Genomic DNA, 144,179 nt, shown 5'->3' on the forward strand with positions numbered 1-144,179 from the left:
AACGGAAGCCCTACTCCCTTCAGCTAAATGTTCCTTTATCCTCCCCTCATTGGAGTTCCACCACTGTGTCCATGTATTTATTGTGCTTCCTGTGTGATACCAAGTCATTTTTTTCTAAATTTAATTGTAAAAGCCATATGCACTTTCTTTATTAGATTTACAATACAATAGTATGTCTGACTTGCCTATAATTTCTTAATATGTTATCCTGCAACTGTTTTCCAATACATTACTGTGTTCCAGCTTCACATTTGATAGCACCATGATGGTACCTATTTGTAGCCCAAGACAGCCAGAGTAGTGCATATTTTGTTTCCCAGTAGCCCCTCTGTTAGAATCATCGTTTTCTACATTAGGCATTCACTGTCATTATAAATCACACTTCAAATAATATCAGCACCAACACTGCCAAGTAGAAGGGCTCATTTCAATCCTCATTTCACTAAAGTTGACAATAACTGTATCACTGCCTGTCAGGCATTTCCTCTACTTTCTTCTGTTATCCTATGAGTAATGGAAAGAATACTGATTATGTGGTAATGCTGAGCAAGTTATTAGCTTCTCGAAGCTATTATTTCCTTTGTAAAATTAGAGAATTAAATTAGGTTAGAGGTTATACTGCTGGAAAATGGGACAAAGTCAGCTTTCAGAAAAACTTGGTGCTTACAACATTGTCTAAATTCTCATTTGTTGGTAACCTTCTAAAATTGGGAGATTTCCCATGAAACCCTACATTTCCAGCTTCTCTTTAGAAATCAAAGTCTTGGGGGCCTCCCCGGTGGCACAGCATGTTGAGCGCAGCACTGTGAAGCTGTCTGCATGCAACCTCTGGCCGGCCAGGGAGAATCCCACATGGCGCAGCAGACCTCTCCTGTTCCGCCCGCCGCTCCCCTCAGCGGTGTATTTCAGTCGTCTGCCTGTTCTGCTCCCCACTTTGTCTCTGGTGAATCCTCTCACCCTTCGGTGCCTCTGGCCTGTACCCCAGCTCTTGTATAAAAATAAATAAATCTTTAAAAATTAAAAATTTTTTTAAAAAGACATCAAAGTCTTGGGCAAGGGGTTAAGATACAATCTGTGAAGCCATCCGCAGCCACTGCAGTGTGAGTTCAATCCCCGGCCAGGGAGATACCCACATGGCACACCAGACCTCTCCTGCCTCGTCCGCTGCTCCCCTCAGCAGTGTATTTCAGTAGATCTGCCTGTTCTGTTCCCCATTCTGTCTCTGGGGAATCCTCTCACCACCACCCCCACCACACACCTCTGGCATGTACCTCAGTTCTTGTATGCATAAATAAATAAATCTTCAAAAAAAAAAAGAGAGAAATCAGTCTTAATTCCCTTGAAAAATTTGGCCTCACACACTCCCTGCCTCAGTCGCACATTCACAAATGACAAGGAGAAAGGCACAAATGACCATCCTCACTTCTCCCCTGATAGCACCTGAAGGTGGTTATGCCCATGCCCTGTGCCCAAAGAAATCTGACAGGGGACTTGGAAGAACCTGATGGGAAAAGGGAAGCTCTCTTAATGGTCTAGAACACCCTCTGAGGAAAGAGGAAAGCAGCAAGTTCATCTACGCCATAGCCTTTGGTCAATGCTCATGGGCACTGTTCATTATTTATCACAGTTTGGGTTGAAGAGGATCTTTTTTTAATGATTGGGAAAGAATGGGGTGGAGGAAAAGATTCCCCCCTTACCCGCTTCTGTTTCTCTGAATGCATGGTTCTTAGAGCAGTTCTTTCTTTGGTGACCTTAGGAGAAGGTGTGTGTTGGGGGGGGGGGTAGGGGGAGGTTTAAGGGGTCACAGCACAGCGAGGGAAGAGAGAGGGGAGGGGCAGGTCTTGGTTTCTGTTATTTAAAAAAAAGAAAATTCTAGCCTGAGTTGATTGGGAGGGACACTAGCTCTTCATTTAATGGCAGCCCTCTCCTGGCCAATTTTATTTTGTTTATATTATCTCTCTGGCCCCTCTAGGCACTTGAGTTTTCACAAGATAATCTTCTAGCTTAATAAATCTAAATAGTTCTAAGATATTTCAAAGCTGTGAGCCTTTACAAGCAGATGTACCCCTCCCCCGTTCTCCTGACAGAGACTCTACTGGTTCCAAAGTCTTTCCCACTGAAATCCCCAGTGCCCAGAAAAGTCCCTAGCACCTAGGAAGCACTAAGTAAATATTTGTGTAGTGAAATATTCAGGGTTAGCAATTACCTTTGGAAAGAGACCATGATGATTAACGGAGCAAATGAATGTTTAAGAGGGCATGGATAATCATCTTAATTGCAATATCATTATACTTTACGTTACCCATTAGAGAGGGATAGCCAGCATAAATTCCTTTGGTTTGAATATTCTGTTGTTTAAACTCGCTATTAACATGTCCTGGGTGGAAACACAAATCAGGCTTTTAGACGTCATTTTTATTTATCACAGGAAGAATAGGTATATATTCCAGGCAGAGGTGAAACAAAAACTGTAAGCCTGAGTCCCACAGGAATACAGAACTCGCTTTCTGGACGAAGACTGGGCTTTTAAAACGCATTCTAAAGGATCAAATGTCATGGTTGAGCCAGGGTGGGGATAGGCGACAGAATACTGCCCCCTAGTGTATACTATTGGAATTTACATTACTTTTCTATGCACACAGCCTGAGTCAACACTCAAGTACATACAGAATTTCAAACTGCGGTCATAGTTTTGGAAGAAAGGATTTGGTGCTTTGAGAATGACTCAGCTTTATTCCTGCCATACAAGGTAATGTATGCCCAGGTGCCCTGTTAAACATTTTCCATGCATTAGTTATTTCCTTTAATCCTCTCAAAAACTACAGTGGGGTAATGCATAAATAAATATTTTGCACAAGATCACACAGCTAGTAAGTAGTGGAATTAAATGTTCAATTAATGTTTAATTCCCATATTCTTTACTAAGTGGAAAAAAAAGATAAAACAACCCAAGATACTACAACTGATATTTAAATACAAGGAATATATGAATCTTTTAAAGGAATATGGGTCTTCCTGGTGGCACAGGGGGTTGAGCGCAGCACTGTGAGGCTATCTGTGGCCTTTGCAGTGCGAGTTCGATCCCCGGCCAGCTGGCAAGCTACCCACATGGCACAGCAGACCTCTCCTGTCTCGCCTGATGCTCCCCTCAGCAGTGTATTTTGGTACATCTGCCTGTTCTGCTCCCCGCTCTCTCTGGTGAATCTTCTCACATCCCAGTGACTCTGGCCTGTACCCCACATCTTAAAAAAAAAAAAAAAAGAAAGGAATAAAAACATTTTTGGGTTCTCAGCCTCTTCCAGATGTACATCTTCCCTTGGGTCTGATTCTAGGACTTTCCTCACAGGATGATTCCCAAATGTCAGTCTCAACTCCAGCCTCAAGAGAAGAAGTGCACACTTCATGCTCCTCCCAGATCAGAGGAGGCATGGAACTGCCAGGTTGAGCTAAAGGGAGAAAAGAACAGCAAGAAGCAATTGAACATATTAAGTACAAAATGAAATAGACTTGATAGATAATTAAGTCATTAAATAGAATTAATAGACAAGCCACTGAGGAGATTTCTAAAGTAGAAGAGAAACATAACAAAGTCCACAAACTTTTTTCATAAGCAGTCAGAATTTGTCCCTCAAATCCCAAACTCTGGGGTAACAATATTTGTCAGCCAACTACAAGTGTCTGCACTGCTAAGGGACGAAGATGAAGAGGTGCCATGTTATTTGACAAGGGTGGCAGTGACAGAATGTGAAGAGGCTAAGTCAGGGTAGTATTATACAGTAGTATTTTGATGAAAACCCTTTGAAAATAAAGTTCTTGCCAAAGAATTTCATCAATTGCACCTTTGAAGTCCAGTGAAGCCAAATGGAAATCTGGAAAGGATTTGACAAAACATTCAAGTGAAACACAGCATAAAGCCAGCAGGAAGAGACAGCATGAGGACCCAGACAGCTTCTTTACCTGGTCGACACCATCCTGATGCAGGTGCAGGTGAGTTAGCTGAGATCAAAGATGGTATCTGGCCACATCCATGACAGAGCTGCTTGCTTCCTGATATGGATGATGAAAAAGTGGATGATGATGGTGATGAAAAGGATTGGAAGATGTTGATGATGAAGAGGATGAGGATGAAGGTGAAAATGAAGAGGTGGAGAATGCGGGAGGAAATGAGCATGGAGGAGATGACTAATGCAAGACTGATGGATTCCAAACATTTTAATTTCCTCCAATCCCTGGGAACAAGTTGCAGTCTTTTTCCCCCTTCTTGCACTCAGTTGTCCTGTTTTTGAGGTCTCTTTTCTCTCCTTTATACCATGATTCTCATGTAATTGGGAGGGGGAGAATGCAGTGGAAAAGAATCTTTAACCCTTTCAGTTCCAAATTCATTTCTTTCCCTTCCTGTCTCAAGAAAAACTTTATGGAATCAAAACAACCGCACTCTGCGGAAAATAAGAAAAGCCTGGTGCTTCCTTAGCTCTGCTGGGAGCTGGAGGGTGCTGGCCCATGAGGTAATGCACAGAATACTAGACTTTCCCTCCTCTCTATATATATTGTCTATGTCTATGTCTACTGCATTTTTTTTTTTAAATGGGACTATGGGGGCCTCCCCAGTGGCAGAGTGGGTTGAGAACAGCACTGTGGAGCTGTCCTCAGCCTCTGCGGTGCGGGTTCAATTCCCGGCTGGCCAGGGAGATACCCACATGGCGCAGCAGACCTCTCCTGTCTCGCCCACTGCTCCCCTCAGCAGTGTATTTCATCAGTCTGCCTGTTCTGTTCCCTGCTCTGTCTCTGGTAAATCCAATCACCCTCCCGCAAATCTGGCCTGTACCCCAGTTCTTGTATAAATAAATAAATCTTTAAAAAATAAAATAAATTTAAAAATTTTAATTTTAATAGATTTCTCCATGACTGTCTCTCCGAATCTGCTTAAATTATTTTGATCAAAATTCTTGCTACCTTAGTACATATAAAAAGGTTAGCTATAAACACTGTATGTCCTTAGGTCTTACACAAGTATAAAACAAAACAAATGTACAATTTAATATAAACAAAAGTAGCATTTAACAAAGTGAGTTGTATTAACTTCAAATTAACAGCAATGATGCGGGCATTAATTTAAAAATAAACATGTGTGAGTTGCCTACTCTGAGTTCAAGCTCTGTCCCCAGCATTCAGGGAAGAGCAACAAAGATAAGCAACTGAAAAACTGGTGAAATACACAGTGTGTCAGCTGCGATCAGTGCTGTGGAGAGAAAAACAGATTTATCTTAATCCAAAACTACAGCAACTGTAATTAGATGAGTGTAAGCCAGGAGCAGCTTTTGATACACTTTTCCAAATTCTGTGATAATAACTAGTTGGGTGGTCTGGGAAGTGGCATTTAAGCAGGAACTTAAGGAGGCAAGGGAGAGGCCTGTGGCTCTCTGCGGAGAGAACAGTCTCGGTGAATCTGGATCAAAGGAAAAGACCTTGAGTTTGGAGTGAGTTGGGTATATTTGAGGAAAAACGAGGAGACCAATGAGATTGGAGCAGAAAATAAGATGAGTTCAAAGCAAGGACAAATTGTATTCTAGATGATGATGTCTGCTAAAACCACCCCTTGGATTCATCTCCCATGACTGCCTAAGGCAGCATAAACATTTACACTTCTCTAAGTAGAGTACAGCCATTCACCCCCAACCCCATCCCTCTTCTGTTTATCTAGCTGACTTCTCAATACTCTAAGTGGTGCTTAATCAAGGTTTCCTCAGGAAAACTGCCCACTCCGATTAGAAAGCATCCCCTTAGAACACCTTGACATCTTATGAACAACTCTAGTCTAGTGTCTATCACTACATTCTGACTGGTGATTTATTTATCTTTGCCCACTAGACAACAAGCTTCTTGAAGATAAAAGGATTGGCCTCCACAAACATATTCAGATATGCTTTTTCCAAGATGTCCAGGGCGGGCATTTTCCAATACATGTCCCTTTCGCATTTGGAGCTTAAGTCAATAGAGGACCTTGGATGAACCATAACCTTAAAGAATGAAGATTACCCAGAACTAGGATCATCTCCAGAAATAATCCTTTTATCAAAAAAACCTACCTTAATACAGGGCAAACATCTACAGGCAGAGTTTTGTCATATGAAGCCACCCTTCTCTGGCCATGTGGGACACCCGCACCCCCCTCCTTGATGCCCCAGGCGTACCACTCCTTACCACAGGATATAAACCCTCAGTATGGCTTGTTTATTCCAGAATTTGCAATCATACAAATCCTCCATGCATGTTAATTAAATTTGGCCTTTTTCTCCTACTAATCTGTTTGATGATAATTTGTTTGACCAGCCAAGAAGAACCCAGAGGAATGGGAGCATTTCCCTTATACCCCTATAAGGACAAGAAGCTTTTTATTTTACCCTCAGTAAAATAAAAAAGCATTTACCAACATGTCTATGTCTACCTAATCTTGTTCAAAAAAGAAAAATAAACTTTAAAAAATGGGGTTATGGGAGGTCAGCAAAGAGTGGGTTTGAGATGTTTGTTTAAAACACCTGTATGGACATAAAATAAAACAAGAGCAATAATATTTGTCAAATGAATAAATAATATTAGTAATCACTCATACTAAAGCCAAACCAGATGGGAGGGTTTGCTTGTGTGCTGATAAAAATATACTTCCTACCAACCATGAAAGGTTACTAAGTGCCTGGCTCTGGGTTGGATTAGCCTCACTGGTCCTTATTCATTGTCTACCAATAACTCTACAAATAATATATTATTATTCCCTTCTTTAAATATAAGAATGATAAAATTATATTGCCCTTCACCACCCAGAGTTAGGATTTGAATTCATATTCATCTTAATCCAAAACTACATCAACTTTAATCAGACATGTGTAAGTTAGGAACTGCTTTTTGTACCTTTTTCCAAATTCTTTGATAATTACAGTCAACTAATCTCTGACACAAGAGCAAAGAATATGCAATGGAGCAAAGAAAGTTTGTTCAATAAATGGTGTTGGGAAAACTGGTCGCTACATGCAAAAAATGAAGCCTAACTACTACCTTAAACCATGCACAAAACCAACTCAAAATGGATTAAAGAACTAGACATAAGACCTGAAATCATAAAATATATAAGGAAATATAGGTGAAACACTACATGACATACACCTCAAAAACGTCTTTGAAGACACATCACCCAAAGCAGTGATAGTGAAGGCAAGGATAAACAGCTGGGACTACATCAAATTAAAGAGCTTCCATACAGCAAAAGAGACAGTAACCAAAACAAAGAGACACTCCATGGATTGGGAGAAAATTTTGCACACAACACTAATGATAAAGGACTGATCACAAAAATCTACAAAGAGCTGATGAGACTCAATAAAAACAAAGTAAATAATCCAGTCAAAAAAATGGGCAGAAGAGCTAAAAAGAAACTTCTCCAAAGATGAAATGCAAATGGCCAACAGGCATATGAAAAAATGTTCAACATCACTTGTAATCAGGGAAATGCAAATCAAAACTACAATGAGATACCATCTTACACCAGTGAGAATGGCACATATTAAAAAACCTAGCAACAACAAATGTTGGTGAGGATGTGGAGAAAAATGAACTCTCCTGCACTGCTGGTGGGAGTGCAAATCTGGTCCTATCACTATGGAAAGCTGTGTGGCGATTCCTTAGCCTGCTAAAGATGGAGCTTCCATATGATCCAGCAGTTCCACTCCTAGGTATTTACCCAAAGGACACAGAAACATTATTCAAAAGGGCACCTGTACCCCTATGTTTATAGCAGCACTATTTACAATAGCTAAGCTATGGAAACAACTCAAATGCCCCAAAACAGATGACTGCATCAAGAAGATGTGGTACATCTACACCATGGAATATTACTCAGCAATCAAAAAAGATAAACTCATGCCATTTGCAGCAACATGGATGGAGCTGGAAAGGATCATGCTCAGTGAAATAAGCTAGAAAGAAAAAGGAAAATACTGGATGTTCTCACTCATAGCAGGAATTCAGAAAACGTAAATAAGGGATCAGGAAAAAAGACTAATTATAATAAAGTAAAAATCAAAATCAAGAAGCAACTGTAAACCAGAGACACACTATGGGGTGGGGTGGGGGGGGCGTGGAGAAGGGAGTAGGTTGAAAACAAGGGGGGTGGGAATTGTATGGGGACTATAACTAAGATGAAAATGCATACATTGTGCAAAAATGAAAAATGATGTAAAAAATATACAAAAGGAAAAAATAAAAGAAAAGAATAATGAATAAAAAATAACTAACATCTGTAAGATATATACAGAAAATCTTTCTGTATCATATTTGCATTATTTGACATCACTGTGGTTTTTAAGAAAGATTGAAGTCAGCCTGTCAATAATTCATAGTGACAAGGCTGGCATAGCTTGAAACAAGGAATACAGGGAAATATCTGGAAGTGAAGTGAAATGATGATGAGAAAATGAAACCCACAGATCTTGTAGAAATGTTTACTCTACAGGGAACATGAGGACCCACTGGCATTTCTGTGGTTGTTGAGTGTTATCCTGATTTTTAAATATACTGTATAGAACTACTATACATATACATATATACACAATACATATAAACATACACATACAGAAAACAGGTCCAATGGGTATAAAATAATGTGTTTTTATTATTCTATGTATTTATAGAAGTTCTAAAATTCTTCCTTTGTGCTTGTCTGCATTTACTAACATCTCTACAACTTTAAAAGTATCATAATATTGGGCTTCCCTGGTGGCACAAGGGGTTAAGATGCAACCTATGAGGCTGTCCACAGCTACTGCAGCATGAGTTGGATCCCTAGCCAGGGAGCTACCCACATGGCTTAGCAGACCTCTCCTGTCTCACCCGCTGCTCCCCTCAGCAGTGTATTTCAGTTGATCCACCTGTTCTGCTCCCCACTCTGTCTCTGGTGGATCCTCTCACCATCACCCCCACACCACTGGTCTGTACCCCAGTTCTTGTATTCATAAATAAATAAATCTTTAAAAAATATATCAAAATGAAATTCAACAATAAGAAAATGAATCCAAATTTAAATGGAAAAAGACCTGAAAAGAACCTCATCAAAGATAATATACAGATTACAAATAAGCATATGAAAAGACATTTCTCCAAAGAAGAAAGGCAAATGGCCAACAGGCATATAAAAAAGTATTCAGCTTCATTAGTTATCAGGGGAGTGTAAATCAAAACCACAATGAGATACCACCTCACTCCAGTAAGCGTGACCCACATTAAAAAAAAAAAAAAAAAAAAAACAGAAACAACAAATGCTGGAGAGGATGTGGCAATAAAGGAACCCTCTTACATTGACAGTGGGAATGTAAATTGGTCCAGTCACTATGGAAACCTGGTGGAGTTTCCTCAGAACACTAATGATGGTTCTACTACATGACCCAGCAATTTCACTCTTAGGAACCTTCTCAAAGGACACAAAAAAATTAATTTGAAAGGAAACCTGCATTCCTATGTTTATTGCAACACTATAATAGCCAAGATATGGAAACAACACAAATGCCCAAAATAGACAAATAGATAAAAAAGTTGTGGTATATTTATACAATGGAATATTACTCAGCCATCAAAATAGATAAAATCTTAAAATTCATGTTTGTTTTTATTCCTTGTAATTATGGGAACAGATATATTTCCAATTTTTTCAAAAAGTGTCCATGCCGATAAATCCAAGAGATAACAGGAGATCAGGATGGGCAAAATAGGTGAAAGGGGTGAACAGAACAGTTTTCATGTGGCTGTACAAAGATGGACGGAACCTAGACTTTTGATCTATAAAGTATACAGATGTTGAATTATAATGCCGTATATCTAAAGCTTAAATAATGTTATGAATCAATGTTACTAATAACAAATAAAATGTATTATAAAAAAGAATATGATTCAGTGCTGAGTAATATTCCATGTTGCAGCAACATGGATGGAGCTGGAAGGGATCATGCTCAGCGAAATAAGCCAGAAAGAAAAAGAAAAATACCAGATGGTCTCACTCATAGCAGGAATCTAGAAAACTTAAATAAGGGACCAGGAAAAAGAATAACTATAAGAAAGAAAATATCAAAATAAACAAACAACTATGAACAAGAGACACTCTATGGGGGGAAAGGGGCCGGGAAAGGAGGGATTGGGGTCAAAACATGGGGGTTGTAATTGTATGGGGAATATAAAAATAAAATTTAAATTAAAAAAATAAAATACAATAACAATGATGATAATAAAGTGCAGGAATCTCTATCTTCAACTGAAAAAAAAAAAGAATATGATTCAGAATGCTGCAGCATTTGAAAATGTACTCATAACCAGAAGAAGAGAGAAAACTACCTCACTTGACTTCAGAATAAATCAGCAATCCTAACAAATCAGTAGCAGGTATGATGGAAAGCAGATTTGTAGACATATCCAGTTACTTCATAAACTCACCAAATAAAAATGTATTGAACATTTAGGTGGAAATCACTAAAATAGAGATGGTGAATAAAACCATGGAGTTATAAGGAGGGCTTCCATACTCCCCTAAATTTGGATGGTTCTCTATAGCCAAGACCACTAGGCCATAGTGTTCTCATTCAGAAGCCTTATTCAGAGGATGAACTTTCCTTCAAAGTCTCACCATCCTAAGTCCCATGCCTCAAGACTGTTAAAGGGTTAGTACATCTGATTTTGCCTTGTCTGTTATTGAGAAATAGATTAACTGGGTAATGTTGATAATAATATCTAACATTTTTATGGGAAATATCTGCTATGCACTGTTCTACATGCAACCACTCATTTAGCCTGTAAAACAGCCCAGGGAGGTGAGTAATAATATTGTCTCATTTTATAAGCAAGGAACCAAGGTAAAGAAAGTCATTGTTAATGGTAACCTGGAAGGCCATCAGACTCTGCCATGTCATCTCTTAGTGACAATAGCTAGCCCCAGGGCCAAAATTAATTCTGCTGTGTGTCATTGTATAAGTTTGCTGCCCAAAGGAGCTTAAGGACAGAAATCCAGTCACCACTCAGTTTGCCAAATTACAGGCCCACAGGACTCCATCTGTCCCAACAGGTCTTTACCTAACAAGAACAAAGGTGCTGTGAACCAGTCAGGGTAGAAAGCTTTGTGTGGCTACTATCATTTAATCCATGCATCTCCACACCTCTGCCCATTCAGTTTTCAAGATCCCTGTGCTTCCCACACATGCAAAGAAACTTTATTGTTTTTAATTTGAGAAATTGAGGTCATTTGAATCATTTGTAAACCTGCCTATGAACACCACCTCTTTGTTTGGGTTTTATCTGTCAAAAGATGCTTACAGCATAGTCAGCTTTAACTAAAGCAATGAGATCAGGTAGAGGAGAATGCATAAATTTAAAATTGGCTGTTAATAATCTAAAAGTAGGGTCTCCCCGGTGGCGCAGCAGTTGAGCGCTGGGCTGCGAAGCTGCCCGCAGCTTCTGCAGCGCCGGTTTGATCCCCGGCCACCAGCGAGGGTCCCACATGGTGCGCAGACCCCTCCTGCCACCCGCTGCTCCCCTCAGCAGTATATTTTGTCAGTCTGCCTGTTCTGTTCCCCGCTCTGAATTCTCTCACCCTCCCGCGCTTCTGACTGTACCCAGTGCTTGTATAAATAAATAAATAAATAAACAAACAAACAAATAAATAAATAATTTAAAAGTATAACAAACTTTAAAAAATTATATTTTCTTGCATTTTTAGCAGTTACCTATTTATTTATGTATCCAATACACCAAACACATCTTGATTTTGTTTTAGTTTTGGTTTCCGGTTTTTGGAGGGTCAGACACTATTAGGTATTGAGAATTCAATAAACAGAAAACTTCTCATATGGAAATATATTTTCAGTCAAGATTACCTCATCTAATTAAACTGAATAGGCTAGGAATTTCCAGTCCAGAGGTCACTTATTTTAAATTGCTCTAATTTCTACACAGAATCTCCTTGAATCCCTCTCTTGACAGTAGTCTCAGAGAGATTCTCAAAATGGAATTTCAGTTTAAATTGTTAAAATTATCTTGAAATTTGCTAAAACAGTAAATCTTAAAAGCTCTCATTATAAGAAAATCAATTTTTTTTTTGTAACTATGTAAGGTAACAGATGTTTCCTCTTCCCTCTGTGCGCTTTGGTTGTCCATTTTTCCTTTGGGTTTTGGCTTTGTTCTGCTGCATCTAGTTATGAGTATATGAAGGAGGTGAGCCTTGCATCTTCACTCTGTCTCCATCTTGCTAGACTCCTTAAGGTGAAAGATGTTAAGTAGACTTATTGTAGTGGTCATTTCTAAGTGTCTACAAGTATCTAACCACTATGTTGTATGTCAAATTCTCAACTAGTATTATTTTCAATGTCAATTACATCTCAATTATTTAATTAATCTTTTTTAAATTTTTTAATACTCCAAACTTAATTACACACTCTTCAAGAGAATAACATTTTTTATGCTTAATAGAAATACCAAAGTGTGTGGATTTTAAATCCTCAAAATTAGCAGCAATTTTAACTGCTAACAAAATTAGCAGATGATGGTGCATTTTTGCAGACATATTTCATTTGCTGCTCAAAAAACCTCAGACAGAAGATATTACTCATGCCCATCCCTTCCTAGAGGATTAAGCAACCCCAGTGAGGTTTGTCCACAGACTTTTAGCTAATAGGTGGAGCCAGATCTCTAAACCAAACATGTCTCACATAGATTTCACAACAACATTACAAAATCCCCTACAGCATTTTGTTATTCCAGTGTTGAAAGGGATATTATTATTCATTGATAGCTTAATAAAAGGGTTCGTGTTACAATAGTTCTTTCAGTATGAAATAGATGAAAATTTTGAAACACATCTGAAAAGTCCTATCTACATTCCCAGAAGCCACTGTTGACTAAAACGACATCTGATAGTTAAAGCCATAACATATTGTGTGCTGTCAAGTCAAAGCACACATACGGCTAACTTTTGATGCATCAATCAGTTTTGTAGTGAAAGTAGTTAATTTCACTATGTGGGCACCAACCAGGGAATTCACTGGAAAGTAAAGCCATCTAGTGGTAGCATCAGGAAGATGTGCTGTACCTGCAATAACCTCTAAGCAAAATACACAAAATCATTTATTCTATCATAAAAAGAAATGATGCACTGATATTGCTACATTGTGGATCAGTCTTGAAAACATTATCCTAAGTGAAAGAAGCCAAAAACAAAAGGTCACATATAGTATCATTCCATTTATATGCAATATGCAGAAGAGTTAAATCTGTAAGACAGAAAGCAAACTGGTGCTTGCTGGGACTGGGTATAGGAGAATGGGGAGTAGTTGTTTAGCATGCAGAAGGCTTGCTTTTGGGTGATAAAACATTTTGGAATTAAGTGGTTGTTGCATAAGTTTGTGAATGTAGTAAATGCCACTGAATTGCTTGCTTTAAAATGGTGAATTTTTTGTTACGTGAGTTTGACCCCATTAAAAAAACATTCCAATAAAATAAATACAGATAATATATGTGATATCTGCATGTACACAAAATATATAATAAACCCTATTTGTCCTGTCATTTGTGGATTTGAAGATGAGTAAATCAGTTTCTATCCTTAAAAGTTAGCTTAGTAGTGAAGAGTTGTATTTTAAATAACAATACTAGAGGCAGAATGTGATAAAGAGGGGCAAGGGAGATAAAGATGACTGCTCTGGTCAAAGGGAGGGCACAGCACTTTACAGTGGGAGCCAAGGATGGGTGATGGGACAGGAAAGACTCCGGGAAAAGGTGGTTCAGAGTTAGAACCAACACTTTGCAGACATCCTCAGCTTAAATTTTTTTTAATTTATTTATTTATGCACACAAGAGCTAGGGTGTAGGTCAGAGGTGTGGGGAGTGAGAAGATTCACCAGAGACAGAGTGGGGAACAGAACAGGCAGACTGACTGAAATACACTGCTGGGGGAAGTAGTGGGCAAGACAGGAGAGGTCTGCTGCTCCATGTGGGTTAGCAACCCGGCGGGGGATTGAATTTGTGCTGCAGTGGCTGTGGATTGCTTCATAGTGCTGATCGTAACCCCTTGCACCACTAGAGAGGAGCCCTCTGCTTAAATTTAAATGTGCTGCCATGGAGCTCAACAAACACTGGTGTGCATCACTCTAGCCTGTTCTAGCCAGGGTGTCTAGGCACTAGTAACCTGAAAGGCAAGCTTTCACCTAATAGGAACTAGACCAATAGCTTTACTTAAACACCCACCATGCTGTTCTGACTGAGAACTCAGGCTTTCCAGAGAGTCCTGGTCACTCAGAGCTGGGCAGGCAATATGATCAAGTGGTGGTTTGGGGGAGTTCCTCATGACAGAACCAAAACCCAGATCCATGCAAGCCGCCTTGGAGAATTAGGTCAGAAGTAAGCAAACAGAGCCTGGATACAATGTTAGGACACAAGATTCATTTCTTCTTCCCACCTGGTATTTTTCTCTGTCTTACTGCCTTTTGGCAGTCAGCTCATTTATTCATCATTATTTATCATGCAGCAAATATTTACTACATGCTAGAAATATTCTTTTTTAAAAAAAAGATAGATTGATTGATTGATTGATTGATTGATTGATGTTTATTTATTTATTTATACAAGCACTGGGTACAGTCAGAAGCATGGGAGGGTGAGAGAATTCACCAGAGACAGAGCAGGGAGCAGAACAGGCAGACTGACAAAGTACACTGCTGAGGGGAGCAGTGGGCAGCAGGAGAGGTCTGCGCACCATGTGGGACCCTCGCCTGGCAGCCGGAGATTGAACCAGCACTTGCAGAGGCTGTGGGCAGCTTCGCAGCCCAGTGCTCAACTGCTGCGCCACCAGGGGAGGCCCATGCTAGAAATATTCTTGACCTTAGAGATATAAAAGACAGCATTCTTGCCCACAAGGTGATAATAGTCTTTGAAAAAGAACAGACCTGTTAGCAATTATCATACAAAGACATAATTGCTTTGTGACTGTAGGGAAAATGGCTTTAAATCAGGCTTTTTTCTGTCCTCCCACAGCGAGCCTCCACAGCCCGTACCTGTGGTCTTTCATTCCTCCTAGGTTGCAGCAAGGCCACTGGGGCAAAAGGTTGGGTCCATGGCATGAGCACCTGTAATTATGAACACCTGGGCTCAGAGAGCATGGGCACGTGCATATGTAAATGCAGACACCTGGACTAAGAAAGGAGGGATGAAAGGAGCTCCTCAGCTCTGGCATTGGGGACTGCTCTAAGAAGAGACAACACAAGACTGAGAGGGAGATCATCAGAGCGAAGCAAGAGAGAGACAGAAAGAGGAGATTTGCATTCTTCCCAGCCACCCTGCCCAATGCCTATGCATGGCTCCTTGCATGCCAGCCTCCCTGCCTGGTGTGCCTGTGTACGTGGCTCCCTGATTCAGCATTAAAAGCAGATAAAATTTATCAAGGGCTCCAAGACTCTCTTGATCTTTCTGCCCAAATCAACAGTGAACCTGACCAACCTGGGATGGTTGCACAACAGTGACAATCTATATAAAGTACTGGGGTGCTGAGAAGTCCCTAAGTCTGACTGGGAGAAAGAGGAGAGCCAGTATAACCTAATCTCATCGAATTCTTCCTTTTAATAAGAAATACATTGGAATGCCTTTTGGCTACCCTGAAATGAAATGCCTGTACATAAACTACCTACAAAAAAATCTAAACCAACACAATACCTTAAAATTAATGCAAAGGAATAAAAAGAGACAGAAATGTATAATACAAGATATTTTAGAAGCAAATAGTCATAAGCATGTTAAAAGTTAAACTAAATAGCTTAAGCCTATAGGTAGATGTAGGGTAAGTCATGGCCAGGCTTTTTTTCACCATTGGCCTCTGTAGCTATCACCTGCAGCCTTGAATACAAGAGGAGCTTGGGAGCATGGGCTCATATACATGCCTGATGATGGACACGTAGAGTACAGTGTGGGCATGTGTAAGTGGGCACACCTGGCCTGGAGGCTGAGCATATACAGGCGGCATCAACACAGAGGAGAGTGTGCGATGGAGAACAGCTACAGGAGGATGATCTCCAGGGCTGCAAGAAAAAGAGACCACAGGGCAACGCCAGAGCAAGCCCAGAAAGAGTAAAGATTCGGCTGTGACTGGGAGGCCTGCCAGCTTCCCAGCCCCCTAGTCCCCCTGCCAGCCCAGCCCCTGGTTGTCTCACTACAAGTGGTGTAGAAAGATCATTAAAAGCCTGAAAAAGCCACTGAGGGCTCCAGAACTCTCCTTTACCCATTTGCCTGGATCCATAGAGAACCTGCCCCATGCCTTACTGGCACAGCAGAAGTTACTATGAATGTGATAGCTAAAAACCAGAAAAATACCAGTATAAAGTATTGGTAACTTAAATGTCTGGGCACACAAAGGATTGTGCAAGATTGTTCATAACAACATTATTCACAATAACCAAAAAGTGGAAAGAATCCAAATGTTCATCAAATAACGAATGGGTAAACAAAATATGGCCCAGCCAGGCCCCTTCTGCCCCTTTCCTATGGGTCCTCACCAGGAGGTGCCCTAAACTTGTGGCAGGCTTTTGGGCCTCAGTGGTCCCACTTCGAGCCAACCCTTTTTGGCTGGGCATTTACCCACAAGGGGATCAGTAACTTTCGGTATTTCTTCTGGAAACTGTTTTAACCATATTCTTTCTCTTCTCTTCTTTCTATTGCACACTAATTGTGTTAAAGTTCTTTTTATTGAAGGTCTTATGCACTAAAGTATGTTTGTCTTTATGTGGTAGATGGCAGAATCCATTTAGAACAGGCAAATTTGGGGGTCCCAGGGTGCCCCTCATTCTTCCCACTAACATTAATAAGTATGGGTTGATGGAGGGAGTTGAAATGTTCTAAAATTAAAAATGTTCTAAAATGAAAATGTTCTAAAATTTACTGTGGTGATGGTCATCAACTAAATGAATATACTAAAAGCCATTGAAATGCACACTATTTTTTCAATTAATTTTTTCTTTTTTGATAAATTAATATCTTTTTTGGTATTTTTTAATTACTTTTTTATTTTTTTACATCACTGTCCATTTTTAAACCATATTTGCTTCCCCCCACCCCCTCAGGTGGAGTCCCCATAGAGTTTCCTTCACCAATGCACCCGTGCACCATCACCTCAGTCCCCTGTTCTCATCCCTCCCTCCCTTTGATCCCTCTCCCCCCTCCTCCCCTGCAGGATGTCACTGATTTATAATTGTTTGTTTTTGCTTTGTTGTGTTTTGTATTTGTATTATTATTTTTTTACACTGATGTCTTATTTGGTTCCTCTATATTCCTACTTTAAGTGAGACCATCCAATGTTTTTCTTTTTCCTTCTAGCTTATTTCACTGAGCATAACAATTAATTTTTTTCTTATATCAGTTTTTGGACAGTATCTGATTTTCTCCCTCAGGTGTAGTCCCCATAGTTCTCCCACCACCAGAGCACCCGTGATCCATCTCCACAGTCCCTTGTGAAGTGCACACTTTAAATAAGTGAATTGTACTTGTCTGTAAATTATTTGTTTGTAAAATATTTGCTTATAAATAATGTCTAATAAAATGGTTTTAAAGAGGAGCTAAAAAGAAACTTCTCTGAAGAGGAAATGCGAATGGCCAACAGGCATATGAAAAAATGTTCAACATCACTTGCAATCAGGGAAATGCAAATCAAAACTACCATGAGATACCATCTTACACCAGTGAGAATGGCACATATTAAAAAAACTAGCAACAACAAATGTTGGCGAGGGTGTGGAGAAAAAGGAACTCTCCTGCACTGTTGGTGGGAGTGCAAACTGGTCCAACCACTATGGAGAGCTGTGTGGAGATTTCTGGACCTACTAAACATAGAGCTTCCACAGGATCCAGCAATTCCACTCCTAGGTATTTACCCAAAGAACACAGAAACATCAATTCCAAAGAACACCTGCACCCCTATGTTTATAGCAGCACTGTTTACAATAGCTAAGCTTTGGAAACAGCCCAAATGCCCAAAAATAGATGACTGGATCAAGAAGATGTGGTACATATATACCATGGAATATTACTCAGCATTCAAAAAAGATAAACACATGCAATTTGCAGCAACATGGATGGCGCTGGAAAGGATCATGCTCAGTGAAATAAGCCAAAAAGAAAAAGAAAAATACCGGATGGTCTCACTCATAGCAGGAATCTAGAATACTTAAATAAGGGACCAGGAAAATGAATAACTATAAGAAAGTGAAAATCAAAATCAACAAAAACTATGAACCAGAGACACTTTTTGGGGGGTGGGGGGCGGGAGGGGAGGGATTGGGGTCAGAAAAAAAAATAAAAATGAACAATGATGTAAAAAAATATATTAAAAAAAATAAAAAAATAAAATAAAATAAATAAATAAAATGGTTTTAAAAAAGCAATCTGTCAAATATGTAATTTGAAAGTGCTCCCAAAGGCCAAAGCTGGAGCAATATGAGCAACAAAATCAATAAAGTAGCAATCGATTATAACCTAAAGAATAAAATAAATATCTATGGATCCACTCTTATATAAATGATGGATAAATATTTATTTATAATATTTCTCAGCAAATTTCAAATAAATTATACAGAGATGGAGTATAACACCCCATTCCTTCAAGGGCAGGCTGTTCACAGTAACCTCTCTTCAAAAAGTACAGTATGAAAAAGAGAGGGGGAAGAAAAAAGAGAAAAGTTGCAGTGGAGAAACAGGACAAACAGTCATCAAGGTCAACATCAGTGGTAAGACATATTGAGAGTAAATATCCTTGATATAATGTGATAAGAATGGCACTTTACCACAGTGGCCTCCTCCCCAAATCCCTAAGCACAGCCTAAGCCTGAGAAAACATCAGAGAAATCCCAATTGCAGGATAGTCTGCAAATTTTTTACCTAGTACTTAAAATTATCAAGGTCATCAAAAACCGGGAGTCTGAGAAGCTATCACAGCCAAAGGCGCCGAAGGAGGCATAACAACTAAATGTCATGTTGTATCCCGGATGGAGGTCCCAGAACAGAAAAAGAGCATTAGACCAAAACTAAGGAAATCTGAATAAAATTAATAAAGTTAATAATAACTTTATTATTATCGGTTATTATTAATAGTTATTATTATAATAATAGTTATTATTAATAAAGTTAATAATAACTTCTGAATAAATTAATAAAATTAATAATATTGATTCATTAAAGTAACAAAAGTACCTCGCTAAGGTAAGTTGCTAACAACAGAGAAAACTGCTTCGCAATGCCTAGGAACTCTCTGCACTGTCTTTGTATTTTTTCCTTAAATCTAATGTTGGTCTCAAATAAAAAATACAGGCCATTTCAAGCGCACTTGGTCAGCCAGAATCGCCAAGCCAGGTGGGAAGATCCCTTAGAGGGATGTGCACCTCCGCATTTCTCACCCAAGATCCTTCCAAAATGCATGGGGATTCCTGTCCCTTGGACTGTAAGGTTTATGAAGGTAACCTTGGAAACAGTTGTAACAAGACTGAATTGGAACGCGCTTTCGGCTATTCTGAAGGGAAGCGTGGGTGCTAGAAACCCTCCCGGCTTTGCAACCCTCCCGGCTTTGCTTTTGTTGAATATGAAGATCCCGCTATGCAGTTGATGCTCAGAGCGCTACAGGGGAGAATCTGGTTGCTGTCGTGTTAAGGTGAAACTCCCTATGAGGAGTAGAAGTCGTGATCTTTCTCCTTCGTGGGGTCAAGGGAGAGGCATCCGTCTACCCAGAGCAGATCCCTTTCTAGATCTTGGAGAAGAGAGAGATCACTGTCTCGGAAAAGAAATCACAGCCCATCTGGATCCCACTCTAGGTCTCCGCTCTAGGTCAAATGAAAGGAAATAGAAGGCCAGTTTGAAAGGAGTGAGCTACAGCAAGTAGCTTCCTTTGACAGGAGTATGTACAGAAAATTCAGGTTTTGTTTCAGATTTCATAAGCTTGGTGCATTTTCAAGATGTTTTTAGATTTCGCATTTGTTTGCCTCTTGGGACAGTGATACATAAAGATGTCATTTTCTATGGCTTGAAATGGATAATAGGAGGCATGTGATAACAAGAATTGTTACTTGCCCATATTCCCTTAAGCAAAACTGAATTTGCTTTGAAATTTAATGTTGCATGGTTAATAATAAACCTCTAAATTCTGCCTAAAAGTAAATAAGTAAAAATATTTAATAATATACATCAACAAACAATAAAAGCATAGGCTCTTATTGTACTTCATGCATTCAGAAAAGCATAGCATTTCCTCATATCACGTCATTTCATTCAACATCACTTCATTGTAACATTGATGAGAAAAAAAAAAGAATCCTTGCTGATGTTGAATGAATCAATGTTACTTGAGAACATGCTTTTGTTCTGTCATTTCACTTAAAGTTGTAGTTTCCAAGAACCTATCAACAGATAACCTTAAGTGAAGATTTACTGTATAGATAATAACACAAAGAATGCTCATATACTCAAAACCCACTTTATCTCTCAAATTAAAGACACCTGGTTTTCACTTCCTGTGCCTTTTTCCTCCTCCCGTAACCTTATCTTAAAATTCAAGGTTATTATTCCCATGCACATATTGATACTTGTAATATCTAAGTTTGGAACCATACCAATCTGTAGTATTTAAATCACATATTTCCATGAGTTCCTATAAATGCAAATAAATCAAAAAATAACTAGAAATATATACACCAAACTGACATCACTAGCTCTCCGGAGACATGAAGACTGGAATAGGATAAGAGTAAACTGAGACTCTCATTTGTTTATTATTATTGGACTACTACAAGGAGGTTGGGTGAGTCTTACCATTTTCAAACTGGCAAAAAATAAATGTGGTTTTGATCACATTATCCAACTGCTCAGGAAATTTTTCACCTCAGACTGTGTCCTGCAGTCTGAAGCTCTCCTTAACTGTGTATGGATGCTGAAATATGGTTGTTTGCATTCAGTGCCTTGTTACCTATTACTCCAGTATTTCTCAATTCTAATTGCACACTAGAATCACATAGGGAGATTTAAAAAGTACTGGCAGTGTGATCCCTCACCTAAAAAATTAATTGGAATCTTGGCTGTGAGGCTCAAGGAATCCACATTTGACCACGTCCTCTGAGTGAGCCCAGTCGTGGCTTTATCAAGGGCGGGGGCTTAAGCAAACTTACTTCTTGCCTAAAGACATCTGTGTGGAACTATGGAGAAGACCCACCAAGATGGTTCTTGACCTCATTTGCTAAACGAGTATCCTGTGCTGTGAGAAAACTACTGACTACCAAATAGAAAATCATACTTGAAAAATTAGATGATTTCTTAAATAAAATCTGTGGCTAAACATCAAGTGTTTAGGTAAGATGTTTGGCAAACTTTCCCATTATAATGGGCCCTCACCGGGCTCTCACAAATTTCTCTTGGATGAATGGAAAAATAAATACGTGAATAAATTTTAAAAAATCAATAGTGAGTCCAAATAATCTGAGACAAGTCTAACTGGAAGAAACTTCCATTTGTTCAAGATTTAATGAATACATTCCACATGCCAGACATGGTGCTAAACCCTACAGTTGTGGAAAATCTACCAAGATAAGGAATTTTGGAATCCGTCATAGCTGAGGTGGAGAGAGAAATGCTGTCAATATGTATTTTGCATCACCACCCCTGCCCCCCCCCATTCTCTTCTTAATATTTTCTAATGAAAAAAGGGAATTGTTTTAGTGTGGGAATATGTGCCAGCAGTAGAACTCCAAAGACTCAGAAATGAAGTCAATGTTATAACAAGAGGACAGGATACATGAGCCGGAAGGGGGTGGGGGTGAGAACCCGGGGGTGCTGGCCACTCACAGTCACTCTCCTAAACAGCTGCACAGATCTCCAGTCATCATTTTGGAGTTAGCATTCCAGCCATCCTTGTGCTTCCCTACGGACAGAGTAAAAGCGGACAAGTTATGTCCCTTTAAACTTCAAAGCAGCAAAGTTTTAAGAAAACTTAAGTCGACTAATGGTGCTGTTAATGCATAGTGCCAGGGTGGCCCTGCCATGTGTTTTAAATTGTGAGTGCCACAACTGCTACATATTCTTAAGTAAATATTTGAACCAGCTGCCAAGATGAAATTTTGTTAATGGCCTATTTTTAAAGTGTCTAATTCCAAGTTTGATACATAACAGAAGTATGAAGTGGTTTTGAAAGACTAGAAAGACTTTTTCAAGCAGAATGGAATGTAAAGGTCAATGATATGCTTATTTTTTTTTCCCCTGGCTAAAACCAGGAAAGTTTGGCCTTCGTAATCATACCAGTTGACTCTCTTAGTCAATGTGTGTTATTAATCACCCACTGTAACCCTGACTTGATTTAAACCCAAAAATGCAGAGTGGTCATAGGATTAAAATGTTCTTTATAGTCTCTGCCTTTGGCTGGTTAACATGTCAACTTTCAAAAAATCAACTTAAATTTTTTTTGAAAGAAGAGGTCTCTGTCTCCCACCCTACCCCCCATTAGCAGTACCTTCAGGAAAGCAAGGACTGTAGAAAATAAAGTCATGGGGGCTAGAAAAAAAAAAAAAACGGGGGGAGGGGAGCTGTAATCACCATGCAATGTTGATTCTGGAAGCAGACCATGGCCCTCAAAAATCTTAACAAACACCCCTGCTCAGTGGGCCTGGTGGGTAACCAGCCATCAGAACAGCCAGCTGTGACTTTAAAGAACAATGAGTGTTGGCTCTAATGGTTCAAATGTCAAAATAATTTGGGATTTTGTGTACCCCCTGTTGACTCTTTGTTTAAGGGCAACAAGAAAGCTTTAGGAGGTCATACTTGTATGAAATCCAACAATTATAAAAGCTTACTTTGAATAGAGTTTTCAATGTAATATAAATGTTTATAAATGATAAGATATAATGTCAATCTGAGGCCTCCCTGGTGGGTTAAGATGCAGCACAATGAAGCTATCTGCAGCCTCTGCAGCACGACGAGTTCGATCCCCAGCCAGGGAGATACCCACATGGCACAGCAGACCTCTCCGGTCACGCCCGCTGCTCCCTAGGCAGTGTATTTCAGTCAGTTTGCCTGTTCTGTTCCCCACTCTGTCTCTGGTGAATCCTCTCACCCCACACACACCTCTGGCCTGTTCCCCAGTTCTTGTATGCATAAATAAATCTTTATAAATAAATAAATAAATACATACATACATAAATACATAAATAAATAAAATACGTTTAAAAAAAGATATAACGTCAAGCTATGAACACACTCTGTAAGTCCATGAAAATAGCTATATAGACATAGGTGCAGATATAGTGTCTGTAGTGAAATGATTTATATAGCTTAAGCTTCAAATCCTTGGATTTTCAGAATAATAAAGTATATACAGAACAAAAACAAAAAATAGGATTTTTCCTTTATATCTTCACTTTATTACCATCTCATTAAGTACAGAGGAGGGGGAGGGGGAAACAAGTCTATCATTCTAGATAAATGAAATGACCCTCAGGAGAAAAATTTTAGCAATTACATAGTGAAAGTTGAAGACAATATGCTTATTTTAATTCTCTTTAATGTGAAACAGGTTTTTCAAAGTAACATGCTTTCAGGATATACTGTGCATTGATCAATCTTTTTGAGATACCTAAATACCTAAATGAATAAGTGATGTAGTGATTTCTCCTCTTTCACTTGTGAGTCTGTTTATTAATATTTTTCACTCTTTTTTGTTAGCCTCGCTAGAGATTTATCTATTTTGTTTATCTTCTCAAAGAACCAGTTTCATTGATTTTTTTGGTTTTGTCTTTTAGATCTCTATTTCATTTATTTCTGCTGTAATTTTACTCTTTCCTTGCCTCTACTAACTTTGGGCCTTTTTTGTTCCTCTTTTATCAAGCTGCTTTAGGTATGACATTAGATTGTTTCTTTGGGATTTTCTTGCTTCTGAATTTAGGTCTATATTGCACTGATCTTCCCCTATATGACCCCTTTTGCTGCATCACATAAATCCTGGTAGGTTGTATCATCTTCATTCATTTCAAGGTATTTTTTAATTTCTGCTTTGGTTTTCTCTTTTATCCAAGCATGCTATTTAGTCTCCACATATTCTTTGTTTTTCATGCCTTTTTTTTATACTTGATTTCTAATTCTATGACATTATGTTCAGAGAAAGTACTAGATATAATTTCCATCTTTGTAGTTTTATTGACAATTGACTTGTGTACCAAGATATGGTCTATTCTTGAAAATGGTTCATATGCACTTGAATAAAGTGTGTATGTAGCAGTTTGGGGGTAGAACGTTCTGTAGATATCTGTTAGACTAATTTTGTCTAGCTCCCCATTTAAAACTATTCTTTCTGTATATGTTTTGTCCTGTTGATATGTCCATTGTTAAAAGTGGGACATTAAAGTCCATAAATATTATTGTGTTGATATCAATAACTCTATCAAGTTCTGTTGCTAATTGCCTTTGTATCTCAGTACCCCATCATTTGGTGCATATATATTCAGAAGTGTCATTTCTTCTTGTTGCATTGTACTCATTATCATAATAAAGTATCCTCTGTGTCTTACTAACTTTTTTTTTTTTTTTTTTTTTTTTTTTTGTGGGACCCTTGCCGGTGGCCGGGGATCGAACTGGTGCTGCAGAGGCTGCGGGCAGCCTCGCAACCCAGTGCTCAACCACTGCGCCACCAGGGGAGACCCCTTATTAACTTTTTTAATGGAAATCAATCAGATATAAGTATAGCTGTTCCTGATATTTTTGTCTTTGCCATGTGCTTGTATGGCTATTTTCCAGCCTTTAAGTCTATATTTCATAGTTATTAAGGTGAGTTTCTTGTAAGCAACAGAAGATTAGACTGTTTTTTGAAATCCATTCAGTCACTCTACATCTTTCGACTGGTGAGTTCAGAACTATTACACTTAAGATGATTATTGAGACATAATCATATTGAGACTTAATCATTATTGAGACATTACCATTTTGTTATCTTTTGTTTTTGTTTGTCTTTCGTTGTTGTCACCTTTTGTTTAAGTTCCATTTGCATTATCTTGTGTGTTACTTTTATTATTTTTGTTTGAGGATCCCACTGAGGTTAATATATGATGGGCTATTTGTGTGACCACTGGATGGTGTGGCCTCTGATTGGTTCGGATGGACCATTTTGTTCCTTTCTCCTTCCCCTTCTCTACATCCAGTGATCTAAGTGGTGGTGTTCTGTTGCTTTATCATAACCCCTTTAGAATTTATTTCATTTCCAGCCTGGGGTTGATAAATTCTTTTAGTTTTTGCTTTTCAGTGAAGTTCCTTACTCTTCCTTCTGTGTTGAATGTTAATATTGCAGGGTAAAAGATTCTGGCCTAGAAGTCTTTTTCTTTAAGTACTTTTTTATCTCCTTGCAGTGTCTTTGTGGTTATGATGTTGCTACTGAACAGTCTGTTGAAAGTATGATGGGTGTTTCTTTATAGGTTATCTATTTTCTCTTGATATTGTTTAATATTCTGCCCTTGGGGCCTCCCCGGTGGCGCAAGGGGTCAAGATGCAACCTATGAAGCTGTCCGCAGCCACTGCAGCATGAGTTCGATCCCTGGCTGGCCAGGAAGCTACCCACATGGCACAGCAGACCTATCCTGCCTCACCCGCTGGTCCCCTCAGCAGTGTATTTCAGTCAGTCTGCCTGTTCTGTTTCCCACTCTCTCTGGTGAATCCTCTCGCCCCCCTCACCTCTGGCCTGTGCTCCAGCTCTTGTATGCATAAATAAATAAATTTTTAAGAAAAAAAAATTCTGCCCTTGTTATTGGTTCTCAATAGCTTTATTATAAAGTGTCTTGGTGTGTTAGTTGGTATTATTTTGTTTGGAACTTTTTGGGTAGCTTGGAACACCTGGTTCGTTTCCCAGATTGAAATGGTTTTCAGTTATTATTTCTTTGAAAATATTTTCTGTGCCTTTCTCTTTCTCTTCTCCTGGGACTTCCATGACATGGATGTTATTTATTATAAAGTGGTCCCAGAGAGCTCTTACACTATTTTCTTTTTTCTTTTCTTTTTTTTTTTTCTTTTACCTCTACATTGCTATATTTGTGTATTCTCCAACATGTGTTTTTGAGCTCATTTATTCTGTTTGGTTGCTACTGAGGCCATCAACCCTACTTTTTTTAAATAAAATCTGTTACCTACTAAAAGCTTTTTGGGGAGCAAAGGTTATTTTGTTTATTTATTGTGCACATTGTGAAATCTGAGCACACCTGAGATGTGTTACAGGGCAGCAAATAAACTGGGCTTTTTAAGGAGATGTTTGAACTCAGACTGGGAACTCAGACTGATCTTATGTAGGTCATGATAGACAAGGGACACAAGTTGACATTTGCATTAGAGAATAAATCAAAATATTTCTCTGGCTACTCTCTTGCTGTCTTACAAGACCATTTTTAAGTACATTTTTAAGTCAAACATATTCATTATATAGAAGCTAAGTATATAATTATGGGTTTGATCATCTTTTCTAGAAAAGAATATCATAAAAATATCTATATAAGAAATGCACACACAATGTTGACACTTGCTTACCAATTTATTTTTAATCTCAACCATTAAAGTTGGGGAATCATAAACAGAACTTGAAAAGTCTTTCATATGGTTCTATACACTATGTATAAATGATTTATATTTTTAACCCAGCTCTCATTTCCATCTCATATTCCTAGAACTGTAGCATGATAGTTCTGCTTATCTGTAATTTATTTTCCATTGGTTCATTTTTGTGCTCCATGCAACCTGACATCCCATGCTTAATATTCCCTGATACTGCTCTCTCTGCTGTCACCAATGACATCCTCTGAGTGAAACTCAGTGTTTCTCTTTCCTTGTAAACTTCCCTCACCTAGTTCCTTGACTGTAATATTTTTCTAAACCTTCTGACTCACATCAGCTTCATTGGCAACCTACACTCCTAACACTTACAATGACTTATCATGGCTTTTAGGGGGGAAAAAACCAACTATGTGTTTTCTTTTTATTTATTTTTCCCACCACCATGGCTTGTGTTTCCTCGGTCCTTTCCCTTCTACCTTCCCTAAGTCTTCGAGATGTCTGTTGATTGCCACTGGTTTTTAGTGACTTTTTTTTTAGGATTTATTTATTTATACAAGAACCAGGGTATAGGCCAGAGGTATTGGGGTGGGGGTGAGAGGGTGGTGAAAGGATTCACCAGAGACAGAGCAGGGAGCAGAATAGACGGCTGAAAACACTGCTGAGGGGAGCAGCGGGTGAGACAGGAGAGGTCTGCGCACCATGTGGGTATCTCCCTGGCCGGCAGGGAATTGAACCCTCACTGAGAAGCTGTGGACAGCTTCACAGCACAGCACTCAACCCGCTGTGCCACTGGAGCAGCCCATTGCTACTTGTTTTTTTGTTTGTTTTTTTGTGGGACCCTCGCGGCAGCCGGGGAATGAACCGGCGCTCCAGAGGCTGCGGGCAGTCTCGCAGCCCTGCGCTCAACCGCTGCGCCACCAGGGGAGGCCCATTTTGTATTTTTTTAAATCACTTAGTGTTTCTTAACTCCGTTATTTCTAATGGTTAGCTGCCTCATATTTCCTTGTCTTTATTCTGTTGTTATTTTATATCCTCCATTTTGTTTTTTGAGTTCCATATAGCAAAACTGTTATCCTGAACTCCCCTTCTGTCACGCTCCACAGAGCCAGTGGGTCAGGATTCCTTTCAGGGTTGTTTTTTGTTTTTGATTTTTTTTTGATGTGGCATTTGTGATATGTTCCTCAGCCTCCTCATTTTTAGTATCTTACGGGTTTTGAGAGTATAGTGTAAGGTAAAAAAGCATCAGGTTTTTCTGCCCTCCCGCCATCAAGATAGATGATGGATCCTTGTCCTGAATGCATGCCTGATGGCGGGCACCTGGAATAGGGTGTGGGCATAGGTAGATGGGATTCACCTGGGCTGAGAGACTGGGTTTATAAGGGCGGCGTCACAGGCATGCCAGTGGAAGAGCAGAGTGAACGGAACAACAGAGCAAAAGGGAGTGAAAGAGAAGAAAAGGCCACAAAAGAACTCAAGAGAGCCCAGAGAGCCCTCCCAGCCCCCCGGCACCCTTGCCTGCCATGTACCCGGTAAACGAAATAAAAGCCTGCAAAAGCCACCGAGGGCTCCAGGATTTCTCCCTCACCCGTCTGCTCGGGTCATGGAGATCCTGTACTGTGCCCTTCCTGCCCCTACATAGGGATATATTTCCACGTGTTGTCTGCACCTGTTGAAGTAACTAAGACTAGTACTGGTGAAGGCTAGTAAGTATAAAAGAGGACCAGGGCAGTAGGGCACTGTAGTAGGGCAAGCCCGCAGGCTGGCAACACAGGAGACGGGGGTAGGGGCCAAGAGGCTGGCAGGCCTCTCAGCCACTGGTGAATCTTTACTCGTTCTCTTTGGGTTCTCACTGGCATTCTCTCACGATCTCTTCCTCTCATAGCCATTGCTCATTCTCTCATAGCTATTCTGCAGTAGCCCTTCGCAGTGACGCCACCCTTATAGCCCTGGTCTCTCGGCTCAGGTGTGCCCCCTCACTCATGCCCACACCATATTCCAAGTGTCCACCATCAGGCATGCGTGCCCCATGCTCACGCTCCCAAGAGCCTTCTGCAGTCAAGGCCACAGGTGATAGCCCTAAGGCTAGCGTCATATAAAATCTGACCAATTCACTTACCCTACAATCACCAAAGGATCACCCCCAGTAAACTTAGGAATTTGAATTTTGTTTTTTGGAGGGGTTTTGTTGTTTGAATATGTGTGTGAATTTGAACTTTGAAATGTGCTGTGGGTGCCAGAGTTGCATGTGGGTATCCATAGTGATCCCCTTCTAAAGCCAGCTCCTTGGTCTTAGTGTCTCTTGTACTCTTGTGTCCACTTCCACTCTAGGCTATTTTTAAGCACATGATGTAGGACTGGACCCATAATACAGTTGATATGAGGCCACAGGATGGAAGCTGTTCTCTTTTCTTTCCAGCAAAGTCTTATCACAGGGATGTTTGCTCCTATTATTGGCAGGCGCTTGAGTTTTAGTTTTTTTGAGTGTTTTTATTTTGGTTTCACCCTGGGAGATGTGGTGGCAGGTGTTCTGAATCTCTCAGCCTGGGCTTTGAGTAGTAGCCTCTTCTACAAGGAAACCCAGGTGCTCTGTCTCAATTCAGGTTCCAGCTATTCCATATGAAGAGACTCAGCCAGTAATTCCTGGCTCTGTGCACCACCCCTGCAACTCTCCAACACAGCTCCAACCTGGGGTTCCACTCACACACCCCCTTAGCCCATGCAGTGCTGGGCCTCAAGAGCCCTGATGGAGTACATAGCTGCAGGGGGCTCTGCACAGCAGTTGCTCTATCCCCTTGTGGGTTGTGCTGCCCCGTTATCACTCTAAAAACACTGAAGGATTTTCCTATCACTTTCTGCCTAACTACTGCTCTAACTAGTGCTCTGACTGTCCATTTTTCCCTTTTCAGCTTCTTTGTTTTACAGAATTTTAGTTGTATCCAGCAGTGGAAGCCCAGTGTCTTCACTCTGCTGTCATCTTGTAGCATCTCCAGGAATGGAACTTGAATGTATCACCACTTGACCAACTGTTCACTTAATTTATTTATTATCCCACGGTAGGGTAAGTGAAAATTATCAGAATTTTACACCTTCCCACCATTAGCATTAATGATAGACCCCTGTGGTCCTACATGTGTGCCTGATGGCAAGCACCTGGCGTAGGGTGTGGGCATGCATGGGTGAGCACACCTGGGCTGGGAGACTGGGCTTGGAGACCTTAGGCATCCCAGGGATGCCAGCAAAAAGAGTAGAAGAGAGGAGCAGAATGAGAAGCAGTAGAAGAAGCAGCAGAGAAGAGTCCCTGAGAGAACGCTAGAGAGCCCAGAAAAAGTGAAGACTTGGCAGCATCTGCCAGACTCCTGGCCCCCCACCCCATCCCCTGGCTCCCCTGTCTGCTGTGTACCTGATTTCTGCACTACAGATGGTATAAAAAGCTCAATAAAAGCCTGAAAAAGCCACCGAGGGCTCCAGGACTCTCCTTTACTCGTCTGCCCGAATCATAGTGATCCTACTCTGTGCCTTCCTGGCACCACACCCACCAATCGTTTTTTTGTTTCCAAAAACAGCAATTTATTGTCCCACAGTTCTGGAAGCTAGACTGCCTTCTAACCTAATTTGTATACTGAACAGAGTTATAGCTCTCCTGCCTCTTCTTTATGCTCTTAAGCCCTACCCATCCCCAGGCAACCCAGAACAAGAGTCACAGCTTCTGAGTTGTGTCTCCATAACTGAAGTTCAAAATCTCCAATCAAGGCCTTTTCTCCCATACAGATCAACTAGGCGTCCATGTCTTGGTTATCATTTCACATAAGGTAGTATTAGTAAAACGTGGGAGTGGAAGAGAAACTGAAATGAGATTACAAAACTGTACTGACAAAATCAATTTCAAAATAAAGTAGGGACGTGTGTCTTTTGTTTTAAAGGGTGTCAGTCTTCATGCAGTAACCTTGCTTGATGATGGCTGTGTGGTGCCATCATCTGAAACACAACAATAACACAATGTGACCTGCCTGAGCCTCAGGAAAGTCTAAGTGTGGATATGCTTTTTAATGTTGGTGTTAATGTAACCTCTAATATAGTGATGCTCATATTTAAGTATTTAAGTGTCATCTGAGGAGATTTTTTTCAGTTCAGTATGAGACCCTACTCCCAAAGACCAGGATTCAAAAGTTCCAGAGAGATGTCCTCACCTTTATGTTTGTTTTGTTCAGACCCAGATGGCCCTGTCGCTTGGACTTGTACCATGGGTAGTTCCTCCCTGGCCTGTTCCTTGGTCTTCAGTTCTTCTTGTTGCAACACTTGGCCCTTCCTTTCTTGGGCTTCATGTCTAGGAGCTTGTACTTCTTACCCTTGTAGAATTTTCTGTAGTTTCCTCTCTGAATCTGATTAATGAGTGTAAGAATATTGGAAATGAATTTGCAAAAAACTGGGACCTTGGAGACCTTAGGCTTGGGGCTGCCTGTCATTTTGGTGACACTCAGCTAGGACAGCTCTGCCTTCAGGTTTGATCCAGCTGTTTCAGCAGCTCCTGTTTCTTGCCAAGAAGGGCTCTGACTTTAATCTTGGCTGCCCCAAGCACAGAGAGTGAATCCAAATAGGCATTTTAAACCACCTCAGGGTTATTCTACGGCATGTCAGCCTATACCACACTTTAGGATAAACTGTATTGCCAACATCTCCTTCAATAAAAGCCATCTGAGATACAATGGTTACTTTAAACAATGGTACTGAGCAAAGTTATGGAGAACATAGAATTTTATTGTAAAAGGAATATTGTCTTCAACCTACATCATTTCTAGGGACAAATGCAATTGAACAGGAATATAAATAACTCTTAATAATTAGTTCTTACTTTAATCACCTTTAAAGATGGCATTGGGGGGCCTCCCCGGTGGCGCAGCGGTTGAGCGCTGGGTTGCGAAGCTGCCCACGGCCTCTGCGGCGCCGGTTCGATCGCCGGCTGCTCCGCGGCCACCTGAGGAGGGTCCCACATGGCGCGCAGGCCTCTCCTGCCGCCCGCTGCTCCCCTCAGCAGTGTACCTCGGTCCTTCTGCCTGCTCTGCTCCCCGCTCTGGCTCTGGTGAATTCTCTCACCCTTCCGCGCTTCTGACTGTACCCAGTGCATGTATAAACAAACCAAACAAACAAATAAATAAATAAATAAAACATCCCTCTATTAAAAAAAAATAATAAAAAAATAAAGATGGCATTGGATTTAGAAACCAGCCTTCATAATAAAAATTATAATCAGGACAAAGTCATTTTAAAAATTAAATATTTTTAATTTACTCGGTAAAACCAAAACTGCATCATGACTAGAAAGTTTGACCTAGTGAGAAATATTAAAAGCCAAATACCATAATTTCTACACACCTCTCCCAAAATTTGATAATTAAATTTTTTAATCACATCAAGAATAATGGATTTCATGAGAAATATACACTTTCAAAAGTGATATCAGAGCTAAAAACTTCAAGTTATTGCCTAAAATAAAAATTATTTCTTTTGATTATAATAGGGAAAACTGATATAGTGACCAATAGTTCCATTTTTCAAAAATAATTTAACATGGGTCTTCATGATGATGTCAGTATTTTGTAAATTCAAGTGTTTCTTCCATTATACATGTCATTTTAACTACATTGACATTGAGTTAATAAGATTTTGTTTTGTATGTCCAAGCCTAGTATCAGTGATTGTATAACATAGGTGGAAGCATAATGAAGGAAAAAAGAAGAGCATAATTGGAAAAATATATATTAACTGAATAACAAAGGTGAAAGGCACTTAAGCTCTGACCTCAGGTCAATCAATGTGAAATTTTGAGCCTGGGCATGAAGAAATGTTAATGAGATAAATGACAGGAGTAAAAGTTACACTGTCAGACACTGTCTCTGTACACAATCCCTTCTGGAAAATGGAAGCAAACATCTGGCTCGTTTGAACCCCAATAAACCTCCATTTTTCCCTCCATTTTCCTCCATTTTTCAACATTCTTTATTATTACATTATCTTAGTTCCTTTATCTCTCCAAGCTTCAGTCTTTTCTCCAGTCAAATGACAACCAGAATCCCCACCTCATGCATTGTCTGGTGGATTAAAAGAGGTTACCTAAAAGGAGTGCCAAGTATTTGGAAAGGCTTACTCCATCAGAGCTGTCACTGTGGCCAGCTCTTTCCTGGGTAAACAATTGTAATCCCCATGTGATCGTTTTGTCAAGGGCAAGCTCAATGCCAGAGTCTTAGACTCAGAGGAGCTCAGGGTTGGAAGGATGTTAAAGATCATCTTTGTTCCAAGCCCTCACTCCTCATTCAGTGCCAGGTCAGAACCTGTGAGAGTTCAAAGAAGGCTAATAATTTGGCACCTTCCTAACTGCTATTCCCTAAGCAGTTGCTCAACATTTATTTAGGAATCTAAAAATCTAAATAATTGCAAAAAATGTCATTCCCATCCCTCATACTTAGTGGTCTTTACCACAGTTATGCAACTTTCCACTTGAGTGGTCAAAATGAGCTTATCTTGGGTTAAAAGGTAAGACTCAATTATTGTTTGCAAAGATCTCTTTTGCAGCACTGGATCAATGAGAAAAGTTGACACTAAAACATGAGTAGCAGTTAATCAATAGTTCACACTATACAATGAATTAAAAAATCTTTACATCTTAAATTTGTGTATCACCATGTGCAGAATTTCCTTGGCATCCAAAAACTAGGCACAACAGGGTTAAAAACAAATATTAATGCCATATGCCCCTTTAAAAAGGTTTTCTTATGTACTAACAATACTCATATTTTCGTTAATTCCTATTATTTAGTTAACTTCTTATATTATTATATAGTGAGGTTATAGCTTGGTAATACCCTTCTCCATGACCACTGAAACAGATTATGTCATAGATGAAATACTCCTTAAAGTTCTCTAAAACTAAACTTAGAGTGGTTGGGGTCCGTTTTGTGGAAACTGTCCTCATGGTTAATTGATGGCCACAGCCACTGATAGCTGGGGTCAGATATGGACTTCAGGAAGACAGGCTTAAAAGGACAGGAAGAATCGTGTACTTAAATATTCAGAGCAAAGCCAGCAAAATTCAATTTTTCTGGACAACCAAACCATTTTCTCCACAGTTGCCAATAGTTATGTGAGTAGGATCTACACATAATTGCTTCCTTCCTCGTTTCATTTTACCTGTAAAAACATTGCATAAACAGCTACTTGATAAATTCACTGTTGATGTTGGCACATGAAAAGACAGACAAAAATGACTGCTTATTTTAAAAATAAATTTATAAATCCAATATAAATAGCAATCAAATCCCAAAAGAGAACGCTTAAAAATGTCCCTGTTGAAATTCACAACTGCATTTCACTTGCCTAATTTCAGCCCACACACTTGTAGAGCTCAATACAAAAACACCCAGACCTATATTTAAAACAATGTGACATTTAACAAACTATTCAACTACTGAATTTTAAAATATACTCTGCCTAAATTACATTTTAAATAAAAATTCTAGACCTTGGAGTCTATCTCATCCCCAATATACAAAGTACATACTGTATTGAACTAAAGGTCTATCTCTTCTCTAATACACCATGTACACACGCCTACAAACAGGCACATACAGTGTTAACACTAGAAAAAAGTCCAAGGGCTTACTATGAAAGAAAAATTTAATAGGTCAGGGTAAATAAACTTGAGTAGTTAATGGAAAATTATTTTAAAATTTCAGTTTCCTTTAAAAATTAAATATCTCTTAAAAATATGCCAGAAGCAAAAGACCACCTGCCTCACTTATGAGATGTGTTAAAATAGACATAATTTGTTAGCCCTGTCATGGCAGCCAGAGGGCATAAATTCTTTAGATGCCATACCTGGCTAAAATAGCAATAGCAAATTTCAAGAGCTGAGTAAGCGGAGGAAGGGAGAAGGGAAGGAAGAAAAAAATCTATTATAAAAAAAGTCCAAAAATCTAGTATAAATGAGGTCTGTTTTTTTAGAAACTGAGCAAAGCTTCAATCACTTTATAACCTAAGAGAAAACTAAAAACTCTTCTTAAGCTATGACTACAAAAATTGAGAAGAAAATCCATTTGTTTGAGGAAAAAACCTAACAACTTAGGCAACTGGGGCTGAAACTGTCTGTGTTTATTAGTTAACAGTCAGTGCCCCTATTGTAAATACATAAATTTGACTAAATGCACTTTGTGGTTGTATCTAAAATGTGATAATCCAAGGACTGTACAGGGGAGAAATGTGGAAAAGCAAAAATGACAAGTAGAATATTTTACAAAATTGAAAATGACACCAGATTGCTTAGAGGGGAAAAAAGAACAATTAACATAGTAACTTCACTTTTGTACTATAGTCACAGGACTTTTATCAATCTTCAAATTTAACTTTATTTTGAAGAACAGCTTTATTGAAATATTATTCACATACCATTTAATTAAACCACTTCACGGATATAATTCAGTAATTTTCAATTGACTTGTGTAACCATCAGTTCAATTTCAGAACACTTTCATCATCCAATAAAGAAACCTCATTCATATTAGTAATAAGTTACTTCTCCCAAATCTTCAGTCTTAGGAAACCTCTAATCTACTTTCTGCCTCTATACAATTTGCTATGCTGAACATTTTATATGAATGGAATCATATAATATGTGTCTCTTGTGGCAGACTCCTTTCACTTAGCATACTATTTTCAAGGTTCATCCATGTTGTACTATATATCTATATTTCATTCCTTTTTATGGCCTAATAATCTTTATAGCTAGACAGTTCTCCCAAAACACTGCTTTAGCTATATCCAGCATTCTGGCCTGCTGTGTCTTCATTTCCATTCTGGCCTGCTGTGTCTCATTTCCTTTATGATTTCTTCTTTGACCATTGGGTATGTAGGAGAATATTGGTTAATTTTCATAAATTTGTGAACATTCCAAATTTATTTTTTATATCTAAGTTAATTCCATGGTCATCAGAGAACATAAGTTAAATGAGTGCATCCTTTTAAACTTACTGAGCTGGTTGTATGACTAAGTATATACGTTATCCTAGAGAATGTTCCATTTCCAATTGAGGAGAATTTGTATTCTGGTGCTGTTGGGTTGTTTCATAGATTTCTTTAGATCGACTACTATTTGGCTTATAATGTTGTTTGAGTCCCATATATCCTTGTTGATCTTTTGACTAGTTTTTCTACTTACTACACAAGTGAGGTATTGAAATTCTAACTATTAATATTGAGTTTTTGGTTTCTTCAATTCTGTTTTTGTTTCATGTATCTGGGGCTGTGTTACTAAGTTTTCTCAATTTTTTGAAAGAAAATCAGTCCTCAGATTTGCTAGTATAATCCTTGCCTAAATCCTTATGAGGTAATTTTCAGATAGCCTGATATTTTAAGAGACTCTGAGATGACATCTATTTTTTTTAGTATTAATAGTCAAAATTAGGTTGATTTCCCTTTTTTATATTTCAAATATACCAGAGATACGTTATTATTTATTTTATTTATTCATCACTTTGTAGAATTGATGTTCTATTAACATGACTCCTACCATTTGTAGGAAAAATACTTTAGCCATTTTTGCAGTTTCTAAAAAACATTAGACGCTTAAAACATGAAGTATATTTTTATATATTTATTTAATCTATGAATAGCTAATACCTTAATTATAATTCATCCTATTTACTTATTATTTACTTAATTCATCCTATTATTATTCATATCACTCAAATTAGTTCACCTGGAATAAAATGACATCTTGGCATTTCTTAACTTAAAATCTAAATTTTCCTCCAAGATCTGACATGAACTTACTCATTTAACCTAGAAAAGCTTCTTTGGCTTTCTGTTTCCTTAACTGTAAGTAAGGATAATACTACTTATTTTCCTAATTCATAAGGATACTGTGAGGAGAAAATAGGTAATAAATTAAGATATTTTAAAAATGAAGTACTTTATAAAAACATTTTAATAATCTACAGACCTTGTATAAAAAGAAAATGTTCACACATGACAAGAAACCCCAGCATTTTGAAAAGGCCAGAATAGAAAGCGCATTGTGTCAGGTCACACCTGTGACTACTGTAGACAGGAACCATGTGAAGAACTGCTCCCTCTGGGGGCTGCTCCCTCTGGCTGAGCACCTAGACCAGACACAGTTCTCAGCTCTTCCTCATTGCCATTTACTTTTCAAAACCGTGTAAGAGAACTAGCTTTATTCCCATTTTATTCAAATGAACTAACTGAGGCTCTCAGAGTTTAGGGGATTGACCCAAGGTCACAAAGCTAGCTTGAATGACAGGCCTCATTATATAGAGCTTTTGCTAAGTCATTTGACTATATACCTTCTCAAAAACTGCAAGATAGCTTCACTTTTGACTCAATCATTCTAAATGCCAACATTAGAATCAAAGCCTCAGGATTAGGAAGATCATAAAGATTTTCTATGCATATTAAATCAGATAGTATTTTACAGTTATAAGATTAGCAAAAATTAAAAGATTGGTAATATTAGTGTGGATGTATAGCAAACTATTAAAAATCATTTACAATGTGTACACACATTTTTTGGAAGAGCAATTTGATAGTAGTATCAAAAATAAAATAAAACAATAGAGTTCTGGATTGGTCAATACTTGGTATAGTTGTGCACAAGCTATGGTATTGAAAATAGAGAAACTGTCAAAATTTGTAATAAAAATCAACATTTGACTGGTGCTTCAACATTTTACATGTGTCAACTAATTTAATCCTCCTAAAAATCCTTCATTTAACAATGAGGGAAGTTAGATAACTTGCCTGAGCTCATGCAAGTAGGCTCCTGAGTGACTTCTCTTAACCACACCTTACTGAGTCTTATTCGGAATCTTCAGATTCCTTCAGATTTCCTCCCCTAGAATACTGCAGTCAAACACATATTTTCAGAGAGGAGACAGGAACCTTTAGATAATATGACCAAAACCAGAGAAAAGATCCAAAGACACTGATAGCTGGGGTTCTCTAAAGAAGTAACTTAGCTGTATCAACCAATCCCAAGATCCACCTCTTGGGTAAAGTTTTCAGTCAACTTTTTGTCATTCCATCCTTGTGTATGAGAACAGATGAGAATCACAAGACATGTAAAGAAACATGAAATAAGGGGCCTCCCTGGTGGCACAAGAGGTTAAGCACCACACTATGAAGCAATCCACAGCCTCTGCAGCACAAGTTCAATCCCTGGCCAGCCAGGGAGAAACCCACATGGCGCAGCAGACCTCTCCTGTCTCTCCCATTGCTCCCCTCAGCAGTGTATTTCAGTCAGTCTGCCTGTTCTGTTCCCCATTCTATCTCTGGTGAATCCTCTCACCTCCGGCAACTCTGGCCTGCACCCCAGTTCTTGTATGTATAAATAAATATTAAAAAAAAAAAAAAACAGGGCCTCCTTGGTGGCGCAGACAGTTGAGCGCTGCACTGTGAAGCTGTCCGCAGCCTCTGCAGCGCAGATTGGAACTGGCCACTGGCAAGAATCCCATATGGCCAACGGACATCTCCTGTCTCACCCGCTGCTCCTCTCAGCAGTGTATTTCGTCAGTCTGCCTGTTCTGTTCCCGCTCTGACTCTGGTGAATCCTCTCACCCTCCCGCACATCTGGCCTGTACCCCGGTTCTTGTATAAATAAATAAATCTTAAAAAAAAAAAGAAAGAAAGAAATACAGAAACAAAACATGAAATACAGAGACCAAAACATAAAAAATCACCTTGAAAAAAGATTATTCAGAGATGAAAATATAAAAGACAATCTCTCTTCTGAGTAATGAAACAAACTATAAAAAAAAAAAACTTGAGTATAAAGAGTTTTTTGGAATTAAGGCATGACAGTAGAAATAATAATAACTACTCAAAATAACTAGAAGAGGTAAATACTGATGAATTAGAGAAGTTTCTGTCAACACTTTGTATATCTTTAATCTATCTTCTTCTCATTGGTATGGTCTCTGAAAAATAATGTAATTATTATCATTTATCCCTGATATGTAAATTGCTTCCCCAGCCCTGGCTATTGGGTGCCCTGGTGCTGGGTATGGTGTAGTAACAAATGTCTGAAGAGGTGTGATCCTGTATCTTTGCAATATATAGTACGTTGTAAACCAATGCTATCTCAATTAAAAAAAATTTCAGGGCCTCCCTGGTGGTGCAAGGGGCTAAGACACAACCTATGAAGCTACCCATAGCCACTACTGCACGAGTTCAATCCCCAGCCAGGGAGCTACCCACATGGCGCACCGGACCTCTCCTATCTCACCCGCTGGTGTCCTCAGCAGTGTATTTCAGTCCATCTGCCTGTTCTGTTCCCCATTCTGTCTCTGGTGAATTATCTCACCCCACTCCACACACACCTCTGGCCTGTACCCCAGCTCTTGTATGCATAAATAAATAAATCTCAAAAAAAATCAAAAAAATTTTTGTCTTTAATTTTCTGCATTTTGAATATGATAGGCCTCAGTGTGAGTTTTTTGTTATTCTACTTGGGTTCTCCAACTTCATGGCTCTGTGGTTTGGTATCTGTCATTAATTTTGGAAAATTCTCAGCGATTATTAGTTCAAATATTTTTTTGCTCCATTCTCTCTTCTACTGATATTCTAACTATGTATGTATTATACGTTTTGAAACTGTCCCACAGTTCTTGGGTATTCTGTTTTATCTTTGTCATTCTTTTTCTCATTGAATTTCAGTTTAAGAAGATTTTATTGACTTATCGTCAAGCTGATTCTTCCCTTAGACGTTTGGTTATCTGATGATACTATCAAAGGTATTCTTAATTTGTTAGTGATTTTTTTTCCTTTTGTAGAGATGGGAGTGATGAAGTCCAAGGCTGAAAACTATTGGAGCTGAAACTGAAGTTGAAAAGTTTGTAAAAACTTCCACTAAAGAGACAGGAATAATGACATAGAAAGATAATGAGTCTGAATGGCATGAGACTTTCTCAGAGCAACACTAAAGGTTGGCTGTATTTTCAGAATTCTCAAGAAACAGATCATCTAATCTAAAATCTTTATCATGTCAACTATCAATTGGGCATGAGGATAGAATTAAATTTTTTTTCAAATTTTTAGACATGCCAGTGCTCAAAAAAATGTCCCTATTACCTTACCTTTAGCAGAAAGCTGCAATCTCAAAGTGGTGAAAAAAAGAAAAAAAAAAAAATGGGTGCTTCTATTTTGTATGGTGTTATGGAGTCATTTGACTTTTTAAATTATGTGCATGTAAAACATGTTGAAATGATATTTTTAGATGCTTAAATTTTAAAAAGATGAATTCTCACAGCAGACTGGTTGAGAATTGTTTAGGGACATTAACTAAAATTAATGCCCTCAATCAATTCTAGTTTGGGAGGTTTAGTACAAGATAAAGTGAATATAGTAAGAAGCAAAGACTTATAATCCAATTTTCTTTTTGTATTACAAGTGATGAATTCTTGTAAAGTAACCTTTGAAATGCTGACTTTAAAAGACTACATTAATGGTGACATCATGACTTCAATACATACCTTTTAGAAAATGAAATCAATAATTAAGTTCACTGTGGGAATAGGTGCTTATGGCTTGGAAGAAAAAAGTGCAGTGTCAATATCATAGATTCAAAAAGTGTTGTGTGTCAAACACATGTGTCAAATTTGGTCAAAATTAAATAGAGTGAATGATCATCTGGTAGACCTAAAAGAAATTGTGAATAAATAAATCTCCCTCACAAATTTGGCATCATCTAATCCCTGGAAGGAAAAGTCCTCTACAAAGAATTCTTACAAATCATGGAGTTTATGGTGATCACTAGTGGTAAAATATTCTTATTTGTTGAATAGAATCATTGTAGTTGCAGTTATTAGTTTTTACCCTGTGGGAAAACACTCAAGAATTCATAAAACCATCTTAGATACAGAGAAAAACAGCCCACTAAGCAGCTCCTGCATGAGGTTTGGCACGACAGGGGAAATAAACATAACAGTTTTCAGAAGCACAGTAACTGGTTTACTCATTTTCCTCAACAGGATATTTGGTCTATTATCACTTTGAAGCCAGATTAAAAATAGTTTCACTTTACTTGAAACTGTTGATGGCTCCACACTGACTACAAAATAGACCAAAATCTTTAGCATAGAATAGGAGTCCTTCCACAACCTGGCTGGTTTCCTCTCTCCCAGTGCCTGGTTTCTCTCTCACTAACCAGGCTCCAGGGGAAGCAAACAACTTCCAACTCCCTGAAGAAACCAGGCTGTTTCTTCTCTCCATGCTTCTGCTTCCCCTGCTCTCTCTGCTCCCTCTGCTTGGGGACCCCTCTCCTTCTGGCCCACTTGAGAGTCTCCACTCATTGGTTTAAACTCTATCAAAGCTTTTCTAGGACCCTCCTCCAGAAGTGAGCCATTTCTACTTCAAGTGTACCCCTGTACCTTCACTTAGACGCGGCCCCATAGGACCTGGCCCACAGCTGCTCCTAAAACTGTGTACCCCAACATTGTTTACTCAGATACCCTAGCCTCCTTCAGTTCCTCAAGACACCCATTCCCACCCATAAGGAGTGAAAACTTTTGTTCCAGGTATATAGATACATGCTGCATTCCCAACTTAATTCAACCTCTAACATCACCTCCTAAGAGCAATTATCTTTGACCACTCTAACCAGAGCAGCTTCTCCCCTTTTCATTTTTTCTAGATAGAACTACCTCCCTCTATCTAGTCCTTCATCCTACCTTACTTTCTCCTTTTAGGATTGATCTAACCTTACATATTTAGTGAAGTATCTGCCTTCCCTTCTATAATGCAAGCTCTTGAAGTTTTGATCACTTCTATATTTGTGAATGAATTATTGACTCCTGTGACACCTTATTTCGTATGTTGGTGTGAAACTTCGCCTTTCCACTGGACAGGAGGGTTTGTATCCTACTCTTATTCTCCTCAGCTCTTTCCTGGCACAAAGTAACTTCTTAGCTATCCTTGTATGACTGACTGGTACCAAGTATAAATTACCCAGAACAACAGAACCTACAAAGGACTCTGAATCTATACATTACATAAGCTAAATAATACAATGTTTCCACAATCCCTTTATCTGAATCTTTAGGGATCAGGTATTATTTAAAATTCCAAATGACTAATTACTTAATACCCCCACAGTGTGTAGGGGCAGTGCCCTGTAGTCAATACACTACTAGCTTTACAACAAAATATGTGGGGTTGTGGGAACATGTACTAGCATAGGGAGATCTGTCAAGTGTGTCTGTTCCAAGATGAGTTCCCCACCTTCCAGAAAGCTAGGCTAGGAATAATGCATTGGTTTAAAACATCTTTTTTTTTTTTAAAGCATAAATGAAGCAGTTACTATGTGTCAGCCCTTGTGTTTATTAAGTTCTTTAAATATTAAAGTCAAAAAACCCCTACTATTTGCCCCATTTTATGAGTAAGGAAACTAAGGCTTAGCAACTTGCCTGCATAGCTAGTAAATGGCTGAGCTGGATTCAAACTGAAGTTCAGAATGAAAAGCCACACTCTGGAACCAAATGACTTTATACAGTTCAAGATAAAAATTCTTTAGTCTTGCCAAGTTTCTTGATATTGAAGCAAAGGAAAGTTTCCATAATTCAAGTGAACAGGAAAGTTCTCATACTACAAATTCCTTATTATTAAAAAAAAAAAAAAAAAAAAAAAAGGCTGAGGGCCTCCCTGGTGGTGTAAGGGGTTAAGATGCAGCACTTTGAATCTATCCACAACCACTGCAGCACGAGTTCCATCCCCAGCCAGGGAGCTACCCACATGGAGCAGCAGACCTCTCCTTTCTTGCGCACTGCTCCCCTCAGCAGTGTGTTTCAGTCAGTCTGCCTGTTCTGTTTCCCACTCTGTCTCTGGTGAATTCTCTCACCCCTTCACCTCTGGCTTGTGCCTCAGTTCTTGTATGCATAAATAAATACATCTTTAAAAAAAAAAAAAAAAGCTGGTTCTCTGCAGTCAATATTTAACTGACATTTGCATAATGCAATGATTTATTTTCTCAGTTAAACCAATGTCTTAGACATCTGTAATAAGAGTTAAAGAGATACCAGAATATTAAAAAATTACATAGTCACACTAACTTGCCCTGATTTCTTTTATAGTACCATGCTACAAGGTGTGCTATTCCCTGACAGATGGCAGTAGGAATGGTAGAAAAAATCTAAAGAAGGCACTGGCATAGATAATATGTAGATTTCTACACTTATCATTTTTAAGATTATCTCCATTGTTTGAATTTTTTTAAGCCAGGTGGGAAGTGGATAAAATGCAGCTGTGATGCCCAAACTTTGAAACTCTTTGGAATTACCAAATATGGTAGTGATATTTTGGCAATAAGGAGTTAATTGTTTAAGAACAATAAAGCTATTTTTTTCATCCCCACAGAAGGCTACATCTTCAATTGAAGACACAGTGATTTGGATCTTGCCACATTTACATGAAAACCTCAGATTATGAAGTGTAGAGTAGCAAAATTACAACACATATTCTTTTATGTATGGTACATAAGCAGATAATGTGAACATGAGATTATAAAATTAAAATAACATATACACTAAAAACACCACAACAGAAACAGGCTTTATTTCAACCAGACAAGTGAAAACTTCAATTAACATCAATTTCTTCAAGACATGAAGATATGGAAATTAAAAGACAGTGCTCAGAAGGCAGAGAAGGAAAGTTTTATCATGGAGCAATTGCACTGCCCTTTAAAAATCTCTTTCGACAATATGCTCAATTCAAGACTAATTAGTTCTAAGTCATGAGATCTTCATGTGTTTCAATATTTATACAAGACTCTCCCTTGAAAGTTACCCATCAGTTCCACTGATATTTTTCAAACTAAAAATATATAGATCAGCATCATAATGTATGGGTAGTTTTAGAAACTGGGATTGAAATACAGTTTAAAATATTCCAAATGAGAAAACTTTATTATGTTTTAAGATGCCTTGTTACAAAGCCCCTTGGTACACACATGTACACACATACACAGACAGATATTTCTACCTGAACCCTCAAGCTGTAACCGTTCCTAGATCTCCCAATGTGCACTGCCCATCTACTAGGAGATTTTTCCCCACAAGTTCCAATGTTCTGCACAAGGATGTCCACTATTCATACATTGTGCATGGGTGAGGGTGGTTCGCCTCAATTTAAAGTAACTTAATATAAAATAAATCCAACAGAAACTGTACGTTCATTAGGGATAAGACAAAATTTGCATATAATTTTCAACTTTGGCCAGATCATTAAATTCATTGACAATTTCAGAATTTTCTCTGCAAGGGCACTTTGAGAGCTTTAGATCTCATACTTAACAATGTATTGAGTTGGTCGGCACCTTGATTAATAGGAACAGTTACTTTTAAAAAAGATATTATGGGGAAAGGAATTATCCCAGGGACAGAGACAGGAAAGGATTCTCTTTTTCCATAAGACATTCAAACAGAAAACAACAAAAAAGGTAAACAAAAAAAACAAAATAGTGTTCACAGTAAAACATGCCAGATTTGTAGTTTCATTTGAAACCAACAGCAAATCATGAAACGTCATGAAAATATATAAGTAAAGGTAAAATCTCCTAGAGTGATTACTAAATGAAGTTAAAATTACCACACTGATCAGTAAACCCCAGAAGAAAAATAAACAGCACTTACATTTCAGGTCCTTCTTAAAATCATACAACTTTTCAAAGTTAATGCATAAAATTGGTAAGTTTTGGCCACATTGCACAAATTTTTTTTTTTTAAAAAATACAGTTTACAGAAAAAAAAAACTCTTATATTCCCCATTTTGTATCATAAGCTCAAAACCCAAGAGTAAAAGATCAACTAGAAGGATTTTTAAATTATTTACAAATCCAGCAGGTTCATCTGCCACAATGGCTTGACTTCCATCCCACAGCATTTTCACCCACTCCAGCAGCGCTTCTCAGTTCTCTGTCCTCACAGAAGGCTGGTCCATCTTCTGCACACCTCATCCCTACTGGTCATCACTCATTTTGAATAGTTCCAACAGTGCCCCAACAGCTCCAAAATAACCCTACCAGAACAAAAGGAAAATGTCCCATTATCTCTGAACCTTAGCCAAAAACCCACTATTTTCAATTATTCTAGGAATGTTGCCCCCTAATAACAGAAAGTTAAAACCTGATCTTTGCCATGAAACATGGTATTGTAGTAATAATGATTTAGAAAAAAATGTATTGGGCATCCACTTGTTTCTATATTCAGTTAACTGACATAAAGTGCTTGAAGTGCTTAGAAAAATGTCTAGCAGGTAGTGTATGCTATGCAAGTGCTGGATATTTGAATATTGCCATGGCAAAAGTCCTGTTATTACACCCATTTCGCAGATGAGAAATGGAAAGTAAATGACCGTTTAGGGTCACATGATCTGTGCCAAGGTTCACCCCAAAGCTGTCTGACTACAAAGTTGTTGTATCTCACAGGGAAGAAGTCAAGCTTCCCTCAGTCGATTTTGGGAAGGCATCTAACTCAGCCCAAACTTCACTGTGCTCAACTGTAAAAAGAAAAATCCTTATTTCTCTTAATATGAAAGCTACTAGAAAATACAAATTTATAGAGAACCTGGCTTTGAAAGAGTGGAAGACTCCACTTCTTTGGTGTTTGCCTGACTCAACAGAAGTAGGACACCATGTGTGCAGACGCCATGTCCCTCTGCTACCATCCGCTAACATTCACCAGGGTCTCATATGTTGGAAATTGTTCGAAGCTCTTTACATGGGTTGACCCACTTCGTCTTCCCAATGACTTTACAAGACACATCCTATTGTGCAGATGCTAAAGCAGAGACTGCCCAAGATGCCCAGTCAGTAAGCGGCTGTGCTGCCAGCTGCTCCCCTGGACTAGCTCTCTTAGGAGATGCCCACTCAGGGCAGGAGAGTGGCCTTGAGCACCTCCCAACATCATTCGATGCACAGTAAGCAGTGCAAACCAGTCTAAGTCAGAGTGAATTTAAGAATGTACAGAATTTTGAGACTTATGAGGAGTCAGGAACATTTCACTGAGTGATTGATGATGCTTAGTAACAAAAGGCACCAACCACAGAGGTCTGGGGTTGTAGGGACTGATACAGCCACTGCTTTTTAACCCAGAGTTTCTCTAAAATGTTGGCTCCTATTGCCTATCTTACTACTAACTACCCATGTAAGTTTGTAGATGGCTTTTAGTCCTTGAGGGCTTCCAGGCTTTGTTTTCTGCATTAGTTCAAGGGGATCTAAACTTAGGGTTGCCAGATAAAATACAGACAAATGCCAGATAAAAAAAGTGCACTGGTTTTTTGATCCCTAAATATGGCAACTCTAACTAAATAAGAACAGTGTGGTTTCAATTTTCATTGTAATTATCTTTTTAAAATAAAACCCTACGCTGAACATCAATAAATAAACAGATAAAAAGGGTCCTTCTGTGGCTGGGGAAGAAGAATGAAAATTCAGGGACTCTATTCCCCTCACCCAAAAGTTACGTCACTCCATGCCTTAAGCCAGCTTTTTTAAAAATTGGGCTTTCTTTAGTATTAATTTCTATTCCTTTTGTATTTAAGTTCCCACTGCTTTGTATATTTAAGAAAACAGACTTAGAGAGCTGTAAATAACTTACGACGCACCAGCAACTCTTCAAATAAATAATTCATCTTGGAGATGAGAACAGGGCCACAGTAGTTAATCATTATGATTGAAATGTATAAGATCAATACTATTTCTCTCAATGTTTTTCCTATTGCAACATACTCAAAGGATTAAGTGTTTTGTGGGATAGTTGCTCTTACCATACTGATTTTAAAGAAGGTATGTAGGGGAGGTGGGCAGGAAAGGAAGCCCCTTACTCACTCTAGGAAACTGCTGATTTATATTTCTGTAGAATCTCAAGTCCTGTTCCTGGCCAGCCAGGGTACTACCCACATGGTGCAGCAGACCTCTCCTGTCTTGCCTGCTCCTCCCCTCAGCAGTGTTTCCAGTCCGTCTGCCTGTTCTGCTCCCCACTCTGTCTCTGGCGAATCCTCTTACCCCCTGTGCACCTCTGGCCTGTGCCCCAGTTCTTGTATGCATAAATAAATAAATCTTAAAAAAAAAAAAAAAAAAAGAATGAACCAATGTCTTCATGTCCTCTGCGGACAGGTTGGCTAATGCCAGAGCACATCACTCCCTCAAGGTCATCACACCCTTTTAGTAGCCCAAGCACTTCTGTTCTCATCAGCTAAGTCGTTTACTTGCCAGGAGTCAGCTGTGTTTACCCTCACATTTGTTTTCGAAAACTTTATTGTTAATGTAGTAATTGAATGTAATGATAGATGACCTAAGCCAATGAAGAGTTCAAAATGGTCACTGTCAATGAAAACCAATTAATGAAAAGACCAAAAAAGGCAGTTAACAATACCATTCATATATTCAAAAGTTGTTGAATGCATAGATCTTAAGAGTTCTTGTCACTAGGAAAAAAAACTTTTATAACAATGTGAGGCAATCGATGTTAACTAAACTTATGGTAATGAGTTCATGATATATACATACATATCAAATCAAATCATCATGTAACTTTGTTATGTGACTTAAATAATACAACGTTACATAACAATTATATTATTAAAACTGGAAAAACAAAGACTGGCTCCTGTTAGTCAACCCAAAATACACTTTAAGTTGTACAATTAAGTCCATGTGCACTCAACCTACCTCATGTTCCAAAAATAGAGCTTTCAGCTGTCCTTTGGACCAAAAATCCATAGCATATGCTAGCAGCTTCATGGAGACCATATTGATTCTGAGAAAATTCCCAACAAATACAACTCTGTCAATGTTCTGGGAAAAAAAATAAAGACAGACAATTGAACCGTGGCATAAAAATAGCATTGAGCAAAGACCTAAGGTTCCACAAATCACTGTACTCCCAGAACTTTGCAGGATGCATTTTCTTAAGTGGAATTATTTCAGTATTTCCAAGATGAAGTTGAACAAACCTCCCAGTGCATGCCCCAAGAACAAGAGGGTGAGATTTGGGTTGGGTGAGGCAAAGACTGAATTGGGCTTATTTGCAGGTATTATTTTAGGTTGTCTTGGGTCTGTCATAAAATTCCACTCCAAATACACAAATGTAAAATGGAAATAAGAATTCAAGTTCAGCCAAATCTTGTGCATTTTTTCAATCCCAAAAAAAATACAATTGTAAAGTAAAAGTAAAAAAATAAAGTAAAGTAAAAAAATATAATTGTAAAGTATTATAACCAACTCATAAATAAATGAGCATGGTATGAGGCATTTAACAAGTTTGCTCAGTTTACTCTGGGCCACACACTAAGAATACAAAAAGAATACCCAGTCTCTATCATTAGGATATGAGTTTATATATGGAAATGAAAAATACATTTGTATTTTTGTTGCCGTGGATATAGATTGGCATTCTGAACACACACTTCACACAGAGCTCAGCCTGTCTTTAGTCAGTACAGAGGCTTCTCGCCACTTGGTCCCTCTGAGTCAGTTGCTATGGTCACTCCTGTTAGACGGCAGAGGGTTTGGAAGCTGGTTGTATTTTCTATTTGTTCTATCAAGTGCAGTCAGGGCCTCCCTGGTGGCACAAGGGGTTAAGTCGCAGCACTGTTATGCTGCAGCCACTGCAGCATAGCAGTAGGCAGTAGGCAGGAGTTCAATCCCAGATCCCGCCCCCCCACCCCAGCCAGGGAGTTAACCCACATGGCACAGCAGACCCCTCTTGTCTCACCCATTGCTTCCCTCATCCATGTATTTCATTCCAGTCTGCCTGTTCTGCTCACCACTGTCTCTAGTGAGTCCTCTCACCCTCCACACCTCTGACCTATACCCTAGTAAATAAATCTTTAAAAAAAAAAAAAGAGCAGTCAGGGTCTGGAAATATCACCTTTTAACTGTCTCAAGTTTTAAGGACTCAAGTTCATGAACTCAATAACATGAAATTTCTCCATGGATAGAAAGGTGGCAGATAATCTTAATTAAGTTCCCACAAAAAAGAACTATAGCCACAAAACCACCCAGACTGAGAGGTGGCAAGCCATACTCAAAGTAGAAACTCAGATTAAAGAGGAATTCAATTAAATGTAGGTGATTCACCTTTCCTCCCAAACAAGGGAGTCCAAAGTAGGACTTGCCCAAAGCCCCAGTCCAGCATTTCTCTGGTAGTCTCAAGAATAAAAGTGGCATTAAAAACTGGAGGACATTTCTTATATCAAATAAATCCAGGTGGGTCAAAGATAAAAATGCTTAAAAAAGGGGGGGTAGGTGGGGGACAATGAGACTAGAAGAAAACATGGGAGAATTCCTTTTTAAAATATTGTTGAAATAGTGCTCACTTCGGCAGCACATATACTAAAATTGTAACGATACAGAGAAGATTAGCATGGCCCCTGAGCAAGGATGACAAGCAAATTCATGAAGTGTTCCATATTTTTGATGAAATTCATATGGAGCCACCAAAAACCCAAATAGCCAAAGTTCTCCTGGGAAAAAAAAAAGGGGGGGAGGATAGAGGTATCACTCCCAGACTTCAAACTATATTATAAAGCCATAATAATCAAAAGTGCATGGTACTGGAACAAGAACAGACACACGGGACCAATGCAACCAAATAGAAAATCTAGAAATAAACCCACAGATTTACGGTCAACTAATCTTTGACAAAGGTGCAAAGAATATGCAATGGAGCAAAGAAAGTTTGTTCAATAAATGGTGCTGGGAAAACTGGGTCACTACATGCAAAAGAATGAAGTTTGATTACTACTTAACACCATGCATGAAAACCAACTCAAAATGGATTGAAGAACTAGACATAAGGGCCTCCCCGGTGGCGCAGCGGTTGAGCCCTGGGTTGTGAAGCTGCCCGTGGCCTCTGCAGCGCCGGTTAGATCCCCGGCTGCTCCCCGGCCACTGGAGGAGGGTCCCACATGGCGCACAGACCTCTCCTGCCGCCCGCTGTTCCCCTCAGCAGTGTGCTTCGGTCCTTCTGCCTGCTCTGCTCCCCGCTCTGGCTCTGGTGAATTCTCTCACCCTCCCGCGCTTCTGACTGTACCCAGTGCTTGTATGTATAAATAAAAATAAATCTTTAAAAAAAAAAAAAGAACTAGACATAAAACCTGAAACCATAAAATATATAGAAGGAAATATAGGCAAAACACTACTTGACATACACCTCAAAAACATCTTTAAAGAAACATCACCCAAAGCAGTGATAGTGAAGGCAAAGATAAACAGCTGGGACTACATCAAATTAAAGAGCTTCTGCACAGCAAAAGAGACAGTAACCAAAACAAAGAGACACCCCATGGATTGGGAGAAAAATTTTGCACACAACACTAATGATAAAGGACTGATCACAAAAATCTACAAAGAGCTGATGAGACTCAACAAAAACAAAGTAAATAATCCAGTCAAAAAAATGGGCAGAAGAGCTAAAAAGAAACTTCTCCAAAGAGGAAAGGCAAATGGCCAACAGGCATATGAAAAAACGTTCATCACCTGTAATCAGGGAAATACAAATGAAAACTACAATGAGATACCATCTCTTACCAGTGAGAATGACACATATTAAAAAAAACTAGCAACAACAAATGTTGGCGAGGATGTGGAGAAAAAGGAACTCTCCTGCACTGCTGGTGGGAGTGCAAACTGGTCCAACCACTATGGACAGCTGTGTGGAGATTTCTGGACCTACTAAACATAGAGCTTCCATATGATCCAGCAATTCCACTCCTAGGTATTTACCCAAAGGTCACAGAAACATTAATTCAAAAGGCCACCTGCACCCCTTGTTTATAGAAGCACTATTTACAATAGCTAAGCTATGGAAACAACCCAAATGCCCCAAAATAGATGACTGCATCAAGAAGATGTGGTACATATACAAAATAGAATATTACTCAGGTATCAAAAAAGATAAACTCATGTAATTTGCAGCAACATGGATGGAGCTGGAAGGGATCATGCTCAGCAAAATAAGCCAGAAAGAAGAAGAAAAATACCGGATGGTCTCATTCATGGCAGGAATTTAGAAAACCTAAATAAGGGCCCAGGAAAAATACTAATTATAATAAAGTAAAAGTCAAAATCAACAAGCAACTGTAAACCAGAGACACACTACAGGGGAGGGAGAAGGGAGTAGGATCAAAACAAGGGGGTATGGGAATTGTATGGGGCCTATAACCAAGATGAAAATGCATACATTGTACAAAAATGAAAAATGATGCAAAAAATATGTAAATAAATTAATATAAATAAATAAAAGACCAAAACCAAATAGAATCAATCAATAAAAGAAAAACTGCTTCTTTGAAAAGACCCAAATCTCCAATAAGCCTAAATGAAGAACACTAGTAACAAAAATGGAACGTAATCAAATCTATTGTGAAGATTTTAGTAAAACTTTTATGCCAATCAGTTGAAACATCTAGATGAAAGAAATGATTATGGAAAATAACAAACTACTAAACTTATTCAAGATATGATAAAAGGCTAAATAGATCAATAATCACAGAAATAATAAATTTTAAAATTAAGTACCTCTCAAAACCACTAAAAAAATAAAGTAGGGCCTCCCCAGTGGCGCAGCAGTTGAGCGCTGGGTTGAGAAGCTGCCAGCAGCCTCTGCAGCGCCGGTTCAATCCCCTGCTGCTCCCCGGCCACCAGAGGAGGGTCCCACATGGGGCGCAGACCTCTCCTGCCACCCGATGCTCCCCTCAGCAGTGTACTTCGGTCCTTCTGCCTGCTCTGCTCCCTGCTCTGGCTCTGGTGAATTCTCTCACCCTCCCGCGCTTCTGACTGTACCCAGTGCTTGTATAAATAAATCTTTAAAAATAAATAAATAAATGAATAAATAAATCTTTAAAAAAAATAAAGTAAAATAAAAATTGTCAAAATAAAAAAGATATAATACTGCAATTGATTTTTTTAAAAAAGACTGATATATATATATACTTTAAAAAAACTAAAATATTTATTCAGTGATGAAACACTACCATGAACAAATCCAAATGAAAAACAATAAATAAAAAAATATATCCTCAGTACATTTCACATAAAATGGGTGTGACCTATGAAACCAGTAGAAAAAAGACCAACAATCCAATAACAAAATGAGTGAACACTATTGATAGTTCACACACACAAAATGGGAAATACTAGTTGCTATTAAATAGATGAACATGCTCCATCTCACTTATAATAAGAAAAATAGAAATTAAAACTAACCAAAAGTAACATTTCTCACCTATTAGATTGGAAAAGATGGAAGTTTGATGACCTTTCTGTGGAAAAACTTGTACTCTTAAACTTTGCTAATATAAATTAGAACCAGCTCTTGGGGGGGCTTTTATATCTAACAAAATTATCACCAACATATCCTTTGACTCAGCAATTTCCCTTTGATTAATTTATTACTATATAGACACATGCACATGGATGCAAGCTGATATGTGTATATACATACCATGTTTGTGTATATGATATATGGCAACACTTACACACACACACTCACATATATACATATTTTTCATAAGACTAGAAAAGCCTCAATAATTAGGAAATTGATCAAACCACCTCATATATAAATACACTTCATATATATACATACATATATATGTATATATGCTTTATATATATATATTTTTAGAGTGCTATATGGCTATTAAAAAATCAAGCAATTCAAATATACCTAGGTATAATCCCCAAGATAGATCATCATGCAAAAAAAAATCAAGAAGCAAAATTTCCAGAAATGAATATTGAAGTATGTTTTCAAATATTTTAGCAAAGAGAGAGAGAGAGTGGGAAAATGAAGAGAGAAGAACAGAGAGAGGAGAAAGAAAACATAGCTAAAACACATATGCAAAGTCTTGGTAACTGTTGAGTCTGAGCTGATGGATGTTTGGAGGTTGTTTATACTATTCTCTCATTTGTGTATGTCTAGTACAGTTCATAATAAAAAGCTGATGATTAAGCAAATAGCCAAAGCAAGAAGTAGAATAGCATACAGAGGATAAGTTGGATGATGTGGTTTTATCTCAGTAGACCCGGTGTTTAAAAAAATGTTTTATCGTTTGCTGTCTTTCGAAGGACACACTGCATACCATAAAGAATAAAAACTAAAAAACAATGGCTCTCTCTATGAAGATAACATTGGTGACCCACTCTCCTATAGATCCTCCTGGTGTCTTTAGAACTCTATTCAGTGTTTATATATTCCATTCAAAAACATGAATAAAACAAACTTTAATGACAGAGAAACATTTCATAGCATTCCAAAAATCACAGCAAAAAATATCTTAGAGTCAGGATTTATGAAATAGCAGGAATCAAAGTGTCCCCAGTGAGCAAAGTAAACGACTGAAGAACTTTTGTCTAGGCTCTTTGTTCCCATCGGGGAAATGTGCCACTGCCGGCTCCTGCATCTACAGGAGGTCTGTGCTCACAGGAGGGATGCCAGCAAACAGAGCCCTCACCCAAGGACATCGGACGTGTCCTCTCATTCATTCAATTCTACACAAACATCTAAAATAATTACTCAAACTAGCATGTAACAAGGCGACACTTTCAAATGACCACTTCTGCAATACTTTTAACAACAAATGATAGAGAAATGGAAATCAAAAGTGACAAAATCCATGATTAAGTGATTAAGATATCTGTAAGGAAAACTAACTGGCTCACTCAACTGTGCAAAGCAGGGGAAAGGGCTTCTACTGCTCTATGGGACAGGGACATTACATCCAAGTGACCTTTGAGAGTCCACGCGTACAACCAACTACACACATTAGTCTGAAGGCTTGTTTGGCTGCTTGGAAAAACTCTTTTTAAAGATTAATGTCAAAAAGTAAACCCTGTTTCAGTGAGTCCCATGATCAAAGTGGACTTTGAAAAGGCAAGTCTCTGGAATCACACTTGCTGGCAAGTAAGTTCCATTGACATGGGACTCAGAAAAAGTGAAGACCCTGCTCGACAGGGCAGTGACATATTCTATTCAGTACCATGAAAGGGGGTGGCTCGAAGGCAGGGCTGGCAATCGTCAATTAGAAAGACTACTCAGACCCTATTTGACACTCCTCCTGTCGACTAGGAGGGGGCTGGAGGCAATTTCTGCAGCACCTGTAATCTTCTATTTCATCTGTGTGGGAGCTATGTAGATGTATAAAAATTTATCAGGTTGTACACTTAGGATTTGAGCCCTCCTCTGTATGTATGTCACATTTCCATTAAAAATTTTATTTTTGAAACCCTATTACTAATGCTATTATGATTCTTCAACAATTCTCCTACTATTACAACCTATTCCTTACCCCAGTCCCTTTTTCTTCCTTCCTAAAGCAACTCAATGAGAGCTGTGCAACTTCACATGCCTTTTGTTTCAGAAAAGGGCTCCATTTTTGCCAAAGGAATTTTGCAATGTTTCAGAACAGATTAATGAAGATTTGTCTGTCACCAGATCCACCCCTCCTGGCCCCTGGGGCTCCCTGGCTGGCCTCAGCTGAAGTGTGCTCTCTGTGCTTTGATAGCCCTGTACAATGCTGCTTGAACTCCATGCCACAAGGCAACACTGTAAAGAAGCTGAAAGCAGAGAGAATATCGACTATTTCAAGTGGAAGATTTTACCTGCAATTGTTTATAAGGCAGCAGAGCTTTTCTTCATGTTTCAGTAGGTGTGTGGTACCAGTGATGGTTACAGAGACAATGACATGGGTTTTATCATACTGTATTTCCACAGGGGGAGGTGGTTTGATTTGGTGTCAATCACTGCCTTAAAAATAAAATGCAGGGCCTCCCTGGTGGCGCAAGGGGTTAAGCACCGCATTATGAAGCAATCCACAGCCTCTGCAGCACGAGTTCGATCCAGGTAGGCCAGGGAGAAACCCACATGGCGCAGCAGACCTCTCCTTTCTCTCCCGCTACTCCCTTCAGCAGTATGTTTCAGTCTGCCTGTTCTGTTCCCCACTGTCTCTGGTGGATCCTCTCACACCCCGCATCTCTGGCCTGTACCCCAGCTCTTGTATGCATAAATAAATAAATCTTTAAAAAATAATAAAAAAAATAAAATGCATACTCTTCCCCTCCCTTACTGCACATCCCTCACATTCTACAAGGTTTGTAACTATGACAAAGGGCAGATTTCCCAAGGACCTGCAGTGTTGTAAGGGTCAACAGTTATTGCAGTGACGAAGATGATGCTTATGGATGACACAGCTGTCCCTGGGTGAAGGGCCTTACTTACCTCATTCAATGCACACATCCGAGCGATGGAGCCAATGTTGTTGGTGATGGTGACCAGGGTGGCTCGGGCAAGGTCTTCCTTGCTGATGGAATCTCGTTTTTCCTTACTCATCATGTTGCCAAAGCTATGTTGGAAATATTAGTGAGAGCGTTCAAAATCATCCTCGGGCAGGCCCCATCTTTCCACCAAAGTACTGTGGAAAGCTTTATGAATAACTCTGTTCAAACCCAAACAATCTGATCTCGCTACCACGGTTTACAAGCAGACAGGATTACGACATGAATGGTTGGCTGCCCTTTCCTTAATAGGGATAAAGTAGTATGGCTATTAATGGGGGAAATTCTTTTAATGCCTCTAGACATCTGGACAAGAATGGAACAGGGAAACTGTTGCAGTTTTCCAGAACCTTCTTTCAAAGCTGCCCTATTTCAAGTATAAGCATCAAGGAGCTATAGTATCTCAGTGCTTCCTAGTGGGCAGAACAAATCTGAGCTCCTATACCACATATACATACTTGCACCAGGCTGGTGGGTGGATATCTTAAAAAAAAGAAAAAAGATTAAATGAATGGCCAGGGTAGATAGGCCGCCTTGTATTGTGGACTGCTCCTAGGGTTTAATCCCTACTGCTCCTCGCTACTCAGTCTCTACCTTGATGCTACAGCAGATCCTTGAAGGCCAAATCGTTCATAGTCTCCTCCGTAAATGTCCTTCACCAGTTTATCAACATTGGTGCTGTCGCCTTTAGCTGCCATTTCCAGAGCTTCTTCAAAGGTCTCACAACCAGTCAGCAGGCAACATAGGCCTAGGAATGTTCCACCTCCAAGACTGAAGGAACAATAAGGTTTATTTTTAAATTTTACTTAAGATATGCCCATCCAAATCCCCAGCTGCATCAAGACCACCAATATGGGTTAATTAAAACAGGAATTAAAAACAAAGGGGCACTTGTATTAAAGTGCGAGGGTGCAAAAGAGCTTTAGGGAAAATTGGACAAAAAGAGGGCCGAGACTACAAAGAAACAAGGAAAATGTGCCCCTCAACTTAAGAACAAAACCACAGAAAAGACTCACTGATTTCCGTTGTGAGACCTTTAACTAGCTGTTAACCTAAGTACTGCATTTAGCCTTTCCACCTATATAATGGGGCCACATCATGTCTCTCTTATCTGGGTGGTCTAAACGCAGCAAATGCCCAGAGAAATGACTGCTATTAAAAAAAAAAAAAAAAAAAGTAGCTGAATACAGATACTTAGAAAAACAAACTGTTCATGAAGCAGAGTTCATCTCCACAGAGCCAAGCTCTGACACCAAGCCTAGCCTATGACGCTGACAGGAATAACTTGCCCAGGGCTGTATCTTTCACCTGACTTCAGTTCCCTAGCAAGGATCATCTCATCTAACCTGTTAGGTCGTTTCTAAAAGGACAATTCCACTGAGTGGTCTCAGCTTGGAACTTTTTCCAGTAGACTCTGGTAAAGGTTATTGTATTTTACTTACACACAATCATCAAAAATAGTCACAAAGGTCATAAAATGGTTCCAGTGCTCAAACTATGGGCAGGTAATGGGCACTGAAAGGGACATAAGTTTTCCTCTGCAATGCACCATGGGGAAAGGTAAGCGCAGAAGACTAAATGGCTCACATATATTTGGTCTGAAGCCCCAAAAGTGACTAGCCCCAGGAATCCCATCTGTTTTGGGGTACTGTTTTTTAATTATATAAGAAAATTCAAGTTGAAATTTAGGTTATTTTTAACTTACATTTGAAAGAAGAAAATTTAGGGTGAACTATATTTACTATCAGTAACCATTAACAAAAAGGGGCCAGACTGCAGACAAGCACAGAGTTCTTTGAATCACCTCTAAGTGAAATTCTAGGTAACAGCAAGTCTTATAAAAACATATGCTTGATTGAAATTATGGGTTCTCATGGAAAATTATATAGCTAGATACCAGCAGCAACAGTTATCCAAGCTGAAGGTACATACAGCACCATGAGGAAATCCAGGGCTCCAGGGACATACTGCCTTTGTGACTCAATCACAGTCAAAATTGGGGAATTCCACTAAAGTTTATGCATTTAACATGGAGTGTCAGTCTACACTGTCAGTTTCAGTCTACCCTACAAGTCTAGTGTGTTTTTGATGGAAACACATTTTGGTCTGTGGGCCATCTAGATTTGTTTTGTTTTCTCTTTGTGTATTTTTGAAAAGTCATTGCTCACATTTCTAGTTTCTATCTTTTACTCACACTAATAACCTTTCCTTGAATATCAGGTATTATATTCGACAACCTACTCCAAACGTAGGCGACTGAAGACGTGGGCTGACTTAGAAAGAAGGTAACTTGTCAACGAATATGCTGGTATGAGTGGAGAAGCGTAAGTGCTTTGTATGGCTGAACGATGACAGGTGACTCCAGACAGAGAATTGGAGGTAAATGGGGAAAGCGAGCATGCGTCTGCACAGCCAGCACACTGCCAACAGGAGGAAAGAATGCACAGTTGCAGAAGAGCCCTTTATTAATATGCTCAACCTGTTAACCATCACTTGAGTGATTCTCTCCCTCTTACTCAGATACATCTGTTTGCTTCAGCAGATACATAGTAAGAAACTCAGGCAAATCAGAGACAAAAACATATTGCTAGAAATAGCTGTTGAATATCATCATCATTTTTTTAAAAACTCAACAACATGGTAATGAGGTATTTTAGAAAGAAGCAGAAGAAACCTTCAATGACTGAGTGTGTATCCTTAAAACCACGGATTCCAAAACAATAAGATGAGCTGTCTGCTACTCTCACCAGTTTCAAAATTCCTTATGTTCCTCTTTTAATAGGCTATGTATTCTAACAATGTCAACTATAAAGTCACAGTTTTCGCCCCCCTCTGGTTTCCAGAAAACTGAAGTTGTGGTTAACAGACGAGTGTGGCTGCCCAATCTAGGATGCAGTAAAATGATACGTGACACTAAAATCCGTTTAAAATCATGTTTGGAAGAAAACTCATATCCTGCAATGATGTGGCTTCCTAGAAAAATGCTGAATGGGAAAACAGAGTATAATGCAGTAATAAAACCTAGAGTTACAGCTATCAGTTTACAATAAGAGTAGCAAAACTCAAAGCTTAAGTGATTTGCTTAGACCAGTGATTCTCAAAGTATGTTCCACAAGATGACTGACGTTCACTGCTGACCATAATAATTTATATCAGTGGTTTTCTAACTTAGAGTCAGAGAAATCTTTGCTAGAACAACTCTGGGGCCCACAGAATTGATATTCCCCACCCCACCCCCCCCACCCCCGCCGTCTGTGCGATGCCCTGAAAGAAGGCTTCTCTATTAACGTTCAGTCTCCTCACAGCAACATTTTTAGAGCTACTAGTTGCAGAGAGCTTACAGAGAAACTTCGACAGAATTTGGTAATGACTGTGAGGCACTAGTCATTAATGGGAATTTACCAGTAACTAAAACTTACAGACATTATCACGTGTTATAGAAACCAAACACCTCAAATGATCATTAGCAGCTGTTCCAGAAGATAACCCAAATCCCTGGAATCTCCAAGTTTGAGAAATTAGAACTGAGGTATAAATTCATAGACTTCTTGGATGTTAAATTACAAGATAATAAATTGTGTTCAATTGCAGAAAATGTTTAGCTTGCTGTTACCTTGGGACTAACTCTCAAGAACTCCTTCTGGGAGGAGTTCTTCTGTTTCTTTAAAATTGAACTTTTATCAGGTCATTCTCTAAGGTAAAACCAGCTCAAATGAAATACTCATTTGTCTTTGACACTCTAGATAGCCCTAATAATGCCAGGGATCAATTGTGATTCTGTGTGAGCAAGCAGGTTTTGTTCTGTATTCTTGGTGAGAAAAATGTATTAGGGGTAATTAACTTACACACCAAAGCTATATTCTGAATACAATCAGGACTCAAGTCAGAGAGTACACACACACACACAAACGCCAGGGTTTCTCACTAGCAGTACTGTTGACATTTGGGACTACATACTTTTTTCTAGGGGAATGTAGAGGTTACCCTATATGTCGTAGGATATTTACCAACAACCCTGAGCTTTAGTCAGTAGATGCCCATCTAATGTTGTGCCAACCAAAAGTATCCCCAGACATTGCCCAAAAAATATTCCCTTCCCCAGTGGTGAACCACTGATTTAAACAGACCCACCAGCCTCCCTGGTAACACAAGAGGTTAAGTACAGCACTGTGAAGCTATCTGCAGCCTCTGCAGCACGAGTTCGATTCCCAGCCAGCCAGGGAACTTCCCACATGGCACAGCAGACCTCTCCTGTCTCACCCACTGCTCCCCTCAGCAGTGTATTTCAGTCAGTCTTCCTGTTCTGTTCCCCACTCTGTCTCTGGTGAATCCTCTCACCCCCACACCTCTGGCCTGTACCCCAGTTCTTGTATGAATAAATAAATATTTAAATAAATAAATAAATAAAAATAAACAGAACCTAATACAAATCACAGAAACAGCATAGGAAAGCAGTGCTCTCCTCCTAGCGGGGGAACTACAATACTGGCAGATCCCATAAGAACTATCTAAGAAATAACCCCTTCATGGCACAAATGAGGATACTGAAGCCCAGAGAAGTCAAGTGATATCTTTATCTATCAAAACAATGGTTTCAACCTCATGCCCAAGGCACACTCCCTGTGGCACTAGTGTCTCACATCATCCCTCCAAAAATGGCTTCTAGGGCCCAACAAGTTGGAGAAATATTTCATACAAAAATCCTTCTCTTAAAAGTAAGGAAAACCAATTCAAGTTTGTTTACACTAGTATTTCTCAAAGATCTCTGACCTGGATATTTTCCCTATGTTGAATTCCCACTCTCAGGAACCTGAGCCTGTCTGCCCTTACCAGTCTTGGAGTATGTGTATGAAAAAACAAGGATTCCTCCAACTGTGACCACAGGGCTGACTTTCTGTCCTTTGCACTCCAATGTTCCCTGGGAGGTGTGCAAACTCTTCCAAATTTCAGCTGGAGAATTTACCTGAAGGTAACATTCTTTGTAAACTCAATCTGATTTCTTTATTAGAATGACATATGATTTCAAGCAAATCACCTGATGTGGACATGAAGGAGGTTCCAGAGAAGGTTTCTTTTGAAGCCTTCTCTACCACGTCAAGCATCCTTCCACCTGGACTCTACTGTGCTTTTGTTCCTGCCATCCACGTGGCACTAAATTAGTACTGCCTTTTGGAAAAACTGAAGTGTGGGGCCCTTCTTCCACCACTTGACCAGTTTCCAACAGGGCAAGGGCTGTATTCTATTAGTATTTATACAAATCACCCTCTTACTCCTTTAACATATTGTTCAACAAAGATCCTTCTTGGTTGACTAAGGAAGTCAAGTTCCTTCTTTTAAAAATGTATTCAATATGAATAATCTTTTTCTCAAATGGTCTTCAGGGAAGAGGCACAAAATGTTCTCCTAGTGGAAACCGTGTTTACCTGGTCCCTGTAACTCTTTTATAGTTGTCCTTGGAGTACACTGCTAGAATGCTGACACCTGAGCCCATGTTCACCAGCAACATGGGGTATGGATTATCAAGGCAGTACGGCTTTTTTTGACACAATTCAGGATTTGTGGGATTTTCAAAATAGTAACATTCCGGCTTGCCGTTGAAGCCGACCGAGTCAACGTAGAGCAGGCCCTGAATCAGACAGTCCAGTTCATCCAGTTTGTGGAGCTGCAGGTCAGCAATCTGAAAGAGGACAAAACCTGGTCAGAGAGGCTGTGACCACCTCCAGGGAAGCCCCGGAGGCTTTTAGCTGGACTTAAAATGTGTCATGAACAGTAAAAGTACAGAAAGTACACCCTTGAAAGACCATGCTGTAAAATCATATTGATGATCAGTCACTCTACTGGAAAAGCAGTCTTTGCTGGACACCGCATCTGCCCACAGTGTGTGCAAAAGGACAGAGAGCCTGCCTGGGTGCTGGAAAAGCATCCATTAGTATGTGCAGAGGGCTGAATGGCAGCCCCAGAAAGATATATCCATGTTCTAATTTTCAGAGACTATGAATGCTACCTAGTTTGGAAAAAAGGATCTTTGCACATGTAACTAAGTTAAGGATGTTGACCTGGAGAGTACACCCTAGTTTATAGGGGAAGGCCCTAAATCTGCTAACCAGTTTCCTTATAAGAGATACACAAGAAAGATCTGATAAACACAGAGAAGTCCACACAAAGATGAAGGCAGACACTGGAGTGTCACACTACAGGCCAAGAAATGGAAATGCCAACAGCCACAAAAGCCTCTGAAGAAAGTATGTTCCCAGCAACACCTCGAGTTTGGCTAACATTTCTGGCCTCAAGAACTATGAAAGAAATTTCTGGGGCCTCCCCGGTGGCACAGCAGTTGAGCACTGGGTTGCAAAGCTGCCCACAGCCTCTGTAGCACCGGTTCGTTCCCCGGCTGCTCCCCGGAGGGTCCCACATGGCACGCAGACCTTTCCTGCCGCCCGCTGCTCCCCTCAGCAGTGTACCTCGGTCCTTCTGCCTGCTCTGCTCCCCACTCTGGCTCTGGTGAATTCTCTCACCCTCCCGCGCTTCTGACTGTGCCCAGTGCTTGTATAAATAAATAAATAAATCTTAAAAAAAAAAAAAAGAATAAATTTCTGTTGTTTCAAGCCACCAAACTTATGATAATTCATTACAGCAGCCACAGGAGGTTAGCACAGCTTACCACGGGCACCAGGGTTCTCTTGCAGGTGAAGACAGTGAGAACGTTCTGAGACAGCAAGAATCCTACACTTCCTTGGCAGGACATGAGTACCCAAGGGTGCCTGGTGCTGAGGACAAACTCCACTGACCTCACAAAGCCCAACTCCCGCTTTTCCAGACTTGGACTTTGGAGGTTGCCAGACCTGGCTTTGAATTCTAGCACCAACACTCAACTGAGGGATATGGGGCAACTTAACTCCTCAAGCCTCAGTCTCCTCATCTGTAGAATTGGGGTAATACCCACTACATAGCATTGTTGTGAGGCTTACCTGATAATACATGTAAACAGCTTACACTGAGCTTGCCATGTATAAAGAGCTCAAAAGACATTTGCTCTTTTATTGATAGTTGGGATGGTTCCAAAGTTTGTTCCAATTGTTAGGGGGAAGTGATGTCCTGAGTTAATCCCATACAGGCTTTGTGGACCCCACCCCCACTCTAGACTAAAGCCATCAAGACATTGGGAAAGACAAATCCCATCACCACCAAAGGGAGGGTGGCTGGGACCTGAGGGTGGAGTTGGGCAGCCAGGTTGGATATAAAAAAACCAAACACGTGGGCCTTGGGCTCTCTGGCTCGCGATCGCTCGCCTCCTGGCTTCACCGCTCCTGGCTGGCGGCCAACTCTGAGAGCGCCATTTTGGGATTCCTGATCGGCGGATCGGGTAGGACTCATTTAAAACTTTGTCTCCCACTTTTCTCCCAGAGCTGTACATTTCCTCATTTCCCCTTCCCTTGTAAATAAACCTTTTATTAACCTTTCACGTGTGCCTGCAGTAGAGCATTGATAAGTCCTTTTAAGCGCGCGGGTGAGGACCCACAGTCAGGCACCCCGTTTTGTATCGGGGTTGCTCTACAACACTATGAGACAAAACTGCCAATCTCCTCAGTATAGGGGGTGCCGGGAATTAAGGAGAGAGGAGTTGGCTGCGGACTAGCCTTAACAGTGAGTGGCTACTTTGTATCCTCAAAACTTTAACTCATGATCCTCAAGATTGATATTACTGGGCCTCCCCTGGTGGCGCAGCAGTTGAGCGCTGGGCTGTGAGGCTGCCCGCAGCCTCTGCAGCGCCAGTTTGTTCCCCGGCCACTGGCGAGGGCCCCCCCCCCCCACACACACACACACACAAAAAAGATTGATATTACTCTGGTCAGGAGGTCTGGTTGATGATCATTTTCCATGGACAAAATATCTAACAATCACCAACATGAAACTGAGCCAATGAAGAAAGAAAATTTACACGGTCTAAATGTTTAAAAAAATCTTCAAGAAAATAATGGCTATTATTTGTTGTGTACTATATGTCAAGCACTTGTACTAGATCATGTAATTCTCATAAAAATCCTTTTAAAGAGTGTTCTAATTCTGTGGTTAAGGCTCACGAAGCTTAAGTAATTTTCCCTAAGAGACACAAATAGCAAGTATGCCGTGCCCTCTCGTCTTCATTGACAAAATGGGTAACGCGTATGAGATCTGGAAGTAACCTATACAAGCACTGTGCTTCTATATTAGGCCTTCCTGGTGGCCTAGCAGTTTAGTCTCAGCACTATCACCTCTATGGCCTAATTTCGATCCCCAGCCAGGGAGCTACCCACATAATGTGCAGCAGACCTCTCTGTCTCACCCACTGCTCCCCTTTATCAGGGTATTTCAGTAGATCCACCTATTCTGCTTTCCCACTCTGACTCTGGTGAATTGTCTCACCCCCAAACCTCTGGCCTACATCCCAGTTCTTCCATGCATAAATAAATAAAATTCTTAAAAAAAAAAAAAAAGACATCATTTTCATTATAAAAGTTTACAACTCTAAGAAAACTTTGAATTTGTTGTCTCTCATCTGAATATTCCATTCAACAAAATCTATACCTAAAGAGCAGAATTCAAACAGGCTGCCAGTCAGAGAGTAGAAGTATTCCTGACTCACAGAGACAACCATTCCAAATGACACTGGTGATAAGGAAGATGTAGCCCATATGGTTAACTATTTTATTTTCTACCAAAGGAAACTTTGGGGTGAGATGCATATAATATTACATTTTTAAGAGGGTAATCCTGTAGATAAAAAACTATGGGGCGGCCTAAGGGACTTCAATGAGACAAGGCAGTGTGAATACTGCCTCCCAAGCAGCCCCCACTGCTCAGTTGTCACTGAGCATCATGCTCAAAGGCCTGCCCATACTTATTGCTTAATAAACATTTGTTACATGGAACAAAGAAAGTTCTCATCTCCTGGATCATACCAAATGGAAAAGTAGCAATTTCATCAGCCCTTCCTGGGACCATAGGTTAAACCTGCTTAAAAATTAATCACAGGCCCATCAGCAATATTGACAGCCAACATCACAAACAAGAGACAGGGTCTGTCCTGCTGACACTCTGAGACTATGCTAAGGAAACAGAAAAATCTGCCAAGGCAAATAAACAAGGACAACTTTGTTTTGAAAGGAAACATCCTTATCTCACCTTTTCCCCCCAAATCCATTTGCAAATAAAGTGGAACAGCAAACAAACATCTCTCCTATACATTTCCCTGAGGGGTGGGTATTTCTCAAGCCTGAGGTCATGAATCTCCAAATTAAGAAAGATATTAGTCACTTTCAATTAGACCTACAAAGACCCCCTCAAAACACCATCCAGGAAAAGGCCAGGTTCCCAAATGGAAGCAATCTGTGAAATTGTTACTGGATTTCCAGAAAGCCACCTGCAAGTCTGTCACCCATCAGACTTTGCAGTTCATTAGTACAACCAGTCAACCTTGTGAAAAGCCTAAAGGAGAAATGTTAAAAGATCCAGCTTCTGAGAAACACTCTGCCTGGGCTGTTTTCTTTTTATCAGGGGTAGAATGCAAATGCCTCTGGGGTCACTAGGAAAACTTAAAGGATTGAAGCACTGACTGGATGTAAAGTACCTGAATGACTGGGACTCTGGCACACAAGGCAATCCGCACAGATTTCAAATTCCCTGCACCCCACTGTTCCCAAGTGGGAATGGGGCTCAGTGTCACCAATGATCCTGCTTTTTTCATGAGCCAGAAATCCTGATTTTTATGTGAAATCTTCCAATTTTTAAGTGCTAGCAGCTACTATTGAAATTTTTAGAACTATCACAAGGTGTCAAAACATTTCGAGCTTAATCTGTCTTCTACTAGTCATATATATATATAGTCATATATACATATATCATATATATAAATGCCATGCTAATCTCTATAATGGGTCTCAAATGCTGATAGATCTGAAATATCAGACCCAGCAAACATGAGGATCCAGCAAATGTGAACATAACCTTTTAACCAAGCTGTGCTGGTAAAGTTGACAACCAGCTCTCTAATTTTAAGAGGGAATTTAGTGATTCCTTGTATGTTAATATTAGAAAAATATGGACCCCAACACAAGGCATGCTCAGGACATAATTGATAGATATTCTAATAACTAAATAAATAGGTAAATAAATTAATCGAGTAAAAACCATCCCAAGAGTTTCCACACCTACTCCTTATGGGAAGAGACTTACAGCACTCCCTGGGAGTTGAGAAATGAGTCACCAAATTGTGTTTCCAAAATAAGTAAAATACACATCCTTATAACACCTTACACTTTCAATGGGGCTTTTGCTGACACTGGCCCTATAAATACTCTAGCGAGTGGCAGAAATGGTTATCTTACTAAACCAAGCACAATTTGCATATAAAAGCAGGGTTCTTTTCTCTCAACGAAGGAATGCTAACAGAGACCTGTGAGAGAGATGGATTTCAAACATCTGTGAGAAATTTAACAAAACGTCCAAGCTGGGATCTTCTTCTCCCCCCCACTGATTAAAGGGGAGTGGTCAAATGTGTCAGGTCAGAAGTGAAGGATGCCAATGTCTACCAACTCTGTGCTCCTACACCATCATAAATCAGTCCCTGGATTAATAACAGGAAACAGGCTGACAAATGCTCTCAAATGACCAGAAGACAGACTGCACAGAGCCGCCCGACCTCCTCCTGATGATTTTTCCACCAATATTAATTCTTTTAGGTTGTTCTGTTGACGACAGTAGGCTAATTCTTAAGCCCTCACACCTTGAAAAAAAATGTGATAAAGATACCTAAAAATCCTTTTCTGAGCCCTAAACCTCAAGTCAACTGAAGAATATTGTTATATCCTGTTTGTTCAGAATGTAGGTCATTTTTTTTTCCTCTTAAGTCATTGAAAAAGTCACCTCTAACTTCTAATTATTCTTAGCCTGCATGGAACAAAACTCACAGGGAAAAGGACCTATTACCATAAAGATAGGTGGACAGAAAGGGGACTTTTTTCTATAAATTTTCTGTTGTTAGAATGCTTTGCATTCTAAAGAATACTCTTGTTGAAGCTAAGAAGTATAGTTATGGATGAAAATATTCTGGCAGGTTCTTCAAAACAAAACTCAAGGCATACAGACAATGGGGTAAACACCAAGCCAACCTACAATGGTCTGTGTCCTGAAGCACAGTCAGCAGACACCCCCTGACTCTTGGGGACCACTGTTTTAAATGGTGGGACCTCTCGCTGGTTTATCAGTTTCTTAGACCTCTTGTAATAACATTTTTCTTTTGTGTTTCATTTTGGCGACTCCTGGATTTTGAAGCCTAATTCTTGCCAATCAGAGATTTGTTTGTGACAGTGAACCTAAAATGTTAAAAGAAGGAAGGAAGGGAGGAAAAGAAGAAATGCAGCCTTATTCAACTGAAAGTGTTCTACACAGGGGTCTAATCCAATGCTTGTCTCACAGTTTACAGCTCTTTCTTGTACATTCTGAATTGGATGAAGTTAACAGTATTGAAAGAAAAGTACATTTACTATATAGGAGAAGACAACATCTTCAAAAATAACAACTGCTAACTCTTCAAGGTTTGCTGAATATCTTTTGGTTAACCTTAATCACTCAGGTTTTTAAAAACCATGTAAAGTTGCATTATACCAAAACAATGATTTTATGCAATAACAGGACTTTATAATTATGTCCAATGCTTTATTATCAGATTGCCTAACATATACTGTAGTAGCTATTGAGCCTTTTACAACTAAGCAAGCACTGTCAATTTTCTATTCTGGAACAGGAAAGAACTTGGATACAGCATACCTATAAACTTAGCACTTACTATTCTCACTGCCTAAAATACTCTGCCCTGAAACCAACATGGTTTGCTCGACTTGTTTTTTCGTTGTTTCAGTTCCTACTCCCAAGTCACTTCATCCCACAGAGACCCAGCACTCCGTCCCCTCTTGCCCTGCTGCTGTCCCCACTCCATACTGCTTGTCACCATTTGGCATATTCTATATTCACTTGCTTATCTAATTATTTAGTGACTTTTCACACTAAAATGTAAGCTCTGAAGGAACGGGGTTTAGTTTTGTTCTTGACAGTATTTGGTGCATAGAAGGAGCAAGATTTACTTGTCGAGTAAGTAAATGAGTGGCTGGAAAAGAAGATACTAAAATCTATTCATCCTCACAACCTTGGGAAGGATAAGGACACATCGTTTAGCACACTGACAAAAAGGCTACAGAAAGAGATCTTCGGGCTTTGATTTGGCCCAAACTAAGCATAGAAAAAGAAGGCAGCCCATATATTTTCTTTTATGTGCCTCCACCTGGCCAAGCTATCAGCAAATAATCCAGACTTGCTCCCTGCTCTGATGTATTCACAAGGCTCCAACAACCTGCTCCAGGGAGCAGAGACCGCACTATCTTGGTTGTAGTAAGATCTGACCTTTCTTGATTCAGAACTTTGAGAAATACACTTGCGTAAGGCCAACATATATTGAGTAACATACATTACCTCAGAGGAGGCACAGAAGCATTGATGGGGTTGCACAAATATTCCAGGTCACCCTGGGTCACTCAGGTTCCCTAGCAGGGAGGAACAGACAGGGTGTCCTAGAGGGATATAGGGACCTCACTGCCCTAGGAGTAGGACAGCATTTCCCTCTGAATCAGAACTGAACTGCTGACACCCTGGCTCTTACCTAGGTGCACAACCAGAGCCTCTTAATCTCTCTTTAGTTTTAATTTCCTCATCCATGTCACACGAGAATGCTGCACTCCCAAGTTCTCCACCTCTACTCCGACTTCCTAGAAATCCCTCCTCTTCTAACCCCTACTGCCACCATTTTACAGATAATGAAACTGAGGCCCACTGGAAAGACATGTTCACTCAAAGAAACCCAGCTGGTTAAATGCAGAGACAGCAATAGAATTCAGGATCACTGCTTTTTTCAATTATGGACTCAAATATAATTTTTAGGCCCCTCCATCTTAACCTTCTTGATTTCAAAAGTCTTTCTGATCACTGGATCCCTCTGGTGGGAAAAAATATCCCATAAACCATTTAAGTAAGTGGAGATATCAAATTCTACCATTGGATAGGAAAGAAGACACACAAGAAAACAGTCAAAACATGGAAACTCAATCTCAGTTAGGATTATGCTCTGGGACTCTGCCACCAGCTCTTATTGAAACTACTAACTACAACCAGTGAGAACAACAATGTTATCTTCAATGAAACAAGTAAAATCTGCATTTATGGCTATATTAAATATAACCAATAATGCATTAATTAAGTCAGTCATGATAAATTCTGTGGCCAGACTGAATTACATGAGCTGCATGAAAATGCCAGTAACTTGCACTCCAGGTTTTGAGAAAATGTGTTTTACAATTGACCTCACTATAGTTTCAACTTTCTGGCAAGACTAATGCCACTCTTCCTTTGTCTTCCTGAGTCTTCCAACCCTTCTTTTGCTAATATAGCTTCCATTTATTTTCTCCACATTATTTTACTTTATTCTTATGTTATTCCCTTAGGTGAGGTTGAACAGTATAGACATTATCTTGACTATCTGTTAAAGGATTACTAAATAAGGAGAAAGCTTGTACTCCATGGTACTCATCCATGCCTTCCATCTAAGCAACTAACACAGAGCTGGTATGTGTTGCCTGTCAGCATGCAGCATTATTCTTACCATGGTAGCCCATACTCCCTAATTGCAGTCATTAATAAAGGAATTCCTCTATAAATAACATCAAAGATTATTTTTGTGAGCAGAATTTTGAAATGACATTCATAAAACAGATATACGGCAAATGGGCAGACTCCAGAAAGAATTTTTAACAGGACTTACAGAAAGCCTTTCCTGTTGGCCTCAGTCTATCTACAAAACTGGCATAATGATTATGCTTTTCATGACAACTTGAGAGTCTGTAAAAAACTAACAAATACTTTAGAAGCATATTTTTAGCATATTGCACAGCAGTAATTGTCACAAAAATGATGATGATGACAGCTAATATATATTGAGCATTTACTCCTTCATGTAACAACTCTATGAGGCAGGAACAATTTTTATTCTCAAATAGATGAGGAAACTGAGGCACAGAAAGGCAAAGTAAACTTGTCCAAAGTTCCAAGGCTAGTAGTCTACTTCTTCCATCAGTAGGAGATGCCATGAATATGGGTATGTGGGAGGCTTGCTTTCTTTCTCTAAGAGGTGGTTTTGCTGTTTTAATAAGGACAACCCAACATACCATTCTGAAGTCCTCTTCAAACTTGAAAGCCCCACCTCCCGTGGCGCAGAGAGTGGTGTGCAGGCTGGAGAAGTTCTTCTCACTGCCCATCTGAATGAACCTGTGCATAGCACAGCTGGGGAAGCGGATGAAGTGCAGGTTCCCTTTGCGCCCACACATGGTCAAGTTTTTCAGTTCCAGGTGGACATCTCGAATCCCAGTTTTCCCATAAGCAGTATTAGAAGTCAAATACTTCCTAATGCTCTTCAGGTTTTCCACCTCCTCTTGCTCCTCTTCAGCTGTAATGTCCTTTGGTTCAAAGTAAACCAGTTTAACCAACGTTCCACCGATATCCATGCCAAACCACGGGAAGGCTGGGGACAGAAAGACAGAGTACCATGAAATCTACACATCCAAAGAAACACTTGATTTCTAAATATTCAGCAGCATCACACCCACAGGTGCATTTAGTATTCAACTGACCTGAATTCAACTATCTGTGCCTAAAAAACACAGGCAAAGAGAAACTCAAAATTTAAATGGTGTCCATGATTCCACCCCCACTCCTTGCAATTACAATCTGCCTCAGGGGCCTCCCTGGTGGCGCAAGGGGTTAAGACACAACCTGTCCACAAGCTGTCCACAACCACTGTAGCATAAGTTCAATGCCCAGCCAGGGAGCTACCCACATGGTGCAACAGACCTCTCCTGTCTCGCCCGTTGCTCCCCTCAGCAGTGTATCTCAGTCAATCCACCTGTTCTGCTCCCCACTCTGTCTCTGGTGAATCCTCTCACCCCCCCTCCGCACTTCTGGCCTGTACCCCAATTCTTGTATGCATAAATAAATAAATAAATCTTTAAAAAAAAATATGCCTCAGCCTTGAGCATCGAGAAGCAGGGCCTGCGTTCCCTAAGTCGACTCATGTGTTTCCCAGGGTTCGAGAATCTCACCACACTGGCTACAATTCCAATAATTAAAGAAACATTTTGCATATGCCTTCACCCCCAAATGTCATCAGAACCTCAGCCAAAGACACAGTAATCTGTTCCAACACCAGAAGATGCTAGATGCACCAAGAGACAGTGTGTGGTCTACAATCTACATAAGCCTTTGGGGCCCAATGATTGTTTTTACAGCATTCAATTTGTGCTTTCACAAGCTGACTTATAAGATGTGGCCCCACTTTTCTACAGAAAAATAGGAAGGAGAAAGGTAGAAAAAACCGGCTAGAGGAGAGGATCACTGCAGAAGATGATCTCCGTGGTGGCAGAATTCTAAGAATAGTTACATCTTCTTTCTTCATTAAGCAGAGAACCTCTCCACCTCAAATGGCCCACTTACAAGTCCTCAGGGCAACTGGCCTATTAAAATTGCTTTTAACATTCTAATCTCTGGTCTCCTCTCCTACAAATTTTGTTTCGTTTTGTTTTTTTAAAGAATGGACGTTACAGGGCCTCCCTGGTGGCGCAGCGATTTAGCGCTGGGCTGCGAAGCTGCCCACAGCCTCTGCAGCACTGGTTCGATCCCTGGCCACCGGCAAGGGTCCCACATGAGGTGCAGACCTCTCCTGCCACCTGCTGCTCCCCTCAGCAGTGTATTTCGTCAGTCTGCCTGTTCTGCTCCCTGTTCTGGCTCTGGTGAATTCTCTCACCCTCCCGTGCTTCTGACTGTACCCAGTGCTTGTATAAATAAATAATCTTTAATAAAAAAAAAAAAGAATGGATGTTACAATTTTCATATTGAATTTGTCATTTACACGCCTATATAACTTTGGGTTACATTTTTATTCTTCCATATGTACATATGCTTCATTCACCCTCCACCAGCAATACTCCTACTCTACTAGATATTTACCCAAAAAGTATGAAAACCCTAATACAAAAAGACACGTACTTCCTTCTTCATAACAGTACTGTCTACAATCACCAAGTGCCACAGATCCAAACTAAGTGCCCATCAACTGATGTCTGGATCAAGAAATTGTGGAATGTATACTCGATAAAATGCTACTGAGGTTCTCACTTAAATCAGGTACAGGATTTGGGCCATGAGTATTTTTATTAAAAGTTCTCCAGCAGTTCTAATCTGCAGCTTTGGGATTACTAGATTAGAAGAACTGTGGTCACTGACAGAAAAGCCTGCAAATAAACACAGCTTCTGAGCAGGTCTGTGATACAAAGGCACACCTCCACATTTACTATATATTAACTATCCCTATATACATTATAACACACATATATTTAATCTGCTGGAGATGCTTACCCATGACAAAATGAACCTCATCACAATTATTATTTTTTTTTTTTTAATACAAGTACTGGGTACAGTCAGATGTGCAGGAGGTTGAGAGAATTCACCAGAGCCAGAGCGGGGAACAGAACAAGCAGAATGACGAAATACACTGCTGAGGGGAGCAGCGCGCACGGCAGGAAAGGTCTGTCGCGCCATGTGGGACCCTCACTGGTGGCCAGGAAATGAACGGGCACTGCAGAGGCTGCGGGCAGCTTCGCAGCCCAGCGCTCAACTGCTGCGCCACCAGGGGAGGCCCCACAATTACTTTAATTGTCATCAAGAGAACAGGCTGTGCTACCTGAACAGGCGGACATCATTTGGAGGCAATCTGGAAAGTTAATACTGCACCAAAAATTTTCCTGGTGAAGACAGAGCAAACCCAAAAAGGAATCTAAAATTTGGGATCTCCCTTGACATCTACCTCAGCAAACCATGGGCTGAATCTGAAACTGTAATATTAAAACTGAGTTTAAAGACTCAGAGAGATAAACAGGCTTATTTCATAAAGTTTATTTTATCCAGCCCTACAAAACATCCACACAGGCCCTTGTCAATTGTGCATATTACACCTAGAAATTACATTGCCAGGAACATAAGAACACAAGTTATTTTTCCTAGGCAGCCCTACTCCTTAGCTCTCTATATCAGCATGTCAGGGGAGGTAGAGAAAGGGGGTGCTTATCAGGAAGCCAACCCTTATGCAGAATCTTCTTTCCTGTGCTTCACTGTTGTCATTTAACTTTGAGCCAAGACAGTTGTTCCATATTTAGTAGATAGTAACTCAAATAGCTTGGAAAAGTCAATTCCAAACCCCTTTAAAGATTAAGATTAACAAATTGATCCACTGATAAGACCAAGTTTAACAAACATCTTATTATTTTTGCATAATTTTACATAGCAATCCCACAGTCCAGTGTAGGCTGGGAAGCTTGCTTGCTTGTTCTCACAGGAGACAATAGCAAACTGGAAATAGTCCGTCTCTATTTGTCAACTCATCTCACAGATGACATTTCTTGGTCCATGCTTGCTGTCAGCAGGGCCCACAGTGGATAACAGATAAAGCCCAAAGCCAGGATTCAGAACTAACTCCACAAGCGCAGTCAGTAGCAGTCAGTGCAATGCCCTCCACTTCTGAATCTCAATTCTCTTATCCATGAAAGGAAAAGACTGCAGCAGAATGGTCTCCAATTCCCTTCCTACCACAAACTTTTAATGCACAATTTAAGAAATTAAAGAAAAAAATCACAACCACCCCATAGAGCTTGACCAGAGTCCTAGTTTTCAACTCCACTGAAACCCCAAGGCACATCAATAAGCACCAGGATCTCAGTCAGCACTGCACCTGAAATCCATTCTTATGAGAGTAAGGAAGACACCTTCTACTGGACAGGCTGGGGGGCAGGGATTCTGAAACAGTGCTTAGACAACCACTTTGGAAAGACTCTGGCAACATCTATTAAAATTAACAGTACACAAACACTTTTAACACAGTCAAACACCATCCCTGGATTTTATTAAAAAGTGCCAGTATTCTAAGACAGGTATAAGAATGGTTATTGCAGGGCCTCCCTGATGGCGCAGGTGGTTGAGCGCCGCACTGTGAAGCTGTCCGCATCCTCTGCAGTGCCGGTTTGATCCCGGCCAGCCGGAGAGAATCCCACATGGCGCAGCAGACCTCTCCTGGCTCACCCGCTGCTCCCCTCAGCAGTGTATTTCAGTCAATCTGCCTGTTCTGTTCCCCGCTCTGTCTCTGGTGAATTTTCTCACCCTCTCACCCATCTGGCCTGTACCCCAGTTCTTGTATAAATAAATAAATCTTTAAAAAAAAAAAAAAAAGAATGGTTATTGCAGCACCCTTTAGGGTGACTAAATTAAAGCAAACTATAAACAAAGTATATGCCCTTTAGTATATGACTTCTAAGCCATAGAATATTAGTTAGCTGTTAAAAAGAATGAATGAGATTTATACCAATTGCCTGGAGAGACAGCCCATCCCCAACCTACTGTGAAAAGAGCCTACATAAAGATATACAGGTCGTCCCCCTCCCCACTAGGTTGTTAATATTTTTAGGGGCTGGCAGGATGAAACTTTACCGGCAGAGGCTAGAGATGTGGGGAGAAAGGATGAAGAAAACACTACACTTACAATGTTCAGTACATGCAGAAGTTTAAAAATAAGAATTCAGTAATAATGGAAAATAGCAGACATCTCAGCACAGAATGGACAGAACAAGCTGTTTGAAACCCAGAAAATAATCTAGTTCTGTACCAGAAAACCAGCACTCACCCAGATGCAGCTGTTACTGGCACTCTGGGATAAAGAGTCCCCACATGGCCTTATCTTTGGATGGATATTGGTAACAACAGGCAACTGAAGAAAGTCTCACTTGTTCAACTGCAAAAGGGGACACCTACACATATCAAAAATGTTCTTCTTGTTCGTTTTCCAGTCATTTCAAAGGTTTTGTTGGCAACTCAACAAAAACAATGCTCAAAAGTATAGTTTTGAGGGCCTCCCCGGTGGCGCAGCGGTTGAGCGCTGGGTTGCGAAGCTGCCCGCGGCCTCTGCGGCGCCGGTTTGATCCCCGGCTGCTCCCCGGCCACCGGAGGAGGGTCCCACATGGCGCACAGACCTCTCCTGCCGCCCGCTGCTCCCCTCAGCAGTGTACTTCGGTCCTTCTGCCTGTTCTGCTCCCCACTCTGGCTCTGGTGAATTCTCTCGCCCTACCGCGCTTCTGACTGTACCCAGTGCATGTATAAACAAAACAAACAAATAAATAAATAAATAAAAACATGCCTCTATAAAAAAAAAAAGTATAGTTTTGAAAATTCAGTTGAATATTGCATTAGCAGTTTTTGTTAAAATGAAAGGAAATAAGAATTGAATAATGTAATAGTTTAAATGGCAATAGAAACTGCCTTCACCGAATGTTGCCTCAATAAAAAATACAATTTTAAAAAACCATAGAGGTATAGCATTAAAAAAAACTTGCTCTTCCATTCACATTTAAATGTTTTACAGGACACACTCATGCTGTAAATATACAGTTTTATTCACCTTCCTGATATCAAAGTATACCCAAACCAGCACTTCCCATATATACAAGCTCTGGACAGGAAGGAAGAACATCAGAATGTAACTACCATTCATAACTCATGTCTTCTCTAATCCAGGATACCCAGATGCTTTGATAAATTCAGCTGAAATGCAGAGAAGAAAAGTCTATGTTTGTCAGCCGACTGCTGGTTCTAGATACATAATGTTGGCATTCTCCCTTTACTCCTCCTTCCTAAATCAGGTATCACTTTTTTTTTATTATTATTTTCTAGAATATTCACCAAGGATGTTCAACAGGAGACTAGACTCAAACTGACAAGCAGACTTCCACAAACAAGTAAATTGGATCTACTCACTCAAAATAGTTTCTGTTAAAAAAAAAAAAAAAAAGGCCCAAAATGGAGTCATGTAAGCCAAGACTTAATGTCTAACAAAAATGCAGTTTTGATCTCTCATAAAAGCAAAATTTTAAACCAATCAGTATGCAATTTCCTGCTAAGCAGTGGTGAGTTATCTGTATGATAAGATGACCTCTCCCTTCCCCTAAAGGAAAGTGGTTTTCCCCTAAAGGAAAGTGGTTTTTCCTAAAATAATCTCTTTCCTTGTCCTTCTTTATGACTATAAAAACCTTCCATTTTGTATGACTCCTTGTAACACCTTTACACTTGCTATTAGATAGGTTGCTGCCAACATGAATCCCTTATATTAAAGTTAATTTCAAACCGTTTGGATCAATTTTGCTTTATCACACTACCATAGTGAGGTGTATATAAACTAGAAACCAATGTTCATAGAACAAGCTGATACCAGTAAGTAGTTGACTTTGGGGCCATCTTTTCTCAGCATATTCTGAATAAAGAAAACATTCCTTAAGGAAATGCATGCATGTGTATAGCAAGTGACATATACAAAGATGGTCACTGCAGCATTTGTCATAACTGGTAACAATCTAGATGCCCACCAATGTACAAATAAAATATGATATACTTAAATGGTAATGATGGAATACTATATATCTAAGAGATTCATACATCTGGGTCTCCCTGGTGGTGCAGGCAGTTGAGCACAGCTGCGCTGTGAAGCTGTCTGCAGCCTCTGCAGCATGGTTCAATCCCCGGCCAGCCAGGGAGCAACCCACATGGCACAGAAGATCTCTCCTGTCTCGCCCGCTGCTCCCCTCAGCAGTGTATTTCAGTCAGTCTGCCTGTTCTGTTCCCTGTTCTGTCTCTGGTAAATCCTCTCACCCTACCGCACATCTGGCCTATACCCTGGTTCTTGTATGCATGAATAAATCAATCTTTTTTAAAAAAAAGAGTCATACATCTCAAGATGGATACAGCTCAAAAACAAGGCTGAAGGAAATTGCTTTAATGGTGAGAAGGAAGGTAAAGGTCATCACTTCCAGGCCAGAGCATTTAGCTCTGGTCATAAGACCCTCCTGAGCTTTCCCATAGGGACTGGAAGTAGTCCAGATGTGACTGATCTCTCCCCCTAAGTGCTGGAGTGAAAATGCAGCTAATCCACAATGCACAATTATTGGTGGAGGAAAAGAATAGAAAACTTAAAGGAGGCATCACAAGACTCACACAAGGAGGTGGGTAATAGAAGGGATTAACATAGCCATTAATGCAACTATAGAAACTAAGATCCTTAGGGGCCAACACCTAGATCACAAGACCCAGGCAGGTATCAGACTGCTGTAGGGGGTGTCAGGAGAACAGATCTGAAGGTGGAGATATAGAGATTGAGGGCCATTGTAGAAACCTGGGCCCTTTTAAATTCTACATAGTTTAATCAAAGTCAACAAACAAACAAACCACTCTCAGGAGTGAGCCCCTACCAAAGAGAAGTCTGTATCCTAAAATCTCTGCACTGGCATGGGGCAACAGTCCTTCTGTCCACCTGTGCCTATGCAGGTGCTTCTTTTCACCAACTCTGTCCCTCCACAGGGCAGCAGCCTTCCTGCCTGTTGGTGACCTGTCCCTGCCGGGCTTCTCTTCACTGACCTCCCTCAGCAGAGGCAGCTCTCCTCAAGGCCGCCCGCCTGCAACCATGCAGGCCTCTCTCAGCAAACCTGTCCCTTTAGGGCAGTTTTTCTGGCTGCTTGTGTCTATGCAAGTGTCCTTTATTCTTCTGTCCTTCTCCCTAATAAACCTGCCCTCTAAATATAACTACTGTCTGTCTCGTGGAGAAACTCGCCTGGGAAACTCGCCACATGCTGCTGGAAGGGAAGCTCTGGTGAAATCTTTCCCAGAGTAAACCCAAGGACCCCGCACTCCAAACCCACTGACTCCAAAAATGACATCACTATCATGTATCTTAACTCGGAAGGCAGAGAATACACCTAAAAAATTAGCATATCTAGTGGAAAAGGTTCAAAGTCAAATGTTTCTATTGGCTATTGATGGACGTGATGGAGGACAAGAATAGAAAGACTGGAAAGGAGGCCTCACAAGACTAAAACCCGACTCACACAAGGAGGTGGGGGTCGAGGGGAATAACATGACCAGTAAACCCAGCTGTAGAGGTTGAGCCCTTAGGCTCCAGCTCCTTATCACAAGGCATGAGACCCTAGGATCAGATGCCATAGAGAATGGAGCACAGACCTGAGGGTAAAGATATGGAGATTGGGCCCACCCTGGAATCTCTGGTCCCTTTCTGGTTTTGCCTGTTACCCAACATCAGCAACAAGCAGGCCACTCCACGGGAGTGACCCCTCCCAAAGAGAAGTCTGTATCAGTTAAATCTCTGCACTGGCATGGGGCAGCAGTCCTTCTGCCTGTGACTATGCAGGTGCTTCTTTTCACAAACTCTGTCCCTCTACAGGGCAGCAGCTTCCTGCCTGCCCATGACCAGTCCATGCCCGGCTTCTCCTCACTGACCTCCCACAGCGGAGGCAGCTCTCCTCAAGGCCACCCGCCTGCAATCATGCAGGCCTCTCTCAGCAAACCTATCTCTTTCCCTTTCCCTAATAAACTTGTTCTTTAAATATAACTAATGTCTCTGTCTCGTGGAGAAACTCGCCTGGGGAGCTCGCTGCTGCAGCCAAAACGGGAGCTCTGGTGAAACCTTTCCTAGAGTGAACGCAAGGACCCCGCAACTCCAAAAGCTATATCAGATGCATTTTAAAAAGTGTAACTTTTCTGAAAGAGAGAGGGATTGCTGCGGTCAGAAAATAACTGACTAGTTTACAAACCAAAAAGGAAAGGAAATACAGTTCATCAAGTCAGACTTGCAGCATTGGAAAAACAGCTGCTTCTCTTCCCCAGCAGATGAAGGATAAATCCAGGAGACAGCTTTTGGGTGAAAAAGGTCACTCAGCACCTAGTTTTGGGGTGAGGCGCAAATGAAGAGAATGGCTACCATACCTGTTAGGGGGAAAGGATGTCCTGAGCTAATCCCATACAGGCTTTGTGGACCCCACCCCCACTCCAGACTAAAGCCATCAGGACATTGGGAAAGACAAATCCCATCACCACCAATGGGAAGGTGGCTGGGACCTGAGGGTGGAGTTGGGCAGCCAGGTTGGATATAAAAACCAAACACGTGGGCCTTGGGGGTCTTGCTATCACTCGCCTCCTGGCTTCACCGCTCCTGGCTTGCGGCCAGCTCTCAGAGCGCCATTTTGGGATTCCTGATCAGCGGATCGGGTAGGACTCATTTAAAACTTTGTCTCCCACTTTTCTCCCTGAGCTGTACATTTCCTCATTTCCCCTTCCCTTGTAAATAAACCTTGTATTAACCTTTTGCGTGTGCCTGCAGTAGAGCATTGATAGGTCCTTTTAAGTGCGCGGGTGAGGACCCACAGTCAGGCACCCCGTTTTGTATCGGGGTTGCTCTACAACATACCCACTCTTAACACTTTAACAGGGTTAAGAATCTCAAAGATGCAGTTAAAGTTGTGGCTTTTCAGCAATACTTTCAATTAGAATTGCTCAAGGTAAGAGAGATTAAAGGTCTCTGGGAAGTATCCTGAATTAAGCCATTAAAGAAAGGCTGGAAGGCAAAACACAAAGGCACACAGTAATTATAAATGTGCCAAGAACTGAGCGCTTGACTACAGGCACATGAACATACCTGGAGTTCAGTAGATAAGAAATGCATTTCCTTTGAAAAGAGTTGTACTGCCAAAGTCTGAACCTATAAAGGCTGGGAAAACTATTTAAGACCTAAAAGAACCCTTGTGTCCCCACCCCTATCAAGTCAGGAAGAAACTGAGAGAGCTGCTCTGTCCCTTGGAAGGGCACAAGACAATTCATGGCAGATGTGATCAAGGAGGCTGCTGGAAGAGCCCAGGAGTGAACTGGGTGATGGACTGGGGAGGTCCTCCTGTTAGGGGGAAAAGGATGCCCTAAAGCTAATTCCATACAGGCTTTGTGGACTCCACCCCCACTCCAGACCAAAGCCAAAGACACTGGGACAGACAAATCCCATCACCACCAAAGGGAAGGTTGCTGGAACCTGAGGGTGGGGTTAAGCAGTCAGGTTTGGTATAAAACCAGACACATGGGCTTTTGGGGGGGGGGGGGGTTCCTTTTTTGGCTCTCCGCCAGCTCGCAGCGCTCAGCCAGCTCTTGGAGTACCTTTGGGTTTCCAGGTCGGGTAGGACGCATTAAAGACTTTATTTCCCTATTTTCTCCCTGAGTTGTACATTTCTTCATTTCCCTTTCCCTTGTAAATAAACCTTTTATTAACCTTTTGTGTGTGCCTGTAGTGGAGTATAAATAAGTCCCTTTCAAGCGCGCGGGTGAGGACCCACAGCCAGGCAACCATTTTATATCAGGGTTGCTCCGTAACACTCCAAGAGAGAAGAATCAGGACCCTGGAGATAGTTTCTGCACCTACTGTAACAGGGTGTTCCCCAGGAAACACCTGTTCCCCACCTGGGGCAGGGAAGCTGGAACTACCCCTTTTCCTGGGGAACACCCTCTTACACTACAAGGCAGGGAACCTGAGGGATTTCAGATTGCTTCAGTGTTTTAGAATGTGGACCAGTAGAATGGATGTCGCCCATTCATCACCCCCTTTCTGAACAGAAGTACATGTTGAGTTTTCCAACCTTTGTTTCACCATTATATATTAATGTATGTGGAAGCCATTTTAAATCAAACAGACTCCACCTTGTCTCTACAACGGTGAGCGTTCCATGGGAGCTGCTGAGTGCAACGTGACTCAGCAATCCCTTTTCTCATTATCCGAGACTATGAAAGAAATGTCAGTGGAGATCATCTACAGACTATTACAAAAGACTCCACAACACTCTCTTCTGTTTGAAGGGCCTTGTCTACCAATCATGAAAAGCAAATGAACTCAAGAACCAACCCAAAAAGTTTCAAACCAGGTGGCCCAAGCCCAGACTACTTTACTTTTGAACTTCCCAATCTCCTGACACCAGTGGAACGGATCTTGGGACTGCCTGGGGCTGGGGACCCAGATCATGACCTCTATTCCCTAATATATACACTTTGGTGTTTATATTACAGTCTGATTATTTCCCTGTTGACATGCACTCTGTAGGGGAGGTGCGAACAGCAGAAGTCTCTAGATCAAGAGAACCCATATCCAGAGTTGATGTTTAATCTATTTTGTATGTTGTGTCGATTTTAGTGCCTATTGTACAGCATCCAGATGCTGTGACTTGGTGGAACTGCCAGGTCATCTCGTTTGGAGAGAAAATGAATGTGTTTCACCTGTAGGAGGAAGTGTGAGCCAAATATCTGGCAATCAGCAGAAAAATCACAGTAGTCATTAATACCGCTGGCCAAACAGTTCTGGTTTATTGTCCTTCCAGGCCCAGGGGGTCAGACTGCCATTCCCAGTGATTTGATAATTGAGCTGAGTAATGTGCCTTAATCAGGCCAATAGGCACACGTGGAAATGGGATATGTCACTTCCAGGAAAGAGGACTTACAGCTGGTGTGAGACCCTCCAAAACGCTTTCTCTGTACCCATTAGCAGCACAATTCAAGATAATGATTGCGCCACAGCTGGATCACAGGGATGACAAGACAGAAAGTAGGCCATGGCCACCCCTTGAATGACTTAGAGAGTATGATAAAAACTAAACCTTGGTTACTTTAAACCAGCATTGAGGTATGAGGGCTACTAGTTACTACCGGATGCTCTTGGCTTGTCCTGATTAATATGCCCCTCATCAAAACTTCTGACTTTTTTTTTTTTTTTTTTTTTTTAAACCCCTGGAACCTTCCCTCTCTCACAGAACCAGATCCAGGACCTACCTCCAGTGTGACAAAATTTTCTCTGAACACAAACCAAGATTGGCAATCTGGTGGTGGTTAAAACTATGAAATATATCCACATTCCAAATTTTGTGGTGAAAATATCTAAAATGTTTATTGGTAGTCGATGTCTTTGAAACAAAGCCTGCTTCTTAGAGACTTTTAGAACACTAGACTTAGTCTCTGAGGAGCACTTATGCTTCCTGCAGTAAATTTCAAAGGTACACAATGAACTAAAGAGCACAAATGAGCAAAGGAGGGGGAAAGAAACACCACAGAAGTGATTTCCTATCTAAGAGACAATTTAAAAGAGCTTGGGGACAATGTATCCATAAGATAATTCACCACACCAAGTAGAATTTATTCCAGGGACAGAAGGATGATTCAACATCCGAAAATCAATCAATGTTATCCAACATATCAACAAAAAGAAATACAAAAACCGTATGATAATATCAATAGATGCTGAGAAAGCTTTCGACAAAGTACAACACCCATTTATGATAAAGGCCCTTGAAATTCTTGGGATACAAAGAACAAACCTCAACATCATAAAGGCCATATATGACAAGCCCATAGCCAGCATCATTCTCAATGGCGAAAAGCTGAAAGCATTTCCATTAAGATCTGGAACAAGACAAGGATGTCCACTCTCACCACTGCTTTTCAATATAATACTGGAAGTCCTAGCCAGAGCAATAAGACAGAGAAAGACATACAAGGAATCCAAATAGGGTAGGAAGAAGTTAAATTATCACTGTTCGCAGATGATATGATAATATACATAGAGAACCCCAAAAACTCCACAAAAACTAATTAAACTAATCAGTTTAGTAAAGTGGCAGGATACAAAATCAACACACAAAAATCAGTAGCCTTCATATACACAAACAATAAATCTGAAGGAGAAATCAAAAAAAATCCCTTTTATTATTAAAACAAAAAAAACAAATACTTAGGTTTATTCCCAACAAAAGAGGTAAAGGACCTATACAAAGAAAAGAATAAGACACTGTTAAAAGAAATAGAACAAGACACAAAGAAATGGAAAGACATCCCCTGCTCATGGATTGGAAGAATTAACATTATTAAAATGGTCATCCTACCAAAGGTAATTTACAGATTCAATGCTATTCCAATAAAAATTTCAAAGACATTCTTCAAAGAAATAGAACAATTATTGATGAAACTCATACGGAATCACCAAAAACCCTGAATAGCCAGTCTCCTGAAAAAAAAAAAAGGGAATGGAGGCATCACATTCCCAGACTTCAAACTATACTACAATGCCATAATCATCAAAACTGCATGGTATTGGAACAAGAACAGACACACAGACCAATGGAACTGAATAGCAAATCCAGAAATAAACTCACAGATTTATGGTCAACTAATCTTTTACAAAGGAGCAAAGAATATGCACTGAAGCAAAGAAAGTTTGTTCAATAAATGGTGCTGGGAAAACTGGGTCGCTACATGCAAAAGAATGAAGACTAACTACTACCTCACACCATGCACAAAAACCAACTCAAAATGGATTAAAGAACTAGACATAAGACCTGAAACCATAAAATACAGAAAAGGAAATATAGGCGAAATACTACATGACATGCACATCAAAGACATCTTTACAGACACATCACCCAAAGCAGTGATAGTGAAGGCAAAGATAAACAGCTGGGACTACATCAAATTAAAGAGCTTCTGCACAGCAAAACAGACAATAACCGAAACAAAGAGAAACCCTACCAACTGGGAGAAAATTTTTGCATACAACACTAATGATAAAGGACTGATCACAAAAATCTACAAAGAGCTGATGAGACTCAACAAAAACAAAGAAAATAATCCAGTCAAAAAATGGGCAGAAAGAGCTAAAAAGAAACTTCTCCGAAGAGGAAATGCAAATGGCCAACAAGCATATGAAAAAATGTTCAACATCACTTGTAATCAGGGAGATGAAAATCAAAACTACCATGAGAAACCATCTTACACCAGTGAGAATGGCACATATTAAAAAAACTAGCAACAACAAATGTTGGCAAGGTTGTGGAGAAAAAGGAACTCTCCTGCACTGCTGGTGGGAGTGCAAACTGGTCCAACCACTATGGAGAGCTGTGTGGAGATTTCCTGACCTACTAAACATAGAGCTTCCATATGATCCAGCAATTCCACTCCTAGGTATTTACCCAAATGACAGAGAAACATTAATTCCAATGGGCACCTGCACCCCTATGTTTATAGCAGCACTATTTACAATAGCTAAGCTATGGAAACAACCCAAATGCCCTAAAACAGATCACTGGATCAAGAAGATGTGGTACATATACACAATGGAATATTACTCAACAATCAAAAAAGATAAACTCATGCCATCTGCAACAGCATGGATGGAGCTAGAAGGCATCATGCTCAGCGAAATAAGTCAGAAAGAAAAAGAAAAAAAAGAAAAATACTGGATGTTCTCACTCATAGCAGGAAGTTAGAAAACCTAAATAAGGGACCAGGAAAAAGGCTAATTAATACAAAGTAAAAATCAAAATCAACAAGCAACTATAAACCAGAGACACACTACCGTGGGGGGTGGAGGGAGGACTAGGGTCAAAATAAGGAGGGGGGTGCAATTGTATGGGGAATATAACCAAAATGAAAATGCATACATTGTGCAAAAATGAAAAATGATGTAAGAATTACATAAAATTTAAAAAAAAATAGCTTGGGGAGCCTGAGAAAATCTAACTCCTCTTCAACAACCAAGCCACAGAACTTTAAGAGGTGTTACTGGTGAAGTCAGATATCCTAATGTTACAGGGCAGCCCCTATACAAAACAGGCTGCCGGACTGTAGGTCCTCACCCACGCACTTACAGGGACTTATTTATACTCTACTGCAGACACAAAAGGTTAATAAAAGGTTTATTTACAAGGGAAGGGCAAATGAGGAAATGTACAACTCAGGGAGACAAGTGGGAGACAAAGTTTTATATGCGTCCGACCCGATCCGCCAATCTGGAATCCCAAATAGCACTCTGAGAGCTGGCTGCAAGCCAGGAGCTGTGAAGCCAGGAGGCCAGAGAGAGAGCGAGCAACCCCAAGGCCCACGTGTCTGGTTTTATACCAAACCTGGCTGCTTAACTGCACCCTCAGGTCCCAGCCACCTTCCCTTTGGTGGTGACGGGATTTGTCTTTCCCAATGTCTTGATGGCTTTGGTCTGGAGTGGGGGTGGAGTCCACAAAGCCTGCATGGGATTAGCTCAGGACATCCTTTCCCCCTAACACTAACATTAATATTTCTTCTTGTATGTAAATTATACACCAACCCGTCAAGATTAAATCCTTCAGAGATGGTTCTGACTCAGCAATCACTTGTTGTCATAGACAGTTTAACTGTTCAAGGTTCCACCAAGATGGCATTTGTTGTAAGAATTGTGAGTGAGGCAGCAGCAGGAATTAATAGGTTGAAAAAGTGTTTGAGGATTGTATGATCAACAGAAAAAAACAATTTGTAAAGCACTTAGGAGATATTTTTGCACTACATTAATACTAATTACATTCAAGTTACCTAGGGACCTCATATTACAATTTTATATTACATATTACAATAACAATAAATTTTAACTTAGATCCAAATGTGAAACAGAATTGTATGTATTTCTTTAAAAATTTGCTCTTTGGGGGCCTCCCCTGGTGGCACAGCGGTTGAGCGCTGGGCTGCGAAGCTGCCCGCAGCCTCTGCTGCACCAGTTTGATCTCCAGCCGCTGGTGAGGGTCCCACATGGCGTGCAGCCCTCTCCTGCCGCCCGCTGCTCCCCTCAGCAGTGTACTTCGGTCCTTCTGCCTGTTCTGCTCCCCGTTCTGGCTCTGGTGAATTCTCTCACCCTCCCGTGCTTCTGACTGTACCCAGTACTTGTATGTATGTATGTATGTATGTATGTATGTATGTATGTATAAATAAATAAATGAATGAATGAATGAATGAATGAATAAATAAATAAATAAATAAATCTTTTAGAAAATTTGCTCTTTGAAGGCTTCACTAGATCTAAATTTAAGTTGACAGCATAAAGCAATTCTTTGCTAACTGTCAAAGGTTTAAGAAGTGGAAGGGATCTTCAGAAGTCCCTTCCTATTTACAGATAAGTAAACAGAAGCTTTGAAAGATCCACATAAGATCTAGGCAGATCTAAGTACGATAAACTCTAGATAAAGTCTAGATAAGCCAAAGATAAAATAAGCCCTATAGAAGAGGATTGAGGCTTAGGGATTGTCCAACATCCCCTTTCCAATTTCAGGAGCCAGTTTGCTGACTAGTCTGAGTTGGAGTTCACTGTCACTTCCATCAGAAAAAATTACTGTAGGCAAGTTTCTCTTTTGAGCTATTTACTGTTGGGTGAAAACAGAGGTGAACTTCCAACTAAAATTCTGTCTAGTTTTCAAATTCCATCATCCTAAATATACTTGCAAAAAGTTCTCCAAAATCTTACTTTTAACAGCATAAAATATTCAAGTTGAAAACCTCAGAACTGCTTAAGGACCTTGAAGAAAAGTGGTAAATGTAAAATTTAATAAAAGGGTTTCCAAAACACTCTGAAAAAACACCTAATTACTGCACACAGAGCAATCTGCTAAACATTCCTCTATGCAAAGAAACTTGAGTCATGGTTTCTTTCAATTAATGATTACCAGATTTCTTTAGTTTGAATCTTAGTCACGTGGTCATACCAGTGCTGGCAAGGGTTACAAGGACACAAGCACTTACAAAGAACTGAGGAATGTAAATTGGTACAATCTGGAAATATGTATTTAAAAGATCCAGATTCCAATACCCTTTGATACATTAGTTTCACTGTTTACCCTAAAGAAAGCATTATGCATGCATTCAAAATTTCTTTTTAAAAAATCACTGACATTTTGTTAATAATGAGAAAATTCATTTATTGTTCAAAAATTTGTTTAAAAGAATGACTATCCATTAACAAATGAAAAATATACCACCACATATGAAAAAATGTTCAACATCCCTTATCATCAGGGAAATGCAAATTAAAACCACTTTGAGATACCACCTTACATGAGTAAGAATAGCACATATCAAAAAAAACAAGCAACAACAAATGTTGGTGAGGATGTGGTGAAAAAGGAACTCTCCTACCTTGCTGGTGCTGGTCCAACCACTATGGAAAGCTCTTTGGAGGTTCCTCAGTCTACTGAAAATGGAGCTACCATCCGACCCACCAATTCCACTCCTATGGATCTACCCAAAAGGACACAAAAACATTGATTCAAAAGAACACCTGTATCCCTATGTTTACTGCAGCACTATTTACAATAGGTAAAACCTGGAAACAACCAAATGCCAAAAAATAGATGACTGGATCAAGAAGATGTGGCATATATATACAATGGAATATTATTCAGCAATCAAAAAAGATAAACATGTCATTCACAGCAACATGGATGGAGCTAGAAGGAATTATGCTCAGTGAAATAAGCCAGAAAGAAAAAGAAAAATATCGATGGTCTCACATATAGCAGCAATATAGGGAAACCAAATAAGACATCAGTGTAAAAAAATAATAACAGTACAAAACACAACAAAGCAAAAACAATTATAAACCAGAGACATCCTGCAGGGGAGGAGGAGGGAGAGGGAGCAGAGGGAGGGAGGGAGGAGCACAGGGGACTGAGGTGATGGTGCACGGGTGCACTGGGGAAAGAAACTCTACGGGGACAACACCTGAGGGGGTGGGGAAGCAAATATTGTTTAAAAATGAACAATGATGTAAAAAATATATAAAATAAAAATGAGAGTAGATTTAAAAAAAATATACCACCATTAGAATTATGTCATTATATATTGCTGGGTGATTAAGTGGTACATTTTATATGATTACAATTTTGCATAAAAATTAAATAACTATTTGTACACAGAAAACAAGGCTGGAAACTTAAGGCCGAAATGCTGGCCTCTGGATTATAGAGTAAGTTGATTTTTTTTCCTTCCACTGACCATTTTGATGATGCTTTTCAATATTTTTATAATCAATCTATTTAATCTTCATACTCAAAGCAATTTTAGAATTGTCAATCAAAACTTCTCTGTAATGATGCAAAAGAAAAAGAAATTGTTTTATTTTATGTCAATGAGCAGATAATGGATCTGTGGCTCTACCCGTGGAAACCGGCATGCACTTGTTCCAGCTCAACAATCCTTCCTCCCCAGAAATGCCTTACCCACACCAAGGCTGCTGTCCAAAACTATTACCCATCAGGAAGGACAGGAGAAGGAAGCCTGGCACCCAAGAAGAAGTCTAACACCACAAGGACATCTTCAAGTAAAAATTCAGGGGAGAGGGCCTCCCTGGTGGCACAAGGGGTTAAGACAGAGCACTATGAAGCTATCCACAGCCACTGCAGCACAAGTTCAATCCCCAGCCAGGGAGATGACCCAAATGGCACAGCAGACCTCTCCTGTCTCGCCCGCTGCTCCCCTCAGCAGTGTATTTCAGTCCATCTGCCTGTTCTATTCCCCACTCTGTCTCTGGTGAATCCTCTCACCCCCCACACCTCTGGCCTGTACCCCAGTTCTCATATGCATAAATAAATCTTTAAAAAAAAAAAAAGAATTCAGGGCCTCCCCGGTGGCGCAGCGGTTGAGCGCTGGGTTGCGAAGCTGCCCGCAGCCTCTGCAGTGCCGGTTCGATCCCCGGCCGCTCCCCGGCCACCGGAGGAGGGTCCCGCATGGTGTGCAGACCTCTCATGCCGCCCGCTGCTCCACTCAGCAGTGTGCTTCGGTCCTTCTGCCTGCTCTACTCCCCTCTCTGGCTCTGGTGAATTCTCTCACCCTCCCGCGCTTCTGACTGCACCCAGTGCTTGTATAAATAAACAAACAAACAAATAAATAAAAGTAAATCTTAAAAAAAAAAAAAAAAGAATTCAGGGGAGAAAGAACCCTGTTTCACCCACCAACCCCATTGTCAGAGCAAACCCCAAGTATTAAACTTGGCAATTCAAAATACAGGAACGCAGGTATGTCTGCAGGAAAGGATCACCGTGGGAAAGCCACACACCCTGGGTCACAGCCACTCTTTTTCCCCAGGCAAAGGCCTCAGATTCCCATTAACTTTTTCCCTCTCATCCAGAGAGGAGCAGGAAGGAGAGGATTAAGAATATTCCCATAAATGGGGGGGAGGTGGGAGAAGGGCAAGGAATGTAGATTATCACGCCAGAACTGGACCACACTGTGAACACCAGGCTCAGTGCCAACAGTCTGTGCTATTTTTAGGCACTCACAAAAATATTTAATTTTTCTTAAATCAAAAGAAAACATGAACTTTCAGGTCAACGAACATGTCTTTATACTACCACTCATAAAATATAATCTTTTGGGTTTATTTTGTTCTTTATCCTTTCATAAATGTAAAGTAGAACTTTCACTTATTTTTTATGGAGGAAGGAGCTCAGGAAGGGAAAAGTGTCTGGACTCCAGGAAAGTTAGCCCATTTCACATTTTGCTCCACACGCAACAGTAGAGTGGAACTGACTGACAACATTTAGTTTGCATTTTCAATTAAACCCAATCTGTATCATTTATTTGCAATTATACTTCCTTAGAGCAACTTCAATGTCAGCACTCAGTGCAACTAAATTTTAAAGGCAAAGGTTTAATTATATTTATTTCCTTAAATGACTGGCCATATTCAACTACATTGTTTCTCAAATATGCCTAACCACAAAAACCACTGACAGCACTTGTTAAAAACACACCCCATTCCCCACCAGGGCCTGGAGGTACTGATTGAATGGGAATGGAGAAAATGTTTCCAATGAGTGGCCTCTCTAATTCTCACTGATCAAGTTCAAAACCACTGACTGAATCAAAATGAATATGGTATGCAGCTGAACCATGATTTAAACATGAGAAATCAGTTTTAATGAGCTGCTCTTGCTTGTAACTTGGACGGAACCCTGAGGCTGACAGCTGAAGGCCATGCAAGGTAATGACCCAAGAGGATCCCATTCCCAAGAGGGGCTTGAATACATCTAATTGCTTTTTAATGAAATTATTTATGGAGATACGTAACAGGAGTGCTGTAGGTGATTTTCAAAATGCCGTTTCTGAAGTTCCAGTCATCATCCACCCATGACTAAACCTCATGATTACGGGGTTAGCAACATTCCACATACAACGGAACTAAAATCACTGTGCTTCTCTCTTCTAGTGACTCCCATTTTACCAGCAAGCAGGCATTCCTACCTACAGGTTAGCTCTAAAACAGGACTTGAGTATTAAGGTCATGCAGCCAGACAGTCTGACTTGCAATCCATGTGGTTGACCTTGACACTGATGATCAAATGAAATCAGACCTAACAGAAACACCAACATAAAAGCTTTGTTACTTTTTTGTTATTGTTCGGTTTCAGGAGGAGGGGGAAGTTCCTACAGGGTGCTGAAGACACCAATAAATGTATTCTTAGCTTGGATCTGGGCCAGGAAGAAACACGAGCAAGACGGAACTAGAAATGAGGGGACCCAAAATAATAAACCCAAGAGCTTAAATAAACCTTTCTTTTAATCTCATCCTCAAGGTCCTCAGCAGTGCAATAAAGTGAGCAGTTCGGTGAAAGGCACTTTGCTTCCCAAGATCCTGGACTCCCAATTTTCAAGAGTCAACTGTAGGCTGAGGAGGTCAAAGTAAACAATTATAGACAGTTGCCACCCAATCTAGAGGCAACAGAAGGTTAATATCAACCGTCCATGTGGTTTTCAGCTTTAATTATGCCACCATCTGCACCAGAATTGCAGTCCCCTGGACGGAAGAGAAGTTCCCATCAGTTTGACTATGCAGAGATGTGCCAAGAGACACAGGTACAATTGCACCTGTGTAACCATCTCCAGTGTGATCATTTCAGCAACTACAGCTGATCACAGCATCCACCTAGGAATGGTTCCTCCAGCTACCTACTAATACCCTGCACTGAGGCTCAAGATGGTAATCTTATTACCTGCTTAAACAAATCCCAGTTGAAACTACCAAGAGATTTAGCCTCCTGTCTTGACAAGCCACCAGAGCATGCTTACTTACTTCAGGGACATGAGTGATAATTTAATACCAAGTGTAGTTAAAGAGACTTCAGGGAGAACAGCATTGCTAGACTGCACCAGGCAGGACAACAGGCCTACCGGAAATGGACTCAGTGCATTTATTTTAGCTCAGCTATGAAAGTCTGGCAAATCTTTCCAGTTCAGCTGGGTGGGGACTGAGGGAAGCCGTGACAACTGTTCAGGTGGCAATGCAAGCAGAATAAAGAGGTTATAAACACCGTCCTCAAATAATCTGAGACCAATTGCATGTACACCAAATCATTCAACAGATATTTTATTCCTACTGTACAGTGTGAGCCCCTGTGGCACAGAATCAGGATGGGGACATGAACCTGTCCCCTTCACACATTCTAGTCCACAAGGGCTGATCATTAGTCAAGAACAGTCTGCGGGGGGCTCCCTGGTGGCGCAAGGGGTTAAGCACCGCACTATGAAGCAATCCGCAGCCTCTCGTAGGGGGAGGAGGCGGCGGGGGGGGGGGGGGGGGGGGGGGGGCGGCGGCAACCCACATAGTGCAGCAGATCCCCCCTGACTCGCCCACTGCTCCCCTCAGCAGTGTATTTCAGTCAGTCTGCCTGTTCTGCTCCCTACTCTGTCTCTGGTGAATCCTCTCACCGCCCAGCATCTCTGGCCTGTACCCCAGCTCTTGTATGCATAAATAAATAAATCTTAAAAAAAAAAAAACAGTCTGGATCCCTACTATTGTGGATTGGGGGCTGGAGGGAATATTTCCTGTACAATCTAGGGTCCAATTTTTTTAAATAATCTTGAATTACTGTTAACAAGAAGTTTGCAAACTGTTGAGCTGTTGTATATTGGTTTATGATTATAAATCCACTTGTTTATGACTTAAGTGAAGATTTTTTTTCTCTAAAGGGAATTTGTTTATATCGGGGTGGCTATGTTACACTATCAGCAAAATTGTTGTGCTATTGAGGGCTTGTAATATGAGCCTATAGAAGAGCAACTAGGAGAGGATGATGTGTGGATATTTAAGCTTTAAAAACCAAGAGGTTTGACCAGAATTCAAGAGCACATCGTCTGGACAAGGCCACTCTTGCTGACTTCAGAAGCTCTCTGAAGGCGTGGAGACATTTGCTCCTGCTGTGGCCATACAACTCTTGGTCGGCAGTGGAGTTAAACCCAACTGAAGTCTCAAGAAGGACAAGAAGGACATCTGTTCCTGTCTTGCTCAGTAAGGCTACTTCTCATGGGCAGTAGTGCAAGCTCTATACCTGTCCCTAAGCAACTTCCAGAGCAACCTCCCTTGCCTGCCAATAACGGTGCCATCACCCACAAGCAAGGGACCTCAGATGGTGGCTGACACTCAAGCTTTTAGTTGGAAGGATTGACTCTGCACCAACAGCCAACTCACAGAAAGGTACATCTCAGCTAAATTTGGACTATTTTTTTCATCTTTCCCTTTGCCTGGAACAGTCATGTGATTAATCTGTCACTGCTTTGGGGCATGTTATTTCTTTATTGGCTTGTGAAATATTTTTATAAATTATAATTCCCTCAGTTAACCCATGTTAAATAAATTACTGGCCAAGACAATCTTATTCTGTGAACAAAATTTGCTACAAACAAAACAAAAGCCTTTATTTAGAAACTTCTTCCAACACAGATCTCAAGTCATTTCTTCCACACACAGTTGTTACAAATTTGATATATATAGGGCTGATGTCAGTCTCTTAGAAATAGCCACACACATTACCATTAATTCTAGTACATGAGTCTATTTAGAAAAACAGTATCATTAAAATTAGAAGGAAAAAAAAAAGATTCCATTAGTCTATGGGTAAAATCCACATTGCCCCACAGTCAGACACTATTTCATTAATACAACCCTGTAAGATTTACAAATGGCAGCTCTGCAGCACACCATCTTCAGCACAGTAACTACCAACAATCAATGTTGACAATTCCTAACCATTTAGGAACCTTACACAGTAGATGACACTCAAACTTAAAAAAGTTTAAAAAGCACAGGATAGGGGCCTCCCTGGTGGTGCAAGGGGTTAAGTCTCAGCACTATCAAGCTATCGCCAGCCACTGCATGAGTTCAATCCTGGGGTAAGGGAGCTCACCCACATGGTACAGCAGACCTCTCCTGTCCAGCTGCTCCCCTCAGCAGTATATTTCAATCAGCCTGTTCTACTCCCCACACTGTCTCTGGTGAATTCTCTCACCCACCCCCCTACCCCCCCACCCCCCCACCCCAGCACCTCTGGCCTACACCCCAGCTCTTATACGCATAAAACAAAATAAAATAAATCTTTAAAAAAAAAAAAAAAAGCACAGGATGTTAGTATTGGAGGGACATAATGGCTCTGGCCCACAATAAGCACATTAAAAGATTTCTACATCAAAATGCAAATCAAAATCACAATGACATACCACTCAACCACACCAGGATGGCTATAACAAAAGATGGAAAAGAACATGTATTGGTGAGGATGTAGAGAAACTAAAATGCTTATACACCTCTGGTAGGAATTTAAAATAGTGCTCTCACTCTGGAAAACAGTCTGGCAGTCCTGCAAGAGGTAAAACAAAGTTAATATATGATCCTGCATGTCTACTCTGAGATAGATCCCCAGGAATAATGAAAACAAATCTTAATAAAGCTGTTATTGCATATATGGATCTCATTCAAAATCTATATATTGAATCCTACATCCTGATGCCCTCAGGAACTACATAAACCTGTGCTTCCCAGGCTGCCAAGGTATGCGTGTTCTTTTGCCTTTATTATGGTTTTCTATGTCTTGCTTTGGGGCTAACCCTGTTACTGTCTTACCACTGTCAATGTCCCTATAGTATCTCCACTCTGAACCTATGTATGAATGCAGAGAAACCAGAAAGGCAAGTCTCTAAAGCTGTGACTCTGCTAAGAGTAAACAAGACTCAGGGAGAACGCCATAAGTACTCTAAGTGTAAAGACATTAAGTATCTCTAATTTTATCTGCCTTCTAACACTGATTTTGGTTGCTCAGAAGTTTTTGCTTACTTACAGGTTCTCAGCTGTCTCCCAGGTTATCAATGATAAATTCATATTGTTATAGGGCAACCCCGATATAAAATGGATCCTTTTCCCCCTAACAATATCACCATCATTGTGATTAGTAATAATTGTTTACTGTGACTATTCTTATCAAAAGCACAATTAGATATAATAATAACTGAATGGGAAGAGATTAAAACTTAGATTATATAAATAGGGATATTCAAAATATTTTATTCATTTGGGGTCACTTAATTTGAGGGTACAGTGACCTATATCTTTAAGGTGAGATTTTCAAATTCTTTAGCATTCAAACCTTTTCCTATTATATCTCATTTCTGGACTTCATATATGAAAGAGATAAAAGCAACACATTTACAATGGTTTGTTTTACAAATCATATTATACATTTAATGTAAAGTTAATGAAAATGAGGCTGGAAAACGGTCACTTACAGATGATGGCTGCAGTTTCATGAACTTCAACATTCATCTTATTTCTGTACTTTGGATTATACAATATGGAGAAAAGCTTGATTCATAAAAAGTATGGGCAAATTCTGGCTGTTTTTTGAATTGCTTTCCTTACAATCTCAGGGATTTCCTGAATCAAAACTGATTTAGTAGCCTGAAAATATTTTACTGGAATTATTTTACAAAAAGATAAATGTTGTTAGAAATACCTAACAATGCTTTACTTTGCAAGTAATAAACATAACAAAAAAGCAGTTAAACCTTACAGTAAGTGCGAAAACTAAGTATTGCGGTTCAGTATTTCTACTTGACCGGTTACCCATTTACTAGATATTATATAACTGACCTAAGTCAGAGTGAGATGATTTGCCAAACAAATATGCTTAAGCCATCCCTAAATTTAATCAAGTGTGGTGCACGTGTACAGAAATGGTATACTGGGTCCTCTCTGGTGGCGCAACCTATGAAGCTATCTGCAGCCACTGCAGCATGAGTTCGATCTCTGGCCAGGGAGATGCCCACATGGCACAGCAGACCTCTCCTGCCTGGCCCGCTGCTCCCCTCAGCAGTGTATTTCGGTCAATCTGCCTGTTCTGTTCCCTGCTCTATCTCTGGTGAATCCTCTCACCCCCCACACCTCTGGCCTGTACCCCAATTCTTGTAATGCATAAATACATAAATCTTAAAAAATAAATAAATGGTATACTGACTTGGCTTGTGCAATTTTACCTGCACATATATGCACAAGCCAAACATTTTAAAATACATCAGTGCTACAAAACTTGCCAATTGGTCCTGTTAATAAGATTTCAGAAGTTTATTCCAAAGTCTAAGAAGTGATAAACCAGCAGCAGCACTGATCAACTATCATTAAGAGCTTACTATGTGGCCAAGCGCTATGCAGGCAACTTTACATGCAATGTCTGATTTAATTCTCATAACCTAGTATGATCGGCATTATTATGCTGCCCATTTTACAGATGATAAAACTGAGGTCCAGGTTAAGGAACTCGCACAAAAACTAATAAGGTGGTCTTCAGCCTAACTTTTAATTATGGCCTTTAAAAATACAAAAATACTTTTAAAGATTTTTGAATGAAGAATTACTAAGAATAAATATTTGGACCCCCCCCTAAAGTTCCATCCCTTATATAGCTGGCACATAACAATTACCCATTAAATGAATAAACAAAAGTGCAAATCCAAACACTTTGTACACCATTATTTATACAACCAGTATAAAAGCTGGTATTAATAATGTCCCTAAATTATTAGAAAATAGTAAATTATACTCCTTGTTCTGTAAAAGACAACAGGGTTGTATAAAATGTATTTGAAAGCACATTTTTGCTAAAGCTGAACAAGTCTTAAAAGTGACAAAAGTAAACCAGTCTTGCAGTTATATAATAAGAATTCATTGATGTTTAACTGGTTTGATTCCCAGGAATATTTAACAAACAAGCAATACTGAAGAGATTCAGGATCTCTTTGTGCTTGTGGTGAGCTTGAAATACAGGGTTAGAAGTCTAAATACAGGGTTAGTGGCCTGGAATCGAGAATCTCACAAATTTCAGTTAATACCCCTTGTGTGATCCATCTGAAAACCCCACTTCAACCCCTAAATCTGGTACCTTCAGATACCAAGGTCTGAGCTAAATCTTAAATCCCGTCTTCTGGGTGAGTTCTAGCTTACCTGCTTCCACCCTCATGGCTTAAGAGGAAAGGAGAGGAGTGGGGTTCTTTTAACATTGCTCCTACTCTCTTAATCTCTAACTCTCAAGGCCAAAACTCCATAGAGATACTAATCACTAATCACTTCTAATCCAGTGATTTTAGGGTCTTCCCAAAGCACCTCTTCTGGCACAGGCCTATTTCATTCCAAGAATGATGTTTGAAATATCAGACCATGAAGAAATGGCTAAAAAGTAAACATGAAAAAAAACAATTAACAGGTACTAGCAAACAAAGGGATCCTTCCAGGCAACAAAATATCAGGTTTTCATCCATCTCCCTACAAAAAAAGATGTAGAATTTTAATTTGCAGTTACTAAATTCATTTCTCTAGTTGTGCATAACAATATACTATAGTCTCAACTGAATATAATACATTGTTAACTTTTTCAACAAATAACAGATAGTGGTTATATTTTTTTTTACAAAAGTTCTCATCTTTTAGAAGTACATAGGAAAATATTTATCATTGACCTGACATGACACCTGAGATTTCTTTCACTATCATCCATCTTGGGAAGGGGAGATTTGCATGAAATAGACAAAATAAACTGACAACTAAAGAAGCTGAGGGACAAGTACTTAACAGCAGTGACACAATAGTTGCTCCTTATTTTCAGGGGATACATTCCAAGGTCCCCAGTGGACCCCTGAAACTGAGGGCAGTACTAAACCCTATACTGTTTTTTTCCTGCAAATACATACCTGTGATAAAGTTTAAACTATAATTTAAATAAGAGTTTTAACAATAATAAAAAGTAGAGTAATTAAAACATTATACTATCACCAAAGTTACATGAATATAGTCTCTCTCAAAACATTTTATTATACATAATATGGGTAACTGAAACCACAGGAAAGGGAGGACTGCTGTACTATATAAACTTTACTTTTGTATAATATTTATTTTTAATTGCAGTGATATTAGGATACCTCCCATCAGGTATCACATAATGTTTACAAAATTTTACTAAATAAAAAGATTTTTTTTAATGCCAGCACTCTCCAAAAATATATTCAGGGCAGTGAGGGAAAAGTGGAGCACAATGAGTTAGTTACCTTTGGAGTAAAACTCAAATGGGGGCGAACAGGGAAGTCCCTTTTTTGCTTCACAGATGGAATCAAGCATACCAAGCTCCTTTCCCTCTTGGCGGGGACAAATTTCAACCTGCTGGTCCTAACCAGAAACATGGAATGAAGATATTCTGGCAACTCTACTTTGCATTTCTGCAGCAACAAATAAGCTATAAACTACCTTAGCAAGGTTTGAAGTATAACTGCAGCCGGATTTACACCTATTTTATAGAAAAAAATTGTTGGCGTTCCCCACAAGTGATAAATGTGTTAACTCAAAATAATTCAAGTCATTCAAAAGAAAATCAATAAATTGTGAGTTGTGAAATAAGTATAAAGAAGTCCAAAGTTAGGATTCTCCTGTGAGCAGTACTTTAGTACTTGCATGTATATCTATCCTTCTGCAAACGGACATGGCTATTATCTCTTCTCCTTGGACATGGCTATTATCTCTTCTCCTTTCCTCGTGTCCCCTGCTGCACTGCTGACACACTGACACCTGCTCACCCTCAGGTCATCCAGCACTGAGCCCAACTACCTTTGGGAGAGGAATTTAAATGTGATTCTAAAGACACTCTACCCTTACGCCACACTGGGCCCTCAAATATTTGCAGAATACTTCCTTCTCAAAAGATATGGCTCTCTCATCTAACTTCTCATCTTCTGATATTGTGCTACCTTAAAAAAAAAACCTACATTGATGTTTTCCCCCTTTTCTGGCTTAAATGCCTCAATATTCAGGCCTCCCTGGTGGCACAAGGGGCTAAGCACCGCACTATGAAGCAATCCACAGCCTCTGCAGCACAAGTTCGATCCCCGGCCGGCCAGGGAGCAACACACATGGAGCAGCGGACCTCTCCTGTCTCACCCGCTGCTCCCCTCAGCAGTGTATTTCAGTCAGTCTGCCTGTTCTGTTCCCCACTCTGTCTCTAGTGAAGCCTCTCACCCTCTGCATCTCTAGCCTGTACCCCAGCTCTTATGTGCGTAAATACATACATCTTTAAAAAAAAAAAAGCCTCAATATTCAATTTATGTTACTGACACTCTCTGACGCCTTTCTGAGCCTCCTCTGTGAGCTGTATCCCAGTGAGTGGCATTTAACAACTGGATATCTGAAAAGAAAGCCCTGGTTTTACGAGTTTGCTAGTTTCTGATGTGTAAACACACACACTGGGACTAATTTCAAGCGCTCCAATAAGAGGACATTGATTGCAGAGTCAGGAAGTGACATAGACCATCAGCAACCAGAGCCCGAGGAGTTGGCTCCCGCACACCACTGGGACTCCTAGTTTGTCCAGAATAATCCCAGTATATGCCTGTGGACCTGGCCATAATTATTAATGGTAATATTATGTGGTCACGCCAAAAAGTAAAACACATTTGGGCACTAAGTAAAATCTTTCCACAAAAGATAAGATGTCCTATCTGCTTGGCCAAACTGGTATTACCTTCCATCCCCTAAATACATGGCATCCCTTTATGGGCCTCCCCCAGTGGCACAGCGGTTGAGCGCTGGGTTGCGAAGCTGCCCGCAGCCTCTGCAGTGACGGTTCGATCCCCAGCTGCTCCCCGGCCTCCGGAGGAGGGTCCCACATGCGCGCAGACCTCTCCTGCCGCCCGCTGCTCCCCTCAGCAGTGTGCTTCGGTCCTTCTGCCTGTTCTGTTCCCCGCTCTGGCTCTGGTGAATTCTCTCACCCTCCCGCGCTTCTGACTGTACCCAGTGCTTGTATAAATAAATAAATCTTAAAAAAAAAAAAAAAATACATGGCATCCCTTTAGATATTTTTTTATCAAATATAATTAAGTATGAATTGTAAACAACCTCAATATGTCCAAGTCCTCTAACTCATACAGAGTTTAGTGACTCAGGAATGTTTGAGTAAAAGCCAGACAACTAGCTTCAGGCTACCCTTCCACTTGGAACCATGTGCATATGAGTATCACATCCAGCACCTATGACAGTGCCTAACCCAAAGAAATAAAAATTTATTTTTCCCTGTGGAGCATTATTATTATTATTATTAATGAGGATTATTAAAGCTCAGCATTCAAGGCCACCCAGGTCAATATGTCCTAATCCCCTGTGTGACAACTCAAGGAAGCATTCTGCAATCTATGCTTTAATAAATTTTCCAGTCATCCAGTGCACTGAATCACACCAGTAATGAAGTCTGAACGGCAAGAGTTGGTTTTTCAGAGGGCAGGAACTAGAGAAAAGTTAAGAGAAAAGAGCAATCTTTAAATATCTAATGAACTGTCATGTAGAAGAAGGTGGATCAGATACTCTGTATTGTCAAGGACAGCAGAGTAGATTTTACAGGGAGGCATATTTAGAATTAGTGTAAAGAAGGAAACCTAACATTACCACCCATAATGACAGCTAACATTTATTTTTTTTTAAAGATTTTATTTATTTATGCATGTAAGAACTGGGGTACAGGCCAGAGGTGTAGAGGGTGAGAGGATTCACCAGAGACAGAGTGGGGAACAGAACAGGGAGACTGACCGAAACACACTGCTGAGGGGAGCAGCGGGCGAGTCAGCAGAGGTCTGCTGCGCCATGTGGGTAGCTCCCTGGCCGGCAGGGGTATCGACCCCGTGCTGCAGTGGCTGCGGATTGCTTCATAGGTTGCGTCTTAACCCTTTGCACCACAAGGAGGCCCTAACATTTATTTTTTTTTAAAGATTTATTTATTTATGCATACAAGAATTAAAGTGTAGACAGGAGATGAGGGAGGGTGAGAGGACTCACCAGAGACAGAGTGGGGGCAGAACAGGCAGATCTACTGAAATACACTAAGGGGAGCAGCAGGCGGGAAAGACAGGAGAGGTCTGCTGTGCCACGTGAGTTAGCTCTCTGGCCAGCTAGAGATCGAACTCATGCTGCAGTGGCTGGAGATGGCTTGATAGCACTGTGTCTTTAACCCGGGGGGGGGCCACCAGGGAGGCCACCAGGAAGGGCCCAGACAGCTAACCTTTGTTGAGCAGCTACATTCTGCTGAAAGTCACTCCCTATTGTTGACTCATAGGGAGCCTGAAGTCACCTAAGCCCATCCCTGTCTTTTTCACCCCTGAACTGCCTAGCCTGGGCTGAAAGTTGTTTGTGCAGTGGCCCAGGGGGTTCCTAGAACTGGCATAGCTCACAGAGGCTCACACAGGTCAGGACTGTCCTGAGCCTCTATCTAAGGCTGTTATGGTCTCTGACCTAGTACAGGGTCAAGGTTAGCACACCAGAGGGATCCCATGCTGGCTTTTTTTATCTTTTTTGAGGTAATACTGCTTTACAACACTGTATATGATTTAGAGGTTCACACATCCTCAGATTTATGTTACAACCCCACCCATGATCCAAGCACCCCTCGTCCTTTACCCTGGGCCATCAGACCCCTCCCCCCTTTGTTCCTACCTCCATCCTCTCTCCCCCTTGCGTAGCCTCAATTCTTCAAGTTGTATTCCTAGGGTTTGCTTTAGTTTTGTCAATTTCTTTGTTGCTGTTTTTTTCTCTATATCCCATTTGTGAGTGAAATCATCCAGTATTTCTCCTTCTGACTTATTTCACTTAGCATTATCCCCTCAAGTCCGATCCACGTTGCCCAAATAGCAAGAGTTCATCTTGCTAGTCCTGAAGCTCCAGAAATATCCATCTCATATTTGCGAGAATGAACTTTGCAAGGCTCTGGGCTAAAAAGAAGGCAGCTGCTCTGAATTCTGATGTTTTACTTAATTCATGAAGCATTTATGAAGGAAAAGTGCTCACTTTTCTGAAGCTTCTCATCTCTCTTATATGTTATCTGCCTCATTCAAGGGCTTAGATATCAAATAGCAACGATCAAAGGAAGACATTTCCATTTTAAAATATAACGGAGCAGACACTAGATTAGTAGTAAAACTAATTATACTGTCTTGTTCACAAAGTCACCAACATCACTCTCAGGCAGGGGACTGTTGTATTTGGGGTTGCAATGGAGCAATCTATGAAAGAGATAAAGAGGACAGGTCTGGTGGCAGTGAGTCCTAATTCTAGAAGAGGAAATTAGGGAAACATCCTTTCAGGAAGTAATATCAAAGCTGAAACCCAACACCCAAAAAGTTCTCAGTCAGGGCAAGAAGAGTTCATGAAAAGTCCTGGATTTCAGGAAGCTTTGAAAGCTTCTGTGACTACATAACAGCAATAATATTAATACTATACCCTTCATTAGCAATAGCTAACATGAATACTACCCTCATACCAGAGTGCAGTTGTTCTCGACCACTTTGTCTATTTCCTACGTTTGGTCCTCACACCTGATAAGATGGACAATCAACAAAGTGAGCCTCTGCGAAGTTAAGCATCTCACCCAAAGCTACACTATTAGTGACTGGTGGAGTGAGGATCTGGATCCAGGTTTAGTGGCTCCGAAGTTCCACTACCACTGCAGAACACTCTTCATACTTCCTGGGAATCCCTTAGCATTCTAAGTCTCGTTCCCTGGCCCAGCAGAGTCCAAATCTGAACTCAGATAGTTTTACCCTGAGCCCATGAGTCCTTGACACCCAAGTGTCTTCAGCTGCAGGAGATCAGGACAGTATCTGTCTTCTCAGAATGGGCTGCTGTAAGAGAAAGACTGCAAGCTGGGTAGCTAATAAAGCATAGAAATTTATTTCTCACAGTTCTGGAGTCCCAGATCAACTTGCTGGCAGATTCAGTGTCTGGGGATGCCCTACTTCCTAGATGGCTATCTTTTTGCTGTAACCTCACTAGGAGAATGGACAGGGAGCTTTTCTGGGATCTATTTTATAAGGGCATTTATCTCAAATCACCTCCCAAAGCCCTTACCTCCTAATACTATCACCTCGGCGGTTGTGATTTCAATATGTGAACTTTGGGGGGGATCACAAGCACTCGATCTATATAGCAGTATCTACCTCACAGGGTACTGCACGGGTCTGATGAGGTAATCCAGGTACAGTGCTTCCTGGCTTAGAGTAAATGCCCATCAATCTTGGCTACTGTTACCTCTACCATACACATGGATAAGTTTTTTGCCAAAGATGTACTGAATGGCATACACATATCTTTTCTGAAAGCCTTACAGAACACACTTACTTTTACCAAGATAAATAATAGGTTTATTGTAGCACAAAAAAAAGACAACTATCCGACAATGGAGTTAGACTTGTGTTTGAATTTTGGCCCTACCATTCACTAACTCTGGGTCTTCTGGCAGGTTACTTCACTTTTCTAAACCTCTCTTTCCCCATCTGTGAAATGGAGAGTGGGAGTAGTAAGCATATGTTTTTGTAAAAACACGCATAGAACAACACAGGGCACGGAGCTGTTGCTCAATCATAGCTACTCTAATTGCTCAGTCAATCAAAGACACTGCTATAGGTAGTCATGGGTTTTCCACCCTCATTCCAGATTATACAGAAATCCACTAGAGGCCGCAGATCATTATTTTGATGTAACTGCCTCTAAAAATAACATGCCCTTGTCCCTCCGAATCATCTGTTCTTTTAAATATAATCCCAAGAAGAAGACACACACATATACACATGATCAGCCAACTCTAGGCATCTAAAAGATGTCACAAATTAAGTAATGAGATACCAATCTTAACAGCTGCACTATCTAGAGAAAAGGTCTACTTAGAATTCTGCACTCCTCCTTGTGTACATGAAACAGTTTCTATATTTGATTCTAAATATTGTCATCCCAAGGTGAACACTGTCTTAAAGCACGTGTAATTAAATATAATAGAAATCAAGCTTAATGTAGTTGGTAATTGGCCTGTATTTAAACAAACACACATACTATTAAAAGCCTGGCTATTTCTCTCTCTCTCTCTCTCTCTCTCTCTCTCTCTCTCTCTCTCTCTCTCTCTCTCACACACACACACACACACACACACACACACACACAGCGCCTGTCAATTAGGACCAGCATTCTTTTGTTTCCCACTAACCATGATGGATTTTGTTTTATTCACTTGTTAGATGTTCCACATGTTAGAAATTAACAGCACTCTTCCCATCCTTGGTCACTATACCAAACAAAATATGCTTTGTATTAAAGTTGAAATTTATTTACTGATCCTTTTGAGGAAAGTGGTATTCATACGTCAAACAGATCCAGCTACCTGACTTAACCACTTAAATGCTAGACGTCTGGACCTTAGATATTTAATCTTCAACTCAAATGTGTATTGCAAAACTCATAAATTAACTAACAAACTTGGGAATTTGACCACCTCACAGAAGGTAGCCATACTGGAGTATGCCCTTGCTTTCCATTTAGGTCTTTTACTCTTAAATTTGCAATGCTTCCTATTCATTCAGAAATACTGACTGTGGGGTTTTTTTTGTTTGTTTGTTTTTTTGAGGGGTTTGTTTTTTAAAGATTTATTTATTTATTTATACAAGAACCAAGGTACAGGCCAGATGTGCAGGAGGGTGAGAGGATTCACCAGAGACAGAGTGGGGAACAGAACAAGCAGGCTGACTGAAATACACTGCTGAGAGGAGCAGCAGGCGCAACAGGAGGGGTCTGCTGCACCATGTGGGACCCTCGCCTGCCAGCTGGGATCGAACCCACGTTACAGAGGCTATGGACAGCTTCACAGCACTGCACTCAACCGCCTGCACCACCAGGGGAGGCCCCTGATTGTGTTTTTTTTTTAATGCATCAATACTGACAGCCTATGCAGACACAACCAGAAAATTCTAGCTATTTAGCTTTTAATCCAGTTTTCCTAGTTAGCCTGATTCAGAGATAGTAGAAAGTCCAAGAGTCAAAGCTAAATATTCCAGTACTTAGAAAACTGAATCTTGTACTCTCACAGTGGTGAACAGATTTAGGTTTCAGTTTGTACCCATGAGGGTATTATGTACATAATGAACTCTCACCCATTTTCTGCTAGTGTTCTATCTGGATGATTTGAGAAGTCACAACTTTGCCCCAGGAGGCTGCAGGCACTGGTCCAATTCTATTCCTGCCTGTGGCCACACACAAGAAAGGAAGAGGGCAGCACTCACCCTCCAGCCTTCTCATGATGCTCAAATGTCTTGCCTTTCTGCAGTTATTGAGTTCAGTGACAGACAATGATCACCTTTGCATTTTTCTCCTCTCTCCACTAATATGGCTCACCTAATAGTGTCCTTGGGGTCTAAAAGATCTAGGACTTCAAAGGGAACATATATGTATATTATTTTATACCATTTTTGTTGCTCATCAAAAAGTATTCACCAATTTCATCAAAAATAATGGATTAGGGGCCTCGCAGGTGGCACAAGGAGTTAAGATGCAACCTATGAAGCTATCCGCAGCCACTGCAGCACAAGTTCGATCCCCGGCCAGCCAGGGAACTAACCACATGGCACAGCAGACTTCTGTCTCACCTGCTGCTCCCCTCAGCAGCGTATTTCGGTCAATCTGCCTGTTCTGTTCCCCACTCTGTCTCTGGTGAGTCCTCTCACACCCCCCCCCACACACACACACCACTGGCCTATACCCCAGTTCTTGTAGACATAAATAAATCTTTTTTTTTAGATTGATTGATTGATTGATTGATTTATGCAAGAACCGGGGTACAGGGCAGATGCACGGGAGGGTGAGAGGATTCACCAAAGACAGAGCAGGGAACAGAACAAGCAGACTGACGAAATACACTGCTGAGGGGAGCAGCGGGTGCAACAGGAGAGGTCTGCCACACCATGTGGGATCCTCAACAGCCGGCTGGCCGGAATCAAACCGGCACTGCAGAGGTTGTGGGCAGCTTCACAGCACTGTGCTCAACCACCTGCGCCGCCAGGGAAGGCCCCATAAGTAAATCTTTTAAAAAAAAATGGATTAGGTAGAAAGCTATATACAAAGTTGTTGCTGCAGCATGCTTATGATATAGAAACCCCAGCTACAGCCTAAAACTGAGAATCAGGCTAAATGATGGTATGTCATTATAACAGAATATTGGAATGTATACAATCATTAATATGATGTTATAAGGCCTCCCTGGTGGCACAAGGGGTTAAGACACAAGCTATGAAGCTGTCTGCAGCCGCTGCAGCACAAGTTCAATCCCCAGCCAGGGAGCTTTCCACATGGGAGAGCAAACCTCTCCTGACTCGCCCGCTGCTCCCCTCAGCAGTGTATTTCAGTCAATCTGCCTATTCTGTTCCCCACTCTGTCTCTGGTGAGTCCTCTCACCCCCCTCACCTGTACCCCAGTTCATGTATGCATAAATAAATCTTTTTTTAAAATGATTATCTTCATGCCATAAGAAAATGCTTATGCAAAAAATTTTAAATACACTTATCAAAATCTTATCTAAGAGGGCCTCCATTGGTGGCGGAAGGGGTTAAGTACAGGTATGATCCAAAATTATCTTTAAAATATGACTTTTTTAAGAACTCTCCTACATTGCTGGTGGGAGTGCAAACTGGTTCAACCACTGTGGAAAGCTGTCTGGAGTTTCCTCAGTCTACTAAATACGGAGCTACCATACGATCCGGCAATTCCACTACTCTGGATCTACCCAAAAAACAAAAACAGTGATTCAAAAGAACCTGTACATCTATGTTTATTACAGCACTATTTACAATAGGTAAAACCTGGAAACAACCCAAATGCCCAAAAATAGATGACTGGATCAAGAAGATGTGGTGTATATACACAATGGAATATTATTCAGCAATCACAAAAGACAAACTCATGCCATTCGCAGCAACTTGGATGGAGCTAGAAGGAATTATGCTCAGTGAAATAAGCCAGAAGGAAAAAGAAAAATATCAGATGGATGGTTTCGTTATAACAGGAATATAGGGGAACCAAATAAGACATCAGTGTAAAAAAAAATAATAACAGTACAAAATACAACAAAGCAAAAATAGACAATTATAAACCAGAGACATATTGCAGGGGAGGAGGAGGGAGAGGGGTGAAAGGGAGGGACCTCAGGGGACTGAGGTGATGGTGCATGGGTGCCTTGGGGAAGGAAATTCTATGGGGACTCAATCTGAGAGGGAGAAGCAAATATTGTCTAAAAAATGATAAATGTTAAAATAAAAAAAAAGTAGACAAAAAATGGCTTTTTTAACCCCTTCACCTATTTAAAAAGAAAAATGCATAATACACTTTAAACAGTTGTTTTCTAAGTAATAGGACCACTTTTTATCTAGTGCTTTTGGCACATTTTTGTGCTAATACTTTTATTGGAAAAGAGGGAAAAAATGAGAGTAGGACTATTACAGCTTATCAAACTGTTTGCTCTTTCTTATTCTAGGCCTGTATTTCTTTTCAGCTAAGAAAGTCAGTCTGAAGTTGCCTCTGCTAGTTCAGTTGCCTTGTCCAGTTCTGGGGATTAACAGCTGATGGTACCATGTATTGTGCTGACGACAGTTGTGTTCATTGAGTAAATTTTTTTTTTTAATTTTTTTTAATTTTTTTTTTTAATAGAGGCATGTTTTATTTTATTTATTTATTTGTTTGTTTGTTTTGTTTATACATGCACTGGGTACAGTCAGAAGCGCGGGAGGGTGAGAGAATTCACCAGAGCCAGAGCCGGGAGCAGAGCAGGCAGAAGGACCGAAGTATACTGCTGAGGGGAGCAGCGGGCTGCAGGAGAGGTCTGCGCGCCATGTGGGACCCTCCTCCGGTGGCCGGGGAGCAGCCGGGGATCGAACCGGCACCGCAGAGGCTTCGGGCAGCTTCGCAACCCAGCGCTCAACCGCTGCGCCACCGGGGAGGCCCAGTTCATTGAGTAAATTAATGTGTCAAGCAGGAATCTAAGTTCTTTACACTACCTCACTTAATTCTCAACTCAACCCATGAGTTTGTATGATTATCTTCATCTTACTGACACTGAAACTGAATTACAGCAGTTAAATAACTGGTATCTTATCATTCAACTGCAATTCAAACTCAGGCCCTCTGGGGTTAAAATGACGACACCCTTTACAAAACATTCAGCACTCCCAGCATCTTTTTAGGATTACCAAGTTTCAAAATACAGTTGACTCTTTAAAAAAAAAAAAAAGATTTATTTATTTATCAGTCAGAAGCGTGAGAGGGTGAGAGAATTCACCAGAGCCAGAGCGGGGAACAGAACAGGCAGACTGACGAAATACACTGCTAAGGGGAGCGCAGGCACTGCAGGAGAGGTCTGTGATGCCATATGGGATCCTTGGGGGGGGGGGGGACGGGGATCGAACTGGCGCTGCAGAGGCTGCCGGCAGCTTCACAGCCCAGCAATCAACTGCTGCACCACCAGGGGAGGCCCAAAATACAGTTGACTCTTAAGCATAGGTTTGAACTTCACAGCTCCACTCATACATAAATCTTCCCAATAAATACAATTGGTCCTCAGTATCCACAGGTTCCACATACATGAATTCCATCAACTCCAATGTGGGCTGATTGAATCCAAAAATGTGAACCATGGGCTAAAGAGGGCCAACCACAGGGACCTGAGCCTCTGCAGATTTTGGTATCTGAGTAGGTCCTGAAAACAATCCCCCTCCCCCCAGTTACCAAAGAATAGTTAATATTTTGTGGAGTCAAAAATTATACTTGTTGTACAATTGAGGGGGAAGGGTGTGGCTCAAGAACTGATGTCAGCTTATACCTCTTTTCTGAGACACTAATCAAATATTCATGTATTCAAAGCCTGAAACTTGAGAAAAAGAATTCATCATCTACCATCAGGCTTCCAATCTAACAATCTAAGGGGGGGGGGGGGGAAATAAGACAAATACCCTACAGGAAACAATCAGCACAAAGCCAAAAGAAAGTGTAATGAAATGCTAAGGCATGTGACTGAGTGGCTGACTAGCACAGAAGTCATGTTGAAAGAACGGTCCTCTTCAAAGTATCACAAAATTTTGAACATATAAGAAATAACATTTGGAGACCTAGCCAACTCCAGCATTTCAAGATCAGAGCTAGTCATTTGGTGGCGGTCATACCACTGCTGCAATATTCTCCTTCCCTGGCTTAGCAAAGTCAATATGCCATTGGTCTCATTTTCAGATTATAAACTGTGAACAGTCCCTGCATGAGGGGCCAGATTTATATTTTAGAATAACCAAAATCTTTGTTTCATTCTATTCAAAGTTTTGAAACATTTAGTGTTTTAATGTGCACTCTACCCAAAATATTACCAAATAAAAAATACCCACCCACATACGCATTTGAGGGGCCAAAGAGAAGTGATATCTGGCTGTCCTAAAATCATCTGGTTTAGAAAGAATCAGGCAGGAATTAATCATCTGTCCAGCTTTGATGCTTCCACAGCTGACATACACTTGTTTCTAAAGTACCCAAGAACTCTCTGCAATAATTCCTCACAAAATCTTTCAATCATGAGATAATAGAGATAAGCTTAACGCTAATATTTACTTAAATATCAACTGACTGAACAATTATTTTTAATAAAAAGACGCCTGTATGTTAACAGGCAAATATAAAGATATTAAATCTAGTTTTAAATAAGAAATTTTTGTAGCTAACATCTGATGTGACTCAGAACACATGAAATTTATTTCAGAAATATTTATTCAAATTTGAGAAAAGAACACATGGTAAGATAATGAAAAATCAATTTGATGAATCTTTTTAATAAGTGTTTAAAAATAAGACTCACAGTCACTACATTTAAATTAAGTTTTCACGAAAAACACAAATCACTTCAATCTGACACAAAGCACACATGGATACAGTTAAATTTTCTTGTATTCTAAAATAATAATTCCTGTGGGTTTACAGGCACAGGGCATAAGGTTATTTTTTCTCTGTATTTTCAATGCCTCAAAAATTATTTCAAGGGGCCTCCCCGGTGGCGCAGCGGTTGAGCGCTGGGTTGCGAAGCTGCCCGCGGCCTCTGCGCCGCCGGTTCAATCCCCGGCTGCTCCCAGAGGAGGGTCCCATATGGCGCGCAGACCTCTCCTGCCGCCCGCTGCTCCCCTCAGCAGTGTACTTCAGTCCTTCTGCCTGCTCTGCTCCCCGCTCTGGCTCTGGTGAATTCTCTCACCCTCCCACGCTTCTGACTGTACCCAGTGCATGTATAAACAAAACAAACAAACAAACAAATAAATAAATAAAGCATGCCTCTATTAAAAAAAAATTTTAAAAAAAAATTATTTCAATACCCTCAATTAAACATAGACCATTCAAGTTAGCAATACTAACCAAAAACTCAATACAGTCCTCTTTCATTATATTTTCATCATATTTTCTCATTTACCTTACAAACTCTAGTACAATTGTTAATGAGATGAGAGAAATAACTAAAATGTGGCTTCAAAATAAGAAAAACAGGTCACTAAATGATAAGCGATCAATATTAAGACCATAAAGACAATCAGTTTCAAACAAGTCTCAAAAAACAGAAGTACAGTCAATACAAACTGAGATTCTAGATGCCTTCCACATAGCCCTAGCCAAATCTGCTATGGGGCTTCAAAGTTCCTGACAAAAACTTAACTTTCAACCTAAATACTAGAGCTACAAAACACAAGTTATCAGAATCAACACATCCCAGAGTCAGGTTAAAATGCTTTCCAAAGTCCCACACTTTAAGTTGAATGCAGAAAAGCTAGGAGTCTAAACTGATTAACAGCAACATTGGCGGGGGAGGGGGGGGGGGAAGGAGGTAGGGGAGTGGGGGGGTGGGGGCAGAGAAGTAAGCTGTTTGCCTAACATAAAGCATTTACGGACAAATCCAAATTACCTAGTAATTTCCCTATGTCAAACAGTATATAACCCATATGCAAAAGGTGCATGTTTGCCTGCAATCACTCATTAACATGCATTCTACTTACTCTGCTTTTTGCCATGTATAAGCTTCATTCAAGACACCCAGAAAGAGTAACCAGTTGAGAGGTTCGGCTCAGACGAGCAAACCAGTTGTAAACTCGATCTGCAAATTTACGTCCCAGAACGTCCCACAGGTAAGCCACTAACAGTATATACATCTATATATATGCAGGTTTTAGATTGTGAAATAACGCATTTCAGCTTTCTGATTTGCACATTACGATTAGAAACCCTCAACTCAACTCCACATCCCTACTCCCAGAAGGAAAAAAAAAAATCCCCTCTAGTCCTCATTGGTCCAAATAGTTCCTGCCCACATGGTATCAGTGGGTGTGTCCCTCCCGACAGGTCTTTTCATTGGCTGCGAAGAAACAGCGTTTAATAGGCTGTGATTTGGGGGGGTTGTCAAACTCCACGCCTCCAGACCTCGCGCTCGCCAATACACCCAAGGTGCTGGCGGCTGCTCCGCGATTCAAAGGGCGTGCGGGCCGCGGGGCGCCAGCCGCAGTCGGCGCCGCTTAGAGAAAGGAAGGGCCCAAGGACAAGGGAGAAAGCGGCTCGGCGGTCCCTCCTGCCCTGCTCCCGGCCCCACCAAATATTCCCACACGTGCAATTTCCCGCTGGCAAACTGGAGAGGCTGGCAGTGCCTTCCCCTCTCAGAGAGCCTTGCCCTAAAGAGCAGCTCATTCTGCAGACTGCGACCCATTCTACAGATGGAAGCGAGCATGGAGCCGGCTCGGGCAGGGATCTTTGGCACCCCTGGGCCAAAAAAAAAAAAAAAAAACCGGTTCCGGGCGCCCCCCGCGTGCAGCCCGCGGACGGCGGCGCGCCCGGCGCTGCAGGCTCCCCGGCTGCCCGGCCGCAGGGACCGCGCGCGGCACCCTGGCCGCGCTCGCGCTCCCCTCCCGGAGGGACTTACGCGGCCTATTCTTCCTCCCCGAGTCCATCCTCCTCCGCAGCCGGCATTTCTTGGCCGGAGAGTCGTGCTGAGGGGGCGGGGGCTGCGGCTGGAGCTCCGGCAGGAGCGGGAGGCGCGGGGGCCCCGTGTCGCCGCCGCCCGCGGGGCCCCGGCCGCAGAGGCGTGGAGGCTGGACCGGCGGCGGGTGGAAGCCGTTGTGCAGCAGCCCGTTCACGGCCGCGGCGCCGGCGTCCTCGGGGGCCCCCGGGGGGTGCGGGGCCGAGCGCTCCGGCAGCCCAGCGCGGTCGCCCATGCCGGGGGCTGCGGGGGCAGCGCGCGGGCGCGGGCGCGGGCTCAGGCGGCCTCGCTGGAGGTCATTCCCGGGCGTCTTTATTTCCCCGGATCCTCCCTGCGGCTTCCGATTCGGCAGCCGCAGAGCCGCCGCCGGGGGACGGCGAGCCGAGCGCTCCTCCCCTTCTCCCGCCGGCTCCCCCGCCTCCCCCGCGCCGGGCCCGGGGAGAGCCCGCCCCTCCGCGCCGGGCCGGAGCACAGTCGCCCGGGGCGCGGAGTCGGGACTCCCCGCAGATCCCCGGCCTGGACCCCGGCAGCCCACCTCCCCGGGGCCCCCCGGCCGCGCGGCCTCCTCGCTTCCTAGACCCGTCCTGCTACTGAGCATGCCCAGCCCTGCCCGCCGCCGCCACCGACGAGCTTCAACCTGGGGACCCCAGTTCTCCGGGTTTGCAAAGGAGAGATGGGCGGGTTAGGCTTTGTATAGTAGACCGAGACCAGAAGGCACTGGGCGTTGTGTTTGAGAGGAGCGAGCCTCACGGAGCTGCACCGGGAGGAAGGAAGACAATAAATATTTGTCCAAGCTTCAGGTTTGCTAATCCTGTCGCTAGGATTGTCTACCTTTACAAGGTCATTCACGTTGCCCTCTCCTCTACCAATCCCAGCCCCTTTGTGAGTGTGCCTGTGTGTGTGTGTGTGTGTGTGTTTGGTTAAGTGGCGAAACTATTCAGAGGCCTCAGGGGAGGGAGGATTATTTATAGAAAGGTAGGCCAATTTGGGGAGGGAGGGGAATGAACTTCTTTGCTGGCATACACTCAAACACCATGTGGTCCCCTGGAGTTATCTTTTGCAGGGAGGAAACCTGGGAATACAGTGTAAGGACAGTGAAGGACACAGCTGTGGGCAGGATTAACCCGAGCTGGACGAGACTAAGTAAACAGAAGCAGTCCCTAGTTATAAAAAGCATTTCCTCACCCAGAAAGGGCTTCAAGAGACTATGTCACACAATTTGCAGAATAAGGAGTTACCTGTGTTTTAACAAGGGACGATAGCAATGGAATGGCGATCAACTCCATTAGCTTTGGGATTAAAGCTGGGTTCAAGTTCCAACTCAACCACCGAGGCACACCCAGACAAAATCACTGCTCAAGTTAACACACCTGGCAATAGAACGGGACTGGGCGTGCGCAATACGCAGGATACAATTGGGTGATGAGGACCTTCCCAAAGTTGTGCAATGCTTGAGGCCTCAGCTTTGAATCTAATCAAAAGTTGTCCCAAAAAAGTCTACCTGAAAGTATCTGGTATAATCTTGGTGCCCAGTAAGTGCCCTAAATAGCTACTTATACCTATTACTAGCAGTCCCCCTTCATTCTGTAGGATTGCCTCAGACAAAATGTTCATTCAGATAGGCTTGAGCCAAGATGTTCAGAGCAGGTTTTTCCCAATATAGTGTACCCTTGGTTTGTGGAGCTATCAGTAGCTGTCTCCTGGGCCTCAGGAAAAGGTTACCATTAACTTAAAAAATGAAGACTGCCCAGATTGGGGGGGGGGGGGGCGGTGGAACACTTTTCATCAGAGAAACCTATCTTATGGGGCCTCCTTGGTGGCACAGGTCGTTGAGCACGCACTGTGAAGCTGTCCACACCCTGTGCAGTGCAGGTTCAATCACGTCAGGCCGTTGAGAAGCCCACATTGCACAGCAGACCTCTCCTGTCTGCCTGCTGCTCCCCTCAGCAGTGTATTTCAGTCAATCTGCCTGTTCAGTTCACCTTCCAGCACATCTGGCCTGTACCCCGGTTCTTGTATAAATAAATAAATCTTTAAAAAAAAAAAAAAAAAAACCTATTTTAGGGCAGGGCAAACATTTCGAGGTAAGGATTTGTCACCCCCTTAGGGTAAGTGTTTATCAGGGCTTTCTGCCCTCCTGCCATTAGGATTGCATAACTGATGGGGCACCTGCATTTTGTTACATTGTTATAAGTAGTATTGTTTGCTTCTGTGGGCCATGGCTGCAGTATTTGAGATATTTGCCAAGAGAAGCAGAGGTAGAAGGAACGAGAACACCGGAAAGGGCCAAGTAAAGAGTGAAAATTCGCCAGGGGCTTGGAGGCTTCCTGGCCTCCTGGCCCCCGGCACCCCTGCTTGCTATGTACATGTTTGCCACACTACATATATATATATATATATATATATATATATATATATAAAAGCCTGAGAATGCCACTGAGGGCTCCAGGACTCTCCTTTACCCAGTCTGCTTGGCACAGAGAGAACCAGCTGTGTGCCTTCCTGGCACTACACACTCACATGTGAGTTCCCTCCTCTCTCCTTAAAGCCCCAGGTCCCGGCCTCATTCCTTAGTTCAGTATATAAACCCTTGTCCCGTTTACTTTAGCATATACAGCCATGTAAATTCTCCACATGGAAATAACTAAATTTGTTTTTTCTCTTGCTAATCTGATAGTAATCTGTTTGCTGGTGTAGCCTAAGAGCCCAGAGGAATAGGGGAATTTTTTTTAACTTTATGATTTCTTCAAATTAAGGTAATGCTGTTTTACAACATCATTTGTATTTTGGAAGTAGAGGGTCCCCCTTTGTGTGTAATAATAGTACACCCTCTACCAAAGCACCCCATAGTCCATCAACTTCCTTCCCAAGTAGGAGAATTTTCTACAGTGTCCCATCAACCTCAAACAAAGGGAACATACCATGATCACAGCTATGTTTATTATGTGATTTATCATGTGTTAGAGTCTCTGTTATTTGTACTTACAGCTCTCCATGCACTCAGCAGAAGACAGGGGGGCCTGCACCTCAGACTGGCAGTTCCTTCCAGTAGACCCTCACCTAGAATCTGATCTTTAAAGCCATTGGGGCCACTTGAGAGCACTGACCAACTTACTCATTTTTTCACATAAAAAAACTGAGCCACAGAATGATGACTGAGGTTATTAAGAGCAAAACTAGGACTAAAACCTAAATCTTCTAACTGCTTCTACTACTCTGACCTTATCACACTATTTGAAGATGTAGGGAAAAAAACCTAGGTGATCCAGCCCCTGCTTTTCTTGCCTCGCTCTCTATCCCAAGCACTTCCCTCCAGAGCTGCCTGGCAGTTCCTCAAACAAATGATTATCTTTTGCAGCCACTGTTTCCATTGCCTAAAATTCTCTTCCCCCTGATCTCTGTCTACTCACTTTCAACTCAATCTTCAGATCTCCCCTTCAGCCTCTTAGAGAAACCTTCCTGACCCATAGAACTAGATTAGGGGTTCTTGCTGTATATATTCTGCCCCTACTTTTGACTTCCATGACTCTCAGTTTGTAACCCTGCAATGCACCTTTCCTTCAAATGGGAATAATAATAGGACATCACTGAATTATTACAATGATGAAATGAACATTATATGAAGTATCCCACATATCATAAGTCCTGTGAAAAAGTTAGACATTATTATTTGATTGTCCATCTTTTTCACACCTCCTCCCACCCCACCCACCCAAATATATGTAATCAGCATTAAGGCAGAATACATCATTGTATCCCTTGGACGCTTTTAGTAAATGCTTATGATGGCATAAATGACTTATGTGTTATTTTGCCCAGGATTTCTCTCACTTTCAATTGTAAAATTGCAAAAAAAAAAAAAAAAAATTCCCCATTCCCATTCATAAATAGTCAAATATATAATTTACAAATTCCCACATAATTTAAGCTGAGTAGTTTAGGAAGCAATTTACATCAAAGGTGCAAATAGGAGCATTAGCAATGAAATATCTCTAAGGACATATTCTCTCCAGTTTAATTTCCAGACATGGTGAGGAAGGCCTGAGCCAGGTGGCTCAGATCCAGGTAGGGCAGAAGTACTGGTACTTGGGACAGAACGTCCTCCACCTGCATCATTTGTCCTGCCCTTGTGGGCTGGTGCCCTGGATCAGTTACACCAGGCATGTGGTAGGGAGGAAGCCAGGTGGCATCTCACAGACTTATTGGGGCAGGGGGAGGGGCAGAGAGGTCACAGGTATAACTGAGGAATAAGCTATCATGTGCTCCAGGAGGGTCATGGAACAAATACTACTTGGAAGAGAGTGAGGGAGAAGGAACCCACAAGTCACTTCTCCCCCTCCATTCATTCCTATATTTACCAATTACTTAGTGTGTGTCTATGCTATAGGCACTAAAACAGATGCTGTCAAACTAACACAAAGTATATAGGTTCACTGTCCTCGAGAATTTTACAATTCAGTCAACAGAGATGATGTGGTTTTTCCACATCAGTATACATAAAAATATCCTAGGGAGTTTGTCCCCTTTAACTTTTTATTGAAAACAACATACATACGGAATCATAGTCTAAGGGTAGAGCTCAATGAATTTTGCACAAATGAACAGCCTTTGTAACCACCTGATTAAAAAAACAACAACAACAACATTGCTAGTAACCTAGAAGATTCTTTATAAGAGCAGATTCTGGGACCAGGTCCACATGATACTAGAGGAAGGGAAAGTTCCATATTACCTCCCCCAACCAGTGAAGGGTGGAGCTGAGTGACCAGAAAAAGATATAGATGACTTGGAAGAAAAGGGGCCTCCCTGGTGGCGCAAGATGTTAAGACACAGTACTCTGAAGCAATCCACAGCCACTGCAGCCCGAGTTCAATCCCCAGCCAGGGAGTTGAAGCACATGGCGCAGCAGACCTCTCCTGTCTCCCGGCTGCTCCCCTCAGCAATGTATTTCAGTCAGTCTGCCTGTTCTGTTTCCCACTCTGTCTCTGGTGAGTTCTCTCACCCCCCACACCTCTGGCCTATACCCCAGTTATTGTATGCATAAATAAATAAATCTTTGGGGAAAAAAAAAAGAAGACTTGGAAGAAGAACACACAGGAAGGGAGACAGGTGGAGCAGAGAGACACGTGAAGGAGGGCACGCTTGCTTCTCTGCTTTGGATTTACACCAGGGATTTGGGGAACATGGAAGAAGACACATGGAGTTGAGACACAGAGAGACACTTGGATGAGACAAGCGAGGAGGCTGACAATGCAGCTGTTACCTTGATTTTTACTTTGATTTTGCTCCTTTCATCCCAGACTTGCTGGACCCTTTCTGCCTCTTTCCCATGGTTCCCTGCCATAGGAAGGTGCCTTAGACTTATGGCAAGTTTTCCTACCTCAGCTGCCCTGTTTTGGACCAACCCTGACTGGCTGGGCATTTACCCATGAGGGGATGGGTAACTGTGTGTTTCATTCGGGAATTATTATCCTCTCCTCTCTCTATGCAAACAAATCCTATTAAATTTCTTTCACACTAAGAGTGTGTTTTGTCTTTATGTAGTAGACAGCAGAAGCAATTCAGAGCATGCAACTTCAGGGGTTCAAGGATACCTCTAAGTCTGCACTAATAATACTAGATTTGCAGCAGAGGGATCTGCATGGTGATAATGAGGAGGAGGAAGAGAGGAGGATTTTTTTTTTAATATTTATTTATTTATTTATACAAGCACTGGGTACAGTCAGAAGCAGGGGAGGGTGAGAGAATTCCCCAGAGTGGAGAACAGAACAGGCAGACCAATGAAATACACTGCTGAGGGGAGCAGCGGGCACGGCAGGAGAGGTCTGTCATGCCATGTGGGACCCTCACCGGAGGCCGGGGATCAAACCGGCGGCGCTGCAGAGGCTGCGGGCAGCTTCGCAGCCCAGCACTCAACTGCTGCGCCACCAGGGGAGGCCCAGGAGGAGGATTTTTAAATTTAAGAGACAAAACTGTAACGCTGATTTTTTATAAAAATGGGATGATCATGATGCAGATGGGCCTTGCCTAGAAAAACAATGAGTAACATAGTCTGTCACCATAAAGGTGGAAAGGAAATGCCCCCCTCTGGGTTCCTCTCAGTCTGATGAAGCAGTCAAATTAACAGCAGACAACTAGTGGGAGAAAAGAATAAGTTTAACTACATATGTGTGAAGAATCTACATTGACATAGATTCTAAAACCAATGGCTCAATGAGTATATACATATCCTAAGCTAAGGAATGGGATAGTGTCTGTGGCTTCAAAGAGAGAGGAGGGGGACTCACGTAAGGAAAACCTGACCCATATAAGGAAGACCAGATGCTCTGTAACTAGATGTTTACCCTGCCATGCATTGGGTTGTTGGAAAGTCATGATGCACTTTTGCTTGAAAAACAGAAAAAAAAATGTCATGACTTTTCTGACTACCCAATAGATCGGTTTCTCCAATAGACAGACTCTTTTTGGAGATAACCCTAAATCTGGAGATTACCCCCAATTTTCATTCTTCTAGATAGTTAAGGGAGTAGGAAAAGTTTCTTGTAAGCCGTCAGGACCTCTATTGACCTTAGCTCAAAATAATCCACATGCCAGGGCCTCTATGGTGGCGCAAGGGGTTAAGACACAACCTATGAAGCTATTCATAGCCACTGCAGCACAAGTTCGATCCCCCACCAGGGAGCTACCACATGGCAGAGCAGACCTCTCCTGACTCTCCTGCTGCTCCCCTCAGCAGTGTATTTCAGTCAATCTGCCTTTTCTGTTCCCCACTCTGTCTCTGGTGAATCCTCCAACACCTCTGGCCTGTACCCCAATTCATGTATGCATAAATAAATAAATCTTTTTTAAAAAAAAAAATCCATATGCCAAAGTGACACAGCTTAGGGTGGTCTATCTGAATATTTTGGGGAGACTCACCCTTTCTCACCTATGATGGGGGGGCCTTGGCCACCAGGCCACATGGACCCCCGGCACCCCTGCCTGTTTGCCACACTACATGTATAGCGCAATAAAAGCCTGAGAAAGCCACCGAGGGCTCCAAGACTCTCCTTTTTACCCAGTCTGCTCAGATCATAGATAAACTGCACTGTGCCTATCCTGCCCCTACAGCAAGATAAAATATATAGAAAAAAAAAAAAAAAAAAAAGCAAGACCTTCCACCTATATTCTCTCTAGATCTTACACTTTAAAAAAGATGGTCCTTTATAGAGCTTATCCTGGCATTCTTATACCTATTCTTATACCTAATAGGTTTTAGACCATTCCTTCATGGATGCTTCATAACTCAATACCTCTAAGCTCTTCAGCAGGGCACATCTAGGTCCTTCTTGCTCTACTTGCCTCAGCCTTTATCTCCTGCCACTCACACTCACACCCTATGTCCCTATGAAGTTACAAGTGCAGTTCCCCAAAGGCATTATGCTATCCTTGCCTAGATGACAAAGACCCCTTCAAAGTGCTTTTCCAACTCCCCCCTAGGGGAGCCAGTCTGGAAATTTTCTCTTCCAGCACCGCTTCCCTTGTGCCTGGGCACAAGGCTAATGAAACCTTGCCTGGATGCTCTCTGTCTTGTTAAATTATTTTACAAGGCGTCAGAACCTACAAAGGAGATCTGATGTCTATAATAGCAACAAGGAAGGGAGGGAGGGGAAAAAGTGGGGGGGGGGAGGTGTAGGGAAGGAAGGAGGGAGGGAGAAAGGCAGGCAGGTTAGTTACACACATCCCACCTGCCTGGCCCCTGAAGCACTGCTGACGGCTCTCAGTTGCCCAAACCACATGTATAGGCTCTCATTTTTGAATCCCAAGACTTAAGACCATACGGGACACAAGTGGGAGCTGAGAAAAATGAGTGTGGGATCAATAGGGGATTCAGTTCCTTCATGGGACAGGTGAGAAAAAGCTGAGGCTACGCAGTGAAGAGGATAGCAGGTGCCAGTTTTTGTTGAGTACCATAAACAAAAACTACCCTGGAGGAGGTGGGCCTGGATTCAGAAGAGCAATCCTTATTGGCTTAAGACTGTGATTGACTTAAGAGCAGTCTGGGCAATGATTTAACGGGAAAGTGTGGGGAATTTGGAAAAAGATTTCTGCCAATTAAAATAGGAAAGCCCCCAAAGTGGGTTTGTAACCTACTTTTTAGTTAATCTAAGAACACGTAATTTACTGTTATCTCCTAAAGACAGATAAAAGTTGTCCATCATACCATCAATACACATTATTACTGTAAAACTCTAGTTCCTTCCCGAAATGGAGATAGTCACAGACACGCAAGCACTCCTGCATTTAATTGCCATATTCATGCTGCAGTGTGAGCTCAGAGAAGACACAGTTTAAAAAGAATTACTAGAATTCTGACTGCCAGAATAATTGATCCAACATGAACTTCCATTTTCCAATCTTGCTTTTTTTTTTTTTATTGGTATTGGGGCCTTCCTTAGAGATTCACCATGGGCTGCATCCATCATAAAAGAGATACAAAGTGACTATTTTCAAGTATAGTGCTATTTTTGATGCAATGATTTTCATACTGCTTTCTGTAGAGCCCTAGAGAGCAGAGCTGCCTTCAGGAGACAAAAGCCACCATAAGCAAAAATTGCCCTAGTGAGTAAGGATTTAGTGAGCCTTCCTCTTTCCTTTCTTCAAAATTGAGTAAATAGTATATGGCAGAGATAACAGTCCTGAGCAAAAACTAAGTCCTTGCCCTTATCTAGATTTAAGAAAAAAAAGGCCTTAAACACATAATCACCATAAAAGCAAAATTCTAAGTGCGCTCTGTGATGTGCAAAAAAGATAAAACTCCCAGTGCTGTGAGGGCACACACTGGGGGCACCTGGCCTAGTCCACTTTAACAGAAGAATGATACATCAATAGAGGAAATGATACTTCAGTGAATCCTACATATGGCATAGAGGGTAACTAAATTTGGAGTGAATGTGGAGAGGCTATTCTTAGCCAATTGATCGTGTGTCCTTAGTGTGGTGATCCCTTCATAAGTACTTGCTGAATGAAGGGATGAATGAACTCTGTTCCTCTCAGTAGGGCAAATCAAATACAAGGGAAATCATTCACTGAAATTTATTGCTGGAGAGCACTGAGATCCACCCTTTTCTCTCTACTGTTCTATCTTGGTTACTTTTCCCTCTAGTGTCAGAGTATTTTCTACCCAACTCTTAATGCCTGTTGAAGGTTTTTACTGTTTATTCTGCCCGCTTCCCCCGCATCAATAGGGAATGCAAAATGTTGCATTAGTAGCTGCCACTACCAATAATAACTGTGTGCAGGAACGAAATACACCCCACATGAGCAAACTTCCTGCCAGTCATTAATATTTTTTGAGCACCTACTAATTTGATTTGATGAGGGGAGTAGGCAGTGCCTGTCTAGAAATTTGAGAGGCTATACTCAGTGACCCCAAGTAGTGCATAATTTCAAGAATGAAGCCGGGCTTAGCAAAATTATAAGTCTTATTATCTCACATTTATAAGTCCCAAGTGCCATCCATTCTCCTAAGTACGCAATAAGTGCCGTCTTTTTCATCAGCACAGCAGCCATATGAACTGGGTAAGATTGTTATCTTCCTATTCCAGTTTAGGAAACTGAAGTTTTGAGGGGTTCATTAACTCGTCCAAGTCACACAGCAGAAAAGGTAACACTGACATTGGAGCTCAGCTCTGAGTGACTCTCAAACCTGCACACTTCCTAACTCAATCATAGCAATGGAGGCTATGAAAAAGGGGATAAAGTTTTCATAAGGTCAAAAACCAGCGGTGGGGATAAGGATGATTAACAAGTCCGCAAACCAGCTATGGAAGTTTCCAGGAATCTGAGGCAGAGTCAGAAAGGACTGTTACAAAAAACCACCCAAACAGACCCCAAAAGCAATAAAATTCCACAAAGGAATGAATTCCCCCAAAGAGTACTATATAAGGATATCCCTTGCTCTCTCAAAATCCATACCTTGACCCCAAGATTGCCCACCTGTGTCTATGCAGGTATCTCTTTTCCTTAATAAACCTGTCCCTTTCAAATGCAGCTCCCTGCCTGCCTGTGTCTATGCAGGTGTCCTGTTCTTTTTTTTTTTTTTTTTTCCTTTTCCTTAATAAACTTGCCATGTGCTGCTGAACAAAAACATCTGCTGAATTCATTCTCAGAGGGACCCAAGAACCCCATACACCAAACCCCATCAGCAGTGCCTCCCCAAATGTTGTGTATCTCCCATTACCTATAGAAAATTCTATAGGTAATTCTATACCATGACTATGTGGGCCTCCCTGGTGGCACAAGGGGTTAAGCACGGTGCTATGAAGCTATCCGCAGCTTCTGCAGCATGGGTTCGATCCCTGGCTGGCCAGGAAGCAATCTATTTGGAGCAGCAGACCTCTCCTGACTCGCCCACTGCTCCCCTCAGCAGTGTATTTCTGTCAGTCCTCCTGTTCTGTTCCCCACTCTGTCTCTGGCGAATCCTCTCACCCCCACACCTCTGGCCTATAGTCCAGTTCCTATATGCATAAATAAATCTTAAAAAAAAAAAAAAAGAATTTAGGGCCTCCCTGGTGGCACAGCAGGTTGAGCACAGCACCTTGAAGCTATCTGCAGCCTAGTGCAGGTTCGATTTCCAGCTGGCCAGGGAGATACCCACATGGTGAGGCAGACCTCTCCTGTCTCTCCCACTGCTCCCCTCAGCAGTGTTTTTCATCCGTCTGCCTGTTCTGCTCCCCACTCTGTCTCTGGTGAATCCTCTCAGCCTCTCGCACCTCTGGCCTGTACCCCAGTTCTTGTATAAATAAAAAAAAATAAATCTTTTAAAAAAAGAATTTATACCATGACTGTGTAGGGGAGCAAGAATCTGCAACCCTAAAATATGTCTTTGGGGCAAGAGGTTTCTTTGCATGGGAGGCCATCTGAAGGCTAGTTGGAGGTTGGTTTGATATTTATACAGAAATTTCTCTGGAAAGACCTCCCCCAGAAAGACTTATTCTTCTTATCTCTTTGTTAGACAGAACTAAATCTGCACACTTTGCTGTACCACCTCCACAGTAAAGGCCCTAGCTGAATTTCCCCTTACTTCCTCCAACCTCTCTTAGCTATGCTATTTCAGATGACATCTAAAGTCACATGGGTGAGTTATTCAGTCAAGCTGGGACTCTCCCATGTATACAGGAAGTATACATTATTAAATATCTCTTTTACTTTTTTCTCTTATCAGTCTGTCTCGGGCTTACTTGCCAGCCTAGAAGAACCTGGAGGAGTATAGAATGATTTCCTTTGTGCCTTGACATCTGCAGACACCTGATCTGATATTCCACTGCCTGCCTATTCCACTGCCTGCCAATAGCATTGCCTTTCACAGCAATTATTTGGATCCTTTTATTTCTGTTTGATTTTTTTTTTACAGTCTAGCATCTTAGATTATTTCTGAGTTTTTCTTTTTTAAAATTCCCTAGCTACATTGACCTCTATTTTGCATACTTATTCAACAAATATTTTCTAAATGATGCTACCATGTGTAAGCCACTGTTATAAGCACTGAGATTACAGTGATCAGCAAAGCGAAATAGGTCCATTCCATCAAGGAGCATACATTCTTCAAGCGTTGGGACAGGAGAAAATAAACATAATTAAATTGGTAAATAAATACAGACTGTGTTGAATAACAAAAAAATTTAACAAAGTGATGTAAAATAGAGTAACTGGAAGATGGATCCAGTTTAAATGGGGATAGTAGAGGAAACTGCATTGAAGTTGGCACCTTATGTTTGAGAGACTGAAATGAGAACTGTAAAGAGATTTGGGAGCACATTCCAGCATATGAAAGAGGGAAAAATTATGTGTATATGTGTTTATCTTTGTGAGTTTCTCTGTGTGCTTGTCTGTGGGTTTCTGTGTATGTAATAGAGGTAGCTCCATGAACTAGGGAAGGTACCGTGTTCCCTAGCCTCATTTATATATAAAAGCCTTGGGCTAGCTACCTAGAAACTAGGGGGCAAATCAGTTACAAGCACTGAGATTACAGTGACCAGCAAAGCGAAATAGGTCCATTCCATCCAGCAGGTGAAGCTATAAAACATGGAAGACAGAAACGTGGAGAAAAAGGGGGCTTATTTCTCAGTTTTGAACTTGCACCAGTGTAGTGCCAGGAAGGCACAGAGCTGGTTCTCTATGATCTGAGTAGATGGGTAAAGGAGAGTCCTGGGGCCCTTGGTGGCTTTCTTCAGGCTTTCATTGAGGTTTTACATGTAGTGCAGCAACCAGGTACAGAGCAGGCAGGGGTGCGGGGTGGGGGGTGGGACAGGAGGTTGGCAGGCCTCCCAGCCCGAGGCAATCTTCACTCTTTACTTGGCTCTCTCGCCCTTCTATAAGTTTTGGGTTTTGTTGTTTGTGTTTTTTTTAAGATTTATTTATTTATGCATACAAGAACTGGGGTGTAAGCTAGAGATGGGGGGGTTGAGAGGATTCACCAAAAAGAGGGGGAGCAGAACAGGCAGATCCACTGAAATACACTGCTGAGAGGAGAAGCGGGTAAGTCAGGAAAGGTCTGCTGAGCGATGTGGGTCAGCAGCCTGGCCAGCCCTGATATAACTGCCATAGTGGCTGGCAGTAGCTTGATACCTTGTCTTATACTGCAGCCATGGTCCACAAGAGTAAACAATACAACTGAATATAACAATGTAACAAAATCCAGGTGCGGGCCATCAGTCACGCATTCAGGAGGGCAAGGATCCATTATCAGTTCTAATGGCTAGAGGGCAGAAAAGCCTGACAACCATTTACCCTATAACCAGGAACTTGGGAGACTTGAAGGAGATACCTGAAGTTGAGACATGTAGAGACACATGGAAGAAGCACATGGAGAGGCTGACAATGGCATTCATTATCTTACTTGTACTTTAATTTAGCTCCTTTTTCCCCAAATCTGCCTGGCCCTTTTTGCCCCTATCCTATGGTTTCCCAGCAAAAGATGCCTTAAACTTGTAGCAAGCTCTCAGAGCTCAGCAGCCCCACTCCAGGCCAACCCTCTTTGACCTGGCATTTACCCAAGAGGGGATGGATAACTTTGGGTGTTTTACTGGGAAACTACTATCTTTTCTTCTCCCTCTATGGACACTGTTTTATTAAAGTTCTTTCACACTAAGAGTATGCTTTGTGTTTGTGCACATAGATGGACTGACCCCTTTAGAGTGTGCAAGGGATCCCAGGGTACCCCTTGGTCGCTGTAGTGGCAGGACAGGGATAGAGCAGGTTTCTATGATTGGAGCAGACCGGTAAAGGAGAGTCCTGGTGGCTTTCTCTGGTTTTACTGAGCTTTTACTGAGCTTTTACATGTAGTGTGGCAAACAGGTATACAGCAGGCAGGGGTGCTGGGGGCCAGAAGTCTGGCAGGCCTCCAAGCCCCCAGCAAGTCTTCGCTCTGGGCTTCTCTTTTTCTCTCCTGTCTCTTCTCCTGCTTCTGCTTCTCTCACCAAATATCTCAATACTGAACCATGGTCCACAGAAGTAAATTAATATAACTATAACAATGTAACAAAATGCAGATGCCCTATCAGGCAGGACAATCCTAGTGGTGGAGGGCAGAAAAGCCTGAAAATTATTTACCCTACAGTCACCCACTAACTTGTATATATGTATGTATATATGGTCATCTCTCCATAACCAAAGCTAAGTATTTGGGGGTCCTGATAACTAGGGTGTACACATTCCTTCAAAAATAACAGTGCTGGGGGGCCTTCCTGGTGGTACAAGGGGTTAAGATGCAGCAATAATGAAGCAATCCACAGTCACTGCAGCAAGAGTTCCATCCCTGGCCAGGGAGCTACCCACATGGCACAGCAGACCTCTCCTGACTTGCCTGCTGCTCCCCTCAGCAGTGTATTTCAGTAGATCTGCCTGTTCTGTTCCCCACTCTGTCTCTGGTGAATCCTCTCACCCCCCCCCACCTCTGGCCTGTACCCCAGTTCTTTTTTGTTTTTTTTAATAGAGGCATGTTTTATTTATTTGTTTGTTTGTTTGTTTGTTTTGTTTATACATGCACTGGGTACAGTCAGAAGCGCGGGAGGGTGAGAGAATTCACCAGAGCCAGAGCGGGGAGCAGAGCAGGCAGAAGGACCAAAGCACACTGCAGAGGCAGTGGGCAGCTTCGCAACTCAGCGCTCAACCGCTGCGCCACCGGGGAGGCCCTCCCCAGTTCTTGTATGCATAAATAAATTTTTAAAAATGACAGTGCTGGTAGAGAATGTTATACTCATTTAACAGCATGGATAGATTCTGGGAAACTTCAAATTTAAGCAAAATGAATAACAAAAGTAGAGCCTAGATTTTGGATTTTGGCCTTTTCTCTTTTTTTTTTTTTAAACATTCTTTTTTTAAAAAAAAAAAGATTTATTTATTTATACAAGCACTAGGTACAGTCAGAAGCGCGGGAGGGTGAGAGAATTCACCAGAGCCAGAGTGGAGAGCAGAACAGAGTGATGAAGTACACTGCTGAGGGAGCAGAGGGCAGCAGGAGAAGTCTGCGCGCCATGTGGGACCCTCCTCCAGTGGCCGGGGAGCAGCCAGGGATTGAACCGGTGCTGCAGAGGCTGCGGGCAGCTTCGCAGCCCAGCACTCAACCGCTGCGCCACCAGGGGAGGCCCATGGCCTTTTCTCTTATCAAAAAAAACAAAAAGTTGAACAAAAGATGTTATTTGAGGACCTCGTAGAAGGCAGACTGAGAGGCACCCCATTACCCTTAAACCTACACACTCTAAAGAGGTTCTGCCATCCACTGCATAAAGACAAAATATACTCTTTTTTTTTTAAAGGTTTATTTATTTATGCATAGCAGAGCCAGGATGCAGGCCAGAGCTGTAGAGTGGGGACAGAGACAAGAGTGTAGAGCAGAACAGGCAGATCTACTGAAATACACTGCTGAGGGGAGCAGCGGGAGAGTCAAGAGAGGTCTGCTGTGCCATGTGGGTAGCTCCTTGGCCGGGGCTAGAACTCATGCTGCAGAGGCTGCAGATAGCTCCATAGTGCTGCATCTTAACCCCTTGCACTACGAGGGAGGTCCCCAAAGCATAGTCTCAGTGTAAAAGAACTTTAATGGAACAGTGTCCCTAGAGAGAGGAGAAAAAAGTGCTGCGGACCAGCACAGCAGTAGACGATGAGGCCACCTCAGGGTTGAGAGAAGCATGCAGGGTGGTCAGGGCGTCGGTGAAAGAAATGACAAACAGACACACTTTAAGAGTGAAAATCTGAGTGTAATTTTCTTTGAGTTTGTGACCAATATATATATGTTTTCCAAAAGCACAGGAATGAATATCAATGAAATCAGCTTGCTCATGGGCTCAGACTATCACCATCAGGGAGGTGATCTACATAACAAACAATGACCATTATAGAAGAAAGAAGGAAGTTTAGAAAGACAGATAAGGGATTAAAGTTTGTAGTTCTAGAAAGAAGGGATAAGATTTTTAGCATTCTTGTAGTGGTTCTTGGTGGTCGTTATCTTTTGATAAGCTTCTGCCTTTTCAGGGAACTTCCGCTGAACTTCCTCTGCTTCAGGCTGTTCTCCCCCCCCCCCCCCCCCCCCCCCCCCCCCGTTGCCCAGCCGGATCTAGGGACCGTGGCGAAAGCCATTCCTAAAGATCACTGCGGGGGGAGGTGCAGCAGGTAGGGTTTTGCTGTTCTTCCCCTGCGCGCTGGTTGCCCAGCCGGACCTAGGGCTGGTTAGCCCTAAAGGTCACTGCAGGGGGAGGTGCAGCAAAAAAGGACTATTGTTTCCCAGTAAAATACCCAAAGTTACCCATCCCCTCATGGGTAAATGCCCAGCCAAACAAGGTTGGCCCAAAGCAGGGCAGATGAAGCCTGAAAACTTGCCACAAGTCTAAGTGCCTTCCAGTAGGAAACCATAGGAAAGGGACAAAAGGGGCCAGGCAGGTTTGGAAGGAAAACAGCAAAATCAAAGTACAAGTCAAGATAAAGGCTGCCATTGTCAGCCTCCCCACATATCTCTCATCCACATGCCTCCTTTAAATTCCACATGCCTCCTCTGACCCACATGCCTCACCCCACATGTCTCCTTTAAGTCCTCCAAGTCCCTGGTGGAAGTCTAAAGCTGAGAAGCAAGCACACCCTTCTTCTCCACAAGTTTCTCCCCAAGTGTCTCCACCTATCTGTGTCTCTTCAAGTGTTCTTCATCTCTCCAGTGTCTCCTGTGTCCTATAGCTTCACTTGGTCACTAAGCTCCACCCTCATTAGGTGGGAAAAGGAACCTCCTCTTTTTATGGGGAGGCCTCACTACACACCTGTTGTTATTAGGGTCCCAGCATTTGGGACAGCAAGATTTGTCTTATTGTTATAGGACAGGGAGAGGGGCAGCCCAAACCCCGCAAACCTGCCTATTCTAAATGGGTTCTGCCATCCGCCGCATCAACACAAAACATAGGAGACTTTAATGGGAAGGAACTTTAATAAAACTAGGAAACAATACAGGTAAGGCAAAGAGTCTAGTTTCTAAGTGAAGCATCCAGAGTTACCCGTCCCCTCGTGGGTAAAAGTCCATCCAAATGGGATTGGCCCAGAGCAAGGCCCCAAAGCCTGCCATGAGTCTAAAGCACCTTCTAGTGGGGACCCACAGCAAAGGGTCAGAAACAATCAGACAAGCCCAGAAGGAAAAGAGCAAAATCAACATCAAGATAAAAGCTGCCATTGTCACCTCCCCACGGGTCTCACCCACATCTGTGTCACCCCATCCACAACCAAAAGACAAGCGCAGTTTCTTCACATGTCTCTAGGCTCCATGTGCCTCCTCCAGGTCTCCTGGCTCCATCCTGCTTCTTTCCTCAGTCTCTTCTGCAGCTTCTCCTCTTCCTGCTCAGCTCCACCCTCCCTTGGGAGGGGCAGTGAACCTCCCCCTTTCCTGGGGACCACCCTGTTACATTATCACTTCCCTATTTTCCAGGTAAAGTTCCCTCTAAACAGTGAAGATTCTTTGACTGCAAATAATTAGTCACTTTAACTCACTTAAGCAAAAAATGAATACAGGGAATTGGTGAATAAAAATCACCAGAAAGGCTGAAGGGACAGCCTATAGGCTGGCCACCCAGTAACGATTCCCAGAATTCCACGACCAAATCAATTTACTAAGGGGACTGCTATAAAGGGAGCTCCTACTTTTAGTCCAACAGTAAAACACAAAAATCAGGGAGTCATTTCTCCTACTGTCAGTTCCAGAACTGTCTCAGGCTGATCTACACCTACAAAATCTGTGCCCCATCATCTGTCTCTCCAAATTCAATGTCACAGTCAAGATGCTGGGACCTCAGCTGGCACTGCATTGCACGACCAGACCAAGCAGCAGAAATGCAGCCTCCTCCTTGCCCTGGCCTTCCAGATGTTACTCAAAGGCATCAGCTTGGGAGAGTTAAGCCAAATCCAGGACCGAGGATCTAAGGAAGTCTGGGAAACGAAGTCTTTAATTTTCTCACCTTTCATGCAATCACAAGGAGTTAAGTAAGCCCATCTATTTATCTGCCACAAACCTCAATAGAAAAATTTAATTATTAGGTAGCATGCTTTGCAAGGGAATTTACTACATCCTGGGAACTCCCTTGGTCCCAGGCAAATAGGAACAATTGGTCACTTTATGAGGCAGCCAGTTTTGAATTTCCCTGTAAATTCTTTCAAAGGGACTGAAATTGAAAGCAGCACTAAGCAAGTTAAAAAAAACAATAAGTATGTCCTTATATTAGAGTTCTATCTCTGAAGTTATTCATAGATTTGAATCCCAGTTCTTCTTCTTGATAACTATGTGACATTGGTAAATTTACCTCTCAGCCAATTTCTTCTATTTAGCACAATCAATAAAATTCTGTGATGAGGGAAATGTGCTACGTACATTTACACTGTACATTTGGTAGTCACTAGCCACATATGGCTTTCAAGCTCTTGAGATGTGGCTAGTGCAACAAGAAACCACTTTTTTTATTTTGTTTAATTTTAATTAATTTAAATGTATTAATTTACTTATTTTTATTTTTTATTTTTTATTTTATTTTTTTCTTAAAGATTTATTTATTTATACAAGCACTGGGTACAGTCAGAAGTGCGGGAGGGTGGGAGAATTCACCAGAGCCAGAGCAGGGAGTAGAACAGGCAGACTGACGAAGTACACTGCTGAAGGAAGAAGCGGGCGGCAGAGAGGTCTGCGTGCCATGTGGGACCCTCGCCTGGCGGCCTGGGATTGAACCGGCACATCAGAGGCTGGGGGCAGCTTCGCAGCCCAGAGCTCAACAGCTGCACCACCAGGGAGGCCCTTAATTTACTTATTTTTAAACCCCTTTATTGAGATATGATTGACATACAAAAAGCTGTATATATTGGATATATAGAACAGGATAAGTTTGGAGACAAGCAGAGTCACACTCAGCATGCTGGTATTTCGGTCATCGACAGACTGCACGTACTACGGTCCCAATATACACCTTGCAGTGTGTTGTAGGTTATACCAACTGGTTTGTGTAAATACACGCAACTTAAGAATGGCTGAATTGCCTAGCAACACATTTCTCAGAACATATCTTCATTGTTTAGGATATAACTGTATACACCTGTAAAACAATCACCACAATCTGTGCCATAAATCTATCATCTCCAAAAGTTTTCTTCTGCCCTCTTTATTACTATTGTTTTTGTGATAAGAACATAACATAAAGGGGCCTCCCTGGTGGTGCAAGGGGTTAAGACGCAACTATGAAGCTGTCCACAGCCACTACAGCACAAATTTGATCCCCAGCCAGGTTGCTGCCCACATGGCACAGCAGACCTGCCTGGCCCGCTGCTCACCTCAGCAGTGCATTTCAGTCAATCTGCCTGTTCTGTTCCCTGCTCTGTCTCTGGTGAATCCTCTCACCCCCTGCCCACCCAACACACACACACACATCTCTGGCCTGCACCCCAGCTCTTGTTTGCATAAATAAATCTTTAAAAAAAAGAACACAATATAAGATCTACCTCCTCAGCAAATTTGTAAGTATAACACATAGTATTATTAACTATAGGTGTTATGATTTCTCAGACTTAGTCATCTTGCTTTAACTGAAACTTTGTACACTTTGACTCATGCCTCCCCACGTTCCCTCTTCCCAGGCCCTGGCAATTATCCTATATTCTTCATCTACAAGTTTGACTATTTTAGATTTCTTATATTCATAGTGTCATATAGTACTTGTCCTTCTATAGCTGGTTTCCTTCACTTAACATGATGTCCTCTAGCTTTATCCATGTAGTGCAAATGGCAGAATTTCCTCTTTTAAAGGCTGAAAAATATTTCATTGTACATACATACCACATTTTTAAAAAATCTATTCATTTGTTTATAGATATTTAGGTTGCTTCCTTATCTTGGAAGAATGCTGCAATGAAAATGACCTTCTGATTTCACTTCATTTGGATACAGACCCAGAAGAGGAATTGCTGGATCATATGATAGTTCTATTTTTAATTTTTGGAAGAACCTCCATACTATTTTTCCACAGTGACTGTACTACCTTTAAGTTTAAGGAGCAACATGTGATTAGTGGCTACTGTATTAGACAGTGGTATAAACAATGGGGATAATAATGGAATCTACCTCATTTATCTATTTATTCCACAAATACCTGTTGAGTATTTTCTGTAGGTATTGTGCTCAGGGAAAAAAAATCACAAAGCCTATAATCTAATGGAGCAATCAGATCTTTAACAAATGAATAAATAAAGTAACTATAGTTTACGGTTAGTTCTATACAGGGCGTAAACAGGATAGAGCTCTGCAGACTAATGAGGGGTGCGTTCTTTTGCTAGGGTGTCAGGGGAAACCTCTTTAAAGAAATAGTAAATGACCCAACCTTCATCCACCACTATCTTACAGTTCAGAGTGGCTAAATGGGTATCCTGAGTCCCAGTTTCCATTGGGGGGAGGATTCCCCACATGTGACAATTTTTTGGACACCAGCTGGAAGCCTTACAATTCAACTCAATTCCGACACTGTTAAGGCAAAGGGTCTAAAAACTGTCATTAGGTTACAACCTCTCTCATAGGTTCTAGGTCTGACCGCCCACCACCACAAATGCAAATAAAAGGGCTTGTGGTACCATCTGTGCCATAAATAAAAATATTTTGGTACCATAAATAAAACAATTTATTCTAACTAACAGAATAAAAGGAGAGGAAGAACTAGCAGGGTCATTACCAACCAATGGTGCAAAGGAGAATTGCAGCTACAGGAGCTGGCAGGGTACTGCAGAGACTTGGGGTGCTGAGTTCAGGGGATAATTCCCCCCAGCCCCTGCCCCAGGCTTTCTACAGCAGCTCTAACAAAGAGAAGAATAAGCCCACATCATCATTCCCTATTAAAGACTCCCAAATGGCCACTCAGCTATGCCCTTTTTCCAGCAACCCCCTCACTCAGGACACCACCTGTCAAGTTCAGACCAAGGCACAGAGCAGTTGTCAGCTCCTCAGGCCTAGGCCAGTTCCAGAAGTCAGGGGGTAGAGTTTCGCCCCTCATCCTGGCAGGCAAGATTTTAGAACCCAGGAAATGCAGGGCTCAGCTTCCCTGGGCCACTCCAAGAACACTGTCTATTGATACATGGAGATAGCATCAGATCCTACAGGTTTAGGGCTCAGTCCTACTACACTGCGACCATCCCACCTCAGACACCAGTGAAAATCACAGGTTGTTACCTATGCTTTTGACCTACCAGTTACAGAATGGAGAGGTCAATGACCCGCCTTCTTAGACTTCAGATATCAGTTGCAACTTTAGGTTGTTACCTGTACTGCTTTTTGCAGACACATCTCTGTGAAAGGGGTAGAAACATTGAACAGTGTCATTTTTCCCATCCCACTTACATGCAGCTACTTTGGGCAGCCCACCTTGTCATTAGACATGTGGAATACAGACACTTGGAAGAGACACATGTGTGACACACATGGGAAGACTGCTCTTGGTCCTTGGCAGAGACAATGGCTGTCATCACCCTGACTTCATGTAGATTATTATGTGGCACATTTTGGGTTTTTTGTTTTGTTTTGTTTTTATGAGTTTTTTTTATTTTTTATTTTATTTATTTTTTACAACTTTCTTCATTTTTGTACAATGTATGCTTTCTCATCTCATCTGCCCTGTTACAGGGCAGCCCCGATATAAAACGGGTTGCCTGACTATGGGTCCTCACCTGCACGCTTAAAAGGGACTTATCAATACTCTACTGCAGGCACACACAAAAGGTTAATAAAAGGTTTATTTACAAGGGAAGGGGAAATGAGGAAATGTACAACTCAGGGAGAAAAGAGGGAAATAAAGTCTTAAATGCGTCCTACCCTTTCCGCTGATCTAGAATCCCAAATAGCACTCTAAGAGCTGGCCGCGAGCCAGGAGCCCTGAAGCCAGGAGGCGAGCGACAGATCGAAAAACCCCAAGGCCCAAGTGTTTGGTTTTTATACCCAACCTGGCTGCTTAACTCCACCCTCAGGTCCCAGCCACCTTCCCTTTGGTGTTGATGGGATTTGTCTTTCCCAATGTCTTGATGACTTTGGTCTAGAGTGGGGGTGGGGTCCACAAAGCCTGTATGGGATTAGCTCAGGACATCCTTTCCCCCTTAACAATCCCACCACCAATTCACCTGTGTACCATCACAATAGTCTCTTGTGCTCTTCCCACCCCTCTTTTTATCCTACTCCCTTCCACCCCCTGCAGAATGTCACTGTTTTATAGTTGCTTGTTGATTTTGATTTTCAGTTTATTATACTTTTTCCCCCTGATCCCTTATTGGGATCCTCTACATTTCTCCTATAGGTGAAACCATCCAGTATTTTTCTTTTTCTTTCTAGCTTATTTCACTGAGCATAATCCCTTCCAGCTCCATCCATGTTGCTGCAAATGGCATGAGTTTATCTTTTTTGATTGCTGAGTAATATTCCAGTGTGTGTGTGTGTGTGTGTGTGTGTGTGTGTGTATGTGTGTATGGTACATTTTGAATTTCAAGTCTCTTCTGTCCCAGCTACCTGGGACCTGCCTAATCCTTTACTTTTGATTCCCTGCCAGACAAAAATCTTACACTTGTGGCAAGCTTCCAGGCCTCAATGGCCCCAGTTCAGGATAACCCTATTTGCTTGGGCATTTGCCCATGAGGAGATGGGTAATTTGGGGATTTATTGGGAAACTATTATATAAAATCCTTCTCTCTCTCTCTCTATGCTCACCAATTTTATTAAAAATCTTTCATACTGGGGCCTCCCTGTTGGCACAAGGGGTTAGGACGCAACCTATGAAGCTGTCCACAGCCTCTGCAGCGTGAGTTCGATTCCCAGCTGGCCAGGGAGCAACCCACATGGCAAAGCAGACCTCTCCTGTCTCACCCGTTGCTATCCTCATTAGTGTACTAATGTCAATAAATCTTTAAAAAAAAAAAAAAAAAGTTCTAGGCCCTCTCCAGAAGCACCATCTCTCCCAAGTTTCAGTATTCCCCACTTTGAAAATTCCATGAATCCTGTCCTTTTGAGTTTTTATGGAGGCTTCATTACACAGGCACAACTGATTGATCATTGGTAAATGATTCAACCTCCAGTCCCTCTCCCCTCCCAAGAAGCCTAGGGGTAGAACAGAAATTTCAACCCTCTAATCACAAGGTTGGTTCCTCTGGCAACCAGCCCCCATCCTTAGGTGACCTATAAACATTCCAAAAGTTACTTCATTAACATAACAAGTTATCTTTATAACTCATACTGTTAGGGGGAAATGATGTCCTGAGTTAATCCCATACAGGCTTTGTGGACCCCACCCCCACTCCAGACTAAAGCCATCAAGACATTGGGAAAGACAAATCCCATCACCACCAAGGGAGGGTGGCTGGGACCTGAGGGTGGAGTTGGGTAGCCAGGTTGGATATAAAAACCAAACACATGGGCCTTGGGCTCTCTCTGGCTCGCGATCGCTCGCCTCCTGGCTTCACCGCTCCTGGCTGGTGGCGAACTCTGAGAGCGCCATTTTGGGATTCCTGATCGGCGGATCGGGTAGGACTCATTTAAAACTTTGTCTCCCACTTTTCTCCCAAAGCTGTACATTTCCTCATTTCCCCTTCCCTTGTAAATAAACCTTTTATTAACCTTTCGCGTGTGCCTGCAGTAGAGCATTGATAAGTCCTTTTAAGCGCGCGGGTGAGGACCCACAGTCAGGCACTCCGTTTTGTATCGGGGTTACTCTACAACAATACCACTTAAGAAATCCCAAGGGTTTTAGGATTTCAGTCTCCCAAAATGAAAAAAAGAATAGTGGGACTAAGACCAAATATATAGTTCTCATTATTAAAAATTTAAAAAGCAGGTACAAAATGGAGTTCTTCATGCCAGAGCCCCACCCAGACTTAATACCTATTGGCAATTTCAGCCTCTTGAAAAAACTGTAATTTTAAACTAATCAATCTAGAGTTTCCTAATCAGTACTAGAGAGGTAATCTGCAAAAGAACACCATTTTCCCTTTCCCAAGGTGACTTTGATTGAAATAATCTTTTCTTTTGCTAATACCTTTGTCCTGCCCTCTTTGTCTATGAATACCCTACATTTTGTGTGAGCCTAGATGGAATGCTGCAGACTCCTGAATCATTTAGTAAGGCCAATTAAATCTCTAAAATTGTGATTTTTGTTTTTTTTTTTTTAAAGATTTATTTATGCATACAAGAAATGGGGTATAGGCCAGAGGTGTGGGCGTGAGAGGACTCACCAGAGACAGAGTGGGAAACAGAACAGGCAGATCTACTGAGATACACTGCTGAGGCCATGGGCGAGTCAGGAGAGGTCTGCTGCACCATGTGGGTCACCTCCCTGGCCGGGGATTGAACTCATGCTGCAGTGGCTGTGGATAGCTCCATAATCCTGTACCTTAACCCTTTGCACCACCAGGGAGGTCCATGAATTTTGATTTTTCACACTATAAATCTCAATATAGTGGCCTTGTGACACAAGTCTGGCTGCTGAGATAGAAGTGTAAAGTGGGAAAGTTGCTGACTTCCTTATGCAACAGGGTGGTCCCCAGGAAAGGGGGAGTTTCCCTGCCCCACCCAAGGGAGGGTGGAGCTGAGCAGGAAGGGGAGAAGCTGAAGAAGAGACTAAGGAAGGAAGCAGGATGGAGCCAGGAGACCTGGAGGAGGCGCATGGAGCCTAGAGACACGTGAAGAAACTGCGCTTGTCTTTTGGTCGTGGACTGGGTGACACAAATGTGGGTGAGACCCGTGGGGAGGTGACAATGGCAGCTTTTATTTTGATGTTGATTTTGCTCTTTTCCTTCCGGGCTTGTCTGGTTGTTTGTGACCCTTTTCTGTGGGTCCCCACTGGAAGATGCTTTAGACTTGTGGCAGGCCTTGGGGCCTTGCTCTGGGCTAATCCCATTTGGATGGACTTTTACCCACGAGGGGATGGGTAAATTTGGGTGCTTGATTTAGAAACTAGATTCTTTGCCTTACCTGTATTGTTTCCTAGTTTTATTAAAGTTCCTTTTCATTAAAGTCTCCTATGTTTTGTGTTGATGCGGCGGATGGCAGAACCCATCTAGAATAGGCAGGTTTGCGGGGCTTGGGCTGCCCCTCTCCCTGTCCTATAACACTTATGCTGAATTGCATAAGCTTTAATAAATTTTTACTTGGTACCTACAGGATTAGAATCACCATTATTTCTCTTTCTTGGTGAACTCAAGAATCCAGAACGAGTTCATGTAACAAAGTGATGTTTCAGGAAAATTTTGGTTTTTCTCACAGAAAAGGATCTTGTGAACCAATTTGACAACTGTCCCAATGTTACAGGGCAACCCTGATATAAAATGGGTTGCCTGCTGTGGGTCCTCACCCACACACTTCAAAGGGACTTATCAATACTCAACTGCAGGTACACACAAAAGGTTAATAAAAGGTTTATTTACAGGGAAAGGGGAAATGAGGAAATGTACTACTCAGGGAGAAAAGAGGGAGACAAAGTCTTAAATGCGTCCTACCTGATCCTCTGACCTGGAATCCCAATGGCACGCTGAGAGCTGGCGGAGAGCCAAGAGCCATGAAGCCAAGAGAGCCCCACAAGGCTCCAGTGTCTCATTTTATACCAAACCTGGCTGCTTAATTCCACCCTCAGGTCCCAGCAATCCTCCCTTTGGTGAAGATGGGATTTGTCATTTCCAGTGTCTCAATGGCTTTGGTGTGGAGTGGGGGTGGAGTCCACAAAGCCTGTATGAAATTAGCTCAGGAAATCCTTTCCCCCTAACACCAATAACCAAAGATAAGACAATTTTGTGTCAATAAAAATAAATAACTGCAGTGTATTGAAACACATCAAATATGTTTAAACCCTTAAGTTCAGAAAGATGATTTTTTTTAAAGCCTGCCTGGCTATTACTGGAGAATGCTAGTTTTTTATTTTGAAAACTGGTAAACTAAGTTAATAAATAAAGAAAATAATAAGGAATAAAGTGATTAAGTAGAATTAAAACATTACCATTTTATAATATAGTAAATTAATGGATCTAGACATTAATCACCAAAAGCTGCTAATGTTGTAACAGGGTGGTCCCCAGAAAAGGGGGAGGTTCCCTGCCCCACCCAAGGGGGGGTGGAGCTAAACAGAAAGAAAAAAAGCAAAAAAAAAAACTGAGGAAGAAAGCAGGATGGAGCCAGGAGACCTGGAGGAGGCACATGGAGCCTAGAGACACGTGAAGAAGCTGTGCTTGTCTTTTGGTCGTGGATGGGGTGACACAGATGTGGGTGAGACCCGTAGGGAGGTGACAATGGCAGCTTTTATCTTGATGTTGATTTTGCTCTTTTCCTTCCAGGCTTGTTTGGTTGTTTCTGACTCTTTTCTGTGGGTCCCCACTGGAAAATGCTTTAAACTTGTGGCAGGATTTGGGGCCTTGCTCTGGGCCGATCCCATATGGATGGAGTTTTACCCACGAGGGGACAGGTAACTTTGGGTACTTCATTTAAAAACTAGACTCTTTGCCTTACCTGTATTGTTTCCTAGTTTTTATTAAAGTTCCTTCCCATTAAAGTGTCATATGTTTTGTGTTAATACGGCGAATGGCAAAACCCATTTAAAATAGGCAGGTTTGCAGGGTTTTGGGCTGCCCCTCTCCCTGTCCTATAACAATGTCACAAAAAGCAAAAAACAGATAAATGATGCCTCCAGATGTCAAAGCACAACACCTCCAACAAGGTGGTTTTGAAAAAAAAGGCAACAACAAAACCAACCTGAATTCAATGAAGCCTGTAGCTCCAACTATTAATTTACTGGATATAGACGACACCACCAGGATGCAATCAGAAAGCAATAGACTAAGAAACTCCACAGGGCCAGTGATTTAATTTCTTTGGGAAAATAAATTGAGAGGGAAATAAATTAAGGAGTATCTTGTTACTAGACTTCTGACCTCATTTAAATAGGGGTCCAAATATTAATATTCACAAGACACATAGTAAATTATTTGGAAGGGATGATACAGTGTCTGAAAATAATTTACACATAGTAAATTATTTGGAGGGGATGATACAGTGCTTTAAAATAGTAAGGGGAGATAAGAGGGGTAAAGGGGATATGAATAAAGGGTATACCCCTTAGAAGAAGCAAGGCTGACCACAATTAAAATAAATGTTTAATTTATTTTAAAATTATTTATTTTAAATAATAAAAAGTTAAGTAAAAAGTAGGCTTTGTTCCTCTCCCTTCCCTTCGTCCTGGAAGATGGCATTAAGGCCTTAAAGTGCGGCAGCCATCTTATGACCTAGTAGCAGCAAGAATAAAGTCAGACAAGTGAGGTCAACATATAGACAGGATGACAGAACAGAAAGACAACAGGCTAAGCTCCTATGATCTCATGGGGCTTCTGTGCCAATCCTAAATGCCTACTTGAAAATTTATTTGATAAACCTCCATGTAGTTAAACCACACTTAGGAGAGGTTCCTTTTATTTGCTAGCAAGACTGATCATAACTGATAGTAAAAAGTTAATATTTGTGGGGCCATTTTTTAAATGGACCAGGACAGAGAAACTCCATTACCTGTCTTGTTTGGGCTGGGACAAAGATCTTTAAACTGGGCGAAAGCAAATGTTAAAAAACAAAATCATGAAAGTAATTGTTTGACAACTATAAACAAGAGACACACTATGGGGGGGCAGGGAAAGGAGGGATTGGGGCCAAAATAAGGGGGGTGCAATTGTATGGGGAATACAAAAATAAAAAAAGTAAAAATAAACTCAAAAAAATAAATATGAATTAGACATTTAAAAAAAATAGAAAGCAATTGTTTGAGAAGTCATCTGTTAGTGGGTAGAATGAGGGGCACCCCAGGATCCCCAAACCTTGCATGCTCTAATAGGTTCTGCTATCCACCACATAAAGATAAAACATACTCTTTGTGCATAAGACCTTTATAGAGAAGAATTGTAATAGATTAGTGCACAATAAAAGAAAGAGAAGATAATAGTTTCCAATTAAACACACACAGTTACCCATTCACTTATGGGTAAATGCCCAGCCAAACAGGGTTGGTCCAAAGCAGGACCACTGAGGCACCTTTTGGCGGGGAACCATAGAAAAGGGGCAGAAGACCAGGCAAGTCTGAAAGGAAAGGAGAAAAATCAAAGTACAAGTAAAGATAAAGGCTGCCATTATCAGTCTCCCACAGTCACCCACGTATTCCAATGTCTCCTTCCATGTCCCACAAGTCCCTGGTATAAGTCCAAGGCTAAGAAGCAAGAGTAGCTTCTTCACATCTCTCTCTGCTCCACATGTCTCCTTCAAGTCTTCTCTTCCAGTCTTCTCTCCCAAGGCTTTTTTAGCTTCCCCTCACTACTCAGCTCTACCCTCATTAGGTGGGTCAGGCAACATGGAAACTCCCCTTTTTTTTTTTTTTTTTTTTAGGATTTCTGAACACTTTATTTATTTATTTATTTATTTATTTAATAAATTTTATTGTTATATTCCCCATCCAATTGCAGCCCCCCCATTCTGACCCCAATCCCTCCCCTCCCGCCCCCGCCCCCCTAAAAGTGTCTCTGGTTCATAGTTTTTTGTTGATTTTGATTTTCACTTTCTTATATTCATTTTCCTGGTCCCTTATTTAAGTTTTCTAGATTCCTGCTATGAGTGAGACCATCCGGTATTTTTCTTTTTCTTTTTGGCTTATTTCGCTGAGCATGATCCCTTCCAGCGCCATCCATGTTGCTGCAAATTGCATGTGTTTATCTTTTTTGAATGCTGAGTAATATTCCATGGTATATATGTACCACATCTTCTTGATCCAGTCATCTATTTTTGGGCATTTGGGTTGTTTCCAAAGCTTAGCTATTGTAAACAGTGCTGCTATAAACATAGGGGTGCAGGTGTTCTTTGGAATTGATGTTTCTGTGTCCTTTGGGTAAATACCTAGGAGTGGAATTGCTGGATCATATGGAAGCTCTATGTTTAGTAGGTCCAGAAATCTCCACACAGCTTTCCACAGTGGTTGGACCAGTTTGCACTCCCACCAACAGTGCAGAAGAGTTCCTTTTTCTCCACACCCTCGCCAACATTTGTTGTTGCTAGTTTTTTTAATATGTGCCATTCTCACTGGTGTAAGATGGTATCTCATGGTAGTTTTGATTTGTATTTCCCTGATGACAAGTGATGTTGAACATTTTTTCATATGCCTGTTGGCCATTTGCATTTCCTCTTCAGAGAAGTTTCTTTTTAGCTCTTCTGCCCATTTTTTGACTGGATTATTTTCTTTGTTGTTGTTGAGTCTCATCAGCTCTTTGCAGATTTTTGTGATCAGTCCTTTATCATTAGTGTTGCGTGCAAAAATGTTCTCCCAGTTGGTGGGGTTTCTCTTTGTTTTTGTTATTGTCTCTTTTGCTGTGCAAAAGCTCTTTAATTTGATGTAGTCCCAGCTGTTTATCTTTGCCTTCACTATCACTGCTTTGGGTGATGTGTCTGTAAAGATGTCTTTGATGTGCAAATTACGTAGTGTTTTGCCTATATTTCCTTCTATATATTTTATGGTTTCAGGTCTTATGTCTAGTTCTTTAATCCATTTTGAGTTGATTTTTGTGTATGGTGTGAGGTAGTGGTCAAGCTTCATTCTTTTGCATGTAGCGACCCAGTTTTCCCAGCACCATTTATTGAACAAACTTTCTTTGCTCCAATGCATAGTCTTTGCTCCTTTGTCAAAGATTAGGTGACCATAAATCTGTGGGTTTATTTCTGGATTTTCTATTCGATTCCATTGGTCTGTATGTCTGTTCTTGTTCCAATACCATGCAGTTTTGATGATTATGGCTTTGTAGTATAGTTTGAAGTCTGGGAGTGTGATGCCTCCATTCCCTTCTTTTTTTTTCAGGAGAGCTTTGGCTATTCGGGGTTTTTTGTGATTCCATATGAATTTCATCAATAATTGTTCTATTTCTTTGAAGAATGACATTGAAATTTTGATTGGAATAGCATTGAATCTGTATATTGCTTTTGGAAGGATGGCCATTTTAATAATGTTTATTCTTCCAATCCATGAGCAGGGGATGTCTCTCCATTTTTTTGTGTCTTCTTCTATTTCTTTTAACAGTGTTTATAGTTTTCTTTGTATAGGTCCTTTACCTCTTTTGTTAGATTTATTCCCAAATATTTGATTTTTTTTGTTTCAATAACAAAAGGGATGGTTTTTTTGATTTCTTCTTCTTCAGATTTATTGTTTGTGTATAGGAAGGCTACTGACTTTTGCGTGTTGATTTTGTATCCTGCCACTTTACTGAACTGATTGATGAGTTGAATTAGCTTTTCTGTGGAGTTTTTGGGGTTCTCTATGTATAATATCATATCGTCTGCAAATAGTGATAGTTTGACTTCTTCTTTTCCTATTTGGATTCCTTGGATGTCTTTCTCTTGTCTTATTGCCCTGGCTAGGACTTCCAGTATTATATTGAAAAGCAGTGGTGAGAGTGGACATCCTTGTCTTGTTCCAGATCTTAATGGAATTGCTTTCAGCTTTTCACCATTGAGAATGATACTGGCTGTTGGCTTGTCATAGATGGCCTTTATGATGTTGAGGTATGTTCCTTGTATCCCAAGAATTTCAAGGGCTTTTATCATGAATGGGTGTTGCACTTTGTCGAAAGCTTTCTCAGCATCTATTGATATTATCATATGGGGAAACTCCCCTTTTTATATTACTTCCAAATCAGAGAACTTGTTAGAGGATGTGTCACTGCAAAAGAGGGAGAGGGAGAGCATTGCTGTGGCTACCTTAACGAATAACATTTTCCCTGTCTCCAATTCCATGCCACCAACTTCTCAGATCCTTGGACTACAACTCCCAGCTTGCCATGAACTCAGCTCCCTGAATAAGGGTGGGGGGCAACTGAAAAGGAGGAAGGAGCAAGGAAGCACATATACATATGAGGTATGGGGCCTCCCTAGTGGCACAAGGGGTTAAGACGCAATATATGAAGCAGTCTGCAGCCTCTGCAGCACGTGTTCGATCCCCAGCCATGGAGCTACTCACATAGCACAACAGACCTCTCCTTTCTCACCTGCTGCTCCCCTCAGCAGTGTATTTCAATCAATCTGCCTGTTCTATTCTGTTCCCCCACCCTGTCTGGTGAATCCTCTCAACCTTCACACTTCTGGCCTGTACCCCAGTTCTTGTATGCATAAATAAATAAATCTTTAAATATATATATGGTGAAATAGGGAGGAAGGAGACGTATGTGCAGAGGCTACTCCTGGTGTTTTAGTATTTTGGTAGGTAGGCACTAAAAGGACAATGGCAGCCATTATCTTGACCTCATGGTGGATATCCAGCTTGGATAGTACATGGTAAATTTTGGGTGTCTTCCCTGCTCCAAGCTGTATATTGGACCCTGCCCAATATACAGCTTGTTTCATCCCTGCTGGGAGATGTCTTGGACTCCTGGAAAGCTTTCAGGCCTCAGCCAGCCAACTTTAGACTGATCCTGTTTGACTAGGCATTTGCCCTTAAAATGATAAGTGATTTTGGGGGTTTGACTCAGGGTCTCTCCCCTACTTGTCTTCTGTTTCCTTTAAACCTCTCATACAATAAAGACCTTTACATGCAATAGAGTTTGATTTTTGCTTTGCTGGGCATAGATGGTGGATCCTTTTAGAAAGGGAAAAACAGGGCCTCCCCGGTGGCGCAGCGGTTGAGCGCTGGGTTGCGAAGATGCGCGCAGCCTCTGCGGCGCCGGTTCGATCCCCGGCTGCTCCCTGGCCACCGGAGGAGGGTCCCACATGGCGCGCAGACCTCTCCTGCCGCCCGCTGCTCCCCTCAGCAGTGTACTTCGGTCCTTCTGCCTGCTCTGCTCCCCGCTCTGGCTCTGGTGAATTCTCTCACCCTCCCTCCCGCACTTCTGACTGTACCCAGTGCATGTATAAACAAAACAAGCAAACAAACCAGCAAACAAATAAATAAAGCATGCCTCTATTAAAAAAAAAAAAAAAGAATAGAAAGGGAAAAACTTTTAGAACAGTTTGGGGTTCCTGGATAGCCCTTCATTTCTCCCAGCATCAAATTAATAATTATGTCCTTTTTGCCAGATGATAGAATCAATAACCAATTATGTGTAGCCAAGAATAATTTAAGCTCATTAACACTAATCAACTCTTTAACCACAGTTCCAAAACCAAAAAAGAGAAACAACAGGTTCATCCTGACTCCACCCACAGTGGGCAAAATAGACTCTGGAATCACCCTCTCCATTGAAAACAACTGAAAAAACACTGATATGTGCTCCTAGAAAATTCCAGATGCTTCAGACCAGCTCCAGGACATCCCCAGGGAGTTAAAAAAAAAAAAAAACAAACCAAGGGGCCACTGACAGCAAAGAATAGGAGGTGAGGGGAGTGTGTCAGGGCTGGGAGTCGAATTCCCAAGTCACTCCACTGAGAGAGACCCAGGGCATTCAGACATTTCTTGAAGGAATTTTCCAGGCAGTGGGAGCTCCTTAGAATCTGACCTGGGGACCTGAGAACTCTGCACTTGGGCTGGCTCTCTTCGCACCCCCCTCCTGAAAGAGGTCAAAGAAAAGCCCGTTGACATCCAGAGGCCATAAACACCTCTAAACCAGAAAGAACAACTTTAGCGTGAACTCACAAATTCTTCAGGAAGGCAGACCAAGGGGGCGTATGCTTCCCAGCCCTGCAAATGTAGCAGGCCAGGCAAATGCGGAGCAGGGCGGCCATGGCGGGCGTCAAAGTGTTAACTGGGCATACCTGTGCCCACTGCACACCCAGAGCTGCCTCTGAGCCGGGTGCAGATTATTCCCGGATGGGAGCCTGGAGACGCGGATATTGCTGGGACACCCGAGCTTCATAGATAATGATTGCTGGAAGAAAGAAACAACAGGTGTTAGCAGGCAGAGTGAGGGGCACCCCAGCACCCCCAAACCTACCTGCTCAAAATAGGTCCTGCCATCTACGTCATCAAGACAATTGATACTTAATGCATAAGATCTTCAATGGAAAGGAACTTGAATAAAACTAGTGTGTGATAGAGAAAAGGGAAAGAATATAATTTCTTCATGAAATACCCAAAGTTACCATCCCTTTGTGGGTAAATGCCCAGCCAAAGAGTGTTGCCCAAAGCAGGGCCACGGAGGCCCAAAAGCTTGATACAAATGTAAGGTATCTTGGGTGAGTGGCATAGTGGCAGCAAGGCACAGAGCAGGATCTCTATGATCCAGGCAGATGGGTCAAGGAGAGTTCTGAGCCCTCAGTGGCTTTTCAGGCTTTTATTGAGCTTTTTACAAGGAAGAGGGGCTGGGAGGCCAGGAGGCCAGGAGGCTGGGTGAGTCATCACTCTCTGGGCTCTCTGGCATTCTCTCATGGTCTCTGCTTTTCCTGTGCTGCTCTACTGGCTCTGCTGCCCTTGTTCTTGTTCTCCTATTGCTCTCTTCCCTCATCCTACTGGTGTTCCATGATGCTACCTTTATAAGCCCCATTTCAGCCCAGGTGTGCCCACCTATGTGTGCCCACACCCCACTCCAGGTGTCCCCTATCAGGCATGCATGTAGGACAAGTGGAATCAATCATTAATGCTAATGGTGGGAGGGCAACAAAGCCGAATAATTTTTCACTTGCCCTACAATAGGAAAGAGCAGAAGGGGGGCCAGGCAAGCCTGAAAGGAAAAGAGCAAAATCAAAATTTAAGTCAAGATAAAGGCTGCCACTGTCAGCCTCCTCACAGGTCTCTTATCCATGTCTCTGTCTCTTTCTGGTATCTCCTTCCACAACCCCTAAGTCCCTGATACAAGTCCAAGGCCTAGAAGCAAAAGCACTTCTTTACATGTCTCTCTGTCCATGGGCCTCCTCCAAGTCTTCTTCTTGATCTCCATCTCTCTCCACTTCTCCTCCTGCTGCCTCTCTTTCTTCATCCTTCCTCTGCTTCTACTACTCTTTTCTAGCTTCTCCTCCCTGCTCAGCTCCATCCTTCCTTGGATGGGGCAAAGAACCTAGAACCTCCCCTTTCTATGGCTGTCACACTGTTACACAGGGAGGTGGGAGTGAAGTGAAGGCAACCTACGCCCAGAATACAGCTTATTGTGGAACAAAACAAGAGGTAGAGATGACTAAGGTCATGCCTTAACTCAAGATTGAGTATTAAAGCACAAGCCACCCCCTCACCTCCACCTCATACCGAGGTAAACTAAGATGAGGACAAAGATAAATCCCTAGTACCCCAAGCACATACACATAAACAGCTATAAATAAGGCAATATACATGGCTAGGAAGCAAGGAACATCTCAACACAAGATGGAAAAGCAAAATGAAAAGAACAGAGTCCGAGGACAAATATAATGGAGACAGAAATAGAGAAACGACCTGACAGCAACTTCAAAACAACAATATTAAAAATCTTAAGTAAGATACTGGCCAGTTGGGCCTCCTTGGTGGCGTAAGGGGTTAAGTCTCAGCACGATGAAGCTGTCCGCAGTCACTGCAGCACGAGTTAGAGCTCCCAGGCAGGGAGCTACCCACATGGTGCAGCAGACCTCTCCTGTCTCTCCAGCTGTTCCCCTAGCAGTGTATTTCAGTCAATCTATCTATTCTGCTCCCCACTCTGTCTCTGGTGAATTCTCTCACCGCCCCCGACCTCTATACCTCTGGCCTACCCCCCTACTCTTCTATGCATAAATAAATAAAATTAATTTTTTTTTAAAAAAAAAGATACTGGCCAGTCAGAGGCAGACAGGCAGAAGCAAGATCTCAGAAAGG

The 144,179-nt window shown here is 41.4% G+C and overlaps 1 protein-coding gene across 2 annotated transcripts; it reads right to left on the minus strand.

The window, feature by feature from the left end:
- Positions 1-44,353: 44,353 nt before the first annotated feature.
- PANK1 (pantothenate kinase 1) lies at positions 44,354-110,155 on the minus strand (the record flags this gene model as incomplete). 2 transcript variants are annotated; one of them, XM_084244744.1, is made up of 7 exons in its annotated part: positions 44,354-44,688; positions 47,342-47,467; positions 54,894-55,017; positions 55,544-55,720; positions 60,373-60,626; positions 69,199-69,551; positions 109,864-110,155. In XM_084244744.1, the coding sequence occupies 7 exons, from the start codon at positions 110,153-110,155 to the stop codon at positions 44,629-44,631; spliced, it is 1,386 nt and encodes a 461-aa protein (XP_084100870.1). In that variant the 3' UTR covers positions 44,354-44,628. The 2 variants fall into 2 exon arrangements, with proteins under 2 accessions (XP_084100870.1, XP_084100871.1); XM_084244745.1 differs by lacking the exon at positions 109,864-110,155 and adding an exon at positions 108,950-108,977.
- Between the last annotated feature and the right edge of the window lie 34,024 nt (positions 110,156-144,179).

The sequence above is a fragment of the Talpa europaea genome (assembly GCF_964194135.1).
Source record: "Talpa europaea genome assembly, chromosome: 10".
In the NCBI taxonomy this organism is placed as follows: Eukaryota; Metazoa; Chordata; class Mammalia; order Eulipotyphla; family Talpidae; genus Talpa; species Talpa europaea.